The sequence below is a fragment of the Saccoglossus kowalevskii genome, chromosome 8 (genome assembly GCF_978046115.1).
Source record: "Saccoglossus kowalevskii chromosome 8, keSacKowa6.1, whole genome shotgun sequence".
Classification (NCBI taxonomy): domain Eukaryota; kingdom Metazoa; phylum Hemichordata; class Enteropneusta; family Harrimaniidae; genus Saccoglossus; species Saccoglossus kowalevskii.
In genome coordinates this window covers 10,948,533-11,092,711 of record NC_140648.1, presented here as the reverse complement: position 1 = coordinate 11,092,711, position 144,179 = coordinate 10,948,533, and the positions used below count along the sequence as shown (strand labels likewise).

General features: G+C 35.6%; 2 protein-coding genes, 3 long non-coding RNA genes and 4 other non-coding genes across 9 annotated transcripts; 6 read left to right on the top strand and 3 right to left on the bottom strand.

Annotated features, from left to right (window-relative positions):
• Nucleotides 1–13,224: 13,224 nt before the first annotated feature.
• Nucleotides 13,225–14,038, top strand: LOC146739302 (uncharacterized). The gene is made up of 2 exons (XR_014930147.1): nucleotides 13,225–13,479; nucleotides 13,760–14,038. It is a non-coding gene; the product is annotated as an uncharacterized LOC146739302 (long non-coding RNA).
• Nucleotides 14,039–26,820: 12,782 nt separating this feature from the next.
• On the bottom strand, nucleotides 26,821–33,466 carry LOC146739301 (uncharacterized). The gene is made up of 3 exons (XR_014930146.1): nucleotides 33,406–33,466; nucleotides 27,833–27,897; nucleotides 26,821–27,662 (listed from the first exon to the last, which is right to left on the bottom strand). It is a non-coding gene; the product is annotated as an uncharacterized LOC146739301 (long non-coding RNA).
• A 4,303-nt stretch (nucleotides 33,467–37,769) lies between these two features.
• Mir193a (microRNA mir-193a) lies at nucleotides 37,770–37,838 on the top strand. Its single transcript, NR_037549.1, has one exon. It is a non-coding gene; the product is annotated as a microRNA mir-193a (primary transcript).
• A 258-nt stretch (nucleotides 37,839–38,096) lies between these two features.
• Nucleotides 38,097–38,197, bottom strand: Mir4817 (microRNA mir-4817). The gene has a single exon (NR_038767.1). It is a non-coding gene; the product is annotated as a microRNA mir-4817 (primary transcript).
• On the top strand, nucleotides 38,107–38,184 carry Mir193b (microRNA mir-193b). Its single transcript, NR_037559.1, has one exon. It is a non-coding gene; the product is annotated as a microRNA mir-193b (primary transcript).
• Nucleotides 38,198–39,090: 893 nt separating the features above from the next.
• Nucleotides 39,091–39,177, top strand: Mir365 (microRNA mir-365). Its single transcript, NR_037557.1, has one exon. It is a non-coding gene; the product is annotated as a microRNA mir-365 (primary transcript).
• A 475-nt stretch (nucleotides 39,178–39,652) lies between these two features.
• LOC144349582 (uncharacterized) lies at nucleotides 39,653–84,649 on the top strand. The gene is made up of 2 exons (XR_013420023.2): nucleotides 39,653–39,726; nucleotides 84,104–84,649. It is a non-coding gene; the product is annotated as an uncharacterized LOC144349582 (long non-coding RNA).
• An 8,636-nt stretch (nucleotides 84,650–93,285) lies between these two features.
• On the bottom strand, nucleotides 93,286–124,619 carry LOC102805755 (poly(A)-specific ribonuclease PARN-like). The gene is made up of 19 exons (XM_085502160.1): nucleotides 124,435–124,619; nucleotides 122,657–122,802; nucleotides 116,411–116,478; nucleotides 116,129–116,213; nucleotides 115,794–115,854; nucleotides 115,006–115,195; nucleotides 114,630–114,695; nucleotides 114,204–114,242; nucleotides 105,843–105,885; nucleotides 104,576–104,656; nucleotides 103,379–103,513; nucleotides 103,131–103,217; nucleotides 102,684–102,759; nucleotides 101,271–101,451; nucleotides 99,961–100,016; nucleotides 98,940–99,101; nucleotides 97,480–97,684; nucleotides 94,969–95,174; nucleotides 93,286–94,830 (listed from the first exon to the last, which is right to left on the bottom strand). Exons 1-19 carry the CDS (start codon nucleotides 124,451–124,453, stop codon nucleotides 94,778–94,780), a joined length of 1,959 nt encoding a protein of 652 aa, XP_085358286.1. The 5' UTR covers nucleotides 124,454–124,619; the 3' UTR covers nucleotides 93,286–94,777.
• A 51-nt stretch (nucleotides 124,620–124,670) lies between these two features.
• On the top strand, nucleotides 124,671–143,540 carry LOC100368526 (bifunctional apoptosis regulator-like). The gene is made up of 7 exons (XM_085502159.1): nucleotides 124,671–124,759; nucleotides 132,491–132,849; nucleotides 133,033–133,216; nucleotides 139,152–139,463; nucleotides 140,613–140,789; nucleotides 141,163–141,359; nucleotides 141,727–143,540. The coding sequence occupies exons 2-7, from the start codon at nucleotides 132,512–132,514 to the stop codon at nucleotides 141,896–141,898; spliced, it is 1,380 nt and encodes a 459-aa protein (XP_085358285.1). The 5' UTR covers nucleotides 124,671–124,759; nucleotides 132,491–132,511; the 3' UTR covers nucleotides 141,899–143,540.
• Nucleotides 143,541–144,179: the final 639 nt, after the last annotated feature.

Genomic DNA, 144,179 nt, shown 5'->3' with positions numbered 1-144,179 from the left:
CATTAATTTATCATAAAATGACCTACCAACACTTTTAACTAGTCCCAACTCTTGTTTATTACATACAGATGATCAAGTATTACCCTCAAAGTTAAAAAATGGCCTTCAAAATGCAAACATATTGTAAAATACGGAACTTGAAGTAAATGTCTCAACAAATCTAAAATCATGATTTTCAATATATCCGACAAAACCAAAACAAAATATAAATTTGTAAATTAATGAACAAGAACTGAAAATGCATCTTCATACGATTGAAACCAAACACAAATGAAAGCTTTCTTCAAAATAAAACAATTGCTATACTCTGAAACAATATTCCAGTCAAAACATACGTAAAACTATTGATAGTATGGTTACACCTATCCCGATCTATTGCAGGGAAATATGGATGAGTGACTGTGTATTACCAATAAAACATATTTTTAATAGTGAAGAAATTTCATAACAAATTATATATATACATATTACAGATAAACTGTTAAAAAAATACGAGCTGCGCCTAAATAAACATTTTTTGTTCATTCTATTTTAGCACTTTTCTACTTCCTCACTTTTTCATCTTTATCAAGGCATTCTATATATACTTATACATATTGAGTGCATGAGTTGAACAGGAGAATTTAACAGTAGTTATTTTTTTTCTTGGCATATCAAATTCTTCACCCAAAGATAACATGTCAATAACCCAAGGGTGGGACATGACGAACTGACGGTGTTGAAAATATAAAAGCTGCCTCAATGCTCCACTAGGGGGCTCCATTTTATTTTACTCCAATCCATTAATAATGTTTGATTCTCATACAAAAACAAATAATAATAAATATAAAATTTACAAGCTTGTTAACAATAGAAAGAAAATTAGAATGAGATTGAAAAATAGTAGTCAGAAGAAAAGAGACACTAATCTAGTTCAACCTAAAAATGTGTAGGTTAAACGACAATATTCATCACATCTACCGGGAACCCAAGACCCGTCCTCGCATCATGACAACGTTTTCCATAGCCCAGAATTAATTACCTATGCAAATACGACTGCATAGTATAGTACTGATGACAAATGGTCGTACTTCACCTACGTGGAGACAACCCCATGCCGGAATAGACGGGCGCGGTCACGACTGACCCCAGACTTCAGAAGTTGCTACGATGTCACGTGAAACGTTCATGATGACACTGCACCGGCGCGGGGGTCAAATGAGTTGACAAAATATCACCAGGAACACCGCACTGCGACTTTGGAATATTTACGAGCTTCCGACAATGCGTTTGACATCGAGGTGTCATTTCTCAAATTAAATGCCAGGTACGTAAATATATTTAACTACATTATTCTGTTTTTTGAAATGGTAGTAGATTATTTTTGAATAGAACATTAGCTTTTTTTCAGAAGCGAGATTACGTTAGTGCCTGCCATTGCGAATTTACATGTACTGACTAGCACTGACTTGTAAACACACGTGTACAATCAAACCCGAGTGTTGCCATGGGTGGCTACCAACTCCCACGTTCAATGCAGGTTTTAACTTACAAAGTCATTCACTAAAAACATACAAATTAAAAACTGGTGATGATTTCCACTTTTTTCCCAGCTTATGTCGGTTCCCTAGGGCTAGGTTCGCGCTCAACTGGAGAAAAAAAATCTCCGCTTAGCCAATAGTAACGCGGCATTTGGTCGATTCGCCGAAAAGTAAGGGAATTCCTGGAACTTCCTGAATATGCACACACAAAGTCACAAATAAGCTGCTCTCGTCAAATTGCGTATCACGCGGCAATTTGTTCAATTCTTACTGGGGATTGAATGATACTCCCTGTATTTCCCGTACGGACACGTAATAAATGTACTTTCTCCCAAAAATACGGGTAATTTACTTTAAGTTCGTTTTCATGAGCATTCTTTATCTCGTTTTTCCTGAAATGAAATTAGAAAATAACCCACATGACGTTGGCGGCGCTGTTCACATCTGACAAGTGGAAGCTTGGATTATTATACAAACTGCGAAAAAATAATATATCAGGACATATATTCCAATCATTATACCAAATGATGATAGTTGTGTTAAGTTAAAAGCAGGCCTTACCACCTTTTTACCAGTTATAGGAGCATAAGACAGAGGAATGGACTGAGCCAACTTTTATTTAACATATATATCAATGACATCAAAAGATACATTGATTTATCATAAAATGACCTACCAACACTTTTAACTAGTCCCAACTCTTGTTTATTACATACAGATGATCAAGTATTACCCTCAAAGTTAAAAAATGGCCTTCAAAATGCAAACATATTGTAAAATACGGAACTTGAAGTAAATGTCTCAACAAATCTAAAATCATGATTTTCAATATATCCGACAAAACCAAAACAAAATATAAATTTGTAAATTGATGAACAAGAACTGAAAATGCATCTTCATACGATTGAAACCAAACAGAAATGAAAGCTTTCTTCAAAATAAAACAATTGCTATACTCTGAAACAATATTCCAGTCAAAACATACGTAAAACTATTTGATAGTATGGTTACACCTATCCCGATCTATTGCAGGGAAATATGGATGAGTGACTGTGTATTTAAAATAAAACATATTTTTAATAGTGAAGAAATTTCATAACAAATTATATATATACATATTACAGATAAACTGTTAAAAAAATACGAGCTGCGCCTAAATAAACATTTTTTGTTCATTCTATTTTAGCACTTTTCTACTTCCTCACTTTTTCATCTTTATCAAGGCATTCTATATATACTTATACATATTGAGTGCATGAGTTGAACAGGAGAATTTAACAGTAGTTATTTTTTCTTGGCATATCAAATTCTTCACCCAAATATAACATGTCAATAACCCAAGGGTGGGACATAACAAACTGACGGTGTTGAAAATATAAAAGCTGCCTCAATGCTCCACTAGGGGGCTCCATTTTATTTTACTCCAATCCATTAATAATGTTTTATTCTCATATAAAAACAAATAATAATAATAAATATAAACTTTACAAGCTTGTTAACAATACTATAATAGAAAGAAAATTAGAATGAGATTGAAAAATAGTAGTCAGAAGAAAAGAGACACTAATCTAGTTCAACCTAAAAATGTGTAGGTTAAACGACAATATTCATCACATCTACCGGGAACCCAAGACCCGTCCTCGCATCATGACAACGTTTTCCATAGCCCAGAATTAATTACCTATGCAAATACGACTGCATAGTATAGTACTGATGACAAATGGTCGTACTTCACCCACGTGGAGACAACCCCATGCCGGAATAGACGGGCGCTGTCACGAGGGACCCCAGACTTCAGAAGGTGCTACGATATCACGTGAAACGTTCATGATGACACTGCACCGGCGCGGGGATCAAATGAATTGGCAAAATATCACCAGGAACACCGCACTGCGACTTTGGAATATTTACGAGCTTCCGACAATGCGTTTGACATCGAGGTGTCATTTCTCAAATTAAATGCCAGGTACGTAAATATAATTAACGACATTATTTTGTTTTTTGAAAAGATAGTAGGATATTTTAGAATAGAACATTAGCTTTTTCTCAGAAGCGAGTTTACGTTAGTGCCTGCTGTTGCGAATTTACACTTACTGACTAACACTGACTTGTAAACAGACGTGTACAATCAAACCCGAGTGTTGCCATGGGTGGCTACCAACTCCCACGTTCACTGCAGGTTTTAACTTTACAAAGTCATTCACGAAAAACATACAAATTAAAAACTAGTGATGATTTCCACTTTTTTCCCAGCTTATGTCGGTTCCCTAGGGCTACTTCGCGCTCAACTGTAGACAAAAATCTCCGCTTAGCCAATAGTAAAGCGCCATTCGGTGGATTCGCCGAAAAGTAAGGGAATTCCTGGAACTTCCTGAATATGCACACACAAAGTCACAAATAAGCTGCTCTCGTCAAATTGCGTATCACGCGGCAATTTGTTCAATTCTTACTGGGGATTGAATAATATTCCCTGTATTTCCCGTACGGACACGTAAATAAATGTACTTTTTCCCAAAAATACGGGTAATTTACTTTAAGTTCGTTTTCATGAGCATTCTTTATCTCGTTTTTCCTGAAATGAAGTTAGAGAATAACCCACATGACGTTGGCGGCGCTGTTCATACCATATGGCCCATATTGTCCTGGTCTCACATTCCAATTGAACCGTTTTGTCTCATACACAAACGATTCATACTGTACGTAACAAAGTCACAGAACAAGAAATGAAATTACTGAATCAAATTCACATGTCTACATATTCTATTATTACTATCTATGTACTAAGTCAATAAAGTGTCACACAATATATTGTACATAAGTTACATACGTCGCATGGGACTCACATAGAACACAAAGCGACACGACCACTGTGGCGCTTTAAATAAAAACTGAATATGCAAAAAAAGCAAAAGTAAAAAATTCAAGATGTCTACACGATGAGACATTGACCAAGTACAACGACAGCCGTTATAATCTCACGGCGACAAATTTCGACAAGAAGAACAAGTTATATTTACCGATGAGGGTGCTCTTGAAGTATTTCCTTAAAGCAGTGATAGACATTCCACCACACAGCGCGGGCGACTGACATACGCCTGTGAATTTGAATAACTACACTACACTACACTACACTACACTACACTACACTGCATTACACTACACTAAACTACACTGCACTACACTGCGCTGCCTTGCATTACACTACACAACACTACTGTAACACAATTCTACAGAAAACGGTAATATTCTCCACTCTACTCAAAGTATAACCCACACTACACTACACTACACTACACTACACTACACTACACTACACTACACTACACTACACTACACTACACTACACTACACTGTACTGCACTGCGCTACACTACACTGCACTGCACTACACTCCACTACCCCACACTGCACTACACTACACAACACTACACTACTCTATACAAAACGGTAATATTCTCGACTCTGCTCAAAGTATAACCCACACTACACTCCACTCCACTCCGCTACACTACACTGTGCTGCACTACACTGCACTACACTACACTACACTACACTACACCACACTGCACTACACTACACTACACTACACTACAATACACTACACTACACTGCGCTGCCCTGCATTACACTGCACAACACTACACTATTCTACACAAAACTATATTCTCCACTCTGCTCAAAGTATAACACACTACACTACACTACACTACACTACACTACACTACACTACACTACACTACACTACACTACACTACACTACACTACACTACACTATTCCACACTCATTATCTTTATATATAGCTATAACTACAATTCTATGTATTTCTGTATTTTCAGAGATTTCCGAATGGTATATATGTGTTTTAGTGAAAATTATATGTAATCAATATATAATATAAAAGTCTCAAACTGGCGCTAATTCTCATTCAAAAACAACTTATTATTCTGTTGCATGTTATGTGTGTGTTCAAATATAATAATTGATTTGAATTTTTCCTATAAGATAAACCAAGGTTTACACTATTCGCATCTTATTTCTTAGCATCATTAAATAATATATCTCTCGCAGTATTTTATTTAAGATATTTTGATATTTTATATATAAAATATTACGTAAGTGTATAAACGGTGAAAAAGCCGGATTACGCCGTTTGGCTGTTTATACACCTACATACTATTTTATTTTATTACACCAGGACAAAATCCGGGAGGGGGCTTGTAGTTTCGCCTTCGTCAGTCCGTCCGGAATATTTTCTCGGAGATGGCTGGACCGATTTTTTTAAAAACTTGGTACAAAGATATAGTGGTCAACCATGCATGTGCATGTCAATTTATTTTCCGATTCGATAAAATATGGCCAGCTGGCGGCCATTTTAATGCCGAATTGTGTCAAATTCGGTCCCTGTGTGTCCATCGTCATTTCTCGGAGATGGCTTGACCGATTTTGTTGAGACTTGTTACAAAGACAAAGGGACCACCCATACAGATGCACGTTGTTTTACTTTTTTGAAATGAAAAATATGACCGACTGGCAGCCATTTTGATTGTTAACCATGGCTTTTGTCTGTTCATTGATATTTCTCAGAGATGCCTTGACCGATTTCAATGATATTTGGTAGAATGACACAATGGGGAGGTGTACATATTGACATGGATTTATTGTCTGATTTGATAAAATATGGCTGCCTGGCGGCCATTTTGAATGTCAAAATCCTGTAAAATCCAGTTTTTGAGGTGTGTTCATCATCATTTCTCGGAGATGCCTGGACCGATTTTGCTGAGACTTGGTACAAAAACAGAGTGACCATTCGTACAGATGCACATTGATTTATTTTTTCAAGAAATCAATTAATGAGCCCATTTTAATATGTAATTATTAATTTGAAGTCTTGTTAATATCTTGTGAACTAATAGTCCAAATTAGACCAAACTTGGTAGAGACTTGATTTGTCAATATAAGATAAATGTTATGCAATATTGTTTCAATTTAAATAACGAGCTCATTTGCATATTTAATGAATTTTGAATTTTTGGTGATATCTTGTGAACTAATAGTCCAAATGAGACCAAAGTTGGTATAGACATACGATATGTGCTATGCAATATTGAGTTTCAACTTAATTAATGAGCTAATTTGAATATTTAATTAATGTTGAATTGTTGTTAATATCTTGTGAACTAATAGTTCATGTATTTGCTGTTTAATATTGACTCAATTAAATTTCCATATTCAATTGATTGCGAATTTTTGTTGAAATTGATGCAAATTTTACCAAATTTAATATAGATGTTCTAGCTTCCTGCCCGATTTTATACATATACATATAAACTTTATGATTCTATGCCAACTATAGTCACATCTGACAAGTGTATGCTTGGATTATTATACAAACTGCGAAAAAATAATATATCAGGAAATATATTCAAATCATTATACCAAAATGATGTTGGTTGTGTTAAGTTAAAATCAGGCCTTACCACCTTCTTACCAGTTATAGGGGCATAAGACAGAGTAATGGACTGAGCCAACTTTTATTTAACATATATATCAATGACATCAAAAGATACATTAATTTATCATAAAATGACCTACCAACACTTTTAACTAGTCCCAACTCTTGTTTATTATATACAGATGATCAAGTATTACCCTCAAAGTTAAAAAATGGCCTTCAAAATGCAAACATATTGTAATATCCGGAACTTGAAGTAAATGTCTCAACAAATCTAAAATCATGATTTTCAATATATCTGACAAAACCAAAACAAAATATAAATTTGTAAATTAATGAACAAGAACTGAAAATGCATCTTCATACGATTGAAACCAAACACAAATGAAAGCTTTCTTCAAAATAAAACAATTGCTATACTCTGAAACAATATTCCAGTCAAAACATACGTAAAACTATTGATAGTATGGTTACACCTATCCCGATCTATTGCAGGGAAATATGGATGAGTGACTGTGTATTTAAAATAAAACATATTTTTAATAGTGAAGAAATTTCATAACAAATTATATATATACATATTACAGATAAACTGTTAAAAAAATACGAGCTGCGCCTAAATAAACATTTTTTGTTCATTCTATTTTAGCACTTTTCTACTTCCTCACTTTTTCATCTTTATCAAGGCATTCTATATATACTTATACATATTGAGTGCATGAGTTGAACAGGAGAATTTAACAGTAGTTATTTTTTCTTGGCATATCAAATTCTTCACCCAAATATAACATGTCAATAACCCAAGGATGGGACATAACAAACTGACGGTGTTGAAAATATAAAAGCTGCCTCAATGCTCCACTAGGGGGCTCCATTTTATTTTACTCCAATCCATTAATAATGTTTTATTCTCATATAAAAACAAATAATAATAATAAATATAAACTTTACAAGCTTGTTAACAATACTATAATAGAAAGAAAATTAGAATGAGATTGAAAAATAGTAGTCAGAAGAAAAGAGACACTAATCTAGTTCAACCTAAAAATGTGTAGGTTAAACGACAATATTCATCACATCTACCGGGAACCCAAGACCGTCCTCGCATCATGACAACGTTTTCCATAGCCCAGAATTAATTACCTATGCAAATACGACTGCATAGTATAGTACTGATGACAAATGGTCGTACTTCACCCACGTGGAGACAACCCCATGCCGGAATAGACGGGCGCTGTCACGAGGGACCCCAGACTTCAGAAGGTGCTACGATATCACGTGAAACGTTCATGATGACACTGCACCGGCGCGGGGATCAAATGAATTGGCAAAATATCACCAGGAACACCGCACTGCGACTTTGGAATATTTACGAGCTTCCGACAATGCGTTTGACATCGAGGTGTCATTTCTCAAATTAAATGCCAGGTACGTAAATATAATTAACGACATTATTTTGTTTTTTGAAAAGATAGTAGGATATTTTAGAATAGAACATTAGCTTTTTCTCAGAAGCGAGTTTACGTTAGTGCCTGCTGTTGCGAATTTACACTTACTGACTAACACTGACTTGTAAACAGACGTGTACAATCAAACCCGAGTGTTGCCATGGGTGGCTACCAACTCCCACGTTCACTGCAGGTTTTAACTTTACAAAGTCATTCACGAAAAACATACAAATTAAAAACTAGTGATGATTTCCACTTTTTCCCCAGCTTATGTCGGTTCCCTAGGGCTACTTCGCGCTCAACTGTAGACAAAAATCTCCGCTTAGCCAATAGTAAAGCGCCATTCGGTGGATTCGCCGAAAAGTAAGGGAATTCCTGGAACTTCCTGAATATGCACACACAAAGTCACAAATAAGCTGCTCTCGTCAAATTGCGTATCACGCGGCAATTTGTTCAATTCTTACTGGGGATTGAATAATATTCCCTGTATTTCCCGTACGGACACGTAAATAAATGTACTTTTTCCCAAAAATACGGGTAATTTACTTTAAGTTCGTTTTCATGAGCATTCTTTATCTCGTTTTTCCTGAAATGAAGTTAGAGAATAACCCACATGACGTTGGCGGCGCTGTTCATACCATATGGCCCATATTGTCCTGGTCTCACATTCCAATTGAACCGTTTTGTCTCATACACAAACGATTCATACTGTACGTAACAAAGTCACAGAACAAGAAATGAAATTACTGAATCAAATTCACATGTCTACATATTCTATTATTACTTTCTATGTACTAAGTCAATAAAGTGTCACACAATATATTGTACATAAGTTACATACGTTGCATGGGACTCACATAGAACACAAAGCGACACGACCACTGTGGCGCTTTAAATAAAAACTGAATATGCAAAAAAAGCAAAAGTAAAAAATTCAAGATGTCTACACGATGAGACATTGACCAAGTACAACGACAGCCGTTATAATCTCACGGCGACAAATTTCGACAAGAAGAACAAGTTATATTTACCGATGAGGGTGCTCTTGAAGTATTTCCTTAAAGCAGTGATAGACATTCCACCACACAGCGCGGGCGACTGACATACGCCTGTGAATTTGAATAACTACACTACACTACACTACACTACACTACACTACACTACACTACACTACACTACACTGCATTACACTACACTAAACTACACTGCACTACACTGCGCTGCCTTGCATTACACTACACAACACTACTGTAACACAATTCTACAGAAAACGGTAATATTCTCCACTCTACTCAAAGTATAACCCACACTACACTACACTACACTACACTACACTACACTACACTACACTACACTACACTACACTACACTGTACTGCACTGCGCTACACTACACTGCACTGCACTACACTCCACTACCCCACACTGCACTACACTACACAACACTACACTACTCTATACAAAACGGTAATATTCTCGACTCTGCTCAAAGTATAACCCACACTACACTCCACTCCACTCCGCTACACTACACTGTGCTGCACTACACTGCACTACACTACACTACACTACACTACACCACACTGCACTACACTACACTACACTACACTACAATACACTACACTACACTGCGCTGCCCTGCATTACACTGCACAACACTACACTATTCTACACAAAACTATATTCTCCACTCTGCTCAAAGTATAACCCACACTACACTACACTACACTACACTACACTACACTACACTACACTACACTACACTACACTACACTACACTACACTACACTATTCCACACTCATTATCTTTATATATAGCTATAACTACAATTCTATGTATTTCTGTATTTTCAGAGATTTCCGAATGGTATATATGTGTTTTAGTGAAAATTATATGTAATCAATATATAATATAAAAGTCTCAAACTGGCGCTAATTCTCATTCAAAAACAACTTATTATTCTGTTGCATGTTATGTGTGTGTTCAAATATAATAATTGATTTGAATTTTTCCTATAAGATAAACCAAGGTTTACACTATTCGCATCTTATTTCTTAGCATCATTAAATAATATATCTCTCGCAGTATTTTATTTAAGATATTTTGATATTTTATATATAAAATATTACGTAAGTGTATAAACGGTGAAAAAGCCGGATTACGCCGTTTGGCTGTTTATACACCTACATACTATTTTATTTTATTACACCAGGACAAAATCCGGGAGGGGGCTTGTAGTTTCGCCTTCGTCAGTCCGTCCGGAATATTTTCTCGGAGATGGCTGGACCGATTTTTTTAAAAACTTGGTACAAAGATATAGTGGTCAACCATGCATGTGCATGTCAATTTATTTTCCGATTCGATAAAATATGGCCAGCTGGCGGCCATTTTAATGCCGAATTGTGTCAAATTCGGTCCCTGTGTGTCCATCGTCATTTCTCGGAGATGGCTTGACCGATTTTGTTGAGACTTGTTACAAAGACAAAGGGACCACCCATACAGATGCACGTTGTTTTACTTTTTTGAAATGAAAAATATGACCGACTGGCAGCCATTTTGATTGTTAACCATGGCTTTTGTCTGTTCATTGATATTTCTCAGAGATGCCTTGACCGATTTCAATGATATTTGGTAGAATGACACAATGGGGAGGTGTACATATTGACATGGATTTATTGTCTGATTTGATAAAATATGGCTGCCTGGCGGCCATTTTGAATGTCAAAATCCTGTAAAATCCAGTTTTTGAGGTGTGTTCATCATCATTTCTCGGAGATGCCTGGACCGATTTTGCTGAGACTTGGTACAAAAACAGAGTGACCATTCGTACAGATGCACATTGATTTATTTTTTCAAGAAATCAATTAATGAGCCCATTTTAATATGTAATTATTAATTTGAAGTCTTGTTAATATCTTGTGAACTAATAGTCCAAATTAGACCAAACTTGGTAGAGACTTGATTTGTCAATATAAGATAAATGTTATGCAATATTGTTTCAATTTAAATAACGAGCTCATTTGCATATTTAATGAATTTTGAATTTTTGGTGATATCTTGTGAACTAATAGTCCAAATGAGACCAAAGTTGGTATAGACATACGATATGTGCTATGCAATATTGAGTTTCAACTTAATTAATGAGCTAATTTGAATATTTAATTAATGTTGAATTGTTGTTAATATCTTGTGAACTAATAGTTCATGTATTTGCTGTTTAATATTGACTCAATTAAATTTCCATATTCAATTGATTGCGAATTTTTGTTGAAATTGATGCAAATTTTACCAAATTTAATATAGATGTTCTAGCTTCCTGCCCGATTTTATACATATACATATAAACTTTATGATTCTATGCCAACTATAATCACATCTGACAAGTGTATGCTTGGATTATTATACAAACTGCGAAAAAATAATATATCAGGAAATATATTCAAATCATTATACCAAAATGATGTTGGTTGTGTTAAGTTAAAATCAGGCCTTACCACCTTCTTACCAGTTATAGGGGCATAAGACAGAGTAATGGACTGAGCCAACTTTTATTTTACATATATATCAATGACATCAAAAGATACATTAATTTATCATAAAATGACCTACCAACACTTTTAACTAGTCCCAACTCTTGTTTATTATATACAGATGATCAAGTATTACCGTCAAACTAAAAAAATTGGCTTCAAAATGCAAACATATTGTAATAAATGTAACTTAAAGTAACAAAACCAAAACAAAATATAATTTTGTAAATTAATGAACAAGAACTGGAAATGTATCTTCATACGATTGAAACCAAACACAAATGAAAGCTTTCTTCAAAATAAAACAATTTCTATACTCTGAAACAATATTCCAGTCAAAACATACGTAAAACTATTGATAGTATTGTTAAACCTATCATGATCTATTGCAGGAAAATATGGATGAGTGACTGTGTATTAAAAATAAAAGATATTTTTAATATGTGCTATCTATAGAGAAATTTCATAACAAATTTTACAAATACGTATTATAGGTATACTGTTGAAAAATACGAGCTGCTCCCAAATAATTTTTTTTCTATTTTAGCACTTTTCTACTTCCTCAGTTCTTTAATATTATTATTATTATTATTATTATTACTGGCTAAATAAATGAATCATGTTACACATCATATAATGATAACGAACATATCACAGACGTAAGTTTTTATCAACCTTGTGAGGGCGTTTAGGGATTCCCCCCAATGCGTCCCTATATTAAGGATACCACCATTAGCACATGTGACGGGAGGGTATAGGTTTGAGTAGGATCGGGAAGGAATTTAGTTTATGACACGGTACGCAGGGCATTATATATATACATATCGGGTGCATGGGTTGAACAGGGGAATTTAAGTTTTTTTTTTCTTGGCATATCAAATTCTCCACCAAAGAACAAGATAACATGTCAATAACCCAAGGGTGGGCATGAACTGACGGTGTTGTAACAATCCCTAATGGAAAATTTGCCTAAATTCCCCACTAGGGGACTCTATTTTATTTTACTCCAATCCATTAATAATGTTTTATTCTCATATAAAAACAAATAATAATAATAAATATAAACTTTACAAGCTTGTTAATAATACTATAATAGAAAGAAAATGAGAATGAAATTGAAAAATAGTAGTCAGAAGAAACGAGACACTAATCTGGTTCAACCTAAAAATGTATAGGTTCAACCACCATATTCCTCACATCTACGTCCTCGCGTCATAACAGCGTTTACTATAGCCCTGAATTAATTACTTATGCAAATACGACTCCATAGTACTGCTAAAAAATGGTTGTACTTCACCGACGTGGAGAAAACCCCATGCCGAAATAGACGGGCGCGGTCACGACTGACCCCAGACTTCAGAAGTTGCTACGATGTCACGTGAAACGTTCATGACGACACTGCACCGGCGCGGGGGTCAAATTAATTGGCAAAATATCACCAGGAACACCGCACTGCGACTTTGGAATATTTACGAGCTTCCGACAATGCGTTTGACGTCGAGGTGTCATTTCTCAAATTAAATGCCAGGTACGTAAATACATTTAACAACATTTTTGAAATAATAGTAGAATATTTCAGAATAAAACATTAGCTTTTTCAGAAGCGAGTTTACGTTAGTGCCTGCCATTGCGAATTTACATGTACAGACTAACACTGACTTGTAAACACACGTGTACAATCAAACTCGAGTGTTGCCATGGGTGGCTACCAACTCTCGCGTTCACTGCAGGTTTTAACTTACAAAGTCATTCACGAAAAACATACAAATTAAAAACTGGTGATGATTTCCACTTTTTTCCCATCTTAGGTCGGTTCCCAAGGACAAGGTTCGCGCTCAACTGTAGAAAAAAAAATCTCCGCTTAGCCAATAGTAAAGCACCATTCGGTGGATTCGCCGAAAAGTAAGGGAATTCCCGGAACCTCCTGAATAATGCATGAGTATTGACGTCACTCAAAGATATGTGTAGTCTCTCGTTCTCTCGCGCTAGCTTCCGACCAGTGAATTCAGCGTCCATAGCGTTTCTGTCTATTGTATTATACAATATTTAGAAAAAATTAAATAAAAATACGGATTTTCAAGCACTAATATAGGTGTGCTAATTCGGCACTCATCAGTTGTGTGCGGTTATAGCAATTGTCACCACAAGCCTTTGCGTGCAGCGCGGTGTTGTGTTGGAAAACACGTAGCAGTAATTCCATTCGGCTTCATTTTTTAAAATGTTGAACGTATGTTTTAAAATTTATTTTTTTAAACAAATGATATTCATTCGTTTGAACTTTTTCAGTGCCAAGCCAATCATTTTCCGAGCTTAGATATCGAATGTAGTCACACTTGTTTCATGATTTTGTTTTTCACAAGGGCATAGATCCGGTCGAATTGCAGCTAAATCATAAAATAAAATTGTCTGGCTATTGGAAAAGTTGGATTAGAAATATATTTATTAAAATAAGACATTGCTCACCATGGGTATATTGCATGAAGAGGTTAAATAAAATTGTTTAATCAATTTGTTTACAAAACCGAACACTTGGCAGTGAGTGAAAAGTTGAAATTTTTCACCCCAATCACTGGCAAATCTGCCCAACTGAACAGATAGATAGGCCGTATTCGACCTGTACATGCAGAGTTGTGTTATTTGTTAGTACGTGAGTTTGGGAAATGCAGTTGGATGAATTGTTAAACTCAGCAAACAGTTCACAGGGGAGGCATAACAAATTAAAATATAATTGCTAATTGCGAATAATCCTGTAATTCGTTTGCCCGTAGCTCACTCATTTAATTTTTGTACCTGTGAATATGATCTTAAAGTGATAATATTTTCATTACGTCAGAACTTGGCTGTTATTTTGCATAGACCGCTACCAACTTTCTGTATGTGCTTATCATTCCTGTGTCAGTTTGTCAAATCATGTATAAAAGACAAAATCGCCCCGTGGCTGCCACGCCGTTATAACTCTCAGCGTCAATGTTTGCAACACTCGGACAGTGCCGATCGCTCCCTAGTACTATCAATATGATAGAACCAATTTGCCCAGACTCATTTCTTAAAAATGTGCCCAGGAATACCCCTTTTTATAAAATGTTGCGAAATATGTGCCTCCTGATTTCCAAACTAACTTACTTTTACAAAAAGACCCAATTTGGAGCTTCAATCCCAGAGCTCACGTTGCATGGATGCAGCGAAAATGATGACTACCTATAAGTTTCATAATCCAATTCATCTCATCGGCTTTAAGCACATTTATTTTATGAATGCTATTGCATTAGAATGTTGTGGTCATTTTTTGTTGAATGGATTAAAGACCAAAATGACTGTATAGATATACACCATTTTAAAAGATATATTGTTTGGTAATGATACTCGGCACTGATAGGTAATTTGATCTTGCTCTGTAAATTTCACATTTATCACTCAAAACTTTAAAAAATTAAACCACGATTTTGTTCAATGATTCCAGTATTCAAGTGTAACTACAATACAGACATCGCCATTTCTAATCTGGAAGGCCACAACAAATTGAGACAATGTTGGTTAGGTTCACTTGACATGTAATTTTTGTTAAGGTATATTGAATTATGGAATAGTTTATGGACTCAATTAATTGTTGTGTGTTGTATTTTTCGAATTTTCTGTTGTGTATTCGTTTTTCTTTGTTGATTGAATAATAAAAAAAATCATCTCCCATAGACGACAATGTAAAAACTTGAAATTTATGGTTATTTTACACATAGAGCCAATGAGTCCATACATTTTTCTAGTAAACAGTATCACCACAATGTTGAAAATCAAACTTGAAACTCGCAAATTGAAGCCGATTCAATCACACAGTGGCAGTATCAGAAAAGTTGACCGAGCAAAGCTGAATGCTCACTCTAAATGTATCAGTCCGCCATTTCAAAACCAGTCGATTTTCGCTAAATTTCCACTCACAAAAATAAGACAAGAACCACTCACAAACTTGCTTATTCTGGCATCACTTTAAATCAAACACTGTTCGAAGTATAAATGTGCCATCCTCTTTTTAAAGTAGAGAAGATTACGCCATAATACAAATAGTAAGTGTTATATGAAACCGATACAATCGTCCATCAAAACAGTTCGTATTTCAGCAGTAATGAAACGTTGTTTTTTACATGAAATATCACATGTGTGTCTTCATGTCTTGAAACTGACATTTCACTCTGTATGGGTTTGCATTACACTAATATTTGTAGGGTTCAAGTTGTTTGTTTGGTAAGTTAGTGGTGCTTATATGTTCTTTTATATTTTATTTATTTTAAACTGAGTTTGGCACTAATAGCTGAATATGCACACCACTACTTACAAAACCCTGAAATAATGGTAGATGGCGGTTGAATCTAAATATAAATGGGGTACCATTATATGATATCATGATGCCGGACAGTTACATCGTGAGAGTGGCACAATTGTCTGGTTGTATGATCACCGCCGCCACGCACAATCGTTATCAACGAACGTGTTTAACTTATACTTGTTTTAAATACTTTTTTCAATAATAGTAGCATATGTTTTATGTTTCCATTATGATGCCGGTGCATATATTTACAAGAGGGACTATGATTAGGTGTTACTTGTCTCGACCTGGCACCACATAACACCCATCAACAATTTTATCGACTAAACATGTTCACTATAGACACAGACATGCGTGGTTTGTATGAGTAAATCATGCAATGTGAGACAGATAGGGTGTTCCGTGATTGGTTAAGTAGTGTGTGTGTGTGCTTATTTCTCGCATTGCACGACATATTCTGTTCTAACCAGAAAAAATGCAATAAATGTATGTCGTTGTTATACAGTAAACGAACACTGTCTATGTTATTATCACACGGTTAATACCAAAAACAATCGAAGAACAAGAGTCCGAATGTTATAAAAAGTGGTTCAAACTTGGCATTCTTACTCTTGTATGGTGAAATTATGTTGTCATATCTCAAAATGTTGTTCGGCCACATTATCATTGATATTAATGAATTAATTAATTAATGAATCCTAATATTGCTTAAACTTTCCAATCCAACATAGTGAGTTTCCGGTGTGATAACATACTGCTAGAGATAGTGTTTATAGTGGGAGGTTCTTTCCCATGTGTTCAGCAATTGAATTATTATGACGGAGTTACGCTCACAACTTCTTAGGAGAGGACATTTTTCTGTGAGCTGCTATTATGTCTGGCTCCGGGTTTTTCTAAGCCATAACCAGTATAATATATTATTAAGAAAACACTCCGCCAATATCATTATCCCATTTTTGACATGAGTACCTAAGACCATGCCTACGTGTTGACAAGAAATTGACCGAAAAATCGATTACGTACCGGAACGCCGCTCTAGGTGGTCAGGTCACAAAAAGAAATTTCTGTGTTTCCAGTAACAGGCTAACAAAATATTGGGTATATAGGTGTGTGGGGCATTTATTTTATTTTTCACAAGTTACTTCTATCACAATCATGCTCGTCTTCGTATGAAAGGAAGCTAGGAGCTGAGAACAGTTTGGGTCTGGTCAAAACAGTGTGCCTTTGAACTGAAAGGCGGTAGTGCGCGAGATATTTGGGTCTCAAATAAACAAAGATGGCGAATGTGGCTGTTGCGCAGACTAGCGAGTTCAACTGAGACGTTACCGAGTTTTGATTTGGTAATTTTTAGGTGATTGGAAGGTACCGAAGGAGTCGCCGGCGGTAATTAGTGCCAGTCGCGTCCAGGTCAAACTTTATACGAAGGTGGACAAGGGGGGATAGCTGGTACAAGTTACAGAAAATAACTTGAAAAAAAGGCATTTTACGTTTTTACAAGAAATAAAATGAAAGTTCCATTTACAGTAAAAAATGTTTTTTTACACTTTACAGATAAAACAATTTCATAATTACATTTTGTGTTTTGGGAAAATCGTGTTAACTTCAAACGTAAATGGCACATTATTTTAGCAAATAAGCATACAAATTAAATATGCATATGATCATGACATGTATAATCTGTACAGACTGAGATACAGAAGACAAGGGAGGGAGGGAATTTTTGAGAAATTTTATAGTGACAAATAAAAATCTGATACCAGATAAAACATCAGAAATCTACTATACAAGGCGAAACAATGATCATCATGGTATGTTTTAAGGATCAGCTTAAGGTAGAGACACAGTTTACCTGACAGTTATTTTAATTAGTTAATTAGGAAACCAAGATGACCTCCCTTGTCCACAAAACTATATATTTTCGGAAAGCTTATTGTATGAATTTTAAAGTTTTGTTAGTATTTTATTTTTATGGACACTGTAGTTTGAAATATGCACAAAAATGTGCTTTTTTGGTCAAAAGTGATTTAAAAAAAAATTAGCTACTAAACCATGCTTCTGTTTCCCGTCAAAATTGATTTATGGGTACATCTTTTTACTATGAAGAAAGCGCCGTCTTGAAAACTGCCTACCAGTTGTCAATTTTGTAGGGCAGCAGCTCAAATTTCACTACTTCAAGTTTATGCATAAATTAACACCCAGGCTAGTTGTCTGTACGATTGCTGTAACACTATTCAAATAAAAACAATGCCCCGACGGCGTTTTGAAGATAAACACATTGTCAATCATTTGTGAAAATTTCAACAACAAAAGGTCAAAGGTGTCTAGGAGCTATTTTTTTTAAAGTTCTGGAATGTGCACTAAAAAGAAGCTGAGATAATTACTAATTTGCATAACAATTCACTCAGTAAGAAGTTTGCTAATGCTCATAATTAAAATGGCTGTTTCAAATTTAAATGTATTATCGTTTTGTAAAAAGTTAAATAGAGTGCATAATATGGAGATCCCGTCATTTCTTTTTTCACCATTTTTTTTTTAATTATTTATGTACAGCCTTGCTAAATCTTGCTAAGCATTCAAAAGAGATAATTTTGCACCTGTTATCTATATTTTAAAATCGTTTTTTTGAGTATGTTCCACTATTCACAATTCCACGAAATTTCAACAGTCTATAGCCAAGACTTTTTGGATAATGAAAATTTCACTCCCAAGTGCCCACGAACCTGCATCTCTACCTTAAGCTTACTGAAAATATAAAGTAATGTATGATTTCATTTTTTTATTGACAAAATAACCATTAATTAACAAGTTTTGTATTTGCGACTTGAATCCGCCGCCATCGAAGATGACACATCAACGGATGACTAATCAACTGTCGTTCGTCCTTCAACAATAATTATTGCATTTGCATCTTTTTTTTAAAAACCAATAGCCTGAGTGTTTTGGTGTTTAGTATACTACTCCCTTAGGTGGGTCTCTCGCAGATTTTGTGTCAATATTGTATTTTTGTGAATATTTTGGGTTATTTTTGTCAAAACTGCCATTTCCGACGACTTCTTGAAAACTACTGATTTGATACATGTTATGTAGGTATCTTGGATTAATCTCTGTCAGATGTTTTCTTTTTGTGACAATATCAACTATTCTCAATTCTTAGCAATTAATTTTTCATGTTCATTAAAAAAAAGATACATGGTCATTCTTGAGATATTTGTAGAATCATCAATAGAAGGGAACTAGAAGAGACAACTTTTTCACATTTTATTCTTGTAAAACAATAGAATATTTGAATTACAAAAAAAAAATGCGACACGTATTATGTACAACGTCAGGCAAAATAATGTCAATCTTTCATATCCCTGAGAAAATAACACATCTGGTGTTTGCATGTTGAACTTCCACGTACACTAGCCAAAATACGCACAAACAGAGGTGCTCGAGATATTGTTAGATTGTTGTATTTTGTTTATAAATGTACTATTTGTATTTACCGTGATTTCAGCAATAGGACGGTGGACGGGAGTCGGCCTCCATTCGCCACCCCATTTTATATCTTATCGATTGAGTCCCTGTAGTTATTTGCATATATTTAGATTTAATTATTAATTTTAAATATATTTACTAATATAATAGTGTATTTTTATACATTCACATGTGGCTTTAACTCATACGCGCATTTATATGTATTTACCAATAACTCGCATCTTACAAGTACGGCGTATTTGCATTCATCTAATAATAACTCGTTGCGTATGTTGCAAGCATGGCGTATTTATTTTCATTTAATATAAAATACAATCATTATAGGTATGGACAATTGACACGATTACAAAATGTAATGTCGATGTGTTCAGCAATTATACATACCACTAAACATATAAACTTGTTAATTTAAAATGCGTCTGGCACGCCTGTCTATGTAAACCTTTAAAAATATTTGATTTTAAAAATCAATATCACACTCGGCAAATTTAATTCAAAAACACTGTACTTCTGACTTAATACGCCGTACTTGCAATGCACTGGTTATTAGTATGAATAAAATAAATAATTTTAATATAATATATAGAACTGCAAGGATTCAACCAACAAGATATACAACTTCCGTGGCCGAAACTTCCTACATTCGAGATGTACGTAACAACTTAGCCCTCTGCCGTTGATGCCCCGACAACAGAACATTGGTTTTCATTGAACAATGCAAATTATTTTCGAGAATCCACTAAACCGCGGAAAAATTCAAGAACTTCACTGCGGAAGAATTTTCGCATGACACTAAGCGTCAAAGAAGCAATTAAAAATCAATTTCAACAAAGCAATTACAAGTTTGTAATTTTGTACGAATCACGACATTTAATGTAAAAAATGATACATACACTTGTAAAAAAATAACATCTTTGTACGAATTACGGAAGAATAAAATAGCTGATTACGTTTTACACCTTGCCCATGTCTATGAAATTACGTTTTTTATTTATTTAAATTAAATTAAATTACATTATAAGAAAAGTAAAAACAATTGATTACAGCTTACGAAAATACCCCTTGCTGACCCTTTTATACTTGTGATTTCCATTAGAAGAGCGCATTGGATCATGGGAAAATCAATGTTTATCAACGCAAATGTCGTCACATGCGAGGCGTGACGACTACCGCCATAAAGTTTTGAGCGCAACTTCCTCTTCAATTCAACCTCTATCGTGACATCGACCATTTCGGTAAAAAGGATACCATTTTGAAAATAAACATCAATAAGCAAGAATAAGTCTTAATATATTAAAACCTGTAGTTTAAAAATTATTATTCATGAGTAATATCGCGGTTTTAGATGGAAAACCACCATGGGTGAGTCTAAGCCATAAACTTCAAAATGTACGTGGCTCTCCATTGCTAAGCATCTTTCTTGAACATAAACGAAAATTTTAAACAGTTGATTTGGAAATCTATGTATGTATTTTCTGTATTTTTACACCTATGACATAATGCGTAGCTAATATATGTATATCCAAGCCTACCCTGTCAGTTTTCCCTCTATTTGTTTGGCAACGAAGCGGAGAAATAGAACAGACGCAGCTGGGAACTCAATGCACAGGCCACGTACGATGACCTACATGTGAATATCGATTTTTATTACTTAAACGTGGTCGGGAATGTTTTTTGGAGGTGAAAAGGGGCAATTTCTTTCAAACTTTTCATCAAAATCATCATATGATGCATATTGTGTTACGGGTACATGTCTTATTTTTTTTCGAGATTCGAACAAAAATGGCCGACTGGCAATCCTTTAGGGCTTTATGGTATCCATGCTAGTTTCTCTGTCTGTATGTGCGATTATCACCACATTTTATTATTCTATATGCACTTCCCAGTCATACTGCATTAAAATTGATGTAAAGATGATGCATGGAGCCCCTTGGCTATCCATCTACACGTGATTTATACTGATTGACTACCGGTGAAAACGGGGACTGTGCGTTGCCAATGCTTGTTTACTGTGTTTGTAAATAAACGACTATGTTTGTGAATAACAAACATACAGTCCGTGGTGAAACCATGACACTGTTCTATATCAATGTATTTATTCATTGTAAATTATAATATGCAAAAAAAATGCTACAATTCAAAATTATACCACATTAAACTCGCCTGGTTACAACTTGTATCAAGATACTATATATAACGCCCCCTCCAATCATACAATTTTGTGTCTCAGTATTTGTTTCTGCTGACAATTATAGTTACAGACATGTGTAGCAGAAGTAAATCGGAGATAGCATTATTATTTACACATACCAAGGCTTATCACGTCTCGTTATTTTTAATACCAAGAGAACAATGGTGTCAAGCGGGTGCACCATATCTTTTTCAGACATTGGACTATTACATTCCATGTTCAGACATTGGACAGTTTGAGTATGTCTAATTGCACAATTGTCTTATGCCGTAGCGTGATATTCCGATCACTCATCAGTATCCGGCAATTGTTACGCTGTGACCTTGCCATCACCCCCTCCATGCAACATATAGTCACAGCTAGATATACTCTTGATATCAATTATTTTCATGCAGCGAGTTTGTATTCCGTGTAAACATGCGTTGTATACGTCACCTGGCAGACTAGAGAAGCTAGGGCAACGCAATCCGAAAACAGGGACGCATGAGCATGTTTTGACCGTGAGTGCGTCTGGTGCCAGACATTTTTTTGAATGACCACATTCAAACTCAACGCACGGACTATGTTGCATGACTTACATATGTACATTTTCATTACTACATGATAAAATATGGCTGACTAGCGGGCATTTTGGTCCTCAAAATTTCTAAATTCTGATAATTTTTGGTAAGCAGGGCTATTTTTCATTCAAACTTTGAATCATGATCATCATATGATGCATATTGGGTCACAGGTGCACGTTTTATTTTTTTGAGATTCGTGCAAAAATGGCCGACTTAATCAATTAATTCATTTAAAAGTTTACAGACACAAGTAATATACTCATGGGTAATACCATGGTGGTTCGTGATTTGATCAAATTTGCCATTTTTGTCTAAAATTCTAAAATCCCAGTCCGTAAATGTGTCCAGAATCATTTCTTGCAGATAAACGGGGTTTTGTATCAGCCGGGTTCATACATACATTTTTTTGGGGATTTGAACAAAAAATTCCGACTGGCAATCTCTGTCTGTATGTGCGATTATAGCCAACACATTTTATTATTCTATGCACTTCCCAGTCATACTGCATTAAAATAGATGTATAGATGATGCATGGAGTCTCTTGGTTGTCCGTCTACATGTGATTTTTACTGAACACTGAAATTGACCACCGGTGAAAACAGCACGGGGACTGTGCATTGTCAGAGGAGGGCAGTCGCCTATTCGAAAAAATTGTTGGAGGTCGCTCCTTCAAATTCAAGCTTAAACTCATTGTGTCAGCAAAATTCGCCTCTCAAAATGCAGGAAATAGCGTTTTTTAGAGGGCCTAGATTGATTTTAAAAAAATTCAAAAGAGCAAGCCCGGCCCCCCTCAAGTAAGGTCGCGCTTTCCGCAAAATTTCGTGCCGCCGCGCGCCCCTGCCTGCAAAGGCGGCGATACTATGAATGTTCAGGTATGGTAGAGAGGTCGCTACTGAAATTAACTCACGTCGTGCATTGGTTGATACTAGCAATGCCATACTCACTCGTCACTCGGGAAGCAGTGGTTCTGGATGCGTTGTCGAACGAACAATTGGCAGTGCATGTGTCTGCTACATTTTAGCTGTGTTTCTTCAAAAGCCAGAATTTTTCGTTAAAAACCAGTAACATGCAGAATATACCGGACGTAGCCAATGAGAAGCTTTCTTATATGTCAATGTATTTGAAAAAAAAACTTTTTTCACAGTTCATAATTATACAATATTAAGGAGAACTCGCCTGCTTACAACTTTTCACATCTCCTTATTTGAATAATTTATTTTTAAAACCAGGAGCACAATGGTGTCAGGCGGGTGCACCATATCTTCATCAGATATTGAACAGTTTGTGTTGGTTTAATTGTGTCATTGCAGTATACAGTAGCGTGACATGACTCAGTATCCGGCTATTGTTACGCTCTGACCTGACACCTTTTTGCAACGCTCACCATAAATCACTGGTACTCGTCTTCAATTTCATAATCTGTACAAAATTTACATATTCTTTCATTTCTAGGAATTTACTTTTGCCTGTCAGTCTCAATGAGTAGTTTATGATCAGAAATTCTAAATTTGCAAACAGATCGCCTTAATTTTAAATTTGTTATATCAATTGAATAATTCTCCATATTAAAGGTAGTTTTAAATTTTCTGTATGAAGTCAGTTTGTCTGTTGCTCTATTCATTCTGTTATCATTAAATAATTCCTTTCCCCATGTTTTTACATAATTTTCTCTGAGTACCTCCGCTATCTTCTTCTCATGCTGTTTTGATAAATCTGAAATATTACTGTTTTTAGTTATCTTTTCTATTCTTTCTACCCATCCATGAATATGAAGTTATATGTTCTTGTGATCATCCCGAAATATTGTGAAATTCTGACAAATATTTTTTTTGAGACGATTAATTACAAAACAGAGATTTTTTGAATGTTTTCAGACTGGCTTTCTTCAAACAATAATTTGGGTAGAAAATTTTAAAAGTTGATGACTGATGTATAAATACAATAATATGTAACATTAAGACAAATAGACGTGATAATAATTCCTAAGTTGTTACCCGCGAATGACCTCTATATATATGTTATCCAGAGTTTATGGTATCCTGCTAACGTAGCTATGACTACTAAAATAATTATTTAGGTTGGTAAAAAGTAAAAAAATTGTAATACACCCACGTTTTTGTTCCTATTTTTCACAGTTATTATGACCCCAAATTAGGAAGAATTTTATACGACAACTTCTACTGTCTGGGCGTAAATACTGTGAATTTTGGTGCAAGGTTCACGTGATTGATTATAATATATTTGACAATAAAATAAATCCTGTTATATCAATTACCTGCAGAGATTGCCAGCCTTTACGCGTGTCAAGGCCACAAGAGTACACGTACCATGAACTGTTGAATCCCTAACAAATAAAAAATGCGATAACTTAATCTAACATGTGTAGTCTAAACTCAATTTACACAATATTTCAATGTTTCCTTTCCTAAGATCAAGATATTAAGCCACAATGGCAAGAAACAAAGGGTTTGTTATGTAATCAGTAAGTTAGGCCACACCGACTTGATTTTATGGATGACATCCGCGCGCGCATTAGTTTTCGTCTGTTGTCAAAAAAAAAAAAAAAAAAATCTCCGACGACGAGTCTACACAGATCGGTTTTCTGTCGGAACTTGCCGACTCATATTGCCACAAAGCGCCGGCTTGTCGTAAAACTCGTTTTGGTCTACCTCAAAACATGCCAATTTTGTCGTAAATGATTCCAACATGGCGACCACGCCACCAAAATACGTGAGCATAAAAGTTCAGATGAAAAACGGAGGGACTGTTGTAGACTGGTACGCAATTGACGTTGGCCAGGGAGATGTGGCGTTTACACAGCTATACGAGAGATTGGTAGCGGCAAGCGAGTTTCGCCCAGACAACTTTAAGGACAAATTGTCCAGAGTGGCTATCCCGCGTTTCTTCTGCAACGATGAGAGAAATGGGAGAGGAGTGGAGGTGTATGGTGGCCTAAAAGTTGGTCAGGCGACAAGTCAGTTCGGTTGTTTTGTTAGCATTGAAGTCGACAAAACTGCAAAGAAAGCAGAGGAAGTTCCGCTTTGGAGGTGAAGAAAATTTTCTTCTTATTTTCTGATTCGGATAATTTGCTTGCACACACAGTGCAATGTTTTGTTAGTTATTGTCATAAAGTAGTGATATGTACAACATGTACATGTGTACATTCTGCCTTGACTTGAAAATGGTGTGCATGCTGCACCTTGAATGCAGTGTTTCTGACTGAAGATACTTCATCATGACTACATGTACTAGAGCTTGTCTGAAATGATTATACATGTACCTGTGACAGTAATACAGTACGAGAGGTGTACATCAACATGTGCCTCCTACAAATAAAGACTTCTTGTTGTTTTTTTAGTACACTCTGTTCTGTGGTTCAATTCGTAATACCAGCTCCGCAGTCCTGTGGTTTTAGCAGCATTTTTTTTTTTTTTTGGCAGAATTTTTTTTTTCGACTTCTCGCATTAGTTTTTGGGTCTCCAGAGGATGTCACCCATAAAATTAAATCAGTGTGGCCTTAGCAACAAGAAATATTATTTTTGAAACGCATGTTGTTGGAACCACGCCCTAGTTAACCCTTCACCCAATGAGGGAGAACCAACTACTTTGTCTGGATATTAAGCGGTTAACATTGCCTTTAACTGTACCACGAAATTGTGCACGGGGGTTGAAGGCGAGATCTGTTCACCACCCGAACTTACTAGTGGGTCCGGGCATGTTCCCCTTTTTTGAGATTTTGAAATCTAGACCCTCTGAAATGCTATTTTATTTCCAAATATTGCTGACACAAAGGGTTTCAACTTGATTTTGGACCCCCCCAGCATTTTACCGAGGGGGCCACTAAATAACCCCCCTCCCGTGCCGCCGCCACTGCTGTCCATGTCTGCTTATCAGTTAAACTGAAGACACGATAGACCAGACACCGTATAACTTGTACAACCACATACCGGCCTATAGCGGGACTGTTATGTACGAAAGTGTGTACACAATCTTTAAAGAAAACAGCATGTCGGATAGAAAGCAAAATTACCAATTTGAGTTCATACTAGGCCGGAAAAAAACAACAACAGATTTTGCTGCTCGTCCCAGAAAACATTGATTTTTTTTATTACGTTCAACATTTATTAGATAATGTTTTCAATTACATGAATTAAAGGTTGTTTTAATTCTCAAAACATCGTCTGAAATAGAAAAAAAAAATCACCAATCTATTTACTGTACATGACACACTTCGCCACTACGCAACATTGCTACATGGTTTCAAACAGACACAGGATTAACAGAAGCAAACAATTTTGGAGCAACAATTACACGTGGTTATATGTTGGTACAATAGCTTGACTTTATTCGTCTTTATTGTTTGAGGACTATTGGCATCATTATGATTATTAAAATGAACTACAATCAGGAATTTTGAAATATTGGAACAAGATCTCATACATGTATAATCTCATTTTTGAATTCACTTGGCTTGGCTAATTAACATGTGAGAAGGCAATGATTACATTAAATACAACAACAAATTTAAAACAGATGTGATATATACTGAAAATTAAAAAAAAATCTTTCAATAAATTCTATAATATAAACTCTAAAAATATCTTTGCAAGGCAACTTTGCAGTGAGGGGTACATGTATATTCAACGCATTTCATTTGATAAACGTCTCATAAATCCCAGTAACTTTGTGAAGAGTGTCTCATTGTAAATTACCATTATATTGCTGAGTACGGCAATTTTTATTTATACTAATAACTGGTGTACGATGTCATGAAGAAGAAATAAAAAAAATAATCATGCACAGGTTTAAGTTTTGCAAAATTGGTTCATAAATGATAAACTTACAGAATATAAACGAGTTTCTGAAGAACTATAGATTTGTTAGTCCTGCATGTGCACATATTTAAACTGCCATACCACTTTCCTTCAGCATTATGACTGTCACAATAAATATTAGCTTTCAGATGTACCTAAAAACACTAGTATCCCACGCAAAGAAAAGCGAAAGTGCAAATATACTGCATATAGACATGGTTATCTCATTTAAACAACTACATTATTCATTGACTGTAGATCTTCTGGCCTACACAGTATGACAATACAGACTTCATGATATTGAACTCAGCATCTCCTCCTGCTTAATAGTTGACAATTCGGGTTCTGGTTGATGTTAAATATGAAAAAATCAGACGTAGTTATTGTTGTGTAACTATTTAACTATGACATGCTTATAATGACGTGTTTATAGTAATATAGTAAATATAATCTTCCCATATATATGTATATATCTTATAATTCACTTTATGTGTAGTGTCAGTAAGGATTCTAACCTTGTCATAGGATCATGCATCATATATTTCCATGGTAATTCAATCCTTTTTGTAATAACCATGTTCTGCAATGTAAAAAAAAGTGTCATATTAAACACCAGCTATTCATTTACTACTTAAAATATCTCTTTACATTTCATACATCAGTATCACAACGTATTAGCCCTACCGTACTTTCATCAACAAGTAAATTATGTGCTAATTAAAATATCTTTGTAGTGCAATGTCAAAATGAATCTTCCCTTTTCAAACAATAGATAATTATGTGAGTAAAACATTTTTTTCATTCACCTTTCGTTTATGTAGTGCTCATTAAACAACTTTTCATTTATCTATACTCATTCTGCATTCTAGAAATTAGTCCCCTTTTCTCAAAAATCAAATATTTTTGTACACAATTTTGTAGTCACAAGGCATTTTTCCCTACCATATATTATCATATTTATCATTTATGTGCTAGTTTTACATTTTGTTTTACATGTTTCTTTCCCTATTGAACAGCATACATAATAATATTTTAAACACCATTTATTATTGTGCTGTGATGTATGTATTTGCTTACCATATCATTCTGTAATAGTGCAAAAAACAGCTATTTTAATGGTATGTATTTACTTACCATATCATCCTGTACTAGTCCAAAAACAGCTATTTTAGTGGTATTCACTTACTTACCATATCATCCTGTACTAGTCCAAACAACAGCTATTTTAATGATGTGTATTCACTTACCATTTAATTCTGTAGAATAACAATGATCTTATCAAACTATATATATGCTGTTGCTAAATAAAACAATGTATTTCTGATTAAAATATCTTTACTATATCATTCTATAAAGGTAAAATGCATCTTTTCAGACACAAAATATTTGTCATGCCAATTGAAACATATTTGTATTGAACATATACTACAGTGATAAAATGAATCTTGTCTTATCAGACACCATATATATTTGTGTTGATTGATGGAACATTTGTGCATTTGCCATGTCTCTCTGCAATGCAAAAATGATCTTTCCCTCTCAAACACCAGATATACTTATACCTTATCATTTTGACAATTGAAACAACATATTTTTCAATGGTGTATCAATTATCTTAAAAACTTATATTTTTGTGCTAGGTGAAAATATCAATATCAAACCCAGCTAATTTTGTGCTAATTAAAACAACTTCTCATTTGATATCAATTTATTGTCTACAATTGTATCTACCCTTTCAAAACCAAAATATGTTTCTGCTGAGTAAAACAACTTTTCATTTATTTTATCATGCTGTAGTGATTGAATGATCATCCTCTGTCAAACACAATATATTTTGGTGATATTTAAAATAACGTTTTATTTACAATTTCTGTAGGGCCAAAATCTACACCCACTTACTTCCATAAAACTATCACAGACCATAAATTTCTTTTATACAACTTTACAACAGAAACCTTATCTTTTCTGTTAATTGGGTCATTTGCCATACATAGCAAACTGTAGTGTAACAATATTCATATCAAACACAGTTATTGTGTCAAATAGTACTTATAACTAGTACTCATTTAAAATATCAGTCCACAGTGTAAAATGACTTTTCCATATCAATTCCTAGATATATTTGTAAGTACAATTTTTCATCTACCTTATCATATTGTACTGTTGTGTAAAATTAATCTTCCCATATCAATCCCGAGATATAATTGTAAGTAAAACTTTTTATCTACCTTATCATACTGTAGTGTTGTGTAAAATTAATCTTCCTATATCAATCCCAGATATATTTGTAAGTAAAACAACTTTTCATCTACCTTATCATACTGTAGTGTTGTGTAAAATTAATCTTCCCATATAAATTCCCAGATATATTTGTAAGTAAAACTTTTCATCTACCTTATCATACTGTAGTGTTGTGTAAAATTAATCTTCCCATATCAATCCCCATATATATTTGTAAGTAAAACTTTTCATCTACCTTATCATACTGTAGTGTTGTGTAAAATTAATCTTCCCATATCAATCCCAGATATATTTGTAAGTAAAACTTTTCATCTACCTTATCATACTGTAGTGTTGTGTAAAATTAATCTTCCCATATCAATCCCAGATATATTTGTAAGTAAAACTTTTCATCTACCTTATCATACTGTAGTGTTGTGTAAAATTAATATTCCCATATCAATCCCAGATATATTTGTAAGTAAAACTTTTCATCTACCTTATCATACTGTAGTGTTGTGTAAAATTAATCTTCTCATATCAATCCCAGATATATTTGTAAGTAAAACTTTTCATCTACCTTATCATACTGTAGTGTTGTGTAAAATTAATCTTCCCATATCAATCCCAGATGTATTTGTAAGTAAAACTTTTCATCTACCTTATCATACTGTAGTGTTGTGTAAAATTAATCTTCCCATATCAATCCCCAGATATATTTGTAAGTAAAACTTTTTATCTACCTTATCATACTGTAGTGTTGTGTAAAATTAATCTTCCCATATCAATCCCAGATATATTTGTAAGTAAAACTTTTCATCTACCTTATCATACTGTAGTGTTGTGTAAAATTAATCTTCCCATATAAATTCCCAGATATATTTGTAAGTAAAACTTTTCATCTACCTTATCATACTGTAGTGTTGTGTAAAATTAATCTTCCCATATAAATTCCCAGATATATTTGTAAGTAAAACTTTTCATCTACCTTATCATACTGTAGTGTTGTGTAAAATTAATCTTCTCATATCAATCCCCAGATATATTTGTAAGTAAAACAACTTTTTATCTACCTTATCATACTGTAGTGTTGTGTAAAATTAATATTCCTATATCAATCCCAGATATATTTGTAAGTAAAACTTTTCATCTACCTTATCATACTGTAGTGTTGTGTAAAATTAATCTTCCCATATAAATTCCCAGATATATTTGTAAGTAAAACTTTTCATCTACCTTATCATACTGTAGTGTTGTGTAAAATTAATCTTCTCATATCAATCCCCAGATATATTTGTAAGTAAAACAACTTTTTATCTACCTTATCATACTGTAGTGTTGTGTAAAATTAATATTCCTATATCAATCCCAGATATATTTGTAAGTAAAACTTTTTATCTACCTTATCATACTGTAGTGTTGTGTAAAATTAATATTCCTATATCAATCCCAGATATATTTGTAAGTAAAACTTTTTATCTACCTTATCATACTGTAGTGTTGTGTAAAATTAATCTTCTCATATCAATCCCTAGATATATTTGTAAGTAAAACAACTTTTCATCTACCTTATCATACTGTAGTGTTGTGTAAAATTAATCTTCTCATATCAATCCCCAGATATATTTGTAAGTAAAACAACTTTTCACTTTTTCATTTACCATACTAGTATGGAAATGGGGTTTTCCGTAAAACATGGAAATAGATTTCCTTTAGACAACTTTTCATTCCCCCTCTCAATCACAATATCCGTCTTTGTGGTAATGTAAATCAATTTTCATACTGTAGTATCAAATTAATCTTCCTCTCTCAAACTCCAGATATATCCACAATCACTAAACTGTCACATATCATAGATTTTTTTATACAACTTTTCATTTACCATATCATTTTGCAGTGTAGACAAGACCATTGTCTGTCAAACACCAAATATTTTTGATTTAATTGATGAAACATTCGTGCATTCACCATATCAATGTAGTTGATCTGTCACATAATATACTTTAGTAAAAATAACATTTTCTTGAAATGAAGATGTGAAAATGAATCCTCCCCTATCATACCCTAGATGTTTGTACTAAATAAATTTATTTTTCTTCATTCACTATATTATCCCCAACAGGTAATTTTGTTAAAATGAAAACAACTTTTCATTTGTTATCATTCTGTTATTATTATCTTCCCCTGCAAAAAACAGACATGTTTTTTAAAGTGAAACAACTTTTCATTCATTATATCATGTTGTAGTGTGACAAAGAGATTCCTGTATTAAACATCTGATATCTACAAATCCATAGGGCTAAAACTACACCCACTTACTTCCACCAAACTATCATACACCGTATATTTATTTTTATACACTACCTTGTCCAAAAACATGTAAACACTAGGAAATAGTTGGCAACCCAGCAATTTTGCTTTTAACCTGTACATTGGTACCTGGCTGAATATGACTTATAATCAGTTACTGTTACAAAGGTCCTAGAGAGCTGTTTCTTTATGGGCAACAGCAAATCCTGTATGAAAACACTCTGTACTATGATTTGATGCTGTAATGAAAGTATAGTGTCTCAAATGTTAATTATAGTTGATTGTTTGTAGTTAACGATTTGTGACAAACAATTACAACAACCTGCTTTAAATTTTCTCAGTTGAGTTTTAATCACAACTGAAAGGTTTAGGGAATGAAAACACGTCTGCAGTGAGTACAAATCTGTGTCAACTTTCCGAATGTTGATAGAATCATGGTTTATTGTGCCTGATTTTGAGCTCATAAAAACATTATAATGATAGTGATAATAAAACTAGAGGAACCAAACTTGTCAATATTTTTGAGTACTAAGTATTTCTGTACTGTACTTATCACTGTAGTGTGAAACATAATAACAACACTTAAGCTTTATTCAGTCTTCATTGGTAATTAAATACTACTTTTGGTTAGATCCAACATTCTTTTGAAATTAACCTCAGAAACTATGAACACATTTTTTGCTAGTAAATTGCTAGTGTCCCAATAGACCACAACCATGCAGCTCCCTACACCCCCCTCAATCCCAAATTTAATTTCTCTTATCCTACTTTTGAATATATTTTTTTACTCTAACATAAGATGAACTGCCATTAGTGATTATGGTCTAATTTGAGTTTGTTTAAGGGATTAAACCGCTATAAAACGACAAGTTGGTCACATGAACATATTTTGTGATTGCACCATCAAATGTGACGTGAGCGCATTACAAAACTTTATTTTAACGTTCTCTGTTCTATATATAGTATCGAGTGTAACAATTAACAAACTATCGAACCATTACGAATGTGAACGCCATTTTGTTTGCCCAACCATTTTGCTATACTGTATTTGTTGTCCTAAACTCAAGTATATTAAATGAGTTCCGCGCATAGATATAAACGTGTGATCGTGTTTGCTGATTTACTATGAGCTCTACACCGACTCCGAAAACACGTTAGGCGGTTCAGATTTTATAGCTCGGCCTAGTTTCACAGAGTGACACGCCATCTTAAATGATAAAATGTCGTTCAACTCAAGTACATATACGTTACTATATAAGCAAGTATAAGTTATTTCCTCGAAAATGTTAGGTGTTTGTTGGAAATCGGCGATAAAAATCGGAGTATTGTCTCGTTTTCATTTCAGGTGTAAACAGTTGAAATTTTATCGGAGGTTCGAATGGAGATCGTTCGATTGTAGGTTAGTAAACGTTTTGCCAATTTTACAACTTTATTCACCGGTAAAAATATGCTTGGGCAGCACAAAAAATTCCTGTCCAGTACTTTTATATACTTCAACGGTTCTCTTACTTCAGTTGGTAGTAGAGTACTCAACACATTTAGCCTACCTTGTACATACCTGGTATATTCGACATGGCCTTTGTCAGTAAGCAATCGTCCAGCCAGTTGGCTGACAAATGTCCACAGCGTCTTAGTATATACTGGATGTACTTGAAACTAGTTCATAGATTCTTCTCATTACACGTCTTAAAGCTTATACTAGATGAAATTTAGACTTCAGTGAAGTTTATCAGTGAAATTCGACCTAAAAATGCTGATCATCATCCCACCACAGAGGCGGCGGCACGGAATTTTGCGTGGGGGGAGGGGTCTGCTCACCAGCCTTAGGCGCGACCTTACCAGGGGCTCCGGGGCATGCTCCCCCTTAAACATTTTTAAATCTAGTCTCTCTGAAACGCTATTTCCTGCATTTTGAGGGGCTTGATTTTCGAGGGGGCGACTACCCCCCCATCCTGTGGGGGTGTACCAATGCGTAGTGTTATCGCCGTATAGTTTCACATATTGTTTTCCATTTTAGTTTTAGTGTATTGTAAGTATGTTTGCATTTCATTTTTGTAATATATCAAAATCGTGATTCTCCTTTTCCAGTATATCGAAAACCATGCTCGAGGTGACTTATTTTCAAACCCATATTTCGCAATCATCGTGGCATTTTATAATGTGTGAAAGGTCATAAAATGGCGATGTTTATAGCGTTCTAACATATATTGGGTCCTTTGTATGCGCAGTTTTGGTGTACGATTAGTACAATCGGTACTGTTACAGTGTATCGGTCAAACAATATATTGCCTGTAATGTGGAAATAACGACTGACTAAAACGTTAATTCCCCAGGTTGTGTTTAAGGTAGTGATTGTGGCAAACTAATAATTAAGTAATTATTAGTTTACAATCAAGATATTTTTAATAAATTACTAAATATATAACTATAGCAGTGCGTATATTTAAAAGAAACCGGTAGCGAGGAAATACGAATGACATTATTTACCCGTGGAATATTTTTTCATGGAACAAACCAAACACTACAGAAGTTTGTTTTTACAATTGGGGGCTTTGCCGGGTGCTTTGTAATATTTTTAACATATTTGCAGGGCAGTGAGTTACGAAGCGACGTGGTTTATTAGTATAACAGTTCAGCAACAACAAATCCAATACACACTTCGTAAGCTCGATGTAAAAAAGCAATAATGTAAATATGTTGCTAATGTAGGACTTCAAACAATTACTTCAAAAGCGTTCCTATAATGTTACCAATTCCAAAATTATATAAATTCCTATAGTGACATTGGTAGTAAGTGTTTTAATATAAAAAAAAACGTCCCAATTACAAATGTGGTATTTTTATTTCTCACTCTGTTCGAAAATTCTGTATCCGCCACTCAGTTGACTGTTCGTCGACAACAATTATATTCTAATTCGTTATCAGTCTGCATTGTCATTCCGTGGAATATACAATAGGTGTGTCATGAGTTCAGAAGCTGCTGTCAAGATTGTTGTGAAGATGTATGAAGGTGTCGTAGATAGCGCTGTATCTGATTCGTGACGTCAGCTGCATTTTTGCAATGGAATGTATGAGATTAAAACAAACACTCATTTATCATTCTGTATATATGTATATATATATGATTGTGTTCTAACGGATTTCTTCATTTCGTGGAATTTGTTATTTGTTAATATTAATTGTTTTTTGTGACTTTGGGAACTGTGAGACTGTTTAACGACGGACATACAGTATCTACAATATAAGTATGTTTTTAGTTTTGTGAAACAAATTAATTAAGTGTATTTCGCGTTCTTAATTTTGCTGTCCAAACATACAAAAGTGTGTATTCAATATTCATCAACATTATCTGCGTTTTTGATGAACGTCGACAGAATTCGCATTGGTTGTAACAACATATAATAATTTTCACTTTATTTCACGGATGTTTGACCCATTGTGTGCGAAAAGTAGTTTCTCGTCCATAGGGGGGGGGGTAAACTACAGCATAAAATAAAACACAAACGTAATCTGGTAATATTGTTACATGTAATAGTAGCTATTAAACCCATTACGTTGAGATGTTTTCCACACGGTGTTCGCCTACAAAGAAAACGCATAATTTGGAAATGCCTGGAATGTCAGGTAGTTAGGTTTTCTACAACCGCGACCGTTATTGAGACAATTTTACGTAATAGTCTATAACGGCGCATTGTATTGCGTTCCTAGAATCACGCGATTGTGTATTTCAAGGTTATAGGAATATGAGCATTCCACCCACCACCAGAGAGACAATGATTTTGAAGTCGGCGAGATGGGCAATTTTTGTTCTTACTATTTGGAATTAATCAATGGTGTGGGTGTTTAGCTTACTGTATCTAAAATGATAACACCCTGTGTTACCTATAGTTGTGCAGAAGGTGGCGATATAAGTTTTGAGTGTCGTGTCAGATTGTTGTTAAAATTAGAAACACTTCCGAGAAACCGGCATTGTTCATCAAATCGAAAACAAAACCATTGTGGGGTGAGTGCATATTTTGATATGGAGCCCATACTTATAAATTATTTAATAATCTAAATCAAATACAATTATGCGGCGACTAGGAACGCATCACTGCTCACAATGTGTCTGTGTTGGAAGAAATTGGTATGTATTCGTTTTACAATTCATCGGTACTACTTTTGATCGATATTTTAAGAATACATATATGATCGAGCTGTCAGTCCAATGTTGACGTACATGGGATGAACCTAGTAGGGAAGTCAGCGCCCCCATCCCAACCTGTACCAGTAACGCATTCCTATATCTTATCAAGTCGTATGTGTTTGTATGATTTTTAGATGAGATGGTTGAAGGTGTACCAGGTCCCAGCATAGCTGCTCCTGACTTCACAGTTGTTGGCCGCCATGGCCTAGCTGAAAACCGTTACAGGTAATTATTTGTTCCAAGATTATATTTGTCCCGCGGAGTCTTACTCTGTGGCAATCAGGGCACACTATATAAGTGTAGTTGGTACCAGTAAAACATAAGGTAAATAATAAGGTTGGTGAAACAACATTGGTCATTCACAGTAGTTATTGGTTGGAAATATTCAGGTCTATATTGACTTTAGCCTGTTGCCATGTGAACAATGGTAATGTAGCCATAGAGGCAGGGGAAATGAACCATGATATCGGCGAATTAAAAAATGTCTCATCTTAACAATGGACGGGTTTCAAGAGTGTCCATATCGAGTTCAGTCCGGGTTATGTCGTCATAACTCGTTCCCACTTTTAATACTTAGACTTAGCAGTATAAATTAAACGGCGGCAGTCGTCGTGCCGCGTCCTGTTCGATGTGGGACTCATAGCCACATATACAACGCGTGTAAAATACATTGTTTATTTACATGAAATTCGAACACGCGCTGCGCGACGACCACCGCGCTTTAAGTAAATGCTGCCAAGGCTGCCAATAACGTAAATCGCCTCCTAATGTTAGCACTGAAAATGTGTTTATAGTATGTGGTAGAGTGGCCAAGTAGAATGAATGACGTTTACGACCGTTAGACGTAATTGACTCTTGACATAGTTATGTTACTTTTGAATTATTATCGTAATTTTTTTTTTTTTCATAACGTTGTATTTATTTGAACACCCCTAAATGAAAAGAAAAAGAAAATCACACAATGCACCAATCAATGCACTTGATTTGTTGAAGGAAAGACAACATAGTTCAATAGGATATGTCTGGTTGAATAGACTTAACGAAGCAAGTATTGTTTGTTCGCGATACATGTAATTGATCAGGTTGCCGACATATCGAAGTACCCGGCGATCGAAGTCCAGGTGATGCGAGATTGTCGTCAAACACCGGTGGCAGGCGCAGCACTGTCTGTCAGCACCCAAATACCGCCGGCGCCCGGTCTACGATTGGAACTTCTTTCGTATTGCTCCACCAGTAGTAATTACACCTTCGTCACACCCGTGTTTATCGTAGTAATATAATTGTTATCGTACCTCGCAACAACCAACTAAACTCTTCGCACTGCGCGCGCTGTCCGATGATTTCAGGAATGCGACCTTGATGAAGTCATACGATCGATGTTTTACCGTTAAATATTAGCTAGTTATCAACTTTCTTTTTCCTGTTTTCAGAATTTTACCGTATTTCTGAGAATTCCTCATCTGGAAACAATGGGCTTTACCCACAATTCGCCAGTATGCGATGTGATCATCCACCGAAAAACAGGTTGACTACAAATCCTGGAAACACGACATGCTACGATTATCGCTGTCGCGTCGAAGTGGTGTCTCATCGACTGGGCGAAACCAATATGAATTTAATAACCGTCTCCTCGTCGATAGGACAGGATTTTGCCTACCTTTCTTGTCACACGTGTTTGTAACTGAGCAGAGACTCCCCACGTATGATTGTTTATACGCCGTGTATTCGTTGCCAGCATTGTTACGGGATTTGATTGATCAGTTCAAGTGTTTTGTCTGAACTGGCCTTTTAAGTCCCGCAATGTTGCTGGTGTTATTCAGAAACAGAAAATGGAAGAAAAAAAGTGTAAATACACGTATAACTAATTTGTTATTTTCAAAAAGGTCGAACCAAGAACAATACCATTATTGTCATCAGGTAAGTATTGAATTTTAACCAAAATTCTGTAAGGCATTTTTCAAATGTATTTTTTCGTATACAACTGTCTTCCAATCGAATGCGCTATCATTGGTCGTTTCTTGAACAGTGACGCCCATGTAAAGCTCCCGGATGGAAAATGTAGAAAAGCTGTTCATATGTTTTGGGGGTTTCTCTGGCCACAGTATGAAACGTACAATCCTCATACTGGCCAGCGAAATCCCAAAAACAGAAGAACATTATCATCGATTAAGTTCAGCTGGTTTGTCACTGTGAAATCTGAAACAAGAAAGCGTGAACAAGTGTATGATCTCAATATTAAGAAAGCAATCAATATACTGTCGTCAATAAAATGGTGAAATGCTATATGTCAAGAATTCAGTAATTTGGTACATTTTATCTATATTGGTTTCTATGGTAACAACATTTAATATCAATATCACAGATTTCATTATTTTGTGCAGTTGGTCAGATTTTATGTTGCAGACTGTCCATCCATCTGGCTAGGTTTTCCACCAAAAAATGTTTTATCTGGGTTTTATATATCGGCCTATATAAGGTTGTCTTGTCTGTGAACGAATATATTCTAGCTCGAACGCCATATTTAGTGATGGCGCCAAGCGGGTGCAGTATGTTACACGTCCTCTGTGAGGGCGTACTCTCACTCAATACTAGTATTATAGTCATCGTTGTCATGGCAGCTAGTTGGCGATAGACTGATGCAGGAGTCACGTGGAGGGAAGCTGTCCCGGAGTCGGCTTTTATTGCCTGAAGTTGGCAATGTGTACACATTGATCCCTTCCGTTTGCGATTGCGATTTCTCAACTATTTACGCCCAGTTCGATGGAGCTCTGAAATTGAGTTGCAAGGGATTAGAACGTTCCAAAACATTTCCAGATTAGAAGTGCAAAATGTTCACAAGTGGCTATTTTGAATGACAACTGCTCAGTGGCGGGGTGACCAGTTTGTGTAATTCACACGGAATAGGATTGCAGTTTAATGGAGATGTTCGTTGTCTTCAAACGCACACATTCAAACTCTTTTTTTTTAATTTACCGTCTGGAATAATACAGATTGTCACCAGTAACACTCGGAATCATGAAGTGTATCTGACATGGTGATCATGGAGTGATTCAAAGATATGCGTTTGTGGACTTGGGGTCTCAGAGAGAGCATTCTGTGTATTTTACATAATGCCCTTTGAAATCCTAAATGTACAAGGGCTCAAACAAATGTGAAATTAAAAAAACAAACATCTTGCAACAGTTCGAACTGGAGGTCAAGTCCGAAGGTATTTATTTTCAATTTCCCCATTAATTATACAATATTCTTTCGTTTTTATGAAGATAGAATTTCAAATCTGATCCGCCAAAATCGATTGTCGATAGAGTGAATAATTGTCTTGATTAAAACATGGAACTATAAATATTATTTTTACCTCCATGAATAAAACGTGTTAATTTTTACCGATTCCACGACATGCATTTGTTTCAGAGTATTCGTTTTCTTTTTTGTATACAACTTCCGTGGTCCTGTAATTTTATGCGCCTTACAAGCCTATCCAGTATTCAACCAATCGCTTTTGCACACGAAACGCAACAAACAAAGTACCGTTTCTCAGAAACTCTTAACAGATTTCAGAGTAAATATGTGACGTAGTTTTGCATAGATGCGCTCATTCCATAAATAACATTATTTTACTAAACTCTGAAAGGGGAACGGCTTATCAAACAAATTTATTTCGAGAGGGGAGATTTTTTTTCTTCAATTTATGAGGTTGGTAATATTTTGTTTTTATATTTCTGTATTTAACGGATATTGAATATCGTCGATTATTGAACATATCGTAATTTTGTAATACAAAATTGTAATACATGTAATTGGCTTTCCGAAATTCCATGATAAAATAGTCGTGGCGTATAGTGGTAACTAAAGTATCTTTAAAATCGCACAGTAAATGTGCTTACTGGCTTAGAATTACAATGAGAAGAGAAAGACATATTTATAGTGCATGTGACATGAATTCCGTGGTACGATCCCGGAGATTGGCGAGCACTGCTTTAATGTTACACAGGGAGAAGAGGGGGCTAGTATGGGATAGTACATACGTATTAATATTTGCCGCCAACACTTCCGTTTTTTTTTCTATGCGGAACATCACTACTTTTAGACAATACGTTCGTTTCGGCCAGCTGTCCACTTTTAATATTTAGTACATGTTATATATTGTATTTAACAAACATGATTTTTGCCTTAAAATTTGTTGAAGTTTAACTCAGAATTAACGTCACAAACTTGGAAGTTATCATTCAAACGAAATATTAGTCAATGTGTTTGAATACTGGAGAAACGCACATATTCATCCTGTGTCAGAAATAAAAAAAAACACAAAAAGGATGAAAATGTCATGATGAATCAGTTGTAGGTTTACATTTTCGGAATAGTTACTAGTAATTTTCCCATATGCGAGTCGGTCATTTGTAACGGCGATGCATCATTCGTTCCAACGCCACATATAATGCGACAACCTGTCTTTGAGTGAAAATCAGATGAACTGTTTATGTTACCACGATTGCGTTCAAATAATATATACTCATATTCCTTTTATTTTTGAAACTAAAAAAATTCTTGACCAAACTGACTTGACGCATTCGGGTGCGTACTATTTATCCAAGTTAGGTGCGCCATTTTGCCTTCCGTGTTGTGTTTGTATCCATTAACGAAAAAAAAATGTCGCAATGACATCATTTTCAAAGTAATGATTTTGAGAGTATAATCACATAGATTCTAGCGCCGTATATTAATGTCATGAAATACGAATGTAGGTAATAAATCGGGGACTCCCCCTTGACACCCCGACATAAGTACCCGACGAGGCTGAATACTATATCCGTCTTGCCATTCAATAGTTACATAGCCGTCGCCGACAACACAACATATCGTCTACAGCCTGGTACATTTATACTGTGCCGTGTTCGCTATGCTTTCATCCACGAAATTCGTCCATACCTGCGTCTGGGTCTTCACCATGCGTCAGAATGAACAATTACATAACTTGTTGCAATGTACGTCATCGTATTTATAAGAATGACAGAATGCCGGAATTCTTTAAGAGGACGGATTTACCGAAATCAGAGACAATGTGGTTTTTTTTCGTATATCATACGTACGTATGTATCATCGCTTTCAAGTGAACTTTAACCCCCGTTAATGAACGGACATCGCTTTTCTCCCGATTGTTTGTTGGTAATTTCAGGCGTTCACAATTCAGTTACGTTCCCACCTGTGCCTGAAATCTGAATATATTGCGGGCAAGCAAGTATTGATGCATTTTCGAGAAAGAAAAAGTATGTCCTGAATTGTATCTTACCTCAACTACGATGCTATGGTATTCATATGATTCAAGATGGCGTCTATTGTTTAACTTTTCCAGGATTTCCCGCTCTGAGTGTTTTTTTTTTACATTTCTTGCCTACCTAGTCATATTTTTTGGTCCACAAAAATGCAACTCAAAACATAACATTTCAAAACAAAACGCCCCCAATCAAATCATCGCAGAATGAATTTCAGGTTTTTGAAGTAACTAAAAAAATACCCCGGCCTAATGACATCATCGGTTATGACCAAACTATGACATCCGGTCGAGAAACAACGATTCCTAACCTATCACGTGACTGATAATTGGAGTTACTGTCGCTTTTTCTGTCAAGTATTAGTCTGTTTTACGAAACATTCCATGGCGAAAGACGAACTATGTCTATACAACCAAACAAATCTTTCGTTTTGTCGAATCATGGCGGTTATCACATTGACGATCTCACGGCCAGTATAAAGTGTCGGAGTCTCCCTGGCGAATGGTATGAGATAGTTACTAGTAACTAGAAAACTATCGTCAAAACGTCGTATTTCAGGCCACAAGATTGACATATTAATGAAGCAACCACGTTCCATGCATATATGAAAGGTACCTTTGTGAATCCTCGATGTGCCACCGTGACTCTGCGACAATCTAATCGAATAGCGATATTCAAACGAAGGCTAGCCATATGCCGTTTCACTTGTTGTTAGTACACAAAATGGCGGAGAACGATTTTGTCTAATATAGTGCAACGTTAAAAGGCCCAAGAACCCTATTTATACACTTCGATTACATTCGACACATTGCTTTATATCAGTTTATTAAGGTCATTTTCGGTGCCTGTGAGATGTAGCAATGAAAGTGCATGATATATACAACTTTTAGATTAATACCACTCCGCCATTATTGCCAAGTTCGTCAGCTAACTGTACTGTACTGTACAGCTTTACTGTAAACGTATTAATTATTCTCTGGGTTTGAATTATGCCACTTTCGCTGATAAGTAAAATCCACTAAACGAAATCCACGCCATGTAAAATTACACTAGAACTCATTCTGTCACTGGAAAATTCGTCAATATATTCTCAGTGATTATGATCTATTTTTGAAATTAAATATTATGGAAAATTAAAGCCTTTTTAGTATTTATGTTGTACACGCAAAAGTTGATTTTATCACGCGTATATTTCCCTTTAAGGCCGGTTTCACATTTATTGAACAAAACTGCGTCTGATTAGTCTGATGACAAAATAGATGTTTACACGGCCAGAATTACCTCATCAGATTAATCATGATGAAATTGAACATGTCATGTCCGATATTTAAAAAGTTTGATCGGACATCAGATTTTTGCGGTTCACACAATGCGATTTATCTGAGCCGGCCTTAAGAATGCGCGCATCTAACTGGTTTTAATTAATTTTAGTTTTAGTTTCGTGACATTCAAGATTATTCTACCTCTAATTCCCCTTAAACTTTGTTTGAATTGTTAAAAACCGATGTAAGATTTTAATGACAAGTTAGCTGGGTTAAACAATTATGTACTCCTAAACATTGAGGTTTTTTATCACATTTTGTTCGAATAATTTGACTGGTTTCGATAAAAAAAAAGGGTTTCGTGCGAGTAAATCTATGATTTATTGAAAATTAACATTGGTGACTTAAGTTGTAATTCGTTTCTTGTAAAATCGTCGTTAGTCCAATTACCCGAAAACTGTCAACGTTCCCAATACTCGCTGTAAAAGTAACTACAAGATACGATCACGTGACGTGGTCACTTCGTTGGTTTGAAAACCGTCGAATACCTTGTCATATGTGATAATATGATATGAAGAACCCGGGTGAAGTTAGAACGTCAAGACAACAATGATGAAGTCTACAACCCTGGTAAAAATCGACGACATACAGACTATCAAGCCTTTCTAAAAGTTCCTGTGCGTGACTACCTGGAAATCCGGAAAGTATAGGCAAAACGTCGTTTAGTTCACACGATTACAATATCAATACCTATGTTTTTCATTTCAAGTTGAAAATTGCTTTAGCATAGCCAGACGTTAATTACCGAGGTAGTTGACAATATTGGACGTGACGGTCGCAACACTATTCATTGTCGCAGCAATTTCTCGTTATTGAATAGCTCAGATACTGACGATTAATGGAAATTATAACTATCTGAAACGAAAGTAATATTATCGTGTTGTGAACGTTATTATGGACGAGCCACGTGTTGTGAACGGAAGCAGTCAACGAAGCTGTAACATACAGTTCGAGTGAGGTTTTGCGAGTTAAGTTTTGTGAATGGGTGGGTAAAAATTATATAGGTTTGTTGGCTAGGGAGATACTATAGAGAGTACAAGATGTGGTGAATAGTACTATGGATTGCCCGACATGTGGTGAACAGTACTATGAATGAACCATATGCAATAAACTACACTATGGATGAACCATGTGTGGTAAACTACACTATAGATGAATCATGTGTGGTAAACTACACTATGGATGAGCCATGTGTGGTAAACTACACTATGGATGATTCATGTGTAGTAAATTATACTATGGATGAACCATGTGTAGTAAACTACACTATGGATGAACCATGTGTGGTAAAATACACTATGAATAAACCATGTGTGGTAAACTACACTATGAATGAATCATGTGTGGTAAACTACACTATGGATGAACCATGTGTGGTAAACTACACTATGGATGAACCATGTTTGGTAAACTACACTATGGATGAACCATGTGTGGTAAACTACACTATGGATGAATCATGTGTGGTAAAGTACATTAAAATACAGCATGGATGAATCATATGTGGTAAACTACAGTAAAATACAGTATGGATGAATATGTGTAGTAAACTACAGTATGGATGACTTATGTGTGGTAAACTACACTATGGATGAACCATGTGCGGTAAACAACACTATGGGTGAACCATGTGTGGTAAACTACACTATGGATGAACCATGTGTGGTAAACTACACTATGGATGAACCATGTGTAGTAAACAACACTATGAATGAATCATGTGTGGTAAACTAAACTATGGATGAACTATGTGTATTAAACTACACTATGAATGAATCATGTGTGGTAAACTACACTATGGATGAACCATGTGTGGTAAACTACACTATGAATGCATCATGTGTGGTAAACTACATTAAAATACAGCATGGATGAATCATGTGCGGTAAACTACAGTAAAATACAGTATGGATGAATATGTGTAGTAAACTACAGTATGGATGACTCATGTGTGGTAAACTAAACTATGGATGAACCATGTGGGAAACTGCACTATGGATGAATCATGTGTGGTAAAATACACTGGATGAACGATGTGTGGTAAACTACACTATGGATGAACTATGTGTGGCAAACTACACTATGGATGAACTATGTGTGGCAAACAACACTATGAATGAATCATGTGTGGTAAACTACACTATGGATGAACCATGTGTGGTAAACTACACTATGGATGAACCATGTTTGGTAAACTACACTATGGATGAATCATGTGTGGTAAACTACACTATGGATGAATCGTGTGTGGTAAAGTACATTAAAATACAGCGTGGATGAATCATATGTGGTAAACTAAAGTAAAATACAGTATGGATGAATATGTGTAGTAAACTACAGTATGGATGACTCATGTGTGGTAAACTACACTATGGATGAACCATGTTTGGTAAACTAAACTAGGGTGAACCATGTGGTAAACTACACTATGAATGAATTATGTGTGGTAAACTGCACTATGGATGAATCATGTGTGTTTAACTACACTATGGATGAACTATGTGTAGTAAACTACACTATGGATGAATCATGTGTGGTAAACTACACTATAGATGAATCGTGTGGTAAACTAAACTATGGATGAATCATGTGTGGTAAACTACACTATGGATGAACCATGTGTGGTAAACTACACTATAGATGAACCACGTGTGGTAAACTACACTATGGATGAACCATGTGTGATAAACTACAATGAGTATGGATGAATATATGTAGTAAACTACAGTATGGATGACTCATGTGTAGTAAACTACACTATGGATAAATCATGTGCGGTAAACTACACTATGGGTGAACCATGTGTGGTAAACTACACTATGGATGAACCATGTGTGGCAAACTACACTATGGATGAATCATGTGTGGTAAACTAAACTATGGATGAACCATGTGTATTAAACTACACTATGAATGAATCATGTGTGGTAAACTACACTATGGATGAACCATGTGTGGTAAACTACACTATGAGTGCATCATGTGTGGTAAACTACATTAAAATACAGCATGGATGAACCATGTGTGGTAAACTACAGTAATATACAGTATGGATGAATATGTGTAGTAAACTACAGTATGGATGACTCATGTGTGGTAAACTAAACTATGGATGAACCATGTGGTAAACTACATTATGGATGAATCATGTGTGGTAAACTACACTGGATGAACTATGTGTGGTAAACTACACTACGGATGAACTATGTGTGGCAAACTACACTATGGATGAACTATGTGTGGCAAACTACACTATGGATGAATCATGTGGTAAACTACACTATGGATGAACTATGTGTGGTAAACTACACTCTGGGTGAATCATGTGTGGTAAACTACACTATGAATGAATCGTGTGGTAAACTACACAATGGATGAATCATGTATTGTAAACTACATAAGGATGAACCATGTGTGGTAAACTACACTATGGGTAAATCATGAGTGGTAAACTACACTATGCATGAACCATGTGTGGTAAACTACACTATGAATGAACCATGTGTATTAAACTACACTATGGATGACTCATGTGTGGTAAACTACACTATGGATGAACCATGTGTGGTAAACTACACTATAGATGAATCATGTGTGGTAAACTACACTATGGATGAGCCATGTGTGGTAAACTACACTATGGATGAATCATGTGTAGTAAATTATACTATGGATGAACCATGTGTGCTAAACTACACTATGGATGAATCATGTGTCGTAAACAACGCTATGGATGAACCATGTGTGGTAAACTACACTATGGATGAACCATGTGTGGTAAACTACACTATGGATTAACCATGTTTGGTAAACTACACTATGGATGAGCCATGTGTGGTAAACTACACTATGGATGAGCCATGTGTGGTAAACTACACTATGGATGAATCATGTGTAGTAAATTATACAATGGATGAACCATGTGTGCTAAACTACACTATGGATGAATCATGTGTGGTAAACTACGCTATGGATGAACCATGTGTGGTAAACTACACTGTGAATGAATCATGTGTGATACACTACACTATGGATGAACTATGTGTGGTAAACTACACTATGGATGAACCATGTGTGGTAAACTACACTATAGATAAATCATGTGTGGTAAACTACACTGTGGATGAGCCATGTGTGGTAAACTACACTATGGATGAATCATGTGTAGTAAATTATACAATGGATGAACCATGTGTGCTAAACTACACTATGGATGAATCATGTGTGGTAAACTACGCTATGGATGAACCATGTGTGGAAAACTACACTATGGATGAACTATGTGTGGAAAACTACACTATGGATGAATCATGTGTGGTAAACTACTCTATGGGTGAATCATGTGTGGTAAACTACACTATGGGTAAATCATGTGTGGTAAACTACACTATGCATGAACCATGTGTGGTAAACTACACTATGAATGAACCATGTGTAATAAACTACACTATGGATGACTCATGTGTGGTAAACTACACTATGGATGAACCATGTGTGGTAAACTACACTATGGATGAGCCATGTGTGATACACTACACTATGGATGAACTATGTGTGGAAAACTACACTATGGATGAACTATGTGTGGAAAACTACACTATGGATGAATCATGTGTGGTAAACTACTCTATGCGTGAATCATGTGTGGTAAACTACACTATGGGTAAATCATGTGTGGTAAACTACACTATGCATGAACCATGTGTGGTAAACTACACTATGAATGAACCATGTGTATTAAACTACACTATGGATGACTCATGTGTGGTAAACTACACTATGGATGAACCATGTGTGGTAAACTACACTATAGATGAATCATGTGTGGTAAACTACACTATGGATGAGCCATGTGTGGTAAACTACACTATGGATGAATCATGTGTGGTGAACTACGCTATGGCTGAACCATGTCTGGTAAGCTACACTATGGATGAACCATGTGTGGTAAACTACACTATGGATGAATCATGTGTAGTAAATTACACTATGGGTGAACCATGTGTAGTAAACTACACTATGGATGAATCATGTGTGGTAAAGTACATTAAAATACAGCATGGATGAATCATATGTGGTAAACTACAGTAAAATACAGTATGGATGAATATGTGTAGTAAACTACAGTATGGATGACTTATGTGTGGTAAACTACACTATGGATGAACCATGTGCGGTATACAACACTATGGGTGAACCATGTGTGGTAAACTACACTATGGATGAACCATGTGTGGTAAACTACACTATGGATGAACCATGTGTAGTAAACAACACTATGAATGAATCATGTGTGGTAAACTAAACTATGGATGAACTATGTGTATTAAACTACACTATGAATGAATCATGTGTGGTAAACTACACTATGGATGAACCATGTGTGGTAAACTACACTATGAATGCATCATGTGTGGTAAACTACATTAAAATACAGCATGGATGAATCATGTGTGGTAAACTACAGTAAAATGCAGTATGGATGAATATGTGTAGTAAACTACAGTATGGATGACTCATGTGTGGTAAACTAAACTATGGATGAACCATGTGGGAAACTGCACTATGGATGAATCATGTGTGGTAAAATACACTGGATGAACGATGTGTGGTAAACTACACTATGGATGAACTATGTGTGGCAAACTACACTATGGATGAACTATGTGTGGCAAACAACACTGTGAATGAATCATGTGTGGTAAACTACACTATGGATGAACCATGTGTGGTAAACTACACTATGGATGAACCATGTTTGGTAAACTAAACTAGGGTGAACCATGTGGTAAACTACACTATGAATGAATTATGTGTGGTAAACTGCACTATGGATGAATCATGTGTGTTTAACTACACTATGGATGAACTATGTGTAGTAAACTACACTATGGATGAATCATGTGTGGTAAACTACACTATAGATGAATCGTGTGGTAAACTAAACTGTGGATGAATCATGTGTGGTAAACTATACTATGGGTACATCATGTGTGGTAAACTATACTATGGATGAATATTGTGGTAAACTACACTATGGATGAACCATGTGTGGTAAACTACACTATGGATGAACCATGTGTGGTAAACTACACTATAGATGAACCACGTGTGGTAAACTACACTATGGATGAACCATGTGTGATAAACTACAATGAGTATGGATGAATATATGTAGTAAACTACAGTATGGATGACTCATGTGTAGTAAACTACACTATGGATAAATCATGTGCGGTAAACTACACTATGGGTGAACCATGTGTGGTAAACTACACTATGGATGAACCATGTGTGGCAAACTACACTATGGATGAATCATGTGTGGTAAACTAAACTATGGATGAACCATGTGTATTAAACTACACTATGAATGAATCATGTGTGGTAAACTACACTATGGATGAACCATGTGTGGTAAACTACACTATGAGTGCATCATGTGTGGTAAACTACATTAAAATACAGCATGGATGAATCATGTGTAGTAAACTACAGTAATATACAGTATGGATGAATATGTGTAGTAAACTACAGTATGGATGACTCATGTGTGGTAAACTAAACTATGGATGAACCATGTGGTAAACTACATTATGGATGAATCATGTGTGGTAAACTACACTGGATGAACTATGTGTGGTAAATTACACTACGGATGAACTATGTGTGGCAAACTACACTATGGATGAACTATGTGTGGCAAACTACACTATGGATGAATCATGTGGTAAACTACACTATGGATGAACTATGTTTGGTAAACTACACTATGGGTGAATCATGTGTGGTAAACTACACTATGAATGAATCGTGTGGTAAACTACACTATGGATGAATCATGTATTGTAAACTACATAAGGATGAACCATGTGTGGTAAACTACACTATGGATGAACCATGTGTGGTAAACTACACTATGGATTAACCATGTTTGGTAAACTACACTATGGAAGAGCCATGTGTGCTAAACTACACTATGGATGAATCATGTGTCGTAAACAACGCTATGGATGAACCATGTGTGGTAAACTACACTATGGATGAACCATGTGTGGTAAACTACACTATGGATTAACCATGTTTGGTAAACTACACTATGGATGAGCCATGTGTGGTAAACTACACTATGGATGAGCCATGTGTGGTAAACTACACTATGGATGAATCATGTGTAGTAAATTATACAATGGATGAACCATGTGTGCTAAACTACACAATGGATGAATCATGTGTGGTAAACTACGCTATGGATGAACCATGTGTGGTAAACTACACTGTGAATGAATCATGTGTGATACACTACACTATGGATGAACTATGTGTGGTAAACTACACTATGGATGAACCATGTGTGGTAAACTACACTATAGATAAATCATGTGTGGTAAACTACACTATGGATGAGCCATGTGTGGTAAACTACTCTATGGAGGAATCATGTGTAGTAAATTATACAATGCATGAACCATGTGTGCTAAACTACACTATGGATGAATCATGTGTGGTAAACTACGCTATGGATGAACCATGTGTGGTAAACTACACTGTGAATGAATCATGTGTGATACACTACACTATGGATGAACTATGTGTGGAAAACTACACTATGGATGAACTATGTGTGGAAAACTACACTATGGATGAATCATGTGTGGTAAACTACTCTATGGGTGAATCATGTGTGGTAAACTACACTATGGGTAAATCATGTGTGGTAAACTACACTATGCATGAACCATGTGTGGTAAACTACACTATGAATGAACCATGTGTATTAAACTACACTATGGATGACTCATGTGTGGTAAACTACACTATGGATGAACCATGTGTGGTAAACTACACTATAGATGAATCATGTGTGGTAAACTACACTATGGATGAGCCATGTGTGGTAAACTACACTATGGATGAATCATGTGTGGTGAACTACGCTATGGCTGAACCATGTCTGGTAAGCTACACTATGGATGAACCATGTGTGGTAAACTACACTATGGATGAATCATGTGTAGTAAATTACACTATGGGTGAACCATGTGTAGTAAACTACACTATGGATGAATCATGTGTGGTAAAGTACATTAAAATACAGCATGGATGAATCATATGTGGTAAACTACAGTAAAATACAGTATGGATGAATATGTGTAGTAAACTACAGTATGGATGACTTATGTGTGGTAAACTACACTATGGATGAACCATGTGCGGTAAACAACACTATGGGTGAACCATGTGTGGTAAACTACACTATGGATGAACCATGTGTGGTAAACTACACTATGGATGAACCATGTGTAGTAAACAACACTATGAATGAATCATGTGTGGTAAACTAAACTATGGATGAACTATGTGTATTAAACTACACTATGAATGAATCATGTGTGGTAAACTACACTATGGATGAACCATGTGTGGTAAACTACACTATGAATGCATCATGTGTGGTAAACTACATTAAAATACAGCATGGATGAATCATGTGTGGTAAACTACAGTAAAATACAGTATGGATGAATATGTGTAGTAAACTACAGTATGGATGACTCATGTGTGGTAAACTAAACTATGGATGAACCATGTGGGAAACTGCACTATGGATGAATCATGTGTGGTAAAATACACTGGATGAACGATGTGTGGTAAACTACACTATGGATGAACTATGTGTGGCAAACTACACTATGGATGAACTATGTGTGGCAAACAACACTATGAATGAATCATGTGTGGTAAACTACACTATGGATGAACCATGTGTGGTAAACTACACTATGGATGAACCATGTTTGGTAAACTACACTATGGATGAATCATGTGTGGTAAACTACACTATGGATGAATCGTGTGTGGTAAAGTACATTAAAATACAGCGTGGATGAATCATATTTGGTAAACTACAGTAAAATACAGTATGGATGAATATGTGTTGTAAACTACAGTATGGATGACTCATGTGTGGTAAACTACATTATGGATGAACCATGTTTGGTAAACTAAACTAGGGTGAACCATGTGGTAAACTACACTATGAATGAATTATGTGTGGTAAACTGCACTATGGATGAATCATGTGTGTTTAACTACACTATGGATGAACTATGTGTAGTAAACTACACTATGGATGAATCATGTGTGGTAAACTACACTATAGATGAATCGTGTGGTAAACTAAACTATGGATGAATCATGTGTGGTAAACTATACTATGGGTACATCATGTGTGGTAAACTATACTATGGATGAATATTGTGGTAAACTACACTATGGATGAACCATGTGTGGTAAACTACACTATGAGTGCATCATGTGTGGTAAACTACACTATCGATGAACCATGTGTGGTAAACTACACTATAGATGAACCATGTGTGGTAAACTACACTATGGATGACCCATGTGTGGTAAACTACACTATGGATGAATCGTGTGTTAAATTGCATTAAAATACAGCATGAATGAATCATGTGTGGTAAACTACACTATGGATGAACCATGTGTGATAAACTACAATGAGTATGGATGAATATGTGTAGTAAACTACAGTATGGATGACTCATGTGTGGTAAACTACACTATGGATGAGCCATGTGTGGTAAACTACACTATGGATGAATCATGTGTGGTGAACTACGCTATGGCTGAACCATGTCTGGTAAGCTACACTATGGATGAACCATGTGTGGTAAACTACACTATGGATGAATCATGTGTAGTAAATTACACTATGGGTGAACCATGTGTAGTAAACTACACTATGGATGAATCATGTGTGGTAAAGTACATTAAAATACAGCATGGATGAATCATATGTGGTAAACTACAGAAAAATACAGTATGGATGAATATGTGTAGTAAACTACAGTATGGATGACTTATGTGTGGTAAACTACACTATGGATGAACCATGTGCGGTAAACAACACTATGGGTGAACCATGTGTGGTAAACTACACTATGGATGAACCATGTGTGGTAAACTACACTATGGATGAACCATGTGTAGTAAACAACACTATGAATGAATCATGTGTGGTAAACTAAACTATGGATGAACTATGTGTATTAAACTACACTATGAATGAATCATGTGTGGTAAACTACACTATGGATGAACCATGTGTGGTAAACTACACTATGAATGCATCATGTGTGGTAAACTACATTAAAATACAGCATGGATGAATCATGTGTGGTAAACTACAGTAAAATACAGTATGGATGAATATGTGTAGTAAACTACAGTATGGATGACTCATGTGTGGTAAACTAAACTATGGATGAACCATGTGGGAAACTGCACTATGGATGAATCATGTGTGGTAAAATACACTGGATGAACGATGTGTGGTAAACTACACTATGGATGAACTATGTGTGGCAAACTACACTATGGATGAACTATGTGTGGCAAACAACACTATGAATGAATCATGTGTGGTAAACTACACTATGGATGAACCATGTGTGGTAAACTACACTATGGATGAACCATGTTTGGTAAACTACACTATGGATGAATCATGTGTGGTAAACTACACTATGGATGAATCGTGTGTGGTAAAGTACATTAAAATACAGCGTGGATGAATCATATTTGGTAAACTACAGTAAAATACAGTATGGATGAATATGTGTTGTAAACTACAGTATGGATGACTCATGTGTGGTAAACTACATTATGGATGAACCATGTTTGGTAAACTAAACTAGGGTGAACCATGTGGTAAACTACACTATGAATGAATTATGTGTGGTAAACTGCACTATGGATTAATCATGTGTGTTTAACTACACTATGGATGAACTATGTGTAGTAAACTACACTATGGATGAATCATGTGTGGTAAACTACACTATAGATGAATCGTGTGGTAAACTAAACTATGGATGAATCATGTGTGGTAAACTATACTATGGGTACATCATGTGTGGTAAACTATACTATGGATGAATATTGTGGTAAACTACACTATGGATGAACCATGTGTGGTAAACTACACTATGGATGAACCATGTGTGGTAAACTACACTATAGATGAACCACGTGTGGTAAACTACACTATGGATGAACCATGTGTGATAAACTACAATGAGTATGGATGAATATATGTAGTAAACTACAGTATGGATGACTCATGTGTAGTAAACTACACTATGGATAAATCATGTGCGGTAAACTACACTATGGGTGAACCATGTGTGATAAACTACACTATGGATGAACCATGTGTGGCAAACTACACTATGGATGAATCATGTGTGGTAAACTAAACTATGGATGAACCATGTGTATTAAACTACACTATGAATGAATCATGTGTGGTAAACTACACTATGGATGAACCATGTGTGGTAAACTACACTATGAGTGCATCATGTGTGGTAAACTACATTAAAATACAGCATGGATGAACCATGTGTGGTAAACTACAGTAATATACAGTATGGATGAATATGTGTAGTAAACTACAGTATGGATGACTCATGTGTGGTAAACTAAACTATGGATGAACCATGTGGTAAACTACATTATGGATGAATCATGTGTGGTAAACTACACTGGATGAACTATGTGTGGTAAACTACACTACGGATGAACTATGTGTGGCAAACTACACTATGGATGAACTACGTGTGGCAAACTACACTATGGATGAATCATGTGGTAAACTACACTATGGATGAACTATGTGTGGTAAACTACACTCTGGGTGAATCATGTGTGGTAAACTACACTATGAATGAATCGTGTGGTAAACTACACTATGGATGAATCATGTATTGTAAACTACATAAGGATGAACCATGTGTGGTAAACTACACTATGGGTAAATCATGAGTGGTAAACTACACTATGCATGAACCATGTGTGGTAAACTACACTATGAATGAACCATGTGTATTAAACTACACTATGGATGACTCATGTGTGGTAAACTACACTATGGATGAACCATGTGTGGTAAACTACACTATAGATGAATCATGTGTGGTAAACTACACTATGGATGAGCCATGTGTGGTAAACTACACTATGGATGAATCATGTGTAGTAAATTATACTATGGATGAACCATGTGTGCTAAACTACACTATGGATGAATCATGTGTCGTAAACAACGCTATGGATGAACCATGTGTGGTAAACTACACTATGGATGAACCATGTGTGGTAAACTACACTATGGATTAACCATGTTTGGTAAACTACACTATGGATGAGCCATGTGTGGTAAACTACACTATGGATGAGCCATGTGTGGTAAACTACACTATGGATGAATCATGTGTAGTAAATTATACAATGGATGAACCATGTGTGCTAAACTACACTATGGATGAATCATGTTTGGTAAACTACGCTATGGATGAACCATGTGTGGTAAACTACACTGTGAATGAATCATGTGTGATACACTACACTATGCATGAACTATGTGTGGTAAACTACACTATGGATGAACCATGTGTGGTAAACTACACTATAGATAAATCATGTGTGGTAAACTACACTATGGATGAGCCATGTGTGGTAAACTACACTATGGATGAATCATGTGTAGTAAATTATACAATGGATGAACCATGTGTGCTAAACTACACTATGGATGAATCATGTGTGGTAAACTAAGCTATGGATGAACCATGTGTTGTAAACTACACTGTGAATGAATCATGTGTGATACACTACACTATGGATGAACTATGTGTGGAAAACTACACTATGGATGAACTATGTGTGGAAAACTACACTATGGATGAATCATGTGTGGTAAACTACTCTATGGGTGAATCATGTGTGGTAAACTACACTATGGGTAAATCATGTGTGGTAAACTACACTATGCATGAACCATGTGTGGTAAACTACACTATGAATGAACCATGTGTATTAAACTACACTATGGATGACTCATGTGTGGTAAACTACACTATGGATGAACCATGTGTGGTAAACTACACTATAGATGAATCATGTGTGGTAAACTACACTATGGATGAGCCATGTGTGGTAAACTACACTATGGATGAATCATGTGTGGTGAACTACGCTATGGCTGAACCATGTCTGGTAAGCTACACTATGGATGAACCATGTGTGGTAAACTACACTATGGATGAATCATGTGTAGTAAATTACACTATGGGTGAACCATGTGTAGTAAACTACACTATGGATGAACCATGTGTGGTAAACTACACTATGGATGAACCATGTGTGGTAAACTACACTATGGATGACCCATGTGTGGTAAACTACACTATGGATGAATCGTGTGTTAAATTGCATTAAAATACAGCATGAATGAATCATGTGTGGTAAACTACACTATGGATGAATCATGTGTGGTAAACTACACTATGGATAAATCATGTGTGGTAAATTACACTATGGATGAATCATGTGTGGTAAACTACACTATAGATGAATCATGTGTGGTAAACTACACTATGGATAAGCCATGTGTGGTAGACTACACTAAGGATGAACCATGTTTAGTAAACTACACTATGGATGAACCATGTGTGGTAAACTACGCTATGAATAAACCATGTGTGGTAAACTACACTATGAATGAATCATGTGTAGTAAATTACGCTATGGATGAATCATGTGTGGTAAACTACACTATGGATGACTCGTGTGTATTAAACTACACTATGGATGACTCATGTGTGGTGAACTACACTATGGATGAACAATGTGTTGTAAAATACAATAAAATACAGCATGGATGAATCATGTGTGGTAAACTACAGTAAAATACAGTATGGATGAATATGTGTAGTAAACTACAGTATGGATGACTCATGTGTGGTAAACTACACTATGGATGAACAATGTGTTGTAAAATACATTAAAATACAGCATGGATGAACCATGTGTGGTAAACTACAGTATGGATGAATATGTGTAGTAAACTACAGTATGGATGACTCATGTGTGGTAAACTACACTATGGATGAACCATGTGTGGTAAAGTACATTAAAATACAGCATGTATGAATCATGTGTGGTAAACTACAGTAAAATACAGTATGGATGAATATGTGTGGTAAACTACACTATGAATAAACCATGTGTGGTAAACTACACTATGAATGAATCATGTGTAGTAAATTACGCTATGGATGAACCATGTGTATTAAACTACAATATGGATGACTCATGTGTGGTAAACTACACTATGGATGAACCATGTTTGGTAAACTACACTATGAATAAACCATGTGTGGTAAACTACACTATGAATAAACCGTGTGTGGTAAACTACACTATGGATGAACCATGTGTGGTAAACTACACTATGGATGAACCATGTGTGGTAAAGTACATTAAAATACAGCATGTATGAATCATGTGTGGTAAACTACAGTAAAATACAGTATGGATGAATATGTGTGGTAAACTACACTATGAATAAACCATGTGTGGTAAACTACACTATGAATGAATCATGTGTAGTAAATTACGCTATGGATGAACCATGTGTATTAAACTACAATATGGATGACTCATGTATTGTAAACTACATATGGGTGAACCATGTGTGGTAAACTACACTATGGATGAACCATGTGTGGTAAACTACACTATGGATGAACCATGTGTAGTAAACAACACTATGAATGAATCATGTGTGGTAAACTAAACTATGGATGAACTATGTGTATTAAACTACACTATGAATGAATCATGTGTGGTAAACTACACTATGGATGAACCATGTGTGGTAAACTACACTATGAATGCATCATGTGTGGTAAACTACATTAAAATACAGCATGGATGAATCATGTGTGGTAAACTACAGTAAAATACAGTATGGATGAATATGTGTAGTAAACTACAGTATGGATGACTCATGTGTGGTAAACTAAACTATGGATGAACCATGTGGGAAACTGCACTATGGATGAATCATGTGTGGTAAAATACACTGGATGAACGATGTGTGGTAAACTACACTATGGATGAACTATGTGTGGCAAACTACACTATGGATGAACTATGTGTGGCAAACAACACTATGAATGAATCATGTGTGGTAAACTACACTATGGATGAACCATGTGTGGTAAACTACACTATGGATGAACCATGTTTGGTAAACTACACTATGGATGAATCATGTGTGGTAAACTACACTATGGATGAATCGTGTGTGGTAAAGTACATTAAAATACAGCGTGGATGAATCATATGTGGTAAACTAAAGTAAAATACAGTATGGATGAATATGTGTAGTAAACTACAGTATGGATGACTCATGTGTGGTAAACTACACTATGGATGAACCATGTTTGGTAAACTAAACTAGGGTGAACCATGTGGTAAACTACACTATGAATGAATTATGTGTGGTAAACTGCACTATGGATGAATCATGTGTGTTTAACTACACTATGGATGAACTATGTGTAGTAAACTACACTATGGATGAATCATGTGTGGTAAACTACACTATAGATGAATCGTGTGGTAAACTAAACTATGGATGAATCATGTGTGGTAAACTACACTATGGATGAACCATGTGTGGTAAACTACACTATAGATGAACCACGTGTGGTAAACTACACTATGGATGAACCATGTGTGATAAACTACAATGAGTATGGATGAATATATGTAGTAAACTACAGTATGGATGACTCATGTGTAGTAAACTACACTATGGATAAATCATGTGCGGTAAACTACACTATGGGTGAACCATGTGTGGTAAACTACACTATGGATGAACCATGTGTGGCAAACTACACTATGGATGAATCATGTGTGGTAAACTAAACTATGGATGAACCATGTGTATTAAACTACACTATGAATGAATCATGTGTGGTAAACTACACTATGGATGAACCATGTGTGGTAAACTACACTATGAGTGCATCATGTGTGGTAAACTACATTAAAATACAGCATGGATGAACCATGTGTGGTAAACTACAGTAATATACAGTATGGATGAATATGTGTAGTAAACTACAGTATGGATGACTCATGTGTGGTAAACTAAACTATGGATGAACCATGTGGTAAACTACATTATGGATGAATCATGTGTGGTAAACTACACTGGATGAACTATGTGTGGTAAACTACACTACGGATGAACTATGTGTGGCAAACTACACTATGGATGAACTATGTGTGGCAAACTACACTATGGATGAATCATGTGGTAAACTACACTATGGATGAACTATGTGTGGTAAACTACACTCTGGGTGAATCATGTGTGGTAAACTACACTATGAATGAATCGTGTGGTAAACTACACAATGGATGAATCATGTATTGTAAACTACATAAGGATGAACCATGTGTGGTAAACTACACTATGGGTAAATCATGAGTGGTAAACTACACTATGCATGAACCATGTGTGGTAAACTACACTATGAATGAACCATGTGTATTAAACTACACTATGGATGACTCATGTGTGGTAAACTACACTATGGATGAACCATGTGTGGTAAACTACACTATAGATGAATCATGTGTGGTAAACTACACTATGGATGAGCCATGTGTGGTAAACTACACTATGGATGAATCATGTGTAGTAAATTATACTATGGATGAACCATGTGTGCTAAACTACACTATGGATGAATCATGTGTCGTAAACAACGCTATGGATGAACCATGTGTGGTAAACTACACTATGGATGAACCATGTGTGGTAAACTACACTATGGATTAACCATGTTTGGTAAACTACACTATGGATGAGCCATGTGTGGTAAACTACACTATGGATGAGCCATGTGTGGTAAACTACACTATGGATGAATCATGTGTAGTAAATTATACAATGGATGAACCATGTGTGCTAAACTACACTATGGATGAACAATGTGTTGTAAAATACAATAAAATACAGCATGGATGAATCATGTGTGGTAAACTACAGTAAAATACAGTATGGATGAATATGTGTAGTAAACTACAGTATGGATGACTCATGTGTGGTAAACTACACTATGGATGAACAATGTGTTGTAAAATACATTAAAATACAGCATGGATGAACCATGTGTGGTAAACTACAGTATGGATGAATATGTGTAGTAAACTACAGTATGGATGACTCATGTGTGGTAAACTACACTATGGATGAACCATGTGTGGTAAAGTACATTAAAATACAGCATGTATGAATCATGTGTGGTAAACTACAGTAAAATACAGTATGGATGAATATGTGTGGTAAACTACACTATGAATAAACCATGTGTGGTAAACTACACTATGAATGAATCATGTGTAGTAAATTACGCTATGGATGAACCATGTGTATTAAACTACAATATGGATGACTCATGTGTGGTAAACTACACTATGGATGAACCATGTTTGGTAAACTACACTATGAATAAACCATGTGTGGTAAACTACACTATGAATAAACCGTGTGTGGTAAACTACACTATGGATGAACCATGTGTGGTAAACTACACTATGGATGAACCATGTGTGGTAAAGTACATTAAAATACAGCATGTATGAATCATGTGTGGTAAACTACAGTAAAATACAGTATGGATGAATATGTGTGGTAAACTACACTATGAATAAACCATGTGTGGTAAACTACACTATGAATGAATCATGTGTAGTAAATTACGCTATGGATGAACCATGTGTATTAAACTACAATATGGATGACTCATGTATTGTAAACTACATATGGGTGAACCATGTGTGGTAAACTACACTATGGATGAACCATGTGTGGTAAACTACACTATGGATGAACCATGTGTAGTAAACAACACTATGAATGAATCATGTGTGGTAAACTAAACTATGGATGAACTATGTGTATTAAACTACACTATGAATGAATCATGTGTGGTAAACTACACTATGGATGAACCATGTGTGGTAAACTACACTATGAATGCATCATGTGTGGTAAACTACATTAAAATACAGCATGGATGAATCATGTGTGGTAAACTACAGTAAAATACAGTATGGATGAATATGTGTAGTAAACTACAGTATGGATGACTCATGTGTGGTAAACTAAACTATGGATGAACCATGTGGGAAACTGCACTATGGATGAATCATGTGTGGTAAAATACACTGGATGAACGATGTGTGGTAAACTACACTATGGATGAACTATGTGTGGCAAACTACACTATGGATGAACTATGTGTGGCAAACAACACTATGAATGAATCATGTGTGGTAAACTACACTATGGATGAACCATGTGTGGTAAACTACACTATGGATGAACCATGTTTGGTAAACTACACTATGGATGAATCATGTGTGGTAAACTACACTATGGATGAATCGTGTGTGGTAAAGTACATTAAAATACAGCGTGGATGAATCATATGTGGTAAACTACAGTAAAATACAGTATGGATGAATATGTGTTGTAAACTACAGTATGGATGACTCATGTGTGGTAAACTACATTATGGATGAACCATGTTTGGTAAACTAAACTAGGGTGAACCATGTGGTAAACTACACTATGAATGAATTATGTGTGGTAAACTGCACTATGGATGAATCATGTGTGTTTAACTACACTATGGATGAACTATGTGTAGTAAACTACACTATGGATGAATCATGTGTGGTAAACTACACTATAGATGAATCGTGTGGTAAACTAAACTATGGATGAATCATGTGTGGTAAACTATACTATGGGTACATCATGTGTGGTAAACTATACTATGGATGAATATTGTGGTAAACTACACTATGGATGAACCATGTGTGGTAAACTACACTATGGATGAACCATGTGTGGTAAACTACACTATAGATGAACCACGTGTGGTAAACTAAACTATTGATGAACCATGTGGTAAACTACATTATGGATGAATCATGTGTGGTAAACTACACTGGATGAACTATGTGTGGTAAACTACACTACGGATGAACTATGTGTGGCAAACTACACTATGGATGAACTATGTGTGGCAAACTACACTATGGATGAATCATGTGGTAAACTACACTATGGATGAACTATGTGTGGTAAACTACACTATGGGTGAATCATGTGTGGTAAACTACACTATGAATGAATCGTGTGGTAAACTACACTATGGATGAATCATGTATTGTAAACTACATAAGGATGAACCATGTGTGGTAAACTACACTATGGGTAAATCATGAGTGGTAAACTACACTATGCATGAACCATGTGTGGTAAACTACACTATGAATGAACCATGTGTATTAAACTACACTATGGATGACTCATGTGTGGTAAACTGCACTATGGATGAACCATGTGTGGTAAACTACACTATAGATGAATCATGTGTGGTAAACTACACTATGGATGAGCCATGTGTGGTAAACTACACTATGGATGAATCATGTGTAGTAAATTATACTATGGATGAACCATGTGTGCTAAACTACACTATGGATGAATCATGTGTCGTAAACAACGCTATGGATGAACCATGTGTGGTAAACTACACTATGGATGAACCATGTGTGGTAAACTACACTATGGATTAACCATGTTTGGTAAACTACACTATGGATGAGCCATGTGTAGTAAACAACACTATGAATGAATCATGTGTGGTAAACTAAACTATGGATGAACTATGTGTATTAAACTACACTATGAATGAATCATGTGTGGTAAACTACACTATGAATGCATCATGTGTGGTAAACTACATTAAAATACAGCATGGATGAATCATGTGTGGTAAACTACAGTAAAATACAGTATGGATGAATATGTGTAGTAAACTACAGTATGGATGACTCATGTGTGGTAAACTAAACTATGGATGAACCATGTGGGAAACTGCACTATGGATGAATCATGTGTGGTAAAATACACTGGATGAACGATGTGTGGTAAACTACACTATGGATGAACTATGTCTGGCAAACTACACTATGGATGAACTATGTGTGGCAAACAACACTATGAATGAATCATGTGTGGTAAACTACACTATGGATGAACCATGTGTGGTAAACTACACTATGGATGAACCATGTTTGGTAAACTACACTATGGATGAATCATGTGTGGTAAACTACACTATGGATGAATCGTGTGTGGTAAAGTACATTAAAATACAGCGTGGATGAATCATATGTGGTAAACTACAGTAAAATACAGTATGGATGAATATGTGTTGTAAACTACAGTATGGATGACTCATGTGTGGTAAACTACATTATGGATGAACCATGTTTGGTAAACTAAACTAGGGTGAACCATGTGGTAAACTACACTATGAATGAATCATGTGTGGTAAACTGCACTATGGATGAATCATGTGTGTTTAACTACACTATGGATGAACTATGTGTAGTAAACTACACTATGGATGAATCATGTGTGGTAAACTACACTATAGATGAATCGTGTGGTAAACTAAACTATGGATGAATCATGTGTGGTAAACTATACTATGGGTACATCATGTGTGGTAAACTATACTATGGATGAATATTGTGGTAAACTACACTATGGATGAACCATGTGTGGTAAACTACACTATGGATGAACCATGTGTGGTAAACTACACTATAGATGAACCACGTGTGGTAAACTACACTATGGATGAACCATGTGTGATAAACTACAATGAGTATGGATGAATATATGTAGTAAACTACAGTATGGATGACTCATGTGTAGTAAACTACACTATGGATAAATCATGTGCGGTAAACTACACTATGGGTGAACCATGTGTGGTAAACTACACTATGGATGAACCATGTGTGGCAAACTACACTATGGATGAATCATGTGTGGTAAACTAAACTATGGATGAACCATGTGTATTAAACTACACTATGAATGAATCATGTGTGGTAAACTACACTATGGATGAACCATGTGTGGTAAACTACACTATGAGTGCATCATGTGTGGTAAACTACATTAAAATACAGCATGGATGAACCATGTGCGGTGAACTACAGTAATATACAGTATGGATGAATATGTGTAGTAAACTACAGTATGGATGACTCATGTGTGGTAAACTAAACTATGGATGAACCATGTGGTAAACTACATTATGGATGAATCATGTGTGGTAAACTACACTGGATGAACTATGTGTGGTAAACTACACTACGGATGAACTATGTGTGGCAAACTACACTATGGATGAACTACGTGTGGCAAACTACACTATGGATGAATCATGTGGTAAACTACACTATGGATGAACTATGTGTGGTAAACTACACTCTGGGTGAATCATGTGTGGTAAACTACACTATGAATGAATCGTGTGGTAAACTACACTATGGATGAATCATGTATTGTAAACTACATAAGGATGAACCATGTGTGGTAAACTACACTATGGGTAAATCATGAGTGGTAAACTACACTATGCATGAACCATGTGTGGTAAACTACACTATGAATGAACCATGTGTATTAAACTACACTATGGATGACTCATGTGTGGTAAACTACACTATGGATGAACCATGTGTGGTAAACTACACTATAGATGAATCATGTGTGGTAAACTACACTATGGATGAGCCATGTGTGGTAAACTACACTATGGATGAATCATGTGTAGTAAATTATACTATGGATGAACCATGTGTGCTAAACTACACTATGGATGAATCATGTGTCGTAAACAACGCTATGGATGAACCATGTGTGGTAAACTACACTATGGATGAACCATGTGTGGTAAACTACACTATGGATTAACCATGTTTAGTAAACTACACTATGGATGAGCCATGTGTGGTAAACTACACTATGGATGAGCCATGTGTGGTAAACTACACTATGGATGAATCATGTGTAGTAAATTATACAATGGATGAACCATGTGTGCTAAACTACACTATGGATGAATCATGTGTGGTAAACTACGCTATGGATGAACCATGTGTGGTAAACTACACTGTGAATGAATCATGTGTGATACACTACACTATGCATGAACTATGTGTGGTAAACTACACTATGGATGAACCATGTGTGGTAAACTACACTATAGATAAATCATGTGTGGTAAACTACACTATGGATGAGCCATGTGTGGTAAACTACACTATGGATGAATCATGTGTGGTGAACTACGCTATGGCTGAACCATGTCTGGTAAGCTACACTATGGATGAACCATGTGTGGTAAACTACACTATGGATGAATCATGTGTGGTAAACTACTCTATGGGTGAATCATGTGTGGTAAACTACACTATGGGTAAATCATGTGTGGTAAACTACACTATGCATGAACCATGTGTGGTAAACTACACTATGAATGAACCATGTGTATTAAACTACACTATGGATGACTCATGTGTGGTAAACTACACTATGGATGAACCATGTGTGGTAAACTACACTATAGATGAATCATGTGTGGTAAACTACACTATGGATGAGCCATGTGTGGTAAACTACACTATGGATGAATCATGTGTGGTGAACTACGCTATGGCTGAACCATGTCTGGTAAGCTACACTATGGATGAACCATGTGTGGTAAACTACACTATGGATGAATCATGTGTAGTAAATTACACTATGGGTGAACCATGTGTAGTAAACTACACTATGGATGAACCATGTGTGGTAAACTACACTATGGATGAACCATGTGTGGTAAACTACACTATGGATGACCCATGTGTGGTAAACTACACTTTGGATGAATCGTGTGTTAAATTGCATTAAAATACAGCATGAATGAATCATGTGTGGTAAACTACACTATGGATGAATCATGTGTGGTAAACTACACTATGGATAAATCATGTGTGGTAAATTACACTATGGATGAATCATGTGTGGTAAACTACACTATAGATGAATCATGTGTGGTAAACTACACTATGGATAAGCCATGTGTGGTAGACTACACTAAGGATGAACCATGTTTAGTAAACTACACTATGGATGAACCATGTGTGGTAAACTACGCTATGAATAAACCATGTGTGGTAAACTACACTATGAATGAATCATGTGTAGTAAATTACGCTATGGATGAATCATGTGTGGTAAACTACACTATGGATGACTCGTGTGTATTAAACTACACTATGGATGAACAATGTGTAGTAAACTACACTATGGATGAACAATGTGTTGTAAAATACAATAAAATACAGCATGGATGAATCATGTGTGGTAAACTACAGTAAAATACAGTATGGATGAATATGTGTAGTAAACTACAGTATGGATGACTCATGTGTGGTAAACTACACCATGGATGAACAATGTGTTGTAAAATACATTAAAATACAGCATGGATGAACCATGTGTGGTAAACTACAGTATGGATGAATATGTGTAGTAAACTACAGTATGGATGACTCATGTGTGGTAAACTACACTATGGATGAACCATGTGTGGTAAAGTACATTAAAATACAGCATGTATGAATCATGTGTGGTAAACTACAGTAAAATACAGTATGGATGAATATGTGTGGTAAACTACACTATGAATAAACCATGTGTGGTAAACTACACTATGAATGAATCATGTGTAGTAAATTACGCTATGGATGAACCATGTGTATTAAACTACAATATGGATGACTCATGTGTGGTAAACTACACTATGGATGAACCATGTTTGGTAAACTACACTATGAATAAACCATGTGTGGTAAACTACACTATGAATAAACCGTGTGTGGTAAACTACACTATGGATGAACCATGTGTGGTAAACTACACTATGGATGAACCATGTGTGGTAAAGTACATTAAAATACAGCATGTATGAATTATGTGTGGTAAACTACAGTAAAATACAGTATGGATGAATATGTGTGGTAAACTACACTATGAATAAACCATGTGTGGTAAACTACACTATGAATGAATCATGTGTAGTAAATTACGCTATGGATGAACCATGTGTATTAAACTACAATATGGATGACTCATGTATTGTAAACTACATATGGGTGAACCATGTGTGGTAAACTACACTATGGATAAGCCATGTGTGGTAGACTACACTAAGGATGAACCATGTTTAGTAAACTACACTATGGATGAACCATGTGTGGTAAACTACGCTATGAATAAACCATGTGTGGTAAACTACACTATGAATGAATCATGTGTAGTAAATTACGCTATGGATGAATCATGTGTGGTAAACTACACTATGGATGACTCGTGTGTATTAAACTACACTATGGATGAACCATGTGTAGTAAACTACACTATGGATGAACAATGTGTTGTAAAATACAATAAAATACAGCATGGATGAATCATGTGTGGTAAACTACAGTAAAATACAGTATGGATGAATATGTGTAGTAAACTACAGTATGGATGACTCATGTGTGGTAAACTACACTATGGATGAACAATGTGTTGTAAAATACATTAAAATACAGCATGGATGAACCATGTGTGGTAAACTACAGTATGGATGAATATGTGTAGTAAACTACAGTATGGATGACTCATGTGTGGTAAACTACACTATGGATGAACCATGTGTGGTAAAGTACATTAAAATACAGCATGTATGAATCATGTGTGGTAAACTACAGTAAAATACAGTATGGATGAATATGTGTGGTAAACTACACTATGGATGAACCATGTGGGAAACTGCACTATGGATGAATCATGTGTGGTAAAATACACTGGATGAACGATGTGTGGTAAACTACACTATGGATGAACTATGTGTGGCAAACTACACTATGGATGAACTATGTGTGGCAAACAACACTATGAATGAATCATGTGTGGTAAACTACACTATGGATGAACCATGTGTGGTAAACTACACTATGGATGAACCATGTTTGGTAAACTACACTATGGATGAATCATGTGTGGTAAACTACACTATGGATGAATCGTGTGTGGTAAAGTACATTAAAATACAGCGTGGATGAATCATATGTGGTAAACTACAGTAAAATACAGTATGGATGAATATGTGTTGTAAACTACAGTATGGATGACTCATGTGTGGTAAACTACATTATGGATGAACCATGTTTGGTAAACTAAACTAGGGTGAACCATGTGGTAAACTACACTATGAATGAATTATGTGTGGTAAACTGCACTATGGATGAATCATGTGTGTTTAACTACACTATGGATGAACTATGTGTAGTAAACTACACTATGGATGAATCATGTGTGGTAAACTACACTATAGATGAATCGTGTGGTAAACTAAACTATGGATGAATCATGTGTGGTAAACTATACTATGGGTACATCATGTGTGGTAAACTATACTATGGATGAATATTGTGGTAAACTACACTATGAATGAATCATGTGTGGTAAATTACACTATGGATGAACCATGTGTGGTAAACTACACTATGAGTGCATCATGTGTGGTAAACTACATAAAAATACAGCATGGATGAACCATGTGTGGTAAACTACAGTAATATACAGTATGGATGAATATGTGTAGTAAACTACAGTATGGATGACTCATGTGTGGTAAACTAAACTATGGATGAACCATGTGGTAAACTACATTATGGATGAATCATGTGTGGTAAACTACACTGGATGAACTATGTGTGGTAAACTACACTACGGATGAACTATGTGTGGCAAACTACACTATGGATGAACTATGTGTGGCAAACTACACTATGGATAAATCATGTGGTAAACTACACTATGGATGAACTATGTGTGGTAAACTACACTATGGGTGAATCATGTGTGGTAAACTACACTATGGATAAATCATGTGGTAAACTACACTATGGATGAACTATGTGTGGTAAACTACACTATGGGTGAATCATGTGTGGTAAACTACACTATGAATGAATCGTGTGGTAAACTACACTATGGATGAATCATGTATTGTAAACTACATAAGGATGAACCATGTGTGGTAAACTACACTATGGGTAAATCATGAGTGGTAAACTACACTATGGATGACTCATGTGTGGTAAACTGCACTATGGATGAACCATGTGTGGTAAACTACACTATAGATGAATCATGTGTGGTAAACTACACTATGGATGAGCCATGTGTGGTAAACTACACTATGGATGAATCATGTGTAGTAAATTATACTATGGATGAACCATGTGTGCTAAACTACACTATGGATGAATCATGTGTCGTAAACAACGCTATGGATGAACCATGTGTGGTAAACTACACTATGGATGAATCATGTGTAGTAAATTATACAATGGATGAACCATGTGTGCTAAACTACACTATGGATGAATCATGTGTGGTAAACTACGCTATGGATGAACCATGTGTGGTAAACTACACTGTGAATGAATCATGTGTGATACACTACACTATGGATGAACTATGTGTGGAAAACTACACTATGGATGAACTATGTGTGGAAAACTACACTATGGATGAATCATGTGTGGTAAACTACTCTATGCGTGAATCATGTGTGGTAAACTACACTATGGGTAAATCATGTGTGGTAAACTACACTATGCATGAACCATGTGTGGTAAACTACACTATGAATGAACCATGTGTATTAAACTACACTATGGATGACTCATGTGTGGTAAACTACACTATGGATGAACCATGTGTGGTAAACTACACTATAGATGAATCATGTGTGGTAAACTACACTATGGATGAGCCATGTGTGGTAAACTACACTATGGATGAATCATGTGTGGTGAACTACGCTATGGCTGAACCATGTCTGGTAAGCTACACTGTGGATGAACCATGTGTGGTAAACTACACTATGGATGAATCATGTGTAGTAAATTACACTATGGGTGAACCATGTGTAGTAAACTACACTATGGATGAACCATGTGTGGTAAACTACACTATGGATGACCCATGTGTGGTAAACTACACTATGGATGAATCGTGTGTTAAATTGCATTAAAATACAGCATGAAAGAATCATGTGTGGTAAACTACACTATGGATGAATCATGTGTGGTAAACTACACTATGGATAAATCATGTGTGGTAAATTACACTATGGATGAATCATGTGTGGTAAACTACACTATAGATGAATCATGTGTGGTAAACTACACTATGGATAAGCCATGTGTGGTAGACTACACTATGGATGAGCCATGTTTAGTAAACTACACTATGGATGAACCATGTGTGGTAAACTACGCTATGAATAAACCATGTGTGGTAAACTACACTATGAATGAATCATGTGTAGTAAATTACGCTATGGATGAATCATGTGTGGTAAACTAAACTATGGATGAACTATGTGTATTAAACTACACTATGAATGAATCATGTGTGGTAAACTACACTATGAATGCATCATGTGTGGTAAACTACATTAAAATACAGCATGGATGAATCATGTGTGGTAAACTACACTATGGATGAATCATGTGTGGTAAACTACACTATAGATGAATCATGTGTGGTAAACTACACTATGGATAAGCCATGTGTGGTAGACTACACTATGGATGAGCCATGTTTAGTAAACTACACTATGGATGAACCATGTGTGGTAAACTACGCTATGAATAAACCATGTGTGGTAAACTACACTATGAATGAATCATGTGTAGTAAATTACGCTATGGATGAATCATGTGTGGTAAACTACACTATGGATGACTCGTGTGTATTAAACTACACTATGGATGACTCATGTGTGGTAAACTACACTATGGATGAACCATGTGTAGTAAACTACACTATGGATGAACAATGTGTTGTAAAATACAATAAAATACAGCATGGATGAATCATGTGTGGTAAACTACAGTAAAATACAGTATGGATGAATATGTGTAGTAAACTACAGTATGGATGACTCATGTGTGGTAAACTACACTATGGATGAACAATGTGTTGTAAAATACATTAAAATACAGCATGGATGAACCATGTGTGGTAAACTACAGTATGGATGAATATGTGTAGTAAACTACAGTATGGATGACTCATGTGTGGTAAACTACACTATGGATGAACCATGTGTGGTAAACTACACTATGAATAAACCATGTGTGGTAAACTACACTATGGATGAATCATGTGTGACACACCACACTATGTATGAACCATGTGTGGTAAACTACACTATGGATGAACCGTGTGTGGTAAAGTACATTAAAATACAGCATGTATGAATCATGTGTGGTAAACTACAGTAAAATACAGTATGGATGAATATGTGTGGTAAACTACACTATGAATAAACCATGTGTGGTAAACTACACTATGAATGAATCATGTGTAGTAAATTACGCTATGGATGAACCATGTGTATTAAACTACAATATGGATGACTCATGTGTGGTAAACTACACTATGGATGAACCATGTGTGGTAAACTACACTATGAATAAACCATGTGTGGTAAACTACACTAAGAATAAACCGTGTGTGGTAAACTACACTATGGATGAACCATGTGTGGTAAACTACACTATGGATGAACCATGTGTGGTAAAGTACATTAAAATACAGCATGTATGAATCATGTGTGGTAAACTACAGTAAAATACAGTATGGATGAATATGTGTGGTAAACTACACTATGAATAAACCATGTGTGGTAAACTACACTATGAATGAATCATGTGTAGTCAATTACGCTATGGATGAACCATGTGTATTAAACTACAATATGGATGACTCATGTATTGTAAACTACATATGGATGAACCATGTGTGGTAAACTACACTATGAATGAATCATGTGTAGTAAATTACGCTATGGATGAATTATGTGTGGTAAACTACACTATGGATGAACTATGTGTGGTAAACTACACTACGGGTGAACCATGTGTGGTAAAGTACATTAAAATACAGCATGGATGAATCATGTGTGGTAAACTACACTATGAATAAACCATGTGTGGTAAACTACACTATGAATGAATCATGTGTAGTAAATTACGCTATGGATGAACCATGTGTATTATACTACAATATGGATGATTCATGTGTGGTAAACTACACTATGGATGAACCATGTGTGGTAAACTACACTATGGATGAACTATGTGTGGTAAAGTACACTATGGATGAACAATGTGTGGCAAACTACACTATGGATGATTTATGTGTGGCAAACTACACTATGGATGAATCACGTGTGGTAAACTAAACTAGGGTGAAGCATGTGGAAAACTACACTATGAATGAATTATGTGTGGTAAACTACAGTATGGATGACTCATGTGTAGTAAACTACACTATGGATGAATCATGTGTTGTAAACTACACTATAGATGAATCATATGTGGTAAACTACGCTATGGATGAACCATGTCTGGTAAGCTACACTATGGATGAACCATGTGTGGTACACTACACTATGGATGAACCATGTGTGGTAAACTACACTATGAATAAACCATGTGTAGTAAATTACACCATGGATGAACCATGTGTAGTAAACTACACTATGGATGAATCATGTGTGGTAAACTAAACTATGGATGAATCATGTGTGGTAAACTACACTATGGGTGCATCATGTGTGGTAAACTACACTATGAATGAATCTTGTGGTAAACTACACTATGGATGAACCATGTGTGGTAAACTACACTATGGATGAACCATGTGTGGTAAACTACACTATGGATGAACCATGTGTGGTAAACTACACTATAGATGAACCATGTGTGGTAAACTACACTATGGATGAACCATGTGTGGTAAACTACACTATAGATAAACCACGTGTGGTAAACTACACTATGGATGAACCATGCGTGGTAAACTACACTATGGATGAACCATGCGTGGTAAACTACAATGAATATGGATGAATATGTGTAGTAAACTATAGTATGGATGACTCATGTGTAGTAAACTACACTATGGGTGAACCATGTGTGGTAAACTACACTATGGATGAACCATGTGTAGTAAAAACACTATGGATGAGCCATGTGTGGTAAACTACACTATGGATTAACCATGTGTTGTAAACTACACTATGGTTGAACCATGTGTAGTAAACAACACTATGGATGAATCATGTGTGGTAAACTACACTATGGATGAACCATGTGTGGTAAACTACACTATGAATGAATCATGTGTGGTAAAGTACACTATGGATGAACAATGTGTGGCAAACTACACTATGGATGAACTATGTGTGGCAAACTACACTATGGATGAATCATGTGTGGTAAACTACACTATGAATGAACCATGTGTAGTTAACTACACTATGGGTGAATCATGTGTGGTAAACTACACTGTGGATGAATCGTGTGGTAAACTACACTATGGATGAATCATGTGTCGAAAACTACATATGGATGAACCATGTGTGGTAAACTACACTATGGATAAATCATGTGTGGCAAATTACACTATGCATGAACCATGTGTGGTAAACTACACTATGGATGAACCATGTGTGGTAAACTACTCTATAGATGAATCATGTGTGGTAAACTACACTGTGGATGAGCCATGTGTGGTAAACTACACTATGGATGTATCATGTGTAGTAATTTATACTATGGATGAACCATGTGTGGTAAACTACACTATGGATGAATCATGTGTGGTAAACTACGCTATGGATGAACCATGTCTGGTAAACTACACTATGGATGAACCATGTGTGATACACTACACTATGGATGAACCATGTGTGGTAAACTACACTATGAATAAACCATGTGTAGTAAATTACACTATGGATGAATCATGTGTAGTAAACTACACTATGGATGAATCATGTGTGGTAAACTACACTATGGATGAACTATGTGTGGTCAAGTACACTATGGATGAACAATGTGTGGCAAACTACACTATGGATGAACTATGTGTGGCAGACTACACTATGGATGAATCATGTGTGGTAAACTACACTATGAATGAACCATGTGTAGTAAACTACACCATGGGTGAATCATGTGAGGTAAACTACACTGTGAATGAATCATGTGTGATAAACTACACTATGGATGAACCATGTGTGGTAAACTATACTATGGATGAACCATGTGTGGTAAACTACACTATGGATGAACCATGTGTGGTAAACTACACTGTGAATGAATCATGTGTGATAAACTACACTATGGATGAACCATGTGTGGTAAACTATACTATGGATGAACCATGTGTGGTAAACTACACTATGGATGAATCGTGTGGTAAACTACATTAAAATACAGCATGGATGAATCATGTGTGGTAAACTACACTATGGATTAATCATATGTGGTAAACTACATATTTATGAACCATGTGTGGTAAACTACACTATGGATAAATCATGTGTGGCAAACTACATTAAAATACAGTATGGATGTATCATGTGTGGTAAACTACAGTAAAATACAGTGTAGATGTATATGTGTAGTAAACTACAGTATGGATGACTCATGTGTGGTAAATTACACTATGGATGAACAATGTGTGGCAAACTACACTATGGATGAACTATGTCTGGCAAACTACACTATGGATGAATCATGTGTGGTAAACTACACTATGAAAGAACCATGTGTAGTAAACTACACTATGGGTGAATCATGTGTGGTAAACTACACTGTGGATGAATCGTGTAGTAAACTACACTATGGATGAATCATGTGTTGAAAACTACATATGGATGAACCATGTGTGGTAAACTACACTATGGATAAATCATGTGTGGCAAACTACACTATGCATGAACCATGTGTGGTAAACTACACTATGGATGAATCATGTGTGGTAAACTACGCTATGGATGAACCATGTCTGGTAAGCTACACTATGGATGAACCATGTGTGATACACTACACTATGGATGAACCATGTGTGGTAAACTACACTATGAATAAACCGTGTGTAGTAAATTACTCTATGAATGAACCATGTGTAGTAAACTACACTATGGGTGAATCATGTGTGGTAAACTACACTATGGATGAACCATGTGTGGTAAACTACACTGTGAATGAATCATGTGTGATAAACTACACTACGGATGAACTATGTGTAGTAAACTACACTATGGATGAATCATGTGTGGTAAACTACACTATGGTTGAACCATGTGTGGTAAACTACACTGTGAATGAATCGTGTGTGATAAACTACACTATGGATGAACTATGTGTAGTAAACTACACTTTGGATGAATCATGTGTGGTAAACTACACTATGGAAGAACTATGTGTGGTAAAGTACACTATGGGTGAACAATGTGTGGCAAACTACACTATGGATGAACTATGTGTGGCAAACTACACTATGGATGAATCATGTGTGGTAAACTACACTATGAATGAACCATGTGTAGTAAACTACACTATGGGTGAATCATGTGTGGTAAACTACACTGTGAATGAATCATGTGTGATAAACTACACTATGGATGAACTATGTGTAGTAAACTACACTCTGGATGAATCATGTGTGGTAAACTACACTATGGATGAACCATGTGTGGTAAACTACACTGTGAATTAATCATGTGTGATAAACTACACTATGGATGAACCATGTGTGGTAAACTACACTATGGATGAACCATGTGTGGTAAACTACACTATGGATGGATCGTGTGGTAAACTACATTAAAATACAGCATGGATGAATCATGTGTGGTAAACTACACTATGGATGAATCATATGTGGTAAACTACATATGGATGAACCATGTGTGGTAAACTACACTATGGATAAATCATGTGTGGCAAATTACACTATGCATGGATCATGTGTGGTAAACTACACTGTGGATGAATCATGTGTGGTAAACTACACTATGGATGAATCATGTGTGGTAAACTACACTATAGACGAACCATGTGTGGCACACTACACTATGGATGAACCATGTGTGGTAAACCCCACTATGGATGAACCATGTGTGGTAAACTACACTATGGATGAATCATGTGTGGTAAACTACATTAAAATACAGTATGGATGTATCATGTGTGGTAAACTACAGTAAAATACAGTATAGATGTATATGTGTGTGACGAGCTGTTTGGGACACCCCTTTAATTTTATTTATTATTATTTATACAATACCAAAATGCAAGGAATGAGCGTAATGCAACGGGACAGAATAATTCCCTGTACACTCATATAGAACAGAGTAGTCCACCCCTGTTCTATTTTCGATCCGCCTGCAACGCTATGCGGCCGGAGGTGTTTGACCTGAGTCACTTGGTCAGGGAAATCCCCTACTTGGGCCTCTTCCTGCTCGACGGCGTGAAACTCAGGTTGGTGTTACACTATGACCGTTCAGAAACTGCTTTATTTTCGCTTTTATTATTTGCATCTGTAATTCAGCCTTTCAGTATTTGTACAGTATGTTTTTAGGAATTGATTTGACGAGATTGTAGTTATTTCTGTTCAGTTTCTATCATTTGATCGTTATTTTTAGAAGTCATGATGCCATCGCCGCTACATGCTACACGCTGTACTGTGTTATCAATGAAGCTGTCGAACGATAACTTTCATAGACATTGAACTTTATTTGCTTCGTGATACTCGCTTTTTATGCTGTTTTGATCATGTTTTCAGTACCAGTTATATTCGATTCAATGTCACTTGTTACTCAACTCGGGATGTAACTTTTGCTATAGTGCAGGTTACTATGTAATGAACGTGATTGTGTGAAATCGTGGGCCGACGTTATCAGTGGTTGCTATGACGATGCACATTCAACTCTTACAACCAGCGTGTTATCGATGCTTATTTTTGCTTTTGTTTTTATTTCATGTGAACCCATTGTGTATTGCTCTTCCTGCTCGACGGCGTGAAACTCAGTCAATAAAAGTTATACGTAAGCACAACCTGGATCTAGAATCTATTATTTTTGCTGACACTCCCCATTTATGTCGGAAATCCGTGTCACATCTTTTGGTGCCGAGACCAGTATCTAGGATTATTTGTGCAGGACAGGCGGAGCCAGTTCGACTTTGTATGAAGTTCAACTGTAATGTTATTGGAGCCAGTGTGTGGTAAACTGTTGTGGTATTCTTCATTACATGTGACTGACTGTATGGTATCATCATGGAAAATGGAAACCCACACGATTTGCTAACTATGGATGGTCCAGTACCAATGGGTGAACAATATACTCCACCACCTACTGGCAGCATACCCACAGCGACCCCGGTGCACTATAATACACACCAGAGGTATGCACAGCAACAATATCAGAGCCAGCCACCCATTCCATACATGTCAGATTGTTTACCAGTGGCAACATCGACACCATACCACCCGGGCAATCAAAGCACAGGACAGTATTTGCAACCACCTTTAATTCCAGTACCACAATTTAGTCAACCTGTAGTGTTAAACCCACGGGTTGAACCGCATTATAACATTACGTCATCACATCAAGTTCGTAATGTCCCTGTTTTTAATGGTCAGCTTGATGGTAAAATACTCATAGAGGACTGGATAAGAGATATACAATACCTGATGGATGCTGGAGCTATGCCTGAAAAGGTAAAATTTTCAACAATAGTGCGACATTTGAGTGGGGAAGCCCGCAAACTGGTGCTGAATTTGCCCAAAGAGCAACAGAGACCACAGAATGCACTGGATGAACTGAAGGCGGAATATGGTGATGGGTTACTTTCACTTGACCCAATGGCTGATTTCTATGAGAGAAGACAGAAGTCTGGTGAGTCTGCTTCAACTTATGCAATCATGTTAGAGGACATTATGAGAACCATCGAAGAAACACAAAATTGTGGAAACCCCGTCCCTGACAGGGATTACAAATTGACCCAACAGTTCATGAAGGGCATAAATGATACTGACCTCTACAATAGACTAGCACCAATGGAGCCGAGGCGAATGACATTCCATAGATTACAACAGGAACTCAGACAAATAGCCAGAGAGAAGAGAGCCATACCTGCTGCATCGAAAGTTAAGAAATCACAGAGTCAACCGCAAAAGTCTAAAGATAGTCATTACACAGACAGCAGTGCTGCTGCAGGTTCAACTACCCATGATCTTGCAGAGGTTACATCATTGCTACATAAAATAGTCCTGACTCAGGAGCAGCAATCCAGTCGGCTAGATAGGTTAGAATCAAAAGGTCAGTCTGCGTCTGACAAAGTAGACAAACCAGTTCAAAGCACTCAGTCATATAGTTCTGAGATAATTTGCTTTCGATGTAAACAACCCGGTCACATTGCTATTGGATGTCGTAATACACCACAGGATGGTGGGGCAGCAGGGAAAGGAAACAGGCCTTTAAACGAGTAAAGCCTGTGGAAAAGGGACTATCCACAGGTGACAGTGTTAAATGTCCCCCAGTTCAAGTTAACAGAAATTCCAGCTGGAGTGCAGAGACAGTGCAACAAGTTGTTGGACCTTTAAATGAGGCAGAGGTCAAAATTAATGGCAAAATATGCCGTGCATTGATTGATTCTGGTTCTCAGGTTACCACTGTGACAGATGAATTCTGTCAAGCACACCAAAAGCTTAGAAGCCTGGAATGTGAACCGTCTGACGTGGAGATTGAAGGAGCTGGTGGATCGGATGTGCCTCATTATGGAGTTATTTATGTTGATTTGATGTTTCTTGGGCAACAATATCTCCATGTGCCTACCCTTGTTGTCCCTGTGACTGAGTACCGCAAGGATGTTCCCTTGTTAATAGGAACAAATGTGATTCGTAGAAGTCAGAATGCATTGAGAGCTGTGTATGGTAAATGTTATGAGAGTGTTGTACGTAAGAAGTCGAAGGTGTGGTACAACACATATCAGACTTTACAGAAAACTGAGCTTGGAGGTAAGACTGGTTGTATTGGGCCAGCCAGAAGTGTTGGACGTGGCCATATGGAAATACCTCCAGGGCAAGAGGCTCATGTATTGTGCACAGTACCAAGAGGCCCAAAGGGGAAGTCGTATACTGCGCTGGTAGAGAACCCTATAGATAGTCAGTTACCCCATGGACTAGTGGTTGGCCGAATGTTAGTTAATGTAGATAGTGGTTTGATTAAGGTTAGAGTAAATAACCTAAATCAGCGACCAGTGACCATCCGGCCTAGAGTCCATGTTGCAGATCTACATGCAGTTAGTATGGTTCAGGACTTCCCAGGCACCCCAGAAGAATCTGAGAATGATTTTACCGAAAGGGGTAGTACAGTGGAACAGAAAAATGCACACCATGGTTCAGGTCATGAATATGGTAGATCACATAGACATGTTAAGTCAGCTGCTTGTCGTAGTTCAAATAACACAGAAGCCAATCTACCTGACGTTGACTTGAGTCAGTCAGCAGTGAGTAATGGGGATGAGTTGGACCAGCTAAAGGAGTTACTGAGAAAGAACAATGATGTGTTCTCACAGCATGCCCTTGATTATGGTAAAACCTCAACAATCCAACATGAGATTCCATTAGTTGATGACCACCCATTCCGTCTACCCCCTAGACGGATACCATCATCTCAATATCAGGAAGTGAAGAAACACCTGGAAGACATGCAGTCTGCTGGCATTACCCGTCCAAGTAAGAGTCCATATGCCTCTCCGATAGTGATTGTTCGAAAAAAGGATGGAACACCGCGAATTTGTATTGATTATAGGCAGCTAAATCTCCGCTCAATACGAGATGCATTTCCACTCCCTCGCATTGACGATGCATTGGAATCTCTTGGTCAAGCACAATATTTTTCAACACTTGACCTTACTGCTGGCTATTGGCAGGTGGAGATAGCGGAGAAAGATAGAGCAAAGACAGCATTTACTACCCCAATGGGTTTGTTTGAGGCGAATAGAATGCCCTTTGGCCTCCAAAATGCTCCAGCTACATTTGAGCGCCTTATGATGACATGCTTTGGTGACCAAAACTTCAGTACTTTGTTGATCTACCTTGACGACATAATCATTTTTTCAAGAACATTTGAGGAACATGTAGATAGGTTGCAAATGGTGTTCAATCGGTTACGTGAACATGGGTTGAAACTTAAACCTCAGAAGTGCCATCTGCTGCAAGAGAGAGTGCATTATTTAGGTCATGTTGTTTCCCGCCATGGTGTATCAACCGACCCAGAGAAGACTGACAAAGTCAGGTCTTGGAAGACACCAGCAGACAGAAAGGAAGTGCTTCAGTTCCTTGGGTTCGTAGGGTATTATCGGAGGTTTGTCAAGGGATATTCAAAGTTGGCAGCACCTTTGTTTCGGTTGACTTCAGGAGACCCAAGGAAGAAGAAGAAGGGTAGTAAACAGCCAAAGAGTATCCCAACCGCTTTTGTATGGTCTGAAGAATGTGATAGTAGCTTCAGACAAATCAAGGAGAAGTTGACTACTGCCCCAGTGCTTGGTTACCCCGACTTTAGTAAACCTTTTATTTTACAGGTCGATGCTTCAGGAGAAGGTTTGGGGGCAGTACTAGCACAAGTACAGGAAGGGAGAGAGAGAGTAATAGCTTATGCCAGCAGAGGTCTGGCACCCGCTGAAACCAGGTATCCAGCCCATAAACTGGAATTTCTATGCCTAAAGTGGGCAGTCACAGATAAGTTCAGGGAACATCTATATGGCAACACCTTCACTGTTTTAACGGACAATAACCCGCTCGTCTATGTTCAGACAACGGCAAAGTTATACGCAACAGGGCAGCGATGGGTGTCACAGCTTGCATTATTTGACTTTGACATCAAATACAGACCTGGAAAAAATAATGCAAACGCTGATGGACTATCGCGAATGCCACAGAGTGAAGTCGCAGACACTTTTCGTGGAGTTTGTGGTATGCACAAACATATTGAGCTACCTACAAAGAGCGCAGGGTATGATATTACTTCTAATGATGGGACGAACACATTACCTGTCATGACCCCTGTGGAGTTAGAATTAAATCAACTGGAAGATGTTGAGGTCGCCCCAGCACTTTCCTACAGAAAACTACAGAGAAAGCCAAATAGGAAACAGATAGACAGTTTGAACAGCAGGGCTAAGATGATCGTGAGACAATGGGATAGGCTTTGTGTGAGAGAAGGTGTACTTTACCGTGTGGTGAATTCGTCTAATTTAGACCCAGTCTACCAATTGGTCCTGCCAGTTAAACTGCGTAGATCTATCTTTGAAGCTCTCCATGACCATATGGGACACCTTGGTTTTGAGAGGACACTGGACCTTATTCGTAGTAGGTTTTATTGGCCACAGATGTACACACAAGTGAAAGTGTGGTGTGAAGAATGTAAACGATGTTGTTTGCGCAAGGCTGCACCAGCGGCAGACAGAGCACCACTTGTGAGTATTCGTACTTCTGCGCCCTTGGAGCTGGTATGTATGGACTTTCTAACTTTAGAGCCATCTAAAGGCGGCATCGAGAATGTACTGGTTCTTACCGACCATTTTTCGAGATATGCACAGGCCTACTCAACACCAGATCAGAAAGCTAAAACAGTGGCCAAAATACTGTGGAAATACTTCTTTTCTCAATATGGATTCCCCAAGAGACTACACTCAGATCAAGGTAGAAATTTCGAAAGCGCAGTCGTCAAGGAGCTTTGTGAGATGGCTGGGATGTCCAAAACCCATACCACACCTTATCATCCAGAAGGGAATGGCATGACCGAAAGATACAATCAAACTCTCATGAATATGCTAGGCACCTTGGATCAATCACAGAAAGCAGATTGGAAGGAGTATCTTGAAGCAATGACTCATGCATACAACTGCACTCGTCACGATTCAACAGGTTACTCTCCGCATTATTTAATGTATGGTCGTCACCCAAACCTTCCCGTAGACCTGATTTTCCACACTGACAAAGCTAACAGCCAATCTAGTGTGGGTGTAGATCCATCAGATTATGTCAAATCTCTGTGAGAAAGACTAAAAATCGCCTACAAAACAGCAACAGAACATGCAGATAAGGCTAGGGATCGTCAGAAAACCAGATACGACAAGAAAGCTAAGGCTATACCATTCAATACAGGAGACCGTGTGCTAGCTAAACTAAAACAAACTGGCAAGCATAAGCTTGGTGACAAATGGGAATCTGAACCATATTTAATAGTCAAACAACTGGAACCAGACTCGCCTGTATATGTTGTACGGTCAGAAACTAGTTGCAAGGAGCGAACCCTACATCGCAATATGCTTAAAATTTGTACATTCCTACCTAGTAATCTAGATATTCCACATAAACAACAAAAGGAAACAACCTGCCAAGAATCAACTCCAGACATAGATGATCTGAGTGATAACGAAGATGAACCTAATGGAGATGTTGTTGAATTCTCTGTTAGCCAGACACCACTAACATCCATTCAAACAGATATAACCCCACACTTCTCTGTAACAGAAACTACCTCAACATTGAACAATGTCATTCAACATCAGCCAAACCCAACTATACAGGCTGAGCCACCAATTGTCACAGGTAGCCCAACTGCTTTAACAGAGCAACCATCATGCTCACCCACAGGAACACAAATAAATGTGACAGAATCTTTACACATTCCAAGGGAAGTTTCCACTAACTCAACTCAAGATCTCTCACGTACACTAGCAAGTAATACATCATGCCAGAACTCTGAATCAACCTCAGAACCAATTCAACGTTATCCATAGCGAGTTAGACAACCACCTGCGAGATTTGCAGACTACCTCATGTCAATGTTCACAAAATCAAAGGAAGAAGCTAAAGTGCAAAGTGTTTAGCCTTGGGATTAGTTAAACGCCGAGGACGTCGTTTCGACAAACAGAGGGAGGATGTGACGAGCTGTTTGGGACACCCCTTTAATTTTATTTATTATTATTTATACAATACCAAAATGCAAGGAATGAGCGTAATGCAACGGGACAGAATAATTCCCTGTACACTCATATAGAACAGAGTAGTCCACCCCTGTTCTATTTTCGATCCGCCTGCAACGCTATGCGGCCGGAGGTGTTTGACCTGAGTCACTTGGTCAGGGAAATCCCCTACTTGGGCCTCTTCCTGCTCGACGGCGTGAAACTCAGGTTGGTGTTACACTATGACCGTTCAGAAACTGCTTTATTTTCGCTTTTATTATTTGCATCTGTAATTCAGCCTTTCAGTATTTGTACAGTATGTTTTTAGGAATTGATTTGACGAGATTGTAGTTATTTCTGTTCAGTTTCTATCATTTGATCGTTATTTTTAGAAGTCATGATGCCATCGCCGCTACATGCTACACGCTGTACTGTGTTATCAATGAAGCTGTCGAACGATAACTTTCATAGACATTGAACTTTATTTGCTTCGTGATACTCGCTTTTTATGCTGTTTTGATCATGTTTTCAGTACCAGTTATATTCGATTCAATGTCACTTGTTACTCAACTCGGGATGTAACTTTTGCTATAGTGCAGGTTACTATGTAATGAACGTGATTGTGTGAAATCGTGGGCCGACGTTATCAGTGGTTGCTATGACGATGCACATTCAACTCTTACAACCAGCGTGTTATCGATGCTTATTTTTGCTTTTGTTTTTATTTCATGTGAACCCATTGTGTATTGCTCTTCCTGCTCGACGGCGTGAAACTCAGTCAATAAAAGTTATACGTAAGCACAACCTGGATCTAGAATCTATTATTTTTGCTGACACTCCCCATTTATGTCGGAAATCCGTGTCACATGTGTAGTAAACTACAGTATGGATGACTCATGTGTGGTAAATTAAACTATGGATGAACCATGTGGTAAACTACACTATGGATGAATTATGTGTGGTAAACTACACTATGGATGAATCATGTGTTGTAAACTACATATGGATGAACCATGTGTGGTAAACTACATATGGATGAACCATGTGTTGTAAACAACACTATGGATAAATCATGTGTGGTAAACTACACTTTGGATGAACAATGTGTGGTAAACTACACTATGGATGAATCATGTGTGGTAAACTAAACTATGGATGAACCATGTGGTAAACTACACTATGAATGAATCATGTGTGGTAAACTACTTTGGATGAACCATGTGTGGTAAACTACACTATGGATGAATGATGTGTGATAAACTACACTATGGATGAACCATGTCTGGTAAACTACACTATGGATGAATTATGTGTGGTGAACTACACTATGGATGAATCATGTGTTGTAAACTACATATGGATGAACCATGTGTTGTAAACAACACTATGGATAAAGCATGTGTGGTAAACTACACTATGGATGACATGTGTGGTAAACTACACTTTGGATGAACAATGTGTGGTAAACTACACTATGGATGAATCATGTGTGGTAAACCAAACTATGGATGAACCATGTGGTAAACTACACTATGGATGAATCATGTGTGGTAAACTACTTTGGATGAACCATGTGTGGTAAACTACACTATGGATGAATCATGTGTGGTAAACTGTACTACATAATCTTATCTCATCTAAACTTACCTGTACCTTACCTTACGTAAGTTAACCTAGCTGTGGCCTAGTCTTACCTAACATAACATAACATGTGATCTAACATAATCTTATCTAACATAACCTAACTGAATTATTTTACAGATTGTACTACTTAGCATGAGATGCAAGATCTGAAAAAATGCACGCCAAAAAAAGGGCAAGAAAACCCCTGGAGAAAACTGGACGGGTGATTACATAATTGCAAGTGACGAGGTAGTTTTTATCGACGTTGATTCACACCTTCACGTCCCTGTACGTAGCTCAGCGCATGACACTCAACTAGTAAAACTGGCGGCCTTTTTGTGCGAACCTTTCTTTGTATAGCATGTACAACCAGAGTTTACAATTTTAAATAGAACTGGCATTAAATAGAAGGAAATTGGTAGTTTCTCTTGACGAAGGCAGCCACATGGTCACGTGACCCCAAAGTTGGAGTAAGGTGACTCTATTGTGAAACCGACCAGGAATTTCAGAAATACTGGATATACGAACAATAAGAAAAAACTAAACTAGCGTGAAAGTGGGCGAGTTGGCATTCAGAATAATCCAAGACGCAAAACAACTGACAAAGTTCGGAACTGAAATGAAAATTCGTTGTTACTGTGAATGTGTGAAATTATCCTTTGAATAAAAACAAACAAAAAAGGGTGGCAAGTCTCTAGGGGCCAGTTCTTTAATGTAATATATGTTTTCATTCATAGCGTTATGCACCAACTTTTTTCGGACGCGTAACAGTTATCCCTAATCGTTTAGAGAGATATGGATTGTTAAGTCATAAGTCCACATGATAAATCTTATTTTGTGCCAATCCCGAATATTTGATCTGTCAGTTACGTACTAACCTAATCTAATTAATTATATGCAGTATATGTTTGGAATAATGTTAATGCATATAATGTATATGTAATCCAAACACAAAATAGTCAACTACGCATGGATATTTGCTAATTATACTGCCTGTCTGAATTTACCGGTTCATTATAAGTTATGCAGATGGTCTGGACCGTTGAGGGCGTAAATTATTTTAGAATCCTGGTAACGATTTTCTTCGGCTGTGAAATTTGGAATCAAGGGCGCGGCGTGCGGTTACTCCAAGGAATAGACTGTCTATAGCCGAGGAAAGGTTGTTTTTTTTCACGTCACATAACATCGTAATTCTTCCGAGGTAATATTTCTCTGTCGAATATTTATGTGTCATTGGGTACGTACAACCCCGTTTTTTCAATAACCATAAAAACAAAAACTAAAACGTTAGACCAATTAGAGCCAAAGCAGTAAAACGTAATGGAAATATGTAAGGAGAAAAAAGACATTACCGTATCTCACGTCAACAGCCTGAAATGAGTGTTAAAAAGACTTCGGAACACGGAAATTTAAGTACCTTCGATAATTCCCCGTCACCTCATACATGAGTCAATTACTATATATAATATTTGCGAATTACAATTGATCATTTTTTTCCGCGAACGTTATTATCAAGACCTAATTCTATGAAAGATGTACTTGTCATCGAACTTGCTGCTCGGATGTTTTGGGTATTTGTGTCGTGTGAAACGTTTTCATAAAAATGTCATCCTTGGAGTTTTAGAGGTATTTACTCGGCAATGTGGTGTTTGTTGTGCACCGGACGTAATTTCCCGCTTCCATTATCTGTTCGTACGGAGACCAAGTTTTTTTTATTGTAACTGCTTGACCACAGAAAACATTGGCTCGCTGGTAAATGTTAGAAGACATTTCCGTGTATGACATGATTATTATATACTGTAAAAGGATTAATTATTCACTGGGTTTTAATTTTGCTTATTTCACTGACTGGAAAATGCGCTAAATTAAAACCCACTGAATATGTAAATTTGAGCATAGAACCGACACATTATGCAAATGATAAAACCGTGAAATCAAAACTCAATGAATATGCCTGAAATGGTAAGTCAGTGAAATTTAAACCCAGTGAAATTAGTTATTTTACGGTAATGTGTGTCTGCACATGAGGAAATACGTATCCGCAAACCACGTGCCATGATAATAGTTTTCCATTTACCAATTCGTTCTTTGTTTATCGCGTGTGTGTGCGTGGGGAAGGGGGTTACGCCTCCTAGAATTTTCTCGAAAAATTGATGAAGCCCAATAGAGATGTAACTATACTGTTTACTGCTTTACTGTATGGTATGTTCATAGAATGACGTCATACCCACGTAACCGCACATTAACTTTACGGGCAGTTTTAACGTTTCCTTGTTTTCAGTTGAGGTTTCTGCGTACGCGTATCTCAGTGTCCATTGTTGCTACGATACGCCACCGTGACATATGTGATTGTTGTCGGGATTTCCCCGTCTCTACCCCGTATCTTTACGACTTCGCCGGGCAACGTATTAAAGTTTCCTGAAAGGCGTATGCCCAGTCAGTGGTTTCACAAAACATAGTACTTCCATTTATTTTGTTGTGAGCTTGTAGACAGACCATGGGTAGACGGTTATGTTGTAGAACAGGGCGGTAATGAACGCTCGTCTTGTGACGGGCAAGCAGTACATAGCAGTGCAATCCCTCTCGTCTTTTTACGAGCGGACAACACTACCACAAACGATGGATAAACAGTTCGAAATAATATTGTCTTCTAAAAATACGATAGAATAAGAGTTGTTTATGTACACCTGGTGTCGACAGCAGAAAATGTTTACAAAACACCGTAAGCCCAGAGCTTCAAAGTGTTTTTGGTTAAAGGCAAAGAAATTTAGAAATTAGAATGTCAGAGATGTATTCTGCGTCTATATATCTTTGAAATCCTGGGTAGAGACTCAGACCACTTGAGTGTATACGGGGGACATATTCGAACATAATGGACAATCAGTATCTGTGTCACGTGATAAGACCTTCAATGAACCTCGCCTAAATCAAAATTGCGATATTAGGGTGCATATTTTCCGGGTAAAGCTCAATTGTTTCCACTATTACATACCACTATTATTATTTTTGAAAACCTAGACACTGTTTCCTCTGTTACTGTCTTGCGAGTCGCACAAATGTCATAGGTGGTTGAAAGTAATCCGGTTTATTGCATTTTACACACGTCATATACTTTGCGCATACTTCCATTTCTGGATTACCGACACTCCACTATGAACAGCGCAGCAACTTTCATATCACCATTGTCAGTTGGGGGCGCTGTTAAACAACAATTTCAAAAATACTCGGCTGCTCTTTATCTGCATTCAATTACATGCATTCGTGTCGTTTGTGCATTTATTTATATAGCGTTTTTTTATGGATTTATGCCTAATATATGTAAACAATTCTATGATTTTTCATGATTAATAAATTATGATATTTCAAATCAATTATCTAGAAAACATGTTTTTTTTATTATAATTAATAAGATTCATATACACTGTATATAATATTTTTATGTAAATTTTATTATTTATCAATAATTTAACTTTCATTACTCAATGGTTATTTAACTATAACTTGAGATATGTTATACTGAAAACTATACAATTCACGTCATTCACTTTTCATTATCGTATCCAGATAATAGTTTACACAATCCATCAATGTGTACAGTGGTTACCATGGTGACCATGGTAACAATCTTGTTGGAACATACTGTAGAACACGTTGAAATAGTTACATGCGATTTTAGCGGATTTGACTCTTGGTATGAATTAACAGAATCTTAATTTCGCTAAAGTATCAACTATCTCATTGTGAGAATATACTTTCTGATAAATTAGCTACATCTTGAATTAGCCAAATTACAGATTAGCTAAATTAGCTAAAATAACATGCTAGCTAAAGAGACACATTTTACATTAGAACTAACATGTCTAGTGTTTTACAACAATCTTAGGGTAACTTGGACTATTTACTTTAATTCGAGTCGAAATTTAGTTTCAAGCTTTACTCTGAATTTATAAAACCAGCATAGTTCTATCAGATTTTTTCTTATTGTGATGATAGATTCTATAATCTATGTTTAATGAATATTATTGGCACTAGTTAAACCATCACCACCCTCCTCCCATCTTCCAAGAATACAACACAGGCCTGCACTCAGTAAAAATTGATAACTCAAAACTTGTGTTATCAGTTCAATAATTCTCAGACATTCTGGCAGTAATAGGCCAAGCTTCATATATGGTGTTAATAACACATTATGTTACCTGTTGTAAAAGGAGCTTTCAAACCCATATTAGCTGCATTGTGTAGAAACTTAAGGGGTAGAACGAATGTACTTTACTAAACCCATATTAGCTGCATTGTGTAGAAACTTAAGGGGTAGAACGAATGTACTTTACTTATTCCTGTAATAGACCAAGGGGCTCTGGTATAAGCACCACAGTGATTTGAGCAACGTGGACGCTCCGAACATGCCATGTGTATGACGATGGGACAGTTCTTATGTCACTAATGGCCCTGTCTCAGACTGTCAGCCAAACTCGCAGCCAGTCTTGGTCATTGGGATGGTCCCAGCTAATGGACAGACTATGTCACAAGGGGTAAGTGTCACCAATCTATGCAACTCTCATCTGAAATTAAAAATACCATTCGGGGTGGGGGTGTCATAGGCATTCCAATCAACAAGTGGTTGAGATATTCCACCAAAGTAGCATGGTAGCTTGTGCACTTGTTAAATCTTAAGTGATAGATGTGTAGTAGAGCAAATGCACGCACAAATAGATGATGAACACACAAATAGATGCATGCACAAATAGATGCACGCACAAATAGATGCACGCACAAATAGATGCATGCATACACAAATAGATGCATGCACACACAAATAGATGCATGCACACACAAATAGATGCACGCACAAATAGATGCACTCACAAATAGATGCACACACAAATAGATCCGCACACAAATAGATGCACGCACAAATAGATGCACACACAAATAGACGCACACACAAATAGACGCACGCACAAATAGATGCACACACAAATAGACGCACACACAAATAGACGCACACTCAAATAGATGCATGCACAAATAGACGCACACTCAAATAGATGCATGCACAAATAGATGCACGCACAAATAGATGCACGCACAAATAGATGCACACACAAAGAGATGCACGCACAAATAGATACATGTATATGCTCTCATAAATAGATGCACACACAAATAGATGCACGCACAAATAGCACAAATAGACGCACGCACAAATAGATGCATGCACAAATAGATGCACACACAAATAGATAAAAATAGATGCACACAAAAATAGATGCACTCACAAATAGTTGCACACACAAATAGATGCACGCACAAATAGATGCACGCACAAATATATGCATGTACAAATAGATGCACACACAAATAGATGCACTCACAAATAGATGCACGCACAAATAGATGCACGCACAAATAGATGCATGTACAAATAGATGCATGTACAAATAGATACACACACAAATAGATAAAAATAGATGCACACAAAAATAGATGCACGCACAAATAGATGCATGCACAAATAGATGCACGCACAAATAGATGCACGCACAAATAGATGCACGCACAAATAGATGCACAACAAATAGATGCACACACAAATAGATGCATGCACAAATAGATGCACACACAAATAGATGCACACACAAATAGATGCAAGCACGAATAAATGCACACACAAATAGATGCACTGCAAATAGATGCACACGCAAATAGATGCATGCACAAATTGATGCATGCACAAATTGATGCACACACAAATAGATGCACACGCAAATAGATGCATGCACAAATTGATGCACACACAAATAGATGCACACGCAAATAGATGCATGCACAAATAGATGCACACACAGATAGATGCACGCACAAATTGATGCACACACAAATAGATGCACACGCAAATAGATGCATGCACAAATAGATGCATGCACAAATAGATGCATGCACAAATAGATGCACGCACAAATAGATGCACGCACAAATAGATGCACGCACAAATAGATGCACAAAAAATAGATGCATGCACAAATTGATGCACGCACAAATAGATGCACACACAAATAGATGCACTGCAAATAGATGCACTGCATATAGATGCACACGCAAATAGATGCATGCACAAATTGATGCACACACAAATAGATGCACACACAAATAGATGCATGCACAAATTGATGCACGCACAAATAGATGCACAGGCAAATAGATGCACGCACAAATAGATGCATGCACAAATAGATGCACACACAAATAGATAAAAATAGATGCACACAAAAATAGATGCACTCACAAATAGTTGCACACACAAATAGATGCACGCACAAATAGATGCATGTACAAATAGATGCACACACAAATAGATAAAAATAGATGCACACAAAAATAGATGCATGCACAAATAGATGCACACACAATTAGATGCACGCACAAATAGATGCACGCACAAATAGATGCACGCACAAATAGATGCACACACAAATAGATACAAATTGATGCACGCACAAATAGATGCATGCACAAATTGATGCACGCGCAAATAGATGCACAGGCAAATAGATGCACACACAAATAGATGCATGCACAAATAGATGCATGCACAAATAGATGCACACACAAATAGATAAAAATAGATGCACACAAAAATAGATGCACTCACAAATAGTTGCACACACAAATAGATGCACGCACAAATAGATGCACGCACAAATAGATGCATGTACAAATAGATGCACACACAAATAGATAAAAATAGATGCACACAAAAATAGATGCATGCACAAATAGATGCACGCACAATTAGATGCACGCACAATTAGATGCACGCACAAATAGATGCACGCACAATTAGATGCACGCACAAATAGATGCACGCACAAATAGATGCACGCACAAATAGATGCACACACAAATAGATACAAATAGATGCACTCACAAATAGATGCACACACAAAGATGCACGCACAAATAGATGCACGCACAAATAGATGCACGCGCAAATAGATGCATGCACAAATTGATGCACACACAAATAGATGCACTGCAAATAGATGCACACGCAAATAGATGCATGCACAAATTGATGCACACGCAAATAGATGCACACGCAAATAGATGCACACGCAAATAGATGCACAGGCAAATAGATGCACGCACAAATAGATGCATGCACAAATTGATGCATGCACAAATAGATGCATGCACAAATAGATGCACGCACAAATAGATGCATGCACAAATAGATGCACACACAAATAGATGCACACGCAAATAGATGCACACGCAAATAGATGCACACGCAAATAGATGCACACGCAAATAGATGCACAGGCAAATAGATGCACACACAAATAGATGCATGCACAAATTGATGCACAGGCAAATAGATGCACACACAAATAGATGCACACACAAATAGATGCACACAAATAGATGCATACACAAATTGATGCACACACAAATAGATGCACACACAAATAGATGCATGCACAAATAGATGCACACATAAATAGATGCACGCACAAATAGATGCATGCGCAAATAGATGCATGCGCAAATAGATGCACACACAAATAGATGCATGCACAAATTGATGCACACGCAAATAGATGCATGCACAAATTGATGCACACACAAATAGATGCACACACAAATAGATGCACACACAAATAGATGCATGCACAAATTGATGCACGCACAAATAGATGCACAGGCAAATAGATGCACGCACAAATAGATGCATGCACAAATAGATGCACACACAAATAGATAAAAATAGATGCACACAAAAATAGATGCACTCACAAATAGTTGCACACACAAATAGATGCACGCACAAATAGATGCATGTACAAATAGATGCACACACAAATAGATAAAAATAGATGCACACAAAAATAGATGCATGCACAAATAGATGCACACACAATTAGATGCACGCACAAATAGATGCACGCACAATTAGATGCACGCACAAATAGATGCACGCACAAATAGATGCACACACAAATAGATACAAATTGATGCACGCACAAATAGATGCACACACAAATAGATGCACACACAAATAGATGCACGCACAAATAGATGCATGCACAAATTGATGCACGCACAAATAGATGCACAGGCAAATAGATGCACACACAAATAGATGCATGCACAAATAGATGCACACACAAATAGATAAAAATAGATGCACACAAAAATAGATGCACTCACAAATAGTTGCACACACAAATAGATGCACGCACAAATAGATGCACGCACAAATAGATGCATGTACAAATAGATGCATGTACAAATAGATGCACACACAAATAGATAAAAATAGATGCACACAAAAATAGATGCATGCACAAATAGATGCACGCACAATTAGATGCACGCACAATTAGATGCACGCACAAATAGATGCACGCACAATTAGATGCACGCACAAATAGATGCACGCACAAATAGATGCACACACAAATAGATACAAATAGATGCACTCACAAATAGATGCACACACAAAGATGCACGCACAAATAGATGCACGCACAAATAGATGCACGCGCAAATAGATGCATGCACAAATTGATGCACACACAAATAGATGCACTGCAAATAGATGCACACGCAAATAGATGCATGCACAAATTGATGCACACGCAAATAGATGCACACGCAAATAGATGCACACGCAAATAGATGCACAGGCAAATAGATGCACGCACAAATAGATGCATGCACAAATTGATGCATGCACAAATAGATGCATGCACAAATAGATGCACGCACAAATAGATGCATGCACAAATAGATGCACACACAAATAGATGCACACGCAAATAGATGCACACGCAAATAGATGCACACGCAAATAGATGCACAGGCAAATAGATGCACACACAAATAGATGCATGCACAAATTGATGCACACGCAAATAGATGCACACGCAAATAGATGCACACGCAAATAGATGCACATGCAAATAGATGCACACGCAAATAGATGCACAGGCAAATAGATGCACACACAAATAGATGCACACACAAATAGATGCACACAAATAGATGCATACACAAATTGATGCACACACAAATTGATGCACACACAAATAGATGCACACACAAATAGATGCATGCACAAATAGATGCACACATAAATAGATGCACGCACAAATAGATGCATGCGCAAATAGATGCATGCGCAAATAGATGCACACACAAATAGATGCATGCACAAATTGATGCACACACAAATAGATGCATGCACAAATAGATGCACACACAAATAGATGCATGCACAAATTGATGCACGCACAAATTTATAAGCACAATATTAATTTTTGTATAAATACAGTTTTATTACTCAGTGAAATATGAACAGTATATGATTGAATCATTAATAACACAGTAACCATGGTTATTTGTTATCAATCAGCAGCTGCATTTTAAAATATTAAAAGCCAAAAAAACTAGGACTAAGAAGAAAAGAAAGCGTCAAGACAGTACACAATCATTCACTCTCAGCAAAGTGATTAAACTGGCTCAAAATTACCATGTGACAATAAATGCACAGATACACTGAAATGAAGTACAGAAACCGGATACAATGATAGACAGTTATTCTACAAATACTGAACTTGAATCAGTTGAGCTGATGATCATTAAATTATTATAAGAATAGAAGTTTTGCTGAACAAGTCATTTCAATGACATAGTTTCTGTCTATATTAATATGCATTTGAAGATGCAAAAGGGGGAAGAAATAATGTCAAGGTAATATCATTGTAAAAAAAAATTAGGATGCACCTTTCAGAGTTAATGTGTCAGAAAAAAAAATGAAATTCAAAAAATTATATGCATTAGTAATCTACTGTGTGGTGTTCATACCAAGTTCGAAATTTGAAATTGGCCAAGGCATGCCTGGGAAAATGTTGATGGCATGTTGTTGTTTTTTTGTTGGCAGGCAGTCATAAGTAACATAATACCTTGAAAAAAATCCATAAATTTTGGTAAAAAAAAAAAAAAAATAGAAAACACAAGGAAAAATAAAATAGCCATGAACCATCTATTTTGAAACAAATCACAAAACAATATGAAGGCAATTACTTGCACAGGATGAGTGATGTCTGTACCAAGTTTGAGTGAAAGCGACTTGAACAGTGTTTTTGTTAATTAAAAGCGGCTGCCAATTTGCCAAATGTCAAAAAAGCAAAAAGCTAATCATAGTGCATATGTATACTAACTTTGAACACAATTGGCAGATGACCAAGAAATTGTGTAGAACATATAAAAAAAATAAAACCAGCATGGCCATCAGTCTGCCAAATCGCAAAATAAACTGACATGCGCCAGTGATCCATAATTTGTTATGTTCAAACCAAGTTTTAACAAAATCAGCTTGAGAGACAAAAGATGAAATTTTGTGATTTATGGTTTTTTGGGATGAAAATGGTTGCTCAACAAACAAAACAAAAAATAAGTTGATGTATATGTGAATCATTATGTAAGGTCTTTCAACAAGCATTGGACAAGATCGGTGAAAGTATATAAAAAAAATGGGTTGGCCATTTTGGATCAAAATGCAAAACAAAATGATATGCATCAATCAGTAAATGTTGACATTTCAGACCCTGTCCAAATTGAACTAAAACAAGCAAATACCGGTATGAAATATTATAATTAATAATAACTGCAGATACAGAATTTTCAAATATTTGGATTACTACAGTGTATATCAAATCCAAGGTTACATCAATAGACACAAAAGCATTATGAATCGTCTTCAACTGCTGGCAGTCCACTGAGATCTAAGTCACTTGACGTGTTATACTACCAAGTGTCAGATTCTTCAAACAGCTTTTCCGCTTCTTTATTGCTAGATTCTGAGAAGTAGTCAAGAAATATAAAATAGTTATACAGACAGCAATATTTTTGAATTTTGTCCAAACCTACTTGAATAAACATAAAAAAATCACAGACACAAAATGAATCATCATAAAAACAGAAGTCTATATCCCTACCTTGATTTTCCTCACTTTTTATGTTTGCTTCATCTGCCGTTTTTATTTTTATGTTCTTGTTGGCTTTTTCATCAGTATCATCAGTTTTCGTGTCTCTTGTATTATCTTCATTGTCACGGTTACTATTTTCATCAGCATCTTCCACTTCTATGTCTGGGTCTTCTTCTATTGGACTGATGCTTCTCCGTGAAACAAAAGGTGGGGCACTGAAAAACATAAAACAAGTAACAGCATTACATAGTCCCTATGAGTTTAAGAAATAAATAAAGTTTAAACATGAACGATCAGAACATGTCAGAGATATGGCTCCAAAACTAAATAGCCACCAATCGGCCATTTTGAATTAGATTGGATGAATGAAATGATGTGCATCAAGGCCCCAAGTTTGAATGAAATCCATCCACACATGATCAAGATCTAATTTTGAAATAGCAACTGTGCCTAATTTTGATGCATTTTCAATATTAAATCTTGAATTGAAATGTCAAATGAATTTAATGTATGAAGTATATAGAAAGTATATAGAAAATTCAAACATGATGTGTCAGAGCATACCAGAGACATGGCTCTGAAACAGCATTAATTGAAAAAAATGGCCACCAGCAGTCATTTTGAATCTAATCTGAAAAACAAAATGATGTGCATCTAGGTCCTATAATTTCAAAAGTAAGTACCAAGTTTGAGCAATATTCATTCATACACAACCAAATCCAGTTCTAGAATGGCAGAAATGCTTCATCTTGATGAATTTTTAGCACAAAATTGGCTGTCTTTCGGCCATCTTGAATTGGATCACAAAAGCAATGAATATGCATGTGTACCTAAGATGCATGATGTACGTGTGAAGTTTGGATGTAATCTGTCCAGGCATGTTTGAGAAACAGGTGGAGATGCAAGCATGCATGCAAAGAGGCACAAAGGTCAAAACATAAGTGCCGTTTTAGGACTTCATCCATTCCAGGACTAACAAGTTTGTTGAATAAATATTTTTAGAACAAGTCATTGTAAAAAATTTTAATGCCTTACATGGCATATTTGATCATGCGATTATTACAAGTGAATATTACATGACATATTTGAATATGTGAATATTACATGACATATTTGATCACGTGAATATTACATGGCATATTTGAATATGTGAATATTACATGACATATTTGATCACGTGAATATTACATGGCATATTTGAATATGTGAATATTACATGACATATTTGAAAATGTGAATATTACATGGCATATTTGACTATGAATATTACATGACATATTTGATCATGTGAATATTACATGGCATATTTGATCATGTGAATATTACATGGCATATTTGATCATGTGAATATTACATGGCATATTTGATCATGTGAATATTACATGGCATATTTGATCATGTGAATATTACATGGCATATTTGATCATGTGAATATTACATGGCATATTTGATCACGTGAATATTACATGGCATATTTGATCATGTGAATATTACATGGTATATTTGACTATGTGAATATTACATGGCATATTTGACTGTGAATATTACATGACATATTTGACTGTGAATATTACATGACATATTTGATCATGTCAATATTACATGGCACATTTGACTATGTGAATATTACATGGCATATTTGACTATTTGAATATTACATGGCATATTTGAATATGTGAATATTACATGGCATATTTGACTATGTGAATATTACATGGCAAATTTGATCATGTGAATATTACATGGCATATTTGATCATGTGAATATTACATGGCATATTTGATCATGTGAATATTACATGGCATATTTGATCATGTGAATATTACATGGCATATTTGATCATGTGAATATTACATGGCATATTTGATCATGTGAATATTACATGGCATATTTGATCATGTGAATATTACATGGCATATTTGATCACGTGAATATTACATGGCATATTTGATCATGTGAATATTACATGGTATATTTGACTATGTGAATATTACATGGCATATTTGACTGTGAATATTACATGACATATTTGATCATGTGAATATTACATGGCATATTTGATCATGTGAATATTACATGGCATATTTGACTGTGAATATTACATGACATATTTGACTGTGAATATTACATGACATATTTGATCATGTGAATATTACATGGCATATTTGACTATGTGAATATTACATGGCATATTTGACTATTTGAATATTACATGGCATATTTGACTATGTGAATATTACATGGCATATTTGACTATGTGAATATTACATGGCAAATTTGATCATGTGAATATTACATGGCATATTTGATCATGTGAATATTACATGGCAAATTTGACTGTGAATATCACATGGCATATTTGATCATGTGAATATTACATGGCATATTTGAATATGTGAATATTACATGGCATATTTGACTATGTGAATATCACATGGCATATTTGATCATGTGAATATTACATCTCAGTTTGCAATGACATTAGTAGGGATAGGGGTAGATGATTAGATGTAGACATACCTGGCATCCAATATTTTGGCTCGTTTAGCATCTTCCTCTGATGGATAGTGTATATCCACTTCAATGTGGGGACGTTTTCTACTCGGTGTCTTGTCCGGTGCACTTGATATGGCAGCAGCCGGTGGTGTTCCAGTATTTTGAAAGATCTTATAATCTTTATACGGCTGAATAAAGTAATAGTCGCCTTGCTTTAAAGCCTTCATTACTGGGAAAATGAAGTGACGTTAAGAAACATTAATTTAATATTCATGTGTAAAATATTTCAAGTAAGTATTTCAAATTTATCGCAGTTCTGTGTGCTAACACTGCCACCGACTGTGTACTGCATTGTCTGAATGCTTTGTATGTAAAATGATTTAGGTGATTAAGGTTTAATAAAATTATTAATTCTAATATCACACCATTATGTATTCCTGGTTAATTTAAAGTTGTCATTATTTTAGATGATGAAATCCCATGACTTATACCAAGGAAATGGTTTAGGCCAACTGGCAGCATGAGGCGAGGATAGAGATGGAAAGTTTGTGCATACTTTAAATACCTAAAACAATACAACATTGTAAATATATCTCAGTAGTTTTACCCAGTACATGTATTTTTAGTTGTGTACCCCACATTTTGTACATGTTCCAAAACATTACCAACTTGATTACATTAGCAGCAAATCTGACTATGAACTCTGAAAGTAGTCAGGTACCATATCACACACATGTGGTGATATGGAATTTATGAAATGCATATCACCACAGTGTGACATCACATCTAGGTGTCTACAGGTATGATAAGGGAAAATTATTGCACAGCTTGCTGTCAGGTTTCTCAGAGGTATATTTAATGTCTACACATGGACAGTGAAAAACTCACAGGTACAAAAAAAATAAACTACCTTCACATGACCATGTAGCTCTGTGGTCATCTTTTTTTTTTGTGTGCCAGGCGACAGTTCCGGACATTAAAAGTCACTGTTGTCTCTCCTGACTTTTTTTTTTTGTATGTGAAATTGCAAGTGCTAGTGCTGACACATAGTGCATTTTTGCCACAGAAGTCATATTCATGTTTGGGACTACATGACAGGGCTGTGTTGCCATCTCTCTATCAAATGGCAATTTTAATGCGCTATCCTGGCGTCAACCAGGCTCGGTCGAACAAAAGCACCTGCAGACCTTAACCAAGGTTCCCCCAAAGTCGCATTCATGAGTGATTGATTCACGGCCAGTGGTATAGACTTTCCCATTGAGTCTGTTGCACACTCACCCAGGGTAGGGGTCGACCGTTTTGATGTTCAACCTAAGGTAGGATGTGAACTTGGGTCTACCGGCCATGAGTCTGGAATGACAACCACTAGGCTACCAGTGAGCTGTAGTCATCTTCAAAAATATCATTGCTAATTAAAAAAGACTTATCAAATCACAATAATGCAAGGGCGGAAAAAATAAATATATGATCCATGACCTACTGACCTATATCTGCTTGATCTCTCTTGTAGAGTGAAATGAACGCTGATGAGTCGTCAATCCATGCAATATAAATAGACCCAAATGGTGAGAACAGTTGATACAGGTCACTGGCTTTCCACTCTTTGGGAAACGTAATATGAAATACATGATCACGACTTGGTGTTACTGGAATGAAAAAGACAATGTTATGTAAAAATCATGTAGATGGGTGTAATAGACAACTTAGTGTTCTTGTTTTTATTTTTTTATACCATATAATCATTTCACATATTTTGAATGTCAACACTACATGAGAATAGTAGTTTGTGCATGCATTACTTATCAAGGGCTTGTTAGTATGTTCAATAAGATCCAGCGTGCCGTAATTTTGCTGTATTTTACGGGTTATTTTCATCCTACCATATAAGGGAATGCGTATTCCAAATATGGAACAATTACACGCGTAAGCGTCCTCTAATAATAAAAACAAACATGGCTGCCACCAGGGTTTGACCGGACTCCATACAAAGAAGTTCGCTGATTCTGTTCAAAACATTTTAGATTTCGACATTCCCATGATGTATCCTTGGGAGGAAAAGATGTATAGTAATAAGGTTATTACGAAGATACCACAAAGTATGCACGAAGACAGTATGCGGTGGCATCGACCTCCGCTGTGTCTTAATGCATACTTTGCGGTATCTTCGTAATAACCTTATAGTATTTTTGAACAGTCAAATGAGCCTCTTATAAACAATATAATTAATGTTCCCCTCCTCAAGATACATATATAACTTGCTTACTCAATTTTGAGAAAATGTAATCCATGCCCTTTACTATGGTACAAATTGCAAATACTGAGAAATGAATGTGTCAAATATACGTGCAATATCTGAGTATTAGAAATACTGGATCTGCTACTCAAACGAGAAATACTCAGAAATGTCAACACTTTCCAGGAGCAATAAAATCTTTGAGATTTAATTATACATATCAACTAAATGTATCTCCTGTATCTGCTGGAACAAAACAAAGCAAGACTTACAATCAGGTCCAGTGAGGTTAATATACGGAATGTCCTGCATTTTCATAACAAATATCCTGTAAAATACGAGAAAGATATAAAGGCCATATTGTAAATTTTGGTAAGTTCTGTCCATACATAAATTTTCCATACGTCAAACTCTAATGTTAGTTTAGAGAGCAACAACTATGGTTATAATCAAAATGTGACCTCAACTAGTAAAAATAAATGTCATATGGTATAATATTCAAAATAAATTATTTTTTTATTTGTTAACAGCAATATTGTGGAAGGTATCTGTTGAAGTGATTTTCATTAGTCTGATTTGACACTGTGAAATAATCAATTTTGTTATGTTTGTCCAAGCTTTATTCCAGATCGCCTCATACTACCAAAAAATAGACTCCCTAGCAACATTGTCATTCTTGATATATTACATACTACAACAAACTACAGACTCCCTAGCATCATTGTCATTCTTAATATATTACATACTACAACAAACTACAGACTCCCTAGCATCATTGTCATTCTTAATAATATATTACATACTACAACAAACTACAGACTCCCTAGCATCATTGTCATTCTTAATAATATATTACATACTACAACAAACTACAGACTCCCTAGCATCATTGTCATTCTTAATAATATATTACATACTACAACAAACTACAGACTCCCTAGCATCATTGTCATTCTTAATAATATATTACATACTACAACAAACTACAGACTCCCTAGCATCATTGTCATTCTTGATATATTACATACTACAACAAACTACAGACTCCCTAGCATCATTGTCATTCTTAATATATTACATACTACAACAAACTACAGACTCCCTAGCATCATTGTCATTCTTAATAATATATTACATACTACAACAAACTACAGACTCCCTAGCATCATTGTCATTCTTAATAATATATTACATACTACAACAAACTACAGACTCCCTAGCATCATTGTCATTCTTAATAATATATTACATACTACAACAAACTACAGACTCCCTAGCATCATTGTCATTCTTAATAATATATTACATACTACAACAAACTACAGACTCCCTAGCATCATTGTCATTCTTGATATATTACATACTACAACAAACTACAGACTCCCTAGCATCATTGTCATTCTTAATATATTACATACTACAACAAACTACAGACTCCCTAGCATCATTGTCATTCTTAATATATTACAAATTTAGTTAGGAATTATAATAGTAATTTAATGACTAATGCTCTCAATTTAAGTTGTATAGTCTGGCGACAAGTGTCATTGATAACAATTCAAACTCAGCAACATGCACGTACTTGTTCATGAAAGGTTGGATTGAAGATGAGTTTGGTGAGACTCGTCCTTTGACAGGATCTTGAAAAGTACCCAGATAGTTAGCCATAGTAATAAAACATATACCAGTGATATAGGCATCGTAGCCAGCTTCATGGAGCAAGTTGGTTTCTTTTTTATAGTTGGGAAACTTTGATGGAATCTCTGTATAAATAGAGAAAAGAAAATAAGAGATTATCATTAATACAAAAATAATATTTGGAATTTACACATTTAATGTTGATTTACCATCCCCACAATATGATTAGAGATTAAGCACTTTTAATATACATAGATATTCTCTGCAACGACATATAGAAATGAATGTTGATTATCATTGTTTTGGAGAATTTACTTCAGTATGGATTTTATTCATAAAAATATTGATGCTGAATTGTAAGAGTGACGGACATCAAGTTATGAGCAAGGAGTTACAAAAATGATCACGCCCATATTTTAGATACCACGCCCACTTTTGCGAAACCACACCCAAATTTTAACTTGATGTTCAATTATCAGTTAACAGAACGCTGAGTTACGAGCAAGATACATTGTTACTGTTGTTTAATATCCACATTTAGTAAACTTTAATTAACAGTTGTAATGGATTTTTTTGTTTTGTTTAACATGTTATGTTTTTCGTAACTTAAAGTGGGAGGGTCATCACCTGCGCACATGCGTGAATTTAGTTTCAAGCGATGCTAACAACACAAGCTAAAAACCCAAAGGCTCATGGGTAGACATTTGTTTGTAAACAATGACATGCTAAGGCCATCTGACACATGCGCATGTGATGACTCCCCCGCTTTAAAATTCAGTTAACCAAGACATCACCACGTCACGTTTGTTGATTTACAGAATTCAATAACATTAAATGAGCTACCAGGCATTTTTTACCCAAAATATAAAAAAAAAAACAGGAGGTAACCCAAAGATGTCTTCACATCAGGAAGAAGATGAAAATGTAAAGGTGAAGCCAAACAAATTTATAGATACTATGCTTCTGTTTTTAAATTTTTGGACAAAATGGACATTATTTTCTTTTGGCTACAGATCTTCATAGAAATTTTGAAAAAAAGACAGACAGCAGTATGACATTAGCCTCATTTTGTGCTCTGCAGACAGAAACGAATATTAAACAACAATGTCAATAGGTGAAGTTTTCTCTATACCTCACCCTTTATTAACATTGCAGGCTAGTCAAAAAATAAGACATTTTGATGGCCAGCATGCTATATTTATTAGTTAACATCACAGTCACATACTGACCACAGAGGTGAAATATTAGCAGCTATGTTAAACATTAAACGTGGATAACCAGTGGAACTGTTGGGGTGCCCATCAATCCAATCTCCAAACTGTCAGAACAACATAAGCATTGCTAGAATATTACTTACCAATACATGGCCTTTTGAATGGTTTGCCAGCAAGTGATTGATAAAGCTCACCCAATGCAGTATTAATGAGTAAATCCTATAAATTTGTAAAAAGTAAAAATGAAAATAAATAGTGTGTTTTTAATTTATTGATACATGGACCTGGAAATACAATTTGTTTTTAAAATATTACTCATAGTTAATGATAGAATGAAACATTTTTTGTAATATATATTTTCTGTACTTTTCGATGCATTACATTTTTTCACTATGATAGTGGTGAGACATGTTTTATTTTTTTATTACAAACGTTGAACATTGATATATGTCATGCCAGAAGGTCGTAGCATCAGTCTCGCCATCTACGAGATGAGACTTGAATGGAATCTTGACATGATGTCACCATACAGTGCTACGCTCGTTGCAAACCCCAAGTAATGTACCTCTGGTATAATCTATAAATTGTACCTTGAAAGGCTGTGTGCTGGCCATCAGCTTAGTGTCTAGTAATTTTGGAAACATACACCTGACCACTGTCTTGTAGTCATCCAGCTCCTGTCAAAAAATCACCATATTAGGAAATCAGTGATTAGGTAGTGCGATAAATCATGGATCAACTAACATTGATTACACATATGGAATTGTATAATAAACCAAGATAACTTGAATCAGACAAATTCCAAATATTAGGGACAAGGTGGAGTTTTTTTACTGACCTCTGGAACCTCACAAATAAACTGATGTATGATATGCAAAACATCTAATAACATATTGTGTCCCACAACCAGTTTACCGCTATCACAAATTAATTTGATGACTTTGCTAAAAGCGACGGCATCCTCCAACTCATCCTAGAAAGCAAAAGAAATTTAAGAGTTATACAAATTATATATTAAAATATTATATATTAAAATTATATATTATATATTAAAATTTATAATATTATATTAAAATTTATATATTATATATTAAATTATATATTAAAATATTATTATATATTAAAATAAGCTAACATAATGTACAATAGTTGATCTATTAGAAAAGCAAATAAATGACCTGTTTTTGTATTTAAAGCATCTTTTTTATTGGAGCATACTTTCAAAGTTTACATAACATATACAGATGCCTGGTAATTACTACTAATGAAATGACATTTCAGTGGTCTTTGTGAAGAGATCTACATGATACATTTCAAGAATTTACCCCACTTCTTGATGTGGGAGTTCAACTTATTTCTCCTGGAGGCAATATTATATTCTATCTCTTGTATTGAACATACCTTTTATAAGCAATAACATTTAATTTTTGTTTTCTATACCAACACTGATAATTATATATATTTCTTTGCCACCAGGATAAGGAAGTTTAACAGGCAAAGGTAGTCTTCGTCACCCAACAAAATTTATTTAGGGTTGGGAAATCTATGTAGATTTAATTTATTTCCCCATGAAGAATGATTCTCAAAAATCTCTCACATCCATGCATTCATAAAAAATGTGTAACAATGTTTCAATATGAGATAATAATTGACGTGTTAGTAAAGTGAGCATCTATCCAGGTGAGTTTGGTGTGCATAACATCACATCAAAACAGTTTAATGTCACATGATTTTATCATAAAGCAAATATGCATAGCTGAGGCCATCCTAACAAATTATATATTTTGTGGTATTCTCAAGATAACCATGGTAACATGTACTGTAGGGTTTGTCAAAACAGATGAATGCTGAATTCACATAGAGCTATCACGAAATAAACCTGGATATTTTTTTTTATCTGGCATTTGTTTAAAAAATACACATATCAACATGTAAGGTCTGTGCAGCAGATAGGTCATGTGACATCTATTTGCATGTACAGCACTTCATATTGTATTTTCACATGTTTTTTATTTAAAGACAAAACAAGCCATACCATTTCAGCTTTTTGTTTCTCCTCCTCTTTTCTCTTTATTTCGTCCTCTTTCACTTTTGCGACAGCAATGTACTTTACTTTCTGAAACAAAAACAAAAAACTGATCTGTGAAGAAACGTCCATGAGCTTGATTACAATTTTATAAAGAGGGCTTTAACTATCATCACAACAAGTACATACATGTATAGGCAGATGTACTGTTACATACACTGTAATATGTTTATATTTTACAACAACTGCATAGACATAATGAAAAATGAAGTGCACAGTGTATATTTAACAGCAACAACATTGAACAAGATGATTCTTTACATTGGTATGAAAATGACTGTGCAATCTCATGTGTGAATAATGTTAATGAGTGTGGATTCTCCAATCATACATGGTACGAAGACTTCACCAGCTCACACACATAATACCTATGAGAAACACAATTTTGCTCACACACATAATACCTATGAGAAACACAATTTTGCTCACACACATAATACCTATGAGAAACACAATTTTGCTCACACACATAATACCTATGAGAAACACAATTTTGCTCACACACATAATACCTATGAGAAACACAATTTTGCTCACACACATAATACCTATGAGAAACACAATTTTGCTCACACACATAATACCTATGAGAAACACAATTTTGCTCACACACATAATACCTATGAGAAACACAATTTTGCTCACACACATAATACCTATGAGAAACACAATTTTGCTCACACACATAATACCTATGAGAAACACAATTTTGCTCACACACATAATACCTATGAGAAACACAATTTCGCTCACACACATAATACCTATGAGAAACACAATTTTGCTCACACACATAATACCTATGAGAAACACAATTTTGCTCACACACATAATACCTATGAGAAACACAATTTTGCTCACACACATAATACCTATGAGAAACACAATTTTGCTTACACACAAAATACCTATAAGAAACACAATTTTGCTCACACACATAATACCTATGAGAAACACAATTTTGCTCACACACATAATACCTATAAGAAACACAATTTTGCTCACACACATAATACCTATGAGAAACACAATTTTGCTCACACACATAATACCTATGAGAAACACAATTTTGCTTACACACAAAATACCTATGAGAAACACAATTTTGTTCACACTGCTATTCATTAGTACTAACACAACACACACAGTGACATGAAACTATGTTGTTACATAAGGAAACTCTAGAGGGCTCTTTGCAAGCAGAATATATATTCACCTTTTCACTTGTCTGTGTATCTAAAAAAACTCCAGTGGGAAATCTGAACAAAAAAACATATATACTTTAAACAGCGTCCGGATTACTTTCGGAAATTCCGTCGTGTTTCGGAAAGTTTTAATTTTCAAAACTTTTGAATATTTATTTGTGCTTTTAGGTTAGTGAGGAGGTTATAATAATTTTTCATTTCACTTTAACTCTGTTTTTTTCACCCCTCAGACCCCTTTAAAAAGTCACTTCTGGCCATTATAATGGCCACTATTATCTTAATGGCCAGAATATTGACCAGATTTTTTTAAGTGGCCAAAATATTTACCAGTGTTTTTAAAATGGTGGTTTTAATGACCCATGTTTTTTATACTGGTCAGAATAATTACAATTGCTTTTTAAATGATGGAGTTGATGACATTTTTTTTTTGATGGGCAGTATAATGGTCATTTTATTTTTCATTACATACATAACATGACCAGTATTTTTGTTCATGTCACTAATATAATGGCCCAGAAAAAACCTTCTACCTCGTGTGAGTCAATATACGTGTGGGAATTTATTTTTCCAAGTTTTACTGGCGCTTGCAAGTACACTTAAATGAAATTTCGCGAATAATGCCTCGATCCCCAGTGAAATTTTATAGTAACGCTGATGCCAGTGACTGCTGGTGGACTACATAACCTGCAGAGTATTTAGATGGTGTTGAATCATAGGATGATTGCAGTACTGCAACTGGCACATCAAGGTATGAATTTGTAATTATTTTACAATGACTTCAATACAATATTAGATACTTTTGTTGCTGTTTATGTAGCAGGATAGTGTTTTGGGGCTTTAGTTTTTGTTTTTCAAAAATTATATAAATTAAAAAACACTGTGGCATTTGCTTTATGTACTATCATACCTATTTTTTGGAAAAAAATAAATGCGCAATTTTTTGTTCAGTCATGGCTCACTGTGTAAGTACTGTTTCATTATCATTCATAATTGTCAAACAACAAGCTCAAGTACCTAGGTGTTAATGAGGATTAGCTCCTATGTTTGTTAATACAAGAAAAGTATAAACAAAGGTTATTTCCAACTCCTGAAATCTGCAAAAAACATCAACGTAAATTTGTTTCCATTCATGGCAATGTTTTCAAATTATTAATATAATTTAACTGACTGCAAAATGTTTTTTTTTTTAATTTTCAAAGATTATGTATATTGTTTTTTTTTTCTCTTCAGACAATACCAACAATAGTGTACTGTACATTGAGAAATCTAATTTAGTAACCATGTATGAACTATATATATTATGCCCATAATGTCAAATACCATACAGAATCCCTTTTTCCTGTAAACTAGTATAAGATGATATATGCCCACAGTGTGCAACAGTTCATTTTCTTTGCGCACAAAAAAAACCTCCCATACTCAAAATAACTTTTAATTTAGCATGGATTTAAACTAAATTTCAATTAAATCTAATATTCTTTGCCCATCTTTGAGCCTAATTTGATTTGAATGAGTTGTAGAGATCAATATAAAAGGGAAGTGAACCTAAATGTATGCGCCTAAGGAAGGAATAAACAGAAGACACTTATTAGTAGTATTCACACAGAGCTCTTCAGCAAAGGCTAAGAGGTCCAATACCTTAGCCTGTGCTAGAAAAAAATTGCATGAACACAGGCTAAGAAATCTGGTCAGTCCAGAGCCTTAGCACAGACAAAACAAAACATGAATGAGCGCTTAGCTCGGCTAAAAAAACGATTGTATTCAATGTTCATTTAGGAGATTTACTACTATATTCATAACTTTTTATTTCGGTGTGCCATTTCCTGCATGACAATCAACGTTAACACTTATAGAGAAATTTACTCAAGAAAAAAATGAACTGATGATGAGACTCTGTGCTACTTCCTGTTATTCTGCAATTTGCACTTTCTGAATTTGCTTTGGTATTGTTTTATAACTGTAGAACTAACCTTCCTACTTACTCTTACTGAGCACTCATAGTTAAAATTCCTGCAGCTTTTGCCTATTCTTAATAAGTTTGGGCGTTCCTTACCCCGTGCTAACCATAGTTTCCTTCTGTGCATGAACTCAAACATACGAGATTAGCTTAAATCTTAGCCCGTACATTGTGTAGCATGAACACTACTATTGAAGATCCAGGGGGCAAATGGGTGAAAATTAAACAAATTATAATGAAGGTGTAATATGCAGTCAGTAAAAGTCCTGGGCGTTTCTGGGTCAGCCAAATTGATCATGGGTACTCTGGCTCAACTTGGACAAAAAAATATTTAGTCTATATAACGGGAACAGGGGCATGCTACCATGGGTATCCCTTTCAAGTAAGCTTAGTTATAATCCTCTACCAAATTAACACCTTAGAGAAACTGATAATAAATCTATGTCAACACCACTGTTACATCCTCTCCTGTTTCATAAGCCAAACATGGCTGCCAGGGTGTAGCTACACAAAAATGAGACAATTTTGTGGTTGGAATATAATCAGAAAAATTAAATTTGATCAAAATAGCCAAGTCCATTCTATTGATGCGAGTGAAATTAAAAATTAACAATTTTTATTCCACTATGAAATCAGGAAAGGGAAACAAAAATGGTAAGTTTCTCTGCAAGGAAACAAAACTGGCTAAAAGTAAACAATGACCTGTGAAAATTTGTGTCATTATAACAAGTGGATTTTTCATCATATTTAGAACAGATATATAGCATAGTGCACTGACCAATGGGAATACTAGTAAAAACTGTTTCAGATGTATAAATCTTCTAGGGAGGTTATAACCCACATTGCATGCACATAGGATATTGGATTTTCTTTTGTCTCAGACAAAAGTTGTATGTCCCTGTTTTCTAAGGTCTATGCTTAAATCATAACCATCTGAATACCATTATATCATTTTTCAAATTAAACTGTTTTTTATATTTTTAATATCATTTTCTTGATTTTGAAAAAAAATATAGAAACAATATTACACTTACTATAATTACTCTATTAGCAGCACATGCGCTTAGGTAAATTACAGGGATCTTCAATGGTCGAAATAAGTAATATTTTCATGATTTAGTATCCACAAGTGTAATTTTAGAGCAAATATGGTATTGTATTGGATCATAATTATAATACAATTATTTATTTTGTGAAAGTACAGGGGATCGATGAAGTTGTACATTCATGGTGGCATTCCCATTGTGGAGGGACTCAATAATTTTGTATGTACACAGCTTCCTATTTTGAGAGACAAAATCATGCAGCTGCATTGTTACATAACATTCTTTTGTCTCTCCTCTTGTAGGAAGTTAAATCCCCCCCCCCCCCATTGTTCTCAGAAATTAGGTTCCCAAGTACAGCAATGTACTGTCCTAGTCTCTCAAAAGACAAACTGTGTGTATATATGACACAACCCCTTAATATATTCGGTTAGGAAACAATTTTATTTTATTTTATTCTGTTGTCTAGATGCATTTTTCGATATTTATATTTTTTCAATCAGAATGTACCGGGTATCATTTTTTGGAAGTATATCTGAGTTGCATAGGGGAGAAATTAACATATCACAAGATGTCATTTTATCGACATTGCTATTTGTGAGGACAGAAATATGCCAGCATACACAGACACCACAAACATTTGTTTCCAAAATTGGTTACAAAGTGTATTAATTAAAAACTGGTCATTGTAAGCATGGAGCTTAGCTCCATGTTGTAAGCTAATAGCAAACTGAATTATTTTTTGCAGATAATGACAATTTATAAAAAGGAAAAAACTATATATATGGGACATAAGAAGTTGAAGAACCAGGATTTATGGACGTTAAGGGAAGAAAAAAGTTTAACCAGTATTGATGGATGCAATGGTTTAGCATTTACATGTTTATCAGTTTTATGCTTGCACACAGTGTGTACAGTCACTGTACATTGCTTTCCATAATATTGAAAAAATCCTGCAGAGATCAATAATCGGAAAAAAATTGACATTCCTACATCTTGGAGAAAAAATATTTTACACTAGAAAAAGAATAGCACAAAAACAAAGAGGAGAAAAAACATTTTGCACAGCCCCCTCCTTAAGCTAATCGCCTCTCAATAAAACTTGATAAATATCTGGAGGAGTATGACATTGCAAACCTAAAATACTATTATCCACTAAAACAGTCTCTATGGCTGTGCACTACATCAAAAATAAAACATGGCATACTTTTAGTATTGCTTACATATACTTGTTTTGTTTAATGTTTTCATTAATTATTCAATTTCTGTACTTCATGTGTTTGTACACTGAGCTGAATAATTAAGATGATGTTTTGAAGCAATGTTTTAACCCCCTCCCTCCCCCATATGACTTTTTTACTTTGCAAAGCTGTACCTCCCAGATCTTTAGTTGTTTATGCATAGACGGTCTTTGGTTATAAATTATTTACTTTCCAGTCATTTTTTGAAGCGTAAGCCTTTGTCATACTTTCGGCTGTGGTGACTTCCTGTCACTATGCTTTTGTTTCCCTTTGGTTAGCTAAACATAAATGCTTGTTAAAAATCACACTTGGAAGTAAGAGGTTCTAATGGAATAGCAAGCAATCTAATCTATTCCTGAAATTGTTAAATTATATATAGTGTTATCTGGAAATGTAAAAGTAAACTTTTAGAAATGTGTTATTCAGTTCAAAAAATAAACTGGCTGCATGCAGAATCTCAGAGAAACAATTGCATGTACATGCAGGAATAGACGGATGTTGCAGCAGCAGAAGTTTGGGCCTGGACATTCCAGTCGCATTTTTAAAATGATTTTAAATAATGTACGTATTCTTAACAAACTGTTACATGAGAGGGGGCAGAGCATGAAATAATATTTTAGTTTTGGAAACTATACAAAGATGTGTGTTTCAGTTCAGTAATTCAATACCTTTGATGAGCCATTATTAATAGCACACTAAGGGTTAGATTTGAATAGATTCCTAGTGAGATTGGTGCATTCTTAATTAAAAAAAAACTTAAAAAGTTTTACTGCTACTAAATTATACATATGTTTGGTATAATTTATTGTGAAACATTAATGTTGTTGTGAAAATAGTTTTATACAAAACAGTGAAAATTTGCCAAAATCCTTATATGTGTTGCCAGTGATATGCTAGTTTCCATTGTTATTTAAATGTACTCATCAGGGAGGTAATCCATTACAAAACATCACTAATCCACAGTAGTCTGGTTTCAGGCTACACCAAGTCATAGTCCTTAGAGGGACTTTGACCAAGTGCAGGCTAAGATTTAAGCTAATCCCAAATGTTTGCATATCAGCTATACGCAATTGTGTTCACTCACAGGAGGGCCCAACAGTTATAGCACAGGCCACAGTGTTGAGGGTCTGTGCACTGGCTAAGAACACCCAAACGTGTTTCCCAAGGGAGGCAGCAATTATGAACAAACAAATAAACAGCAATGGTACAGTGCCATAACTACGCTGTTAACCAAAATAAACCAACCACCATATATTTTTCTCCTTTAATATTTGTTTTTTCATTCCTTTTCCATGTTTTATTGATTTATAATGCTTATTTTTTTTTATTAATATCACCAGTTTTTTCAATTGTTTTTTTTAAAACCATTGTGGTGCTTCCGATACTAGTTTGTTGATAGTTGATAGAAAGAATTTGTTGTGATGTTGATTGGTACACTCAGAAACACAATATCACATGTGCAATTTACGTTACACCCCAAAACGGCATGCGTGCGCATGTGAAACACCATATCTTCGACTTCTGAGGAAGTCGTCTACTAGTATCCGTACACGCTTCCACACTGATTGGGTCGCTGTAGTAGAGCATACAACAACTCCAATTCGGTTCGCTGTCTACGACATGCACTAATAAAACTCTGCATTCTGTAATGTCGTTATATACTGTTTCTGTGCATCCAATTAAATCGGTCCGTCTTTGCTCGCTTTTTAGTGCACGTCGCTTCATAAATTTGAACGAAACATGTCAGCAGCAGAAATTTTGCGTTCGTAAACAGCTGCTTAACAAAGTCACCGACTGATGGCACCCCTTAGCCCGTGCTAAGGACTGGCCCTTCCAATGCATGGTCTAGTCAAAATGCAAACATCAGCTTAAATCTTAGCCAGTACTTACATTACTATTGTCCAGCATTATAATACTGTGAACAAACAAACATGCCATTCACTGCTAAGTCAGCTAGCTACACACATGGAGCGCTATGCTAGACCCCCCCCCCCCCCATATAACTTACTGAACCACCCAACACCGTTTTGTACACATGCAGTAGTCGTGGAATATTTTCACAGATATTTTTCATATCGCATTAAACCATTCATAATAGCAGAATATAAAAATGAAGCAGAGCATCATGGGTATTTTTTAGTTGATTGTGTCTAAGCATGGATGTACTTAGTACATCCATGGTCTAAGCCACTTTAAAATCACCTTCCATCGACCCGGTCTTCCACATAAACTTCTACAGTTTATAACACACATTATGAAAAGTTACTGATTAAGTATTTCAATGTAAAATGTTGTAGTTTGGGTGTATTTGAAGACTGAACTTTAGTTTTTTGTCATTATAAAAATGGGAATTTTGTTTATGTTTGAGCTTAACCCCACTCATAAAGACAGGCTCTTTTTTCGGATTAATAACTCGCTATGTGACTTTTTGGAGTAACTCCCTGTGATTTTTTGGAGTAACCAGCTGTTTATGTGACTTTTTTTGGTGGAAAGTCAGTTGCTGAGTATTTTGGGGGTTACACACTGTTCGAATGTTCAGTAGTGAATGTCTTGCTTGTTTGTTCAAGGTATTGGTAATTTTATTAACACTTACACATTCCCCGGAGGGATTGGCAATGGTTACAAAAGTTTAAAAAGGAATAAAAGGTTACAAAACAGAAAATAGATAAGAAAAAAAAAAAAAAAAAAAAAATCTAAGCTAATACATTATTATAATGATAGACATTGCCTTTATAAGAACAGGAAGTAGTGCAGAGTCTCATTCAGTCAGTCCATTTTTATCTCAAGAATAATGTCACAGAATGTGCTTGTAATGATTGTCAAGTTTAGTATAGTTATGAATAAGAATAGTTATGAATATAATAGTCAAATTTTCGAATGGACATCAAGTACAATGGTATTTTGGGTGATTAGCCTGGGCTCATGTTTGCACAAACTTCGTTAGCGCCTGTGATAAGGGTCTAGACCGTATTTTGAAAACAGGTCATCTTATATGTTTAATAGCCTATTGCATTACACTATACAATGTATATTATTAAGTCAACAGTATCAAGTGCATGATCTGTTGTGATTTCAAAAACAAATTAACCCAAAACTTCATATTATTTCAAGATATATAATAATCCATATTTCAAATTTTTCAAAATCTTGTATTTTACGTTTACCTACAATTTTACTGGCTTAAAATTGAAGCAAACTGAAGCGAGGGAGGAAAAAGAGGAGAGCTGTCAATCCCAATGTGCCATTACTGGGTATATCTGTGACATGAAAAAAAAAAAATGACCATTTTATTCATGTAATGAAAAATAAAATGATCATTATAATACCCATTAAAAAAATAGATTGTCACCCACTCCATCATTAAATAAAAAAAAACTATTATTCTGACCAGTGTAAAAATAGTGCTCATTATAACTACCAGTTGGAAATTACTGGTCAATATTTTGACCATTAAAAAAGTTCTGGTTGATATTCTGGCCATTAAAAAAAGGGGTCTGAGGGGTGAAAAAAACAGAGTTAAAGTGAAATGAAAAATTATTATAACCTCCTCACTAACCTAAAAGTATGAATTAATATTCAAAAGTTGTGAAAATTAAAACTTTCCGAAGAGCGACGGAATTTCCGAAAGTAATCCGGACGCTGTTTTTATTGAATTTAAAACAAAGCATAAGGCAATCATTTTTATTGGTTAGAGACTTTAGTAACTCCCATTACCCATGAGTCTTTGTGTCTTTCCTCAATCGTAGTCAAGATAGATGACAACTAGATAAAGTAAAGCTTCAATTTAATCTTTCATAGAAAGATATATATTTTGAATTGTACAAGTCACTACAGTTTGGGACAAAAAATTTATTAATTGTTAGACAAATTAATTTATTTATGTACCAGGAAAGTTTTGTTGACAGGTCAAAGGTTATACTTATGTGAAAATGAATATGGATGGTATTTTCCTACTCAGCCACTGTGACTGGTCATGTTTTAGGTTAAAATGTTTTTAACCTTTATTTGAAATTTATAAAACATTATATATATTTTATATAAAATACAGTCATGAAATGCTTTATAATATGATTTATCAATTATTATTATACATTGAAAATAGTTGATATTGGTAGAAAAATGTTGACTTACTTAGTTTTTGCCGTTTGGTAAATGAGTTTCCTAAGAAAACTGAAAGAGACAAAAATCAATACATTACATGATTATGAAATGTTTTATTTCAAAAGACATGTTTAGTTTTCTTTGAGTATTACATCACTGTCTGAGTTGTTTCATTTCAATAGACATGTTTAGGTATCCCCCAAAAAAAATTCTAATTCCCAATTTCTACAATGTCTACATATTTGATCTTATCACCCAAGCTACAGAAGCGAGTTGCTTTGTGTATTTGATGAGTAGTATTTTTAACAATAATAATATTAATAAGAATTATAATGAATCTTATTTGATCAATAAGAATTCATGTTTGTATACATTTTAAACATTTCAGGGACTAGCACTCAGTTAAATTTTAAGTGTTTTAGCAACAAGAAAAAAAAATTATAAAAATAAACTTACGCATTACATGGATCTAATTCTAGTTTTTCAGCGTCTTTGTCTTCAATAAATTCTTTGATTTTCTGACTAGAGGAAAGTTAAATGTGAGATGTGACCACTGCCCTTTTATTTAACATACATGTATAGCTTGCACCATCAACACATTTTATGACCCCACTCACAACTTTTTCTTGCTCATTTGTCATTTTAAATAATTTGCATTACCCATGTGTTGATTATGAATAAGTTCTTTGATTCATACACATAATTAAAATGATGGTCACAGCAATGAACACTGGAGAACATTGGTGATTTAACACAAACACGCCATTCTCATTTATTTACTTGCACTGGTATCTTCAGTATTGTCTGATTAAAAAATAAATATAAAACATACCATGTGTTCTCGATGAATTCCTTATATTCTTCTGGAATCGGTATATTTGATATCTTAGCTGGTGGTGACACAAGTGAGGGACTGGCAGCAACCTTACGAAACGAGTCGTCAGATGTGGAGGCCACTGCATGCTTCTGTTGTAGCTGTTCACGAAGTAAGTTCTCCTCCACAGGCATGAGGTACGGGATGCCTGGAAAATTAATTAGGAGTATAGAATTGATGTGTTGCCATCCTGTCTTGAGATTACTGCAATGGCCGATCATTGGTAGCACAGAGCAGGTTGCACTAATCCTACCTTGTGTTAAGCACTAAACAGTCAACTCTGGATGCCCTGCGTGACTATATGACAGACTTAGTGGGAAGGCAAATGCCACACTAATGGATGTAACCAACCAGGAGAACATTGGTTAAGGTCAGCAGGTATTTGACCAATCCTGATTGAAACTAGGAAAACACATTAAACTACCATTATGCTAGGAAGAAGGTCAAACAACACAAAGGCCATGGAGTCCTAAATATGGAATATGGTTTCTGAGGTAATATATGTACCATTAGCATATGCAATGCGCAAATAAATAAAAAGACAAAAAGACAACAGTGACATTTTATACATGCATGTCAGGAATTTTTGCTTTGCACACAAAAAATTAGATTCTAAGCAAATCTGTGTAATATGGCTTCTGACTTTGCTTCAATCACAACTGATTTCATCATTGGGATAACACAGACAGATATGAATACCCGGTAGTCAGCCTCAGTTGTTTTCATGTAAAAACCGTTTTCATTACCTTCTTTGAATAGTTTGTTAAAATCAAATCCTTGTGATATGAGAAAATCAATGCTTGAACTCTAGAAAAAAAGAAAAAATTAAATTTACTTCATCAAATTATTTATGCATTTTATTTTATCATCTGTTGTTTTTGTTACATTTTATAAACTGTGTACATTTGGCCCTAAACTAAAACAGAAATTGTAGAATCCTAGAAGTTAAAATAGTAAAAAAATAAAAATAAAGAAACTCTCATTACAAAATGTTTTGATGCTATACAATCATGAAAAATGTTTGAATAGTTGGTGCTATCAGTGCATGGTGTCAATCAGTTCAGTGAATTATTTACTTTACCTGACAGAGAAAGATTTTATCTGGAGCATGTCGGCTGTTCATTGGTCGTGGGAATATGTAGAAGTTGAATGGCTGTGCAATATATCTGCAAGAAAACACAAATGTTCATTATTTGAAACTTTTTATATCTGACAGAACCATTGTCGACCATTTAGAGAGGACCTTACTAAAACAAACTCAGTTATTCAGTGTCTGCGCATTAATACACAGGGTTTGATTGGTTGTTGCTCAACTAAGATAAACGATGAGTCTATTTTGGGTATTAAAATCTAATAGACTTGCCTTGCTTTGTTCTTGTCATAGGTAAAAACAGACACACCAAACTGGATAAGAAGAAAATCGACTGATGCCTGGAAACAATTAAAAATGAGAAATTGCATGAAAGATTTACAATGTGTACATTGCAAATAAACAAGTGATGACATGACAGACACATTGTACAATAATAAACTAAACTTACATGAGTCAGCGATTTTTAAATCAGAGCATAACACCAATGCATGGTAATATGTGCATTTTAATAACTCCAATTTTGGACTTAATGCTGAATTAGTTGAATATTATTGAGCCTGTCAATTATTGCATCATAACTTAGCATCCTTGCTCCAAGCATTGACTAAACACACTGAATCAGTCTCTGCCACAGGTGAATCTGAATCTTTGAACATTCCCTGCCACAGGTGAATCTGAATCTTTGAACATTCTCTGCCACAGGTGAATCTGAATCTTTGAACATTCCCTGCCACAGGTGAATCTGAATCTTTGAACATTCTCTGCCACAGGTGAATCTGAATATTTGAACATTCTCTGCCACAGGTGAATCTGAATCTTTAAACATTCTCTGCCATAGGTGAATATAAATATTTGAACATTCTCTGCCACAGGTGAATATAAATATTTGAACATTCCCTGCCACAGCTGAATCTGAATCTTTGAACATTCCCTGCCATAGGTGAATCTGAATATTTGAACATTCTCTGCCACAGGTGAATATAAATATTTGAACATTCCCTGCCACAGCTGAATCTGAATCTTTGAACATTCCCTGCCACAGGTAAATCTGAATCTTTGAACATTCTCTGGCACAGGTGAATCTGAATCTTTGAACATTCTCTGCCACAGGTGAATCTGAATCTTTGAACATTCTCTGCACAAGTGAATCTGAATCTTTGAACATTCTCTGCACAGGTGAATATGAATCTTTGAACATTCTCTGCACAGGTGAATATGAATCTTTGAACATTCTCTGCCACAGGTGAATCTGAATCTTTGAACATTCCCTGCCACAGGTAAATCTGAATATTTGAACATTCTCTGCCACAGGTGAATCTGAATCTTTGAACATTCCCTGCCACAGATGAATATGAATATTTGAACATTCTCTGCCACAGGTGAATCTGAATCTTTGAACATTCTCTGCCATAGGTGAATATGAATATTTGAACATTCTCTGCCACAGGTGAATATAAATATTTGAACATTCTCTGCCACAGGTGAATATAAATATTTGAACATTCTCTGCCACAGGTGAATATAAATATTTGAACATTCCCTGCCACAGGTAAATCTGAATATTTGAACATTCTCTGCCACAGGTGAATCTGAATCTTTGAACATTCCCTGCCACAGATGAATATGAATATTTGAACATTCTCTGCCACAGGTGAATCTGAATCTTTGAACATTCTCTGCCATAGGTGAATATGAATATTTGAACATTCTCTGCCACAGGTGAATATAAATATTTGAACATTCTCTGCCACAGGTGAATATAAATATTTGAACATTCTCTGCCACAGGTGAATATAAATATTTGAACATTCTCTGCCACAGGTGAATCTGAATCTTTGAACATTCCCTGCCACAGGTGAATCTGAATCTTTGAACATTCCCTGCCACAGGTGAATCTGAATCTTTGAACATTCTCTGTCACAGGTTAATCTGAATCTTTGAACATTCTCTGCCACAGGTGAATCTGAATCTTTGAACATTCTCTGCACAAGTGAATCTGAATCTTTGAACATTCTCTGCACAGGTGAATCTGAATCTTTGAACATTCTCTGCCACAGGTGAATCTGAATATTTGAACATTCCCTGCCACAGGTTAATCTGAATCTTTGAACATTCTCTGCCACAGATGAATCTGAATCTTTGAACACTCTCTGCCACAGGTGAATCTGAATCTTTGAACATTCTCTGCCACAGGTGAATCTGAATCTTTGAACATTCTCTGCACAAGTGAATCTGAATCTTTGAACATTCTCTGCACAGGTGAATATGAATCTTTGAACATTCTCTGCCACAGATGAATATGAATATTTGAACATTCTCTGCCACAGGTGAATCTGAATCTTTGAACATTCTCTGCCATAGGTGAATATGAATATTTGAACATTCTCTGCCACAGGTGAATATAAATATTTGAACATTCTCTGCCACAGGTGAATATAAATATTTGAACATTCCCTGCCACAGCTGAATCTGAATCTTTGAACATTCTCTGCCACAGGTGAATCTGAATCTTTGAACATTCCCTGCCACAGGTAAATCTGAATCTTTGAACATTCTCTGCACAAGTGAATCTGAATCTTTGAACATTCTCTGCACAGGTGAATATGAATCTTTGAACATTCTCTGCACAGGTGAATATGAATCTTTGAACATTCTCTGCCACAGGTGAATCTGAATCTTTGAACATTCCCTGCCACAGGTGAATCTGAATCTTTGAACATTCTCTGCCATAGGTGAATATGAATATTTGAACATTCTCTGCCACAGGTGAATATAAATATTTGAACATTCCCTGCCACAGGTGAATATGAATATTTGAACATTCTCTGCCACAGGTGAATATAAATATTTGAACATTCCCTGCCACAGGTGAATCTGAATCTTTGAACATTCTCTGCAACAGGTGAATATGAATCTTTGAACATTCTCTGCACAGGTGAATATGAATCTTTGAACATTCTCTGCCACAGGTGAATCTGAATCTTTGAACATTCCCTGCCACAGGTAAATCTGAATCTTTGAACATTCCCTGCCACAGATGAATATGAATATTTGAACATTCTCTGCCACAGGTGAATCTGAATCTTTGAACATTCTCTGCCACAGGTGAATATAAATATTTGAACATTCTCTGCCACAGGTGAATATAAATATTTGAACATTCTCTGCCACAGGTGAATATAAATATTTGAACATTCTCTGCCACAGGTGAATATGAATCTTTGAACATTCTCTGCCACAGGTGAATCTGAATATTTGAACATTCTCTGCCACAGGTGAATCTGAATCTTTGAACATTCCCTGCCACAGGTGTATATGAATCTTTGAACATTCTCTGCCACAGGTGAATCTGAAAATATTTGAACATTCTCTGCCACAGGTGAATCTGAATCTTTGAACATTCCCTGCCACAGGTAAATCTGAATCTTTGAACATTCTCTGCCACAGGTGAATCTGAATCTTTGAACATTCTCTGTCACAGGTTAATCTGAATCTTTGAACATTCTCTGCCACAGGTGAATCTGAATCTTTGAACATTCTCTGCACAAGTGAATCTGAATCTTTGAACATTCTCTGCACAGGTGAATCTGAATATTTGAACATTCTCTGCACAGGTGAATCTGAATCTTTGAACATTCTCTGCCACAGGTGAATCTGAATATTTGAACATTCCCTGCCACAGGTTAATCTGAATCTTTGAACATTCCCTGCCACAGGTGAATCTGAATCTTTGAACATTCTCTGCCACAGGTGAATCTGAATCTTTGAACATTCTCTGCCACAGGTTAATCTGAATCTTTGAACATTCTCTGCCACAGGTGAATCTGAATCTTTGAACACTCTCTGCCACAGGTGAATCTGAATCTTTGAACATTCTCTGCACAAGTGAATCTGAATCTTTGAACATTCCCTGCCACAGGTGAATATGAATATTTGAACATTCTCTGCCACAAGTGAATCTGAATCTTTGAATATTCTCTGCCACAGGTGAATTTGAATCTTTGAACACCCCCTGCCACAGGTAATCTGAATCTTTGAACATTCTCTGCACAGGTGAATCTGAATCTTTGAACATTCCCTGCCACAGGTGAATATGAATATTTGAACATTCTCTGCCACAAGTGAATCTGAATCTTTGAATATTCTCTGCCACAGGTGAATTTGAATCTTTGAACACCCCCTGCCACAGGTAATCTGAATCTTTGAACATTCTCTGCCACAGGTGAATCTGAATCTTTGAACACTCTCTGCCACAGGTGAATATAAATATTTGAACATTCTCTGCCACAGGTGAATCTGAATCTTTGAACATTCTCTGCACAGGTGAATCTGAATCTTTGAACATTCCCTGCCACAGGTGAATATGAATATTTGAACATTCCCTGCCACAAGTGAATCTGAATCTTTGAATATTCTCTGCCACAGGTGAATCTGAATCTTTGAACATTCCCTGCCACAGGTGAATCTGAATCTTTGAACATTCTCTGTCACAGGTGAATCTGAATCTTTGAAGACTCTCTGCCACAGGTGAATATGAATACTTGAACATTCTCTGTCACAGGTGATTCTGAATCTTTGAACATTCTCTGCTAAGGTGAATCTGAATCTTTGAACATTCTCTACCACAGGTGAATCTGAATCTTTGAACATTCCCTGCCACAGGTGAATCTGAATCTTTGAACATTCTCTGCCACAGGTGAATCTGAATCTTTGAACATTCCCTGCCACAGGTGAATCTGAATCTTTGAACATTCTCTGCCACAGGTGAATCTGAATCTTTGAACATTCTCTGCCACAGGTGAATCTGAATCTTTGAACATTCTCTGTCACAGGTGAATCTGAATCTTTGAACATTCCCTGCCACAGGTGAATCTGAATCTTTGAACATTCTCTGCCAGAGGTGAATCTGAATCTTTGAACATTCCCTGCCACAGGTGAATCTGAATCTTTGAACATTCTCTGCCACAGGTGAATCTGAATCTTTGACCATTCTCTGCTACAGATGAATCTGAATCTTTGAACATTCTCTGCTACAGATGAATCTGAATCTTTGAACATTCTCTGCTACAGATGAATCTGAATCTTTGAACATTCTCTGTCACAGGTGAATCTGAATCTTTGAACATTCTCTGTCACAGGTGAATCTGAATCTTTGAACATTCTCTGCCACAGGTGAATCTGAATCTTTGAACATTCTCTGTCACAGGTGAATCTGAATCTTTGAACATTCTCTGCCACAGGTGAATCTGAATCTTTGAACATTCTCTGTCACAGGTGAATCTGAATCTTTGAACATTCTCTGCCACAGGTGAATCTGAATCTTTGAACATTCCCTGCCACAGGTGAATCTGAATCTTTGAACATTCCCTGCCACAGGTGAATCTGAATCTTTGAACATTCTCTGCCACAGGTGAATCTGAATCTTTGAACATTCTCTGTCACAGATGAATCTGAATCTTTGAACATTCTCTACCACAGGTGAATCTGAATCTTTGAATATTCTCTGCCACAGGTGAATCTGAATCTTTGAACATTCCCTGCCACAGGTGAATCTGAATATTTGAACATTCTCTGCACAGGTGAATATGAATCTTTGAACATTCCCTGCCACAGGTGAATCTGAATCTTTGAACATTCTCTGCCACAGATGAATCTGAATCTTTGAACATTCTCTACCACAGGTGAATCTGAATCTTTGAACATTCTCTGCCACAGGTGAATCTGAATCGTTGAACATTCTCTGCCACAGATGAATCTGAATCTTTGAACATTCTCTACCACAGGTGAATCTGAATCTTTGAACATTCCCTGCCACAGGTGAATCTGAATCTTTGAACATTCTCTGTCACAGGTTAACCTGAATCTTTGAACATTCTTGTATTCTTAACACGCACAAACATGTATGACATCTTGAACATCTCTAGCGATACTCAAAAAAAAATAGAAAGACTGTTATTTAAGACCTCATTAATGTTTATTTTACATAGTTGTCTGAGATATATTCGAATCGCTTTGAAAGAATTACATTGCTAATTCCATTCAAGCATTTCTCATGATGAACATTCCACAGCAAATGCAGATATGATACTCAAAAGCAGACCTACTTTTTTGTGTTTGGCAACATTTCCATGGCAATTTATCATATTTGTTGTACTTTGCTTTGTTTTGAAATGTAGTCCCTCACCTCCATGGCTGTTATCACCGATTTTTATCACATGAGTGACTCGCATTCCAAATTTTAGTTCCCCAGGTGTATCAAATAAATAACCGCTAGATTGAATTAATGATATTATTAACAAATCATAGAAGATTGGGCGAAAATCTGTCGCAAGGGCGATAAATTTAAATTTTTAAGATGCACGTCATTTGGATCGAGCAGTTTTTTTGTTTATTTGAAAAATTGTGTAATGACATTTGAATCCCATTTAATTTATTAAATTTGCAAACACTAATTTGCCAGTAGATAATAGCTGAATCCATTGGTATAAGTTGTCACATTATCATTCAATTTCTTACCTTGCGTATTTTTTTGTACCTTTCCTGTGGAGTATCGAACCCATGAAAGTTAGTTGCAACATTCAATCCGGTAAACTCACCGTCCACAGATAAAAAAGAAGCATCTGGAATCAACTTTCTCAGCAGTTCCAAACTTTCTTTGAAGTCTGGAAAAAAAAGTCATTATGACATTCAGGTAAATATATTTGTGAGGAACTTTATTAATATTTCCTGTGAGTAATAAACCAGGCATTTTGTACATTGATTTACTGGTAATACTTAAGCAGCCCTATACCATGTGATAAAGTTTGTTTATACTAGATAGATGATAATAATGTGAATTCCATGTGATGAAGTGAATGAACATTTATTTAATACATAAGCACACTCCTAAACAGTGTAACAAGATCACCTTTACACATGCAACATATATAAATTTGGTTGTGCAGGATTGTCTAAGTTGAGTTTGTTTTCTCGACCTAATTAAGTTTTCATCGATTCTTTGACTGGCATTACACAACGGCTTGCACACAGGCAATAGAAATACTGTAACTTAGGATTAATTATTCACTGGGTTTTAATTTTGCTTATTTCGCTGACTGGAAAATGCGCTTAATTAAAACCCAGTGAATATGTCAAATTTAGCATAGAACACATTATCTAAATGATAAAACCGTGAATTTAAAACCCACTGAATATGCCTGAAATGGTAAATCAGTGAAATTTAAACCCAGTGAAAATTAGTCATTTTACAGTACGTGGTACTGTGGAGAACATCTTAGCAGCATAGAATGTTCTGTGATGTAGATTAAATTACTTCCAGTTAAAACAGGTTGTCTATATGGACTGAATTTAACCTTTTCCATGCCATTCACAATACAAAACCTACATAATTTTTTCATATTTTTACCAAAACTTTGATCAAAATCTGTAGTGATGGTGGTATGCATGAACAATACATCTTCATTGAAATTATAAATCCTGATTTTTCTATAGCAAAATACCTAAAGCATACTCAACTATTTGTTTCACTGTTTGTTCTTGTGTTATGTTTTTTTTTTATAATTCACCGTACCATGTAATAATGTTATCATTAAGTTTTCAATATTAACACAGTAGTTTTACTTTTTTTTGTTTGTTTGTCACACTTTTTGTTTTGTTTTTAGCTTCATTCCCTTCTACATGTGTAGAAACCAAAACAGAATTGTCAAATTTTCTTCAACATTGTAATAAAGCAATATTCTATTCTATTCTATTTTATTATAAAAAATTGTAATAATATTTATGTGTACAAACATGGGATTGTTGACTCCATAGTACACCAAAAAATGCGGGGAAAAAAAAAGAAATTTAAAAATATTTATAAGGAAATTTAGAAAAATCAAAGAGAAGGTAATGCAATATGACGTTGTTTTGACCATAGTTTATGTAATAATAATAATCTTTATTGCATAAACGTATCCTTATTTACATATTGACTCAGAAAAAAGAAAGTCAAAATAAAGATGAAGGAATGAGAAAAATGAGTTTCTTTGGCACTGAAACACAGTTAAAGTTGCAGCTTGCTTTTATACATACATAATTTAGTGTCGAATGAAATATCTTTCTCTATTGTATCTATCCATCTATTATAAGGAATGATTGAAAGTACCTCAGTATCTAGTCACTATAATTATTAGGATTGTTATCCGTCAAGTGCTTCACAACAATAACTATGTACCATCACGATTCATCTGCACCATTTCCACACTATCATTTCGACAAACTACAGAAGTGAAAGCGAAACATGTTTAGCTTACTTGCTTTAGTGACCTCCATTCTCTAATCTTCTTGGATTTCTAGAGACCTATATGCAACTTCACAGAAAGTATGGATTGCTTCTGCAGACACCCACAACACACAACCGTTTCAAAACCACATCGAGTGTAGTGAACGCCAAGTCCCAAGTCACTTGAAACTTCACCTTTGACATCTGATCCCTTTGGTCGTCGTTTTTATTGGGTTGGCTAGGTGGTCACCACCGACATATTTACCTCACTTAGGGGATAAATATGGCTGTCGCGCAACCTTGGTCAGGAAAGAACAACAACGCTTCAAAAATGATTTTTAGTCCAGCGAATCAAAGTGAGTCCATTAGCAAGTTTACCATTTCACTGATTAATCTGAATGTTTGTGACTGTGTGACATTTTTCTTTTAATGACGTCACTATAGTCTCCTAAAACGAGTATGCATGTATTTCATTGCGCATCAAACAATTTCCCTAACAGTAACACAGTTAATTATGAGTTTAATTAGTTATTACTGAAACTATGCGTGGTACCATGCGTCATATTATTTGGTCAATGCTAACCATTTGCACCTAGTTACGGTTACACCTACATTTGTGATTGTTTGAAGAAATATTGGTTAGTCAGTCCTACTGGTATCCTTACATTTCATAATTTTCGTATCATACACGCGTAACGCACTTGTATGCCGAACGTTTTGCTGGTACGTGTCCCGTAAACCCGTCTATACTTATTTACATATATCCTGCATTGAAATGAGGCAGTGACATCGTTGTGACCACCATCGCGGGTAGTCCAATTTCAGACAATTATTTCATTTGACTTTACTCGAATTACAAGTTAAGATACAATAACAACTAGGATTTAAATTCAATACACTGGCTGAGACCCACCAAGCTAGGTAGACACATGTATATATGTACCCTGGAGTATAAAATACACTATCTGCCATGCTAAGCAACTTGTTAATTTGTTCTGCAAATTAAAATAGAATAGAATAGTGCTTTATTGACACCGTAAAGAAAATATTACATTTTTTTTTGGTTATGTACATCAATGAAGTTGATTTCAGGTGCTCTTGCCACAAGTTTTGCCAGCGCCCTCATCTACACGCTTTGAATTGATGAAATATCCAAAGCAGTCAATCTCTCCTAGCTTATTTAGTCTGTGTACTTATAAGTATGACTTCAAGTTGTGAACAGAATCAAGGATTTTCACAGGGTTTTTCATGAGGTTTTTATCTTTGGATTTGAAGCATTCCTTGTCATACATGTAGACAATGAACACAATTTTCTCTTGAAACATACATGTACAAGGGTTGACCATTTAATATAAGGGAGAATAAATATATATACATGTACATGTGAAACTCAAAACTTGTTTAAATAAAGCAATGGATATGAAATACTTGAAAATCAGAAGTGTACAATATATTTCTGAAAGTACTGTCTACGTAAATATTGAAATAGTGATGTAGATGCTGCAGTTACGGTTCTTGTGAATTTATCTTGATAGTCGTGGTTGTACGATTAAGATCTGTTCGTATTCAAATGAAATTATTAGCAGTAATGAAATACACAGGCTCAGACATTACTGACATCACCATGTTGTACCAACATTGTATTGAGAGTGTGCTTACACGGACGGGCTGAACAAGAGCAGAGATCTGCTCGATTTCAATCGAGTTTCGTTCAGAGCCGAACATAACACCATCCTCAATTACTTATAAAAACAACGTAGCTGAAAATGATTTTGGTGTCATGCTTGTGTTGTTGTTTTTCTACATGACTGAGAGGAAAAAGAAACAGTCATGAGACTGGTGTTATGATTTTGGCATCTTGAATAAACAGAATACACAGCAGCTAAAATACACTAAATGTGTTGCAGCTATTCACATAAGTTATTGTCATGCAAATTTATCCTCTTTTAATTATTCAACTGTTGTGATATGTGTAACATTTGTCAATCTAAACCTAGTAGGGACATGGCACTGTCTTTAAAAAGTTTCTTCAAGTTCCATTGGATCTGCTCTGTCGTCCTTTCAAGTTTTTGTCGCATAATTCGTATGCTATTTTTCTGTGTTTCGTTGAGCTATCAATCTATCGCAATCTAATAGTTGCTCTTTCAAATTTCGCCAAAGCTTTACCTACATTTTACCGATATCTGCAGAATAAATCAAGAAAACTACACAAATTGACTCCATTTATGAATAATTAACGGTTGGCCCGAACGCACGGCACAGTTGGAGGCGTGACCTGTTCAGAATTTGTCAAGAACCAATCACAAGACTGGTTACAAACCAGTTGAGCGAGGCTAACCGAATCGTAACCTCGGTGTGGTTCGTTCCAGAACTTTGCAACTTATGGCAATTTTTCTACCCTCAAATATATTTTTTTCGTTAAGCCGCTTTTCTTTTCTTGAGTTACACTCCCTAGTAAATTGCGGAATGACAAGTTTTGCATTTAGTTCTAAAGGCAGTCTCTTAATATTAAAACCACAATAGCCATGATTATATTGCCTGACTCAACTAGTTAAAAAACACTTCTCTTTGTAATAAATCGGATAAATCAGGCATTTATATGGGCTGTCAGAGTAGACAGTTTCCGAATAAAAAATCAATACAATCAATACACTTGGTCTTGAATACTTGAATTACCTCGCGGAATCAATGCAATCCTCATCTGAGAAAGCAAAAGAGCAATTTATGCTGGATGGCATGAAAAGTAACACTCGAACGAACGTCAGGAATATTTGGCCAGATTTATTTTCTTGATTGCATTGAAAGAGGGAAGAGCACCACCAACTGGTCAACACCAATTAACCATTTTATATGGCTTTTTGGTCCAAATCTATAAATAATAGGCGTGCCACTTGATGCTAATAGGGTGTTGTATTAATTCAACCCCACGCTTGATGCTGAACACCACTGTCATCCGGCTACTTTAATACACCCTCAAGCTATCGCCGAGGTAAATAGTTCCTCATCCCATTGGTTATTATCATTTATTTTTCATCGCCAGAGTGATTCATGTCCCAAATTTTAGTTCCCTGGGTGCCATCTAAACGTTGGGCTGAATTAATGATTTTACCAAAAAATCATAGAATATTGGGAGAACATCTGTTGTTTTTGGGCCTCACCTTTTTTTTCTCGGACGCAGCTCTTTTCGAGTTTGTTGTATGCCTAGAAACATAGCAACATTGTTTTTGGTGAATATAGAACACGTTTTATTCCAATACAGGATTTTGATATTCCAATCGAACAATTTTAACAATTCTTTACTGTAACGTCTTCTGTAAAAATAGTTCTCTACTCTCCAAAATTTTACAATTACACTAGCCCAAAATGGATTTCCTGTTCAACACGTCTTTGATTGTAGCAATAATATTCACGTTGCTGTACTTAGAGACACACTCTTGAATTCGACAACATTCACTCTCAACCCACTAAGGAAATAAATGGAAATACCAGTTACATCACTCATGAAGACTGTTGATTTGATTGCTGACTAGGATAGCTGTATTTAGTGTTCATTTGCAATTCTCAATAAATATGTGTAAAATCATATAGCATTTTGTACATACCAATCAAATATTGACAAGTAAGTATGTAAATGGTCTGGAACATAGTCAATATGGGATTCTGAATATTACAGGTAGGACCTGAAGATAGCGTCATCATACAGCATTAATGAACAAACTTCACATTACTATCTTATGCCTAATAATTCTTTTGTTTGCCCAGGCTATGTATCAATTCTCTAAATATTTCATGGGTATTTGTGGGAGTGAACCTGTATGTATTAAAATGATAAAAACCTCAAATACAACTATTGTACACATGCAAAGTAAACAAGATTATCGAGAGTGATTTTGGATTTGTTAAAAATTTGCCAAAATGCTGTGATACTATATCTAAGTTGTGGTGGGAATTGCTCAGCCAGTTTATAAAATTGTGATCAATTATTTTCATAAATAACACGGACGAAATATGCCCATCGAGAAGTTTCACTGATTTCTTTCAATTTTAATTTGCTATATTGCAATACATTAGTAATAATTAATATATATACATAGTCAAATGTTTCTTGGTCTAAATAAAAAACTAGGATTTCTCGCCAGATCAATTGCACAAATCATAAAGACAAATTAATAGTTCCTAAAGATGATATTTCCAGAAAACACCAGTTATTCATAACACATAAAAAATTAATTCTCAATTCCGATGAAAGGAACAACAAGAAAGATTTCAAAACTTTACAGCCAGTGACTGTTCTTGGCTCTACACCTCCAGAACATTTTTTATACACTACCATGTTTAAAAATCACTGGCATTTAATTATAATTATTAAATAATAACTGACACTTCTACTTTCCTTATTACCGGTAGTGTCTCGGGAAAATTTTGCTCACCATTTATGACGAGGATTCTTTATCTGATTTTAGTAAACAAAATTCTGATGACTTGCAAAATTTTGTTCAACAAATATTTAAACTGTTGGTCTCTATAGCTGGGAAAAGTTAATGGTTGACTTAAGTATAGGGTCAGTCTGTACAGGAAATTGCTCGGTATCTTGGTAACAAAAATTAGCACACACTGAGCTATGAAAGAACACTACTGGTACATGGTTGTAAAGTTTTATCTTATCTCATCTTAAAAGTACAAACCGGTGGGTCAGGTGCCATGCTGCCTAGCTTATTAATGCATGTGAGCAGGGCAAGGACAGGTATGTTTGCACTACAAGTCAAATTGAACTCCATTACCGCAATCTCGTAATAACAGGCGGTGATGAACTCTTCAATTCAATTATAATGTTATAAATTTTCAAATTGAGAAAAACAAAGAAGCAAATATTGTAAACATTCACAAGCAAATGAACATAGTGTTGATGTGGTGTGGTACTATTAATTGCCCTCATTTTTCAAACCCATGCAAATTTTTCACATTTTTATGTATTTTTCTATAATTTCTTTTTTAAATTTTTTAACAAAATTTTCAAAAAAATATTTACAATGTAATTTTATTATTTATGGTTACAGAATTTTACTTTGGCATTTAAAAAGTATGATGGATAATGAGATGTTTTCAAACAGATAAAACATAGTACATAAATAGCTTTATATGTAGTTTAGTATCAGATAATAGTCAGATCAGTCAATTAACTAATTTGTATTCTTTGTTGTCTAAACCTGCATGCATATTGTATTGTTGTACTTTTATAATAGTGTGTAATTTATATCATTGTATAAAATAGAATAGAATAGGATAAAATATTGCTTATAAATTCATACAACCATAAAGAATTTGTTTGGTTTGTGATAAAATAAGTAAAAATAAAAAAAAAACATATTAATGAGCTATTTTATACTGGTACTGGTATTGAATACTAGTACTGCACATAGGGAATGTTTTAAATTTAGATAATAAATATGTACATATACTTGATACAGCAATGACAATTTTTAATGTTAAAAAAATTGATAATAAATATGTACAGACACTGGATACAGCAATGACAATTTTTAATGTTAAAAAAAATGATAATAAATATGTACAGACACTGGATAAAGCAATGACAATTTTTAATGTTCTAAAAATTGATAATAAATATGTACAGACACTGGATAAAGCAATGACAATTTTTAATGTTAAAAAAATTGATAATAAATATGTACAGACACTGGATAAAGCAATGACAATTTTTAATGTTAAAAAAATTGATAGTAAATATGTACAGACACTGGATGCAGCAATGAAAATTTTTAATGTTCTAAAAATTGATAATAAATATGTACAGGCACTGGATAAAGCAATGACAATTTTTTATGTTCAATACTAACATTGAATTTTTTGACAATTTCTAGTATTTTGTTTGGTTGATATGTATATTGTACAAATGAGTCAATTGCTTGTAACCTTATATACAATGTTTTCCTAGCCTAAGTTAACATTTAGCTATAGATTTGAAGTAGCTAAAAGCTAGCTTAGCTTGTTTTTAAAACTTTCTTGCTTTATAACATAAGTAAATACTACAAAGAATAAGTTGAAATACATGTAATTGATAAATGATAATTGCTTTAAAAGTTTTATGAGAAGACAAGGCGAGCTGATATTCATTTTGGAAGTTACATCCAGACTGTATTGTATTGTGTTTGATGCTTTGTAAAATGTTATTAATATAGATTATCTGTGGATCCCATCCTAATGGTTTCTAAATATAAATATAGACATGAATTTTGAAGGCGAGGGTATGAAAGTGGTATGATACGTGCTGATCTGTTTATTTTCTACCACTTTCGTAAAAACTGGAATAATTTGTGGAATCTATTAATTCACACACACAGTTAATTAAAAAAAATAATTAATACCGAATTCTGTCGTAAATTAGCCTTTGGCCGTTAAACGGATATTTTCAACTAGTTTGGGTTTTTAAAAAAATAAAATAGGACCAAGAAATTTTTTATGTTCCAATCACCTCACCGTGCCAGAGATCGTTTTGTAAAAAATACCGTAATTTTAACCAGACAGGAAGTATAGAGTTTTTTTTTCCAATTTTTTTTTCAGTGGAATATGTCTGATAATCCAGTCAAACTATTACTGTGCTGTGGGAAATCCTCACATTTCATAAATGATCAGTCATTGTCAATTGCTTTCATACCCCCCCCCCCCCTGTGTTTAGCTCTGCTGTCATTAAAAATGACAGCAGAGTTCATGGGTTGACCAACCCTGTCGTCGTCCGTACGTCATATGTCATATATCATCCGCCAACTTCTCTTCTGTCAGCTGGATTGCCTTGCTAATCATACCACACCTACCTTGGATCATGCAAAAATATATTGTGGTAATAGTGACAACAACGTCATGTTTCAGCTTCAATTTACTGTACACCCACATTATCAATTATACATATCCATGAATTACATACAGAAATACGTTTGCTCTTATGGAATATGCCCTTCCTGTGACCATTGCCACAATTACAATAGATTCCACTTCTCCTATCCACCTAGTAAATTAACTGCCACTGCCCTCTGCGCTTGTCAATAACAGCAGTGCTCCATCAATCGCAAGGTCGCTTGAGAGTAACTTGTTTTTTTACCCACTGTAACAGAAAATCATCCCAACCTTTCTGGCGGTAGGGTGAGTCTGACCTCATTGAACCACATTGGCAGGTTGTAGAAAATTTCTTTATACAAGTACATGTCTGCCACTTAATAACACGATAACGAAAACAGGGATTTATTGATTGACCTCTGTGCATGTGCATGTCTAGACATGTAGATTCAAATTTCACACATACATGTACATCATACATAATATTATACATATGCACATAATTTGTTTCACAATCTGATTCAAGATGGCTGAATGGTGGCCATTTTTGTGCTGAAAAATCATCAAAATCAAGCATTTCTGGCATTCCAGAACCGGATCTCAGTCTGTTGTGGAGTGATTTCATCAAACTTGGTAGATAATGTATATTACACATTATGCACCTCACTTTGTTTTTCAGGTCAGATTCAAAATGGCTGACTGGTGACCGTTTTGTTTTAATGAATGCGGTTCTGACATACTTTGACTGATTATGTTCAAATTTTATATATTCATTATACATCATGTCATAAATATACAGATGTATTGGTTTGACGATCTGATTCAAAATGGCCAGTTTGTTTTAATTAATTAATGCTGTTTCAAGGCAATATCTCTCAATATGGGAAAAGTACTAGTTTGACGATCAGATACAAGATGACTGAATGTCATTTTAATATTAAAAAATCATAATCAAGCATCAATCAGCTTCAGGATTCATATCTCTGACATGTTTATGTTCCAGCTATATTACGATAAACAAAACTATATATCTTAAATTTGACAACTAATGGGGACTGTGCCATGCATGGCTTGTTCTATTTATCTTGCATATTATCAAGACAATGTTATTGAATCATCACGATACAAGTAAATTATTTGTACATATTCAGTTGGCATGCTTTATAACCGTGTAAATATTCCAAATAAATCTGATTTATCCTTGACCATGCTGTGGTATATTATTTTATTTACAGTTCATAGTTGAAGAAATAAATATGGAGTCTAGATCAGTACGCTTTGGTCAGGACAGTGTCAGTGGGGATGAAGATGAGCAAACATTTCTTGAGCAGAATGGAGTTGATGATGATCCCCTCCAGTATGACACGGTCACTACAACAAACAACAGAGAAAGCACCTTGAGAAGGACAATGTCAGAAACTATATTCAATTGTGGGTGTTGCTATGAACTCATGGTTCAGCCAACTACGCTGAACTGTGGGCACAGTTTTTGTCGTCTTTGTCTAGCTCGCTGGTGGAAAACATCCAATAACACCACCTGTCCTGGTTGTCGCCAACAATGGAATGGATTCCCACACATTAATATAATTCTCAGGTAATTACATGTATGTGTTTTTAAAATTCATCTAATACCAAAAAAAATGTACATACATGGCAGAACCATTTGTTTGTGATCTACTCACCCTGATCATGTGGATCTTGAAAACTGCCATGCCTTTTCCTCTTAGATTTATATTGCTTATTGTTCATATATAAAAAAATATAATTATTTTCCTAGAACGACCCTTGAAAAGATGTTTCCTCAGAACATTACATCAAGACGTAAACAGTTAAATAATGCAGATAATAAGAGTCTCCTTAACGAGTTTGAGAAGTTTGGTAAAGATGTGACAAAAAAGCAGAAAAAGCAGTCAAATAGTGGATTCTGTTCTGGAGTCTTCTTTTCTTTAGCTATTGTCTTGGTAAGTGTAAAGATATATTATAACCAGTATTTTATAGGTCTACTTTCTTTTCTTATCCATTACATACATTTCACAAAACACATGTCGTGAACAAAAGATTACATGGACATTTGGAGCACGTGGTTATAAAAACAGCAAAAATGTAAATACCCGTCAGTTAGTCAAATCTAGCAAAATACAACACAGTCTGGCTTGTAGAAGTCACAAACTGTACTAGTGTTAAACACAGTACCTGGTAAGTTGAAACGAGCTGGACTAAAAACATCCACAAAACCATGGTTACTAGAAGAACGGTTAGGAAACTTTCTTGTGTGTCTCGTAAACATTTAAAATTGCCGACATTGCGGCTAGTGTAATTTGCATAAAATTACATATTCGTTCAAAGACTATTCCATCGATTGGGATTTTTCTCTGTTTTTTCCTAACAAATTTTCGCAATTTATACAGCATTTACAGGATTTGGTATGAATATGAACACTGAAATAAGAAATATACAATGTATATTCAGATTAAAACAGCACTATGACTCCATACAACTTTCTGTGTCACTTACACTGCCACTGGTAGTGGTCAGGAAACAAGCAAGATGGTCGACATTTTGGAGAAAAATGTCTGTAAACCTCTAGAAAATGTGCTCTCATAATAGTCTCTCAGATTCTAATTCAATGTACAAAATCAACTTGTGAAATGTTCCAAGATGCATTTTTGGGGTACAAATTTTCGTCGACATGATGGACATTAGTAGACACAGACTTAAGATCGCCCTACTGTAGAACAAGGAATAGTTTCTTCAACAACTTAGTACAAAAATTAAATAATGTAAACTATAAAATTAATACTACCGGTAATTTAACTATGCATTGTATTAAAATATAATTCCTTCTAATTTTTCAGAAATTAAATATGAAATTACTGTAGAAGGGTTAATTATTCACTGGGTTTTAATTTTCCTTATTTCGCTGACTGGAAAATGCGCTAAATTAAAACCCAGTGAATATGTAAAAATTCAGCATAGAACACATTATCTAAATGATAAAACCGTGAATTTAAATCCCACTGAATATGCCTGAAATGGTAAATCAGCGAAATTTTAACACAGTGAAAATTAGTCATTTTACAGTAGTTATGATAGACGCAGGACCACATTAAAATACCCAAACATTAACGTAGTAATGAATACTAACATTCTAGAATATTCGCAGAGTTTTTGGGATACAAAATGCCATGGTCAATTTTGATTCACAGATGGCAAAACAAACTATCGGTATTTTCATTTTTTTCCCCGAGAACAACAAAACCTTGAGTATCACACAATATTAGCACAGAAGTCGGGGATGCTTCTATGTTGATCTTTCGGCTTAATGAGTTCTATTTTTTCAATGGAAAAAGAAAGGAGATAGCAATATAAGCGATGATGCCATAATGGTTGGACACGCATCAAAGTGAAGGCAATGGATAATTAGCATATCTAACAATAGAGTTTCTTAACCGTTCTTATAGTAACCATGACAAAACCAACTCTGGAATGAATGATTTAGTGGTCAGAGAGGTGAAGGAAGAGATGCTTCAAACATATGAAAATTGGTGCTTACAAGTCTTAGTAGGGGATTTGGATTATAACACGATCTAAATCCAACGTTAAGCCTATAAACGTTCCATTGTTTTTAGTGCCAAACCCCTTTGTTAAGTACAACAACAAATATTTCATTGGTGTTTGTGAGCTCTTGTGTGATTGGTCAATGCATAGACAGCTCTTCCACTTCCGTGTTTTACTCCCAATCAATTTGGGCCCTGTTTAACCATAGACAGTATAGTAGTATAGTAACACCAATGTCAAACGCCGTATGCCCAACGTAAGCTGGGCTGGAATATTGTGATGAGCAAGTAAACAATGACGTCATATTTACTTCGATGGGATGTCACTACTTTCGTATCGAACTACAAGTATCTTTCCCCAAACAAGTCGTTTTCTTTCCGCAATACGCATCTTCCGAACACACAATAGTTATCAGATGTTCTCGTGAACGTGGTGAACGCGAATATTATTGTTTTCATGATGCATGAATCTTCAAATTTTCACCGACTACACTTGTTTTTTGTTGTTCTCTGTCTCGCATTTTTTTAATAGACTTTCATTCCGTCTTCCGTTTTCACGTCTGTCGCCATCTTGACTACACGTCGTCCAGTCTTTCAGCCTGAATGCACGTCTACCTACGTTATACCCTGTTTTTATTAATAATTTCAACAAAATAACTCTAATACTTGTGTATAAATGAGGCACGATTTTCTTTATTATTTTATTTTCACTATTTTCGTTTTTTTGTTAGCGTTTCAAAGGGTTTCTTTTACGTGACGATCAAGAAAACGCAAATCTTCGCTACTTCCGATGTTGATGCCCGAACTCTGAATCAAACACACAGAGTTGTTAACATGAATTGCTGTGTCTACTGTGTTTGGATCTTCTTCACTATCATTTCCACCGTCATCAAAATCCGAAAAAAAACATCGACCAAATCATCTACACACGGGAACTCGTGATCAGCAAGCAACGGCCATTTAGAATACCCATGGAATACCGTATGTGACTCTCGTCAACAAAATTACGCATTTCGCGAGAGTTCATGACTCTCACCACCTAAAAACAGTTTTCAAGTAGGCACTTTCTTCATAGTAAACAGATGTACCCGTAAACCAATTTTGACAGGAAACAGAAGCATGGTTTAGGAGCTAATTTTTAAAAAATCACTTTTGACCAAAAATACACATTTTTGTGCATATTTTAAACTACAGTGTCAATAAAAAATACTTAAAAATTGTTTAAATTCATACAATAAGCTTTCCAAAAATATATGGTTTTGTGGACAAGGGAGGTCATCTTGGTTGCCTAATTAACTAATTAAAATACTTGTCAGGTAAACTGCATCTTAACGAGAAATCGAAATAAACATTTAGTTTATGTTAACGGTTAGTTTAAATCAGCTTAACTTTTTTCCAGCCTACCCTGCTACAATAGAATCCTTCCTACTATATTGTCTATGGTTTAACTCTGGGGTTACGTCCAAACATGGAGCTCCATGATCGAAACGCCACCCTCTTGACTGGAGATCTGTGTTGAAAAATAAACCTTGGTTGTTGCGGTGTACGCAAGAAGATGAACTACTTATGTTTTTAACATCACTTCACCTATTAACAATTCACCCCTAAACGTGATAATTTCATTTCAATAGTAAAAATCCGTTCTCAAAAATCCAAATAATCACAACCTCACCAAAATTCATTTTCTATTCCTACCCACAAGCCACACCCAGACCATTCATCAAAACGAGTGGTCCGGGGTATACTAGTACTGTGACCCATGCCGAGGACTTCCTGGTGTAATGCTATAAGATAAATCAGATTAACTATCACGTGAAACCATAGACCCTCTTTTAGAGGGTCTATGGTGAAACCAAATGAAAATCATTCTAAAATAACGTACTTATACCATGGAAGGTACTACGTTAGTACCTTCCATGCTTATACCGAATTGATTCTGGAAAGCAATGACATTTGCAATAATAATCGACGAGCAGGTCTGGGTAGTAACGTTGACGAAATAGACGATACAACAGTACTGATTGGGCCTACATGAATGCTACTCTATTTCACATAACCAAATGTTGTTGTTATTTTGCTGTCGTACATTATCTTCGGTAATAACTCCGAAAGTGAAGTCTTACATCTTCAGCAGAACGTAGCCGTTAAAACTTGCAAAACGAGTCTGTTTCGATCGATCATCGCTTAAGCAATTTATTTATTTTTTGACTCATTTAAAAAATACGAACGGTGTCAATATTTAAAACTGCATTTTGTCTGTCTCTGGCGTGCTTCAGAATGACATAGATCTCGGCCGATCGTATTTTTACACCTGAATGTAAAGCACTAATTTCACCCAACCTCATGCTCGCTTCTGCTTTTCGATCATTATTTTTACTCGCTTTTGCAACCGCATGTTGAATAATTTTCGCTTAGTTTTTCGAGCACGCGAACCCAGAAATATCGCCCGTCTGCACGCTCGCATTTTAAATACATGGCCGTGGCATCAATATGTTCCTGGTGTCTCTGCTCTCTGCCCTAAGGAGTAATTGTCTCGATAATCATATTGTTGAAATGAGATAGCAGCCCTGGATTTAAACGGAACACAGTCCCGCTCCATCAGCTTGTTGTGGAACGTTCACACAACAAGAGATCATAGTTAAAGTTACGTTCGCGAACGAAACAAAGTATGATGGTTTGGAAGTGTCGTTCGAAATTAAATAATGGTTAATACTCATATTGAATCCTCAAACTTTAGTACTAAAACAACCATTTCGACAACTCATGTGCCAGTGTTCAGTGCTTGAACAAACGGTCAGTGTTTTTAATAAGCGAGTGAGAAAAAAAAAGGATAAAAACATGGTCGTTTTACCGGTCGGAAATTAAGCGATATGCTGTTGATTAAAATGTTATAAAAGCGAAATATTGGGCGAAATGAGTATTGATGCCCATTTATAGCTTGACATGCGTCACGAAATGGCGACATGGTTAGAGTTGGTAGTACCATGGAAGGTACTAATCCATGGTAGTACCAGTACTAGTATACTCGGGGAGGGAGTCCAGAGAGGGAACAGCCAGCATCCCTTTTACGTTAAAACGTGAAATCTCGACGGATTTGTTTCGTTCTCACATGTAATATTAGGTTTTGAGAGCTTCTGAGTTCAAAAAAGATGACTAAATCAGCCAAAAAGCAAGCGTTTAGAAACATACCTATGCAGAAATTGGTTTGCCAGTACTTAATCCATTTTTAACACCTAGGCTACTCTATTGACGTTGGTTGTTTATTTCATGGATTTGGCACTTGAGGTGGCTGATAAGCCGTGTCGAAAACGTGCACAAAACAACCATTCTGTGCACGTTTTCGACATGGATTAAAAACCAGTTGTAAGCACAAATTTTCATATGAAACTGACTTTTCCTTGCCTCATGTCTCATAGGAAATATGCAAATGACTTCCATTGTTACTCATTTTGCACCCTTTTTGACTAATTTCATAATAATTAATAAGTTGAAGGCGGTGGTCGTCGTGTAGCACGTGTTCGAATCTCATGTAAATAAACAATGTATTTTACATGCGTTGTATACGTCGCAATGAGTCCCATATCTAACAGGACACGGCACGACATCCACCGCCCTTTAAATTACTGAAAATACTGAAATCACATATCTTTAATAAATTCTGTTTGAATAAATGTCTACAATATCAAAACAAATCAGTAAAAATCATCAAGAGTAATACAAATTAAATAGCGCCCCCAAGTGTCAAATTTTGCTTAGTTAGCATATAAAATATTTATAAATCATTATTATATCTTTTAAACGAAATGCTTGGATTGGCCAGGCAGATGTCTCTCTTTATTCCATGGAGTACTAACTTTGAAGGCATTAAAAAGTTACAACTGCTGTTTGAGTTTAATAATATTTAGATTTAAATGATGTGGACTTCAATGTACCCATGAAGACCCTTACACTTTCCACACCCATGATTCATTACTGTTTTTTATCAGTCGTTAACAAATTTTGTGCCACGTATGTGAAATATACATATAAAATATATTTGTACAATGTATGTGTATGCTAAGGCATTGTGGTTATTCAGGGTTTTTTTCAATTGTCATTTGAAATTTATGAAACATTTAAATATTTCCTATAAAAAACATTCATGCTTTGGAATGAAAAAATGGAATGTATTACATTACATTGGTTTATCAATGTTGCATGTTTTTTGATACAATGTACCAACAATTATCTCAGATTTATTTTCATGTTTTAATTACCTTGTTACATTACAAATGCAGCATGTGTTTATGATATTTTGAGCCTTGTCAGTTAAAATCATTTTATTATGCTTTTATAACAGCTGTTATGCCTTGTGTGGGGATTTCGAGATGATGACAACTTGCTGGTCAAGAAGCCTGTCATAAAATGGACATCGTCTGAGGTGGCTGAATGGGTAGCAGAGTTTGGTGCATGGGCCATTGATAATCATTATCCTGAAAAGTTTCTCACAAACAATGTTGATGGACGTCTTTTACTTGGAATCACAGAAGATGATTTAAAAGTTCCCCCGTTTAATATTAACATACAGCTGTACAGGAGAGCTATCATGAGTGAACTGCGTTTTGTTAAAGAGTTAGGCGTCAAACCTCCCAAAGATCTATGGGAGTTTAAGGTGAGTGTTTGTGAAGGAGTTAGGCATCAAACCTCCCCAGGATCTATGGGAGTTTAGGGTGAGTGTTTGTGAAGTAGTTAGGCGTCAAACCTCCCAAGGATCTATGGGAGTTTAAGGTGAGTGTTTGTGAAGGAGTTAGGCATCAAACCTCCCAAGGATCTATGGGAGTTTTAGGTGAGTGTTTGTGAAGGAGTTAGGCATCAAACCTCCCTTGGATCTATGGAAGTTTAAGGTGAGTGTTTGTGAAGGAGTTAGGCATCAAACCTCCCTAGGATCTATGGGAGTTTAAGGTGAGTGTTTGTGAAGGAGTTAGGCATCAAACCTCCCCAGGATCTATGGGAGTTTAGGTGAGTGTTTGTGAAGGAGTTAGACGTCAAATTTCTCCAGGATCTATGGGACTTTTAGGTGAGTGTTTGTGAAGGAGTTGGGCATCAAACCTCCCTAGGATCTATGGGAGTTTGAGGTGAGTGTTTGTGAAGGAGTTAGGCGTCAAACCTCCCTAGGATCTATGGGAGTTTGAGGTGAGTGTTTGTGAAGGAGTTAGGTGTCAAACCTCCCTAGGATCTATGGGAGTTTGAGGTGAGTGTTTGTGAAGGAGTTAGGCGTCAAACCTCCCTAGGATCTATGGGAGTTTGAAGTGAGTGTTTGTGAAGGAGTTAGGCATCAAACTTGCCAAGGATCTATGGGAGTTTGAGGCGAGTGTTTTTGAAAGAGTTAGGCGTCAAACTTCCCCAGGATATATGGGAGTTTTAGGTGAGTGTTTGTGAAGGAGTTAGATCTCAAACCTCCAAAGGGAATGGTGAGTGATCTTGTACATAAGTACATAATAGCATGTTCATCTGGGCGCATGTGTACATACAAGTTATCAATAATGTGTTTTGGTATTTACCCCGACGTGTATGTCTATCTCATCTCATTTCACATACTTTGTAAGGATTCAAGGCGTTAACAATAGTAAAAGGACATGTAAACAAACAATGTATTTTACATGCGTTTACATGATTCAACATGACTTGTTCATCCTTTAACACAGAACACCTTTGGCATTAGTGGGTGACAGACATTCCCAGTCAGCAAGTACTAGATATGGTCATGTATTAGAATTTCCAATCTTTGAGCAATCAATTTGAATTAAATGTTTTCTTTCAGACTATGCATGAAGGTATGGCCATTTTCTTGGCATATTCCCTCAAAGATTTTCCTCGGTTCACCATGGCATACCTGTACGTCTTTGATTATGAGGAAATGTTTCTTCCCTTTATCCATGGTTCATGTCCAGCATCGTCTAACGAAACCTCTGAGGAAGAAAATATCATATATCAGAAGGTTAGTTTTGATACTACACTGTATGAAAATCTTGGGCTTAGCCACATTGGCTTTGTACTGTTTTTCCTAGTCAAGTTCAAACCTGTTTTAATATGGCCACTTCACAAATCATGAAAATCATGAAAAATCAAAATATCTGTGGATAATAACATGCTTTTAAATGATGAATAATTCATGGTTTGTAATTGCTCTTTAATAGACAATGGTGGCGAAATTGACATAATTTTTTGTAGCCAAAACTAAATGAAATTTGCCATGGCAACTGGCAAAGGGTTAGCAGAATTTTTTTTTATTTTTACCAGCTTGTGCGACTTTCTCATTTGATTAACGTATTAGTGTAGGATGTAATCTTGTTTATGTTTCTTTCACACAGTCATACGACCCCACAGTGGAGCAATGGATTGATTTCATTCCTAAATATATATTTTTCCCGTACTACTTAATAGCAAGATTTACATCGAATTGGATAGATGTACATGATTACACATGTTGGTTTATTTTCGTCAACTGTGTACTATTAACTTTTATTGAAGCCACTGTGTTTAGATGGTTATGGAGGCAAGGCCTAAGGTAAGTACTAGGTGCATTTACTGCTAAAGGTCTTCACATCCAAAATGAATGGGAGAAAACTGAGTACGTCTTGTCTCAATTCAGTCTATATGACAATCAATTCTGGGTACTGGTTTTTGTTTGTGACTGACAGGAATGAAAATGATTTTGGTGTGCATTCAACAGTGAGTGAAGACTTACCACTGCACATCTTAATAAGTTGAAATAGATACAGTGACTGCGATTGAACCCTTGCAATAGATAATATATGTGATACTCATAACAGAATATCTAATAGTATTCTGTGCATAAAAACGGTACATCATTGTATTATAGGGAACTTTATTTAACAAATGTGCATCCTTTACTATTATAACATTTCTTGCAGATCAATTCCATCAGCAATGCGGCGCCATCTTCTAGCCATGATTGGTACAACCATACTAGTTCTGATGTGGCCCGTCATACCATTCTTCATCTGTGATAGTCTTTTCTACTGGGCACTTTATTTCACACCTGTGTTGAATATTGAAAAAATCTTAAAAATTTTGAAAGGTTGAAAGTAGCAATGAGAGGGGTATAGGGTCTATAAATGTATATATAAATTATAAGAAAATAAATTTCAATTTCTAACATATTTTATGTTTTTAGCTTACTCTGGTAGTGATATTCGGAAAGTCAGAATGTTATTTTAAATGACTCCCAAGGTGGTTCTAGTGAATATGACACTACCGGCAACACCTGAGCGGAGCGAAATGGGCCACTCAGTTTAGTCACCAATAACGTTACAGTGATTGTAAAGTTATTTCATATTACGCAAGGGACCCTTTATAAGATAATTTTTAACTAGTTTATGTGCTTGTGTTTTGTTCAGTTCACCATAAATTATATGTCAAATTAAATACACTATTACTATATTATGTAATAGGATGTGGTTTTGTAAATTTGTTTCAAGAGATTTGTTTCAGGGGATGAATTTGGTCTCCCAGATTGTATTTTTCACCAAAAGTTGGTGCCTTGCATACCCATATATAATTAATAGAATAATAATTCACTAGCAGAAATCCAAGGTCTGCAATGATAAGGTTTGTCTAAACAGTATTCTCTCCCAAGCAAATTCACTCGCATTGGGTTTTTGTTTGCACTGAAGTTAGTTGCAGGTAATCTTAGTGCCAATAACCTTTGAGTTTGAACACTAGTTTGTCGTATGAACAGAAACATTATTGCAGTGTGCAGTGCTTATTGATGAAACAATCATATTACTATTACTTAACAATCACTGTAACTGTTATTGGTGACTTCGCCATGTGGTCGTTCTGCTTTGCTCAGGTGTTATCGGTAGTATCTCACTACCAGTACAAGGATATTGTCTACTTGCAGGTGATTTGTTGTTGTTGACACTCTGATATCAGTTTGTATATTGACAACTTTAATTAATCAGTATCTGATTAGTAGTTTAGTTTTAGTGGTTTACATAAAACAGAGTGGGTAGTGTTAAATGACAAAAGAATTCAACATTTATTATCGGGTAACCAGGAGTTATCCAAAGATTACAACAATTAAAAATGACTTCTGCTTTACACCATTTGGCTACCAGTTTCCCTTTTCCTTTCTCTACCTCAGTGTTCCCCTTATAAAATTTAATTAAAACTGAAAATTCTTTAATGATATGTAAATGTGAGGATTACTGGATAATTTTTGAGAAACCATTCTTAATTTTCATGGAAATGCAAAACAGTCTTGTTGTATTTTTATTCTTGCATTTGATTGAAGTATACTTTTTTCTTGGAATGAATTATTTTCTGAAAATGTAGTTAATCTACTAGACAGCCAAGCAGAGTTTTTTTTTTTCATATTTTGTCCCCACTTTTTAAATGCATGTTATTACTGAGCCTGAATTACCTTCGTGGTGTCAACGCATCATGATACGTCTTGTAACATATACTATGAAAATAGCTCATTGGTTCAGCATAAGCTGAAGTGTTGTTTGCATATGCATGGCATAAACATTTCACCCCATGTGTGCTTATTTAGTACTACCATTTCAATAAGATAATTATTAACCTTTTATAAGACCATTAATCTGGAGTTGAAAATGGAAATATATAAATCATGTTTTTTTTGTAGTTTATGCACAAGACATGTAATTGTATAGCTTAATAGCAATATTTACAATAATAAAAGTCACTCAATATAGAGTTATATTTGTGTCTCAGTTTACAATTGTACTGTGAGAGTATTGGTAGTGTAATTATTGGGGCCTTTTCAGATTCGTATTTTATTGAATGTGTTTTTTAACTGCTGCATCTGAACGATATAAAATAATTTGCATAAAAGTGCCAAGAACCCAATGAAGATTCAGAAGAAATGGATGAATATTTCAGATTTTGAAATTTCTGAAATAGTGCCACTGATTCTATATTAAAAGCAGAATTTTTTTTTTTTTTTTCGCAAATATTTTATTCACATAATTATATTTTTTATTGATTCTTTTATCAGTGTGCTCTCTATAAACAGGACGAGTTTTGTAGGGATCCTGAGTCAAAATGTAATCTCCCAAAATCAAGTTGAGACTGCTCGGGAAGTCTGTCTTCTAGAAAAAGTAAAATTGTATGTGCATGTATAGGCACAAGAAAAATTAGTGTGGCCTTGACAACATGTACATTCGTTTTTAGCTCCGCTGTCGACTTTGTCGAGCGGAGCTTATCATATGAGTGATTGTCCGGCATCGTCGTCCGTGTCAATGTTTTACTTTTTTGACTTCTTCTTGAAAACTACAAGCCTGAATGCTTTGATACTTGGTGTATTATGTACCTTGGGTAGACCTCTCTCAGATTTGTT

Bases quoted from the DNA above. Each gene is read 5' to 3' on its own strand.
- LOC100368526 (XM_085502159.1), top strand. From the start codon at position 132,512: ATGGAGTCTAGATCAGTACGCTTTGGTCAGGACAGTGTCAGTGGGGAT. The intron at 132,850-133,032 runs GTAATTACATGT...TTATTTTCCTAG, and splicing joins CACATTAATATAATTCTCAG to AACGACCCTTGAAAAGATGT. The intron at 133,217-139,151 runs GTAAGTGTAAAG...CTTTTATAACAG, and splicing joins TTTCTTTAGCTATTGTCTTG to CTGTTATGCCTTGTGTGGGG.
- LOC102805755 (XM_085502160.1), bottom strand. The intron at 102,760-103,130 runs GTACAATTTATA...ACAAATTTATAG, and splicing joins CCAGCACACAGCCTTTCAAG to GATTTACTCATTAATACTGC. The intron at 97,685-98,939 runs GTCAGTAGGTCA...TCATTTTCCCAG, and splicing joins GAGAGATCAAGCAGATATAG to TAATGAAGGCTTTAAAGCAA.